Genomic DNA, 144179 nt, shown 5'->3' on the forward strand with positions numbered 1-144179 from the left:
GCAAGATGTGCCTGCAGGGAGTTGGAACTTTAAGGTCCCTTTCAACCCAAACAATTCTTTGATTCTAGGACATGATCATGAGCCACATGTGGAGCTTGACTTGATTTTATGATTAAATTGTGGTAGGTTTCAGACCTTTTTACAGTATATAATAAAATGGCATCGCATTATTTCCTCCTGATTCTCTTCAGCATCCAAAAAAAAAAAAAAAAGGCAAAAGTGCAGAGGCAGGAAAGAGTAAAGCATTTATCTTCATTAGTCTTCTATAATGAGTTGTGTGGAGAAAAGAGATTAAGGAAAATTAATGCATTCCTATGGAGCTAACACTTCAGCTTTCCCCCAAGCTTTTATAGACTTACTTGAAATATTGGAGGAGCTGTCAACAATTCTGGTCTTTCATTCAAATCAGTACTTTGTATTTATTCTACTCTACCTCTGTACTTGATGAAGATGTGTTCTTGACTGTATAATTATTATAAGCATATTTTCATGGTAGAGAATGAATTCTGAATAAACAATTACTGAAGCCCTTGCATGGATGCACTTATTTCTGCAGTGATCCTACTAAGGTCTCCAACCTATAATATTCTTGGTTCTTTAAATACATAGTTTACTATAGTGGCTACCTAGAGAGAAGATTGCAGTGCTGATGTTACATTTTTGAGTTTGACTGTGTTTTTGAGTTGTTGGCCATTTTGGATGGCAGTGCATCTTAATGCTGCACTAAAGTAAATGGAACCTGTCTAGCTACATAAATTCAATGTGCAGGGAAACATAGAATGAGAAATTGCTTCTCATGTATGCAAACCAGAGGCATAAAATATGAGAAGTATTCAATGTGAGCATATAATTCTCAGAAATATGTAATTTCTAGAATGTGTATTTTAAGTTACAGCCGAACACATGAAGTGAGTGTACTTCTCCCTAATTTGCTAAGACTATTATATGTGTAGTCTGTAGTAAAATTCTAGTGTAAAAATTGTAGTTGACATTTGTGCTTTTGCTGTTTGGAATACAAAGCAACCCAAAAATGATAGTATGGCTGTGGTTGTGGCAGCCATCGATTCTGTGATCCCCCCCACAACAACTCCTAGCAAGTTATGTAACACTGCTTTTTGTTGCTTGTTTCCTTTTCCCTTTAAGATAATCTTTGCTTTTTAAATTTGAAAATACAGAGAATTATTTGGTTTGTGTCATGTTTTATTGTTTGATTTTTAGCTATTAAAAGTACGGTCCTGTTTCTTCATAAGGTAAGGAAGAAATATCAAACATGCAATTATAAGGTGTTCAGATTGCTTTTTTTTTCTTTTAATCCAGCAAGCAACCAACTGTTTAAAGCATCAGGGAAATGGGGCATAGGGAGTTTTTTCATTTGCAGTTTCTGCAGTCTGATAGTTCTTCATTCTTTCCCAAGGCTGTGCAGAATTTGTCACAGGATAGAGAGAAACTTGATTTGTGCACATAGAACTGAAGAGGAAGTTGGGTCGTCTCACTATCCCTCCTTTGTCATCATACGTCATGGTTAATTTATCAGTAGTGATTTTTAACGTTGTGTCTGTTTATATTAAACACAGAGTAGTTTAGTATCAGATGGTAAGAGGGAACTCTCTTACTTCAGGAGGGAAAAAAACATTAAAAACAAGGTTTAGGGTGATCAAATAAACTGTATTTCTCTTACACCACTTAAAACTCAGCACAGGTTTAGTAGCTGCGCTGGTAAATCTTAGCAGTAGCATCTTAGAGCATCAACAGCTGCTCCAGCCTTAAATACAAGAACTACAACTTTTGGTTTTGTATAATATGACTCTTCTAGTGAGTGAGTGTAAAGTAGTTTTTTCTTCATGCTTCAATAATGAAATACATATTTCCCAGTGTGCAGTGACAGATAATTAAAGAGATTGAACTTTTTCTTTTTTTATTACCATGCTGAAGACATGAAATAAGAATTAGGGGAAAAGGTCAAATGTTATAAATTTATTTTGGGACATATATATTGCAACCTCTGTGGAAGCTTTTGAAAATTCTGGCAAAGATCAATACACTTCCAATAAAACCTTTAAACTTGCAATAAAACAATATTTTAAACATTATATATATATATATTTATATATATTCTTAATTAAAGGGTTAATTTTAGCAGGATTTTCTTTTTTTTTTTTTAATATACTGCATTCCTCTGACATAGCTCTTTCCATATTGAAGGGATGCAAATGAGGTAAGATTTAAGGCAAACCTAAAAGGCATGCAAATGAAGTACATTTATATCCACTGACAATACAAGCACGTGTGGACCAGACCTGGGAGCCGAGAAGCTCTTCCCTTCTGTCTGTCCAGTACTACTTTACAGCAGAATGGTGACATGATTTATAATAAACAGTTAACATTACCATGGGAATTCAGTGTCACTAACATTACTCAGTCTAGGAGACACAGAGCTAGCATCAGTAAAACAGGAACAATAAATAATATAATTCACTGCAGCACAGGCCTGCTGCACAGGATTCAGAGGAAGAGGGTTGTTATGAAATGACATTGCACACATCACGTTGTGGCAGTTTATTTTTATAATATATACTTTTAAAATTCTTTAGCAAATGACATTCTCATGCACACAAGTGTTTCAAACACAAGAAGCAAGTCCATTTATAGGTAGTCCAAGCAAAATTTTGTGTGTGTGGAAATAGCTGCAAACTGAATGGAACATTAAACTTCTGTGCAGTCTATGACGCGTCGTACACGAGCTCATTTTTGAATGTCACACTGCAGGAGTAATACAATGGACGGATCACTCTTTGCAGCTTCTTTGAACTCATCCAGTGTGATCTGATCGTCTTTGTTCTTATCCATCTTACTGAAGATCTTGTCTACCCGTTGCTCAGGCGTCAGGCCATCCTCATTCATTTTCATCATTATCACAGTGCCCACCATTTTGTAGATGGCCTTTGGAAAAAAACCAAATGGAAAATTCAACATGAAATTCAATCTAATTCTTGGATGTGATCAAATTCTGGAAATATGTTCTAACAATAAAATGATTGCAAGTTTCTCTAAAGATTGGTTTTAGGGTTTTTTTTTTTGTTTTTCTTTATAAGGATCCAAAGTCCAGATACGTAAAACAAGGAAGAATATATTTTACTTTCTTTAGATGTAGGTTTATTTTGATGGTTACATTTTGCATCCCAGAATTAATTTCTTTGGCTTCCTGTTTCACAATGTAAAACTCTTGTAACTTACTCACTGTATCAATTGTTCAGATGAAATATTGCACATAAATTCTGAATAATTTGTTTTCGAAGTCACCGCCCTTAAATAGGTTTCTGTGTACAGGTGGGCACAATCTGGTATTAACTACTGTGGCAGATGACAAAGGTGGTAAACTTTATCTTTCCTCTTAGAAGTTGTGGTCATCCTAAAGCCCACCTGTGAGAGCTCACTTAAAATAGCGTGTTGTTATCCCTGCAAATTTCTGTAATCATCTGAAGTTAATCTCCAGTAAGGCTTCAGCTACTTGGGCTGTAGTGCAATAATTTCATGGGTGTCAAGTGACTGAGATGGGCTTTGTAAATCCTGTGCTGTTCTTGTGATTAATCCATTCATCAGGGGAAAAAAATCTTTGGATATTTAAAAGCTTATATGCACATATGCACTCTCTGCAATTCTCCAAGATTGCATCTATTAACAAACATGTGAGTGTGCTTGGGCACCAGTCAGTGCAGGAATAATGTGTAATGTGCATTTAATGTACCCTACAGCCTCTGGTAAACCTAAAATCTAAAGTCTGAGTGAACAAGGAATCAAATTTTATTAACATTGTGACGTTCATGAGTGTCATATTGATCTCACCTCTATAATTTCCAGCATTTCCACTCTTGTAATTTTACCATCACCATCCAAGTCGTACATGTTGAAGGCCCAGTTCAGCTTTTGCTCAAAACTGCCTCGTGAGGTGATGGACAGGGCACAAATGAACTCTCTGAAGTCGATGGTCCCATCTCCGTTTTTATCAAAGGTTCGGAAGGCATGCTGGGCAAACTTAGAAGCATCTCCATATGGAAAGAACTGCAAAATAAAATAATATATAGACTGTGTTAATGCAAAGGAGAGAGTTGTATACGTGACTGCAAAACACCAAAGTGAGGCATTTATGAAGAGTGGCTGATGAGCTTTGTGGGAAACTGAGGATCTGCAATGTAAGGTTCCCTAACAGTAACACTGGAATGATTATTAAAAACTTATTTCTACAACCTCAGGTTTCCACAAACTATAATACAAATATATATAATGCTACTTTAAAGCTAAATTAACTAGATTAATCTTAAAATGAAGTTGAGTATGAATGGTAGAGTGTAATATTCTCTGACCATGAAATAAAGAAGCCAGGGTGCATTCTAAGAGAATTTTAACCAGCCCTTGAAATGTTGCAACCAAGTATATGTGTGGGATTGTTGTTATATAATTTCATTTATTTAAAAAAATAATCCACATGTGGCATAAAAACCCACATGAACATATGTTCCGTTCTGCAATCCAGCATTCAAGTACACAAGATGAAAACACAGATTCAGTTAAACAACACAGTGCAATGCTTTTCATGTTTAATATCCTAATATCCTTCAGTGAACTCTTCAAATGACTGTAGCTTAACAGGGTATTTTAAATGACTATAACATGTAGGTTTTCAGCTGATATAATCTTTTCCCCTCAGGAAATGTATGGTTTAAGACATTTGAGCAGGTAGTTGTTATTTCTGTGGGCCAGACTCAAGAATACACACCCCTGAAGAAAGGGAGTTTTTAAGTGATGAAGTGCTATTACAGTGCAGGGACCATACACAAACAATGTTTGTTATTATTTTCCCAGCTCAATTTCATGGAGGTTTTCCTGCTCCTAAAGTATAAACATGCATTACTCCCCATATGAGAGCCATCTTATTTTGTTCTTTTTAAAATTCCAATTAAGTACTGCATTTATAATGTAAGCTTGAAGGAAAGTCTGCAGTGACAGCTGAAGTGGAACTGCATTTTACAATTTTCCATTTCCCCATCCAGAGCTGTGTCCTGCCTTAAAAATGCAAAACTTAGAGCTCAGCCAGCTGCTTGCACTATGTGGCCATGTGGATCACATCAGGAGCCACTCCTGTGTTGCCACAGGGATCTCAACCTGAAAGTTTCCTTTCAACTTTCTGTTTTCTCTGAAAGAGCATTTGGTATTGTCTCCTCCTGAAAATAGAACTTCTGTCCCTGTACTCAACTCAAGCCCTATTTCTATTTTGATAATCATAACTGATGGAGAGATCGAGGTGCTGCTGCAGATCCTTCTGTACTTTCTGCTTTCTGGCCATTAAAAATGATCATGATTGGGCTCATCAACAGATACAAAGATCTTTGTGTTCTCTGATACAACTTAGGATTTCAGTGGCTGCAGTTACCAGACCTTACTCAATTGTTCTTCTAGTGACAGCCTCACCCTTTTGTCAAAGCAAGGAGAGCTCCCTCCGTGGGAAGGCTCCTTGGGCTCACAGCCTGGCATTCGGGGTCAGAACAAAGTTTGCAAATGTTATCCAAAACCTGAAAGTTATTTTCAGGTTCCTCATTGCTTTCTGTTGTCCATGACCCAGCTCCCCCTCCAATTCCTGTTCCAGCTCTGAATGTTAACATCGTTGATATTTAATTTTATGTGTATGTGTAGAATGTGCACTTCTTCAGTCCCCTGCTGAGAGGTTAAGAAATGGCTGTCATGGCCTGTATGCCACCATGAATTCCATGTCCCCCACCTTTTATTCTTGAGAGTTTGCTGGCTGTTCAAAGCTGAAAGGATAAATCTTTTGCTTTTTAAATCTGTGCTGATGACACTGTCGTGTGATGCATATGTAACAGAACAAAACACTTCAAAATTTTACAGTCTTTCCAAGTATTTTTGCTCAGAGCTGACTTCTGCCTGAGGTTGCTGCCTGATCTTTGCTCCTGTGACTGTCACTCTACAGTCTCTATAAAAGAAAAGTAAATACCTGGAGAGAACTGAGACTGTTCTTTTCACTGCCCAGAAAACCAAAATACAGAAATGGTGCAAACATATTGGTGAGACCAAAGAACAAAAGTACGATGGAAAAAGCACACCTACACAAAAGGGAAGAAGTGTCAGACACCCCAAAACATGTAAGAGTCCAAGAACAAAGTGGGGAATTAGGTTGGGTCAGTGGCTGGAGATCCTGAAAGCCATTTTTAAGTTGTTCTGGAACATATTTTTCAGTGTCCCACTGGAGCAGCATCAGCAAGCTGTGCCTGCCTCTTTGCTGGTCAAGCCATTAGTCTCATGTAGCAGTTAGGAAAACATCCTTCTAATTTTTTATCACATACAAGACCATGCTTTTTTTATTTTCTGAGAAGACAGTGGCACTGCTCAGCTAAGTCTTGGCCTTTATAGCATCATATGGAACTGCTATCTGGTTTTAATTTTTTTTCTATTCGTCTTCCTGTAGGGAGTAAATGCTGTAAAATGTCCTTTAGGGACTGAAGGCACTGTTCTCCAGTCTGTACCTGCTGATTTGTATTATTTTTAGCTCAGAACAACCCAAAAACATTGTCAAAACTTGTTTAAAAACGTACTTGAAGATTTCCATTGGCCTGTTTTGAAACTATTCATAAATAAGACATGAAGTAAACTAAAACAATAACAGAGCAAAAGATGCCAGCTCTGGTAAAACATTTTTTGACTATTAAAACACAGTGAGACCTTAGTAAAGTATAAAGGCACAGGCTTTAACTACTTTCAGAGCAGCCTAAGCCAAGTGACAATGGGAGACAGGGATCTCTGAAAGACAAACACTAAGTTTTTGTCAGAGGGAATATGAGGAGAGTGGTTTAGTTTGCCTCTTGCATGAGCTCAGTGAATACTTCAGAAAAAAAGTAAAGAAACACAACTGGGATTTTCAGATAGAGCTTCACCTTTCAGTGTTCCATCAAAGCCTTGACCAGGTGATCAATCCACATTTGAAAGCAAGGAGTTCCCTTCTACTGCAACATGCCACTGAAAAGGGCGCTCCATGCAGCAGCATTGTCTCCTGATTTACCCTTTTTGTCCAAAAATCAAGACAAACTATACCAGCCAGTTCCATGGGTAACCCAACACTGTACACTGCTTTGTTTCTGCTTCTCTAGCCTTATCTATCCCTGGTCTAGAGAAAGGTGTCCCTGCCTGTGCCAGGAGGTTGGAAGTAGATGATCTATAAAGGCCCCTTTCAACCCAAACCATTCTAGGATTCATCTCTTGCTTGGCCTGTGTATTTTCTAACCAGTTGGATCAACATGTTGGGGTGTGAACAGTGTTATCTCTACAGTCAAATGCCAATTAAGAAAAGAAAAAGGAAGATTTAAAAAAATTCCCTTATCTGCTTCTAAATTTTGTATGAGGATTGTCTTGCAGATTCTTAGCTCCCACTGGGTTTCTGGACACTTGTCTGGTGTTTGGGGGACATTCAATCAGTCCTGGAATCAGAATAGCTAATGAATAACACCTACAAATTGTACATAACTCTTGGGGAAACTGATGAAATACCTGGAAATATTTATCTGCTTGGCTGCAGCTGCTTTAGCCTCTTTGAAGTGATGCTGTTCACAGTGAACTCAGTGATCAATTCATTCAGATCATCTTGGGGAGGGAGTTATTGCAAAAGCATGAAGCATATGCTAAAGCATATGGCTAAAATTTTAGCATGTGGCTAAAACAAAATTTTAGTATGGCTAAAGAAAAATACCCTCAAAACAGACTTCCCCAAATTCCACAGTGATAGGGAGGGGTCAGGAAAGAAAAGGTCTCTCCATCCTTAATAGGACGGGGTAGAGTGAATCTATAGACTGGCCTGAGCAGTGCTTTGTTTTCCACCTGATGTTTTATCATGGGATATTGGGATGCATTTCTATTAAAAGGGAAATTCTGCTATAAAACAGAGAAAACTAGAATTTCACCAATGTGCAGAAAGCAGGGCATGCTGCCGACACATGCCAGGTCACTGATGTGAGGTGACAGCTTGCAGAGCTGGTGTGGGAGCTGGAGCCCAGAACAGGAGGTGGGAAAGCTGGAGATGGCACAGGGCTTTGTAGCCCAGGCTTGGAGAGGATGGAAGAGGCAGCTGCTGATTCCCCTTTCAGAGCCCCATCTGGGGCTCAGCACCACCAGCTCTGCTGAGAGCTGGAGCAGAGAAGGGGAATGAGGGGGCACAGCCTGTGCAAGGAGCAGAACAACCATTGTCAAGGGCCAGCGCATAAAAACAAGCCAAGCATTTGGCTCTCATGGGAAAAACCTGAAACATTTAATGCTGCTATGCTTTAGGAAGGAATAACCAACTCTTCTTATCTACTTTGTTAGTGTTTTATTTTGTAAGTCTGCTAGGCATCCATGTTAACTTTGTAAGTGAAGAACACGAGCACTTTGAGAATTAGAAAGTTTGGCTGCTTTTGGAAGCTCAGACAGGTATTTTTTAATAGCCAAACCTCTTAAAGTTGAACCCAGATGCAGACAGCTGTTGGTCTAGCCTGGTCTTACAGCTGCTCAGAACTGTGCTCACTGGGGACAATGCCTGTGATGATGGGGAGAATGTTTCTCCTTGCTTATTTTCCAAGAAGATGAAGTTCTGGATTCCTGCCAGCAGCACAACACGGAAGTTGATGAGATAAGAAAAAAGATTACTCTTTAGCTGTCTCCTTTAGAGAAAAACAAAATAAATTTACTACAATGCACTGTACTCTTGCACTTCTGTTAAGACACCAGAAGGGGAAGAGGAATCCAGGCTGTGACTGCCAGGACCTGCTGGGAAGGCTGTGCCACTCTGGTACCAGGGTGACCTGCAGGGCTGCAGCCTGTCCCTGCCACCACCTCTTTGTAAAAATGAAAACTGGTGTAACAAGGGCAGAACTAGGCCAGCACAAAAAAACACAGCCACACATCTGTCTTTGTTCTGGAAGAGATCTGACTGCTGCACTCTCCAGCACATCTGCAGTGTAAGGTAGAAATATCCTACCTAAGGCAGAAATATCCCAGACACCTGGCTTCAATCTGCCAGAGGGTCCCAAGGAGAAGGGACCATCCACAGCTGTGGGTCTGTATTTCTAGCAGCAGCTAAAGCACAGGGCTGAGCCTCTGGAGAGGATAACCTTGTAGACCACCAAAGAATCTAAATCTAAATCTAACTCCAACTCCAACTCCAACTCTAACTCTAACTCTAACTCTAACTCGAAATCTAAATGTCTCTTTAGACCCAGGACTCAGCTCTCCCTGTGTAAATCTGTGAGCTGTCCCCACCTCAGAGGTGCACTGAGGATAATACAAAAAAATATTTGTGATGATTTGAGATGCTGCAGCAGGGGAAGTCACAGAGCTGGCAGGAACTGGAGAGAGCAGCCAAACCTCATGGATGTTTGCTCATGTCTCTGCTCGGTAGCTTTAGTGCTGTGAACACGTGTGCATGCAGAGACATATGAGGAGGTTTATTAACAGCTGTTAGTTCTTTACATAAAGAAGAAGTATTTAGATGTACCAAGAAATGTAACTTCTTCTGCTGGTTCACCTGGAAAATTCCCAACTTGTACAGGCTGAAGTAGGATCAGCAAAGAGTTTGTGTCTCACCTAGACCTCACAGACTGTGCCTAGCCCTCAGATTATGGTTAAGGACTAAGCTGCTCTGTCTTGCAGGTCTTTTAACCACTATAGAAATGCTCATTTGAAGAATATGGAGAAGAAATATTTGAGAATTTAGGAGCTGACCATGAATTATCAATAGCAGCTCCTTTCAATTGTGTAAGGCTTGAGTTAAGAGACCAGAGAATAAGCACAAACCACAGGCTAAGAGAAGACTCTAAATAGCTGGAATACTCCAAGAGATTGGAGGAAGATGAATGGGAAAAGAAGAGCCATGCTTCTTCACAAACACTCATCTGGCAGGGTCTACCTCTAAAAAAACATTCAACATGAAAAGTTAATCTTTATATTCACATTTGTGGGGAATTAGTCATTAACTAGCAGGAAATGAATCGATTTTCAATCCCAGCTTTTCTCTGATTAGATTTGGACAATAAGAAACTTAATTGAGCTGTGGTAGTGCTATAGGTCAATACACCAGCAGCTCAGCTATTACTCAGTGCTAATAAAAAAAATCTTCAGGGAGAATTCTCATCAAAACAATTAGTATTGCTAGTGCTTAACACCACAACTACCACTGATTAAATGTTATTTCTCTTTGATCTTCCTTAACTGAGCAGCAGCACTGGAACACTTTATTTATTTTAAGTTTGGCATAGTCTTGCACTACCCCAAGGTCAGCGACAGGGCTATCAGGATCCTGCTCTATTGTGGCTCTGTCCTGGCCTAATTGCAGCTTCAGTTTTCTTGACACCATGGTATCTCTCCAGGAATCTGGGAACATACCAAATGGAGGATACACTGGGATATAGCCTTTTTTTCCCCTCCTCTTTTTTCTTCCCCCTCCAGTAAAGATCATCTGATTTCTTTTCATTTCTGAAAGAGACTTATTTTTTTCCAGTGAATTTTAGTTCCCAAGGTTCAGAGTATTGACTTGAATGCTATGCCTGCTGTGTTATGAAGTCCTTAGTGCAAATTTCCCAAAAGAACAGGGCTGTTGAAGCATCAGTCAGTGCCATTTCCAGCCAAAAAGGGATTTGAAACACGAGTCACTAAAGTCTGAGACAGCCATCTCATGAATATACAGATGGAACTACAGGAAAAAATACTTGTGCCTGAAATATCTGACTGTCTCATATACTTATGTAATGTGTCCTCCTAAAATTCCTCTACATATGGAGTTGTTATAGCCTGGTACTGCAGAAAGGAAACTGCAAAGAGAGAAGGAAAATGGCTGTAGCTGAACCTATCAGAGAACTGATACTTCCCAAAAGGGAGACAAGGTAAGAGAATGGAACGGACCCCAAAAGGGGAGAGCTGGATGGCAGCAAAAGCAGCAATAGTTGAGATAATACAGAGGAGACAGGTGAGCAACAACTTGGTGTGGGCATTTTTTCCCTGTTGTCCCTAAGCATATCCTTTTGACTTTGAGTTTCAGTATTGAGTTTGAAAGCAATCCAGCAATTCACAGAGGAACTGTGCTGAAATGAAGTCCTGAATAATTTAAAATCAGGCCTGCATTTTTAACTGCTGCAAGGTGTGTCTTAAAGCTTTTCTTCTGCAATAAGGCTGAGAGCAGATAGGTTTTCAGGTAGCCTTGCAAAAATTCTGTACAGCCTGACCTATGAGATTCATCCCTCTGTAATACTTCCAATTCTTTTCTTATGAAGAGTAATATTAATAAAAAGAGACTCTTTTACCACAGTGCAGTTTTAAGAAGACAGCTTTCCAAGATAATTTATTTTCGTCCATATCTATCCTTTGAAAAAAATAACATAAACCCTTCTAAAGGGTTTAGAAGGGGGTTTAAAGGGTCAAGTCCAAGACTTACAAGCCCAACAGGATATCAGCAAATATCAGCATTCTGGTGCAATGGATCATGCATCTATACCTATACGTACACCTAGAGAATCTGTATGTGTGTATCTATAGAGACAAACATCAAGGAGATGGACTAAATGAGTTCTTGTTTAGAAATGGGACAATACTGTTGAACTCAGTGATGTTTAAGAAAACCCACTTTTATTTACATGAAGTTCTGTGCACATCTGCAATTCCATATGGATAGCTGTTATTATTGCTGTTATTGACAGTCACTGTATATAGGAATCTTGGTGGAGCAGCATTTGGATAACACCTGAAGCTCAACATGTAAGAAAGAGGAAAATACAGTGCAAGGAGGCTGGAAGAAGTTTATTTGTGACTCGAAAAGATTTTCACAAGGCTGGGAAAGAAGACAGGAGCAGTGCAACCCTTTGTGTCACCTCCTGGTAATTAAGAAGCTGCATGGGCAGGCCTAGGATAAACCACAGGAATTCAAGCAGTGAGAGCTCTCAGGTACCCTTGGCTTTAACCTCACAGACTAGCTCCCCTAAGGGGAAGATGTCTTGAACAAAGACCTTCAAAGGATGATGTCTGGAATCATAAAAAGGAGCATCACACTCTTGTTCCTTGTGTGAAATGGTGCAAGAAGGGAAAATGCTCATAATATACAATTTGTTTCTTTCTGTAGAAAGAGATGTAGAAAACCTCCCTGTGGGCCATATGGGTAACTGCTTTCACACAGAGATGCCATCTCCCTGAACAGAACATGCTGGTGCTGTGCTGGTACTGGCTGTGCTCAGGCAATGGAGATAAAATGTGGATATTGATATTAGTGATGCTCAGTACTAGATGGCTCCCAAAGTGTCTCCTTTTGAGGGAACAGGCCAGCTGAAGAAGACAGTGTCATGCCACAGAGTAGAGTTCCTCCCAGATTTCATCCCAATCAACTCTTGGGGGATGCAGATTTTTGTGAATTCCATGAAGTGGACCTTCAGAGGGGGAAAATTACCCACAGATTCTGTTTCCTCAGTAACTTTTTATCAGGGTAACTTTGTATTATCAGCTTCCAGTGGGTTTCTATGGGCTTATCCATTCTTCCAGGTATCAAACACAATCACAAGGGCTCATTTTAGGGAAATCCATAAACCTGAACTATGAACTGGAACATGATGCTGGTTGACTCACTGCAAATGAGAGTGCCTCCTCTCCTGCATTTGCCTGCTGATGTAACCTTAAATCCTTCAGTGCATGGTAATTTTGCATTTCAGCTTCTTTTTCTCATTATTAAACTACCACTGATGCAAAAAAACCCCTATGAATAGAGTAACCCCTTCTGTTACAGAAAAGTCAACCAGCTATGGGCTTACCTGCCACTAGGTTCCTTCAAGATCTTATAGTTATTTATATACTTAGTCTATGAAAAACTTAACTCTAGAATGCAGTAAAACCATAAAAAGGGATAGTATAAGACAAATTCTAAAATCTGGAGAGAATTAAAAAAACTTTTTTTGGTAAAATGTGAGAAGGACTATACTCACAAAAAAAGCATCAATATGCATGCTTAAAAGAAAGCTACTATCCATGCCCATTCTTCCAACACCAGGATATCTCATTGCATGCACTATTTGACATCATTACAGTGCCCAAAGTTTCAATAACATAATTGGGAGTCATCTGTAAGGAAGACACAACAAAAAGTACTTAAGCAGTACACTTCTCTGGTGTTGAGTCTTTGCTGCTTTATTTATCACAGGAGTTCAGTGTAGCTACACGTTTTCCTTTGGATTAAGTTTCCCTCTGTGCACCAGACCAGCTGAAGGTCCCTGCATCAGCTGAGCACAAAATTCTAAGCCTGACAAATGTAAAACTGACATCTTCACTGCACTGGTGAATGAAATTGCTTTTCAAAATCAGATCCATAAGAATTTTTCCCATCATTTTTACTAAAAACCTGGAAGCCCAACTAAATAAAATTGCAAGTAGCAAAATACAAGATCTATTTATAGACATGGCAAAGCATAGAAGAATGTATTATAATCAATGATAGAAGGATGTATCATAATCAATGTTTCCCATTAACAAACATTACCTCAAAAACACGCTCAAAAATGTAGAATGATGCAATTTGAACTGCCCAGCACTATAATTATAGCAACTATCTCACACTGGGGAGCAACTTTTACTTTTCCACGCTGATTAATGAATATGAGTAATAGATTTGTGCTCCTCCGCCCCCTCCAAGTATTCTGGTAAACATGTTCAATAAATCAGACTTCAGGGTTTCATGAATACACAACAACAGCTACTCAGTCCTTAGCAAGCATGCAAGAACACAATAACAACAATAATGGCAAAAAAGGAGTTCAATATGGGGGTGAGAACTCAAAGGAGGGTTGATTAGTCATATGTGCCTTCAGAGAAGTTCACTCTCCTATCTTGTGAGAGCAGCACACTGTGTCATCCTTAATATTCTCCTAGCCCAGAGTCAATGAAGGTGATTAGAAAGCTGTGTAGACATTAATGGGTGAACAATAAACAGCATAATCACAGCCAACCTATTATACTACCAACTGCTTTCCTAAAGGATTCTGGTTTATGCTTGCCAAGAGGGAGCCTCCAGGAACACTGTTCTTGGGAAGCCAGTTCCCAAAGCATCCTTTTAAAGTTTACAGCTGGGACATACAGCCCATCTCCTGACATCCACGAGTTCTTTCATATCTCCTCTGTGAGCTGCCTGCATCTAATGCTCTCTAAAGACAAATTGTTTCTAGAGGCACAGTAACTACATATATTTTACACTTACTTGATGGACTCACGTTTCATACCAGATGTAATTAAGAATAAAATATAATGAGTTTATTCTAGAAGGGTGTTAAATTCTCAAACAAATGAAAAATATCAAAACCAAAGTCACAAGAAGATGAGAATTAAACACGAAAGCTTTCTCTCAATTGTTTGCTATTTCATAGAGGTGAGGGGTCTTTTCTCCAGCAGGGAGGCTTTTATGAATTTCCTCCTCTATTTCATTTTCTCAACACACTCCTATCTTAGAGTCTTCTTGATGATCAAAGGATTTTAGAGGTCAAAGACTCTAAACATTTAATAACCCATTTGTAAGAGGCATTCAATGAACAGCCACTCTCTTATGGCAGCTGTCTCTAGATTGTAATGAGTTTCAGAGACACCATGTGACATCTTATTTAAAAATATATGACAGGGCTGGCATTTCAACTGCTTTAGAGTTCATGTTCTTACAAAAACAGGGCAACCTCCTCCTTCTTATAGCATGAGATCTTTATGAAGAAGTGACAACATCTTCATAAATAAACTTATAATCAGATTTCCTTATAAAGAAATCTCAAAATTCTTTACATCTTTCCTCAGTGACATCCAAACACCTAAGGGTGAAATATCCCCAGGAAATGACCTTCTACAAAGCAGCCAGTCTCTGAGGAAGTAAGAAATACTGACTGAACAAAAAATACAAGAGAATTGTGTCTAGTCCCTGTTAAAAAATAGGAGAGAAGAAACTTGAAGTATGGACAGAATGTGTCTAAGGAAAAACAATAGCCTAGCAAGCTAATGGGTGACAATACTTTCCAGTGCAGTCAAAACACAGACAAGCCCATGTGCCAGGCTGGGGTCTAGGGTCCAACTAGAAATCACAACTCTGGCATTTCGTGCTGCAGCTGGGATGGAGCCCAGAGGATACCTGGTCCAGCTGCCAGGGCAGATTTAGCAGCATCATCTGCTGTGACCCTGGGAACAAACACTGCATGAGAAAGAAGGCAAAACCCTAAACCACAGCTCCAGAGCTCTCAAATTCAACATTTTAAGCACTCACCCAAGAAGACACCATTAGCAGGTAGGAACAGTATTTTAATTCTCTGAAATCTATGAATGTCAATCAGAGACTGCTTTCTGAGGTAGCTCTGCTCTTCCTTTCACACACAAGTGTTGGCAAGAGCCTGCACCTCCAATGGCTCAGTCTCTCCTGTTAGAATGTCAGCACACTGCCAGCTCTCGGGAAGCTCCCAGAGCTGAATGATATTTTCACAGAAGTCTGCCAGCTGGAGACTCCTTGTGTCAAGGTTTTGCCTCTCATCATTTGGGAAACAGTGAGCATATACTCAAAGCAAGCACTGAAAAAGGTAGATTTTTCACAACTGTTCAGATTATTCTTGAAGAAAATTGTCTAAATTCAATCTAAATAAAGCCCTGCTGGCAGAGAGAGAAGGTCTCAAATTTAATCACTTCTACCTGCAGTCAGCATCAATACTTTTCCCAGACCTAACCTAAAAAATGTTTATATCTAACTTCTCTCATTCAGAACATTTTGGACACCCTCTCAGCTGTGGAATAGTCCTGGTACCCAACTGGTGCCACAGGACCTACACATCTCACCTGGGAATATACCCTTTTTCCTCCAGTGGCACTGTTCACCTAAAAAAACTTTCTTGTGAGTTGATGTGTTTAAATGGTTTGGCCCATTTAGCCCAACAAACACCAATTCAATGCTCATTGCTCAATGGAGAGATGTGCTGCCTCAGTGGGGTGATGAATCCCAAGATGGGTTATAAAGCCCAACATAGGCATGACGCAAATCCCATTCCAGGTGAGAACTTAAGAGATTTCTTGGGGTTATGAAGATTTGCATGACTACAGGCTGAATATATGAACATCTCTAGTAAAGAGTAGGATTTTAATTCTCAACTGAAATATAAAGTGCTGTTTCCTCATTCTGTCCTCAACTGATGATGTACTTATAGTTCTTTCAGATTTACCAATGAACATCAGTCCTGTTGCATGTCCAGAAATGTGCATAAATATCTGCAATCTACAGCTACCTATTTCATGTGCTGATCTGAAATTACAGGGAGAGAAAGGGATGGATGAAGTGGTGCTGAAGCTTGAGCACAATATAAATATGAGGCCACAGCATCATGTGTTTGAGACCTGTCACGAGGCTGAAATACAAGTGAAGCTGTCACAGCAATACAATGACAGCACAGTTCAGCATGCTCATGAAGAGACTAAAATCCAGGATGACTGCAGAGCCAAGGGGAAAAAAAGCTGGTTTTTTCCCTACCCTGTGTACATAAATAGGAAAGATCTGGTTGTGTTGTCCTGTGTCACACTGAGATGTCAGTCTAAAGCAACAACTAACCTGAGCTATAATTATGGAGTGGCAGAATATGTTGACTTTTCAACTGAAATGTATCCTTGGCTGTTTCCCTTGCAGCAGAGCTGTGTTTTCACAAGAGGGCAATGTACATTTTCTAGTCACAGCAAACCAGTTTGTGCTTTTCCCCTGACAGATATCAACATTCCCATTGTCTCAGGAGAGACAACCATCTGTAGATGCAGCCAGCTATGCCAATTTGTAAGATGTGTACTTAATAACAGGTTTTCAATTTAAAAAAGAGATGTTTTCACACCTACAGAACTCTGAGTGATCCCAAAGTGCTTTGCTGGCATCAATCTAATCCCACAACCTACGCACATGGGTGGACACCAGAGAACCTGCAAAGCCAAGCAACAAAACAAATGAGCTCATGGGATCACACATAAATAAGCCATCTACCAGCTTTTATGCCTGACCTATCACTTTATTAATTTTTGGATCCATCTGCTTGGGACTATCAGGTGAAAACAGCATGGAATTTCAGTAGCTATTATGAAAACTCTAATTCCAGATAAAGCATCATCCTGCATTTGCAGGCTCAGTCCCCAATGAGGCACAGCCAGTATAACACGTACCAGGAGCACCAGGGTGGCTGCCCAGGCACTGCAGCCAACAGCACATGAACAATATGCCCAGGACTGAAGCCAAAAGGTGCAAAGCTGCTGGTTTCAGTGCAAATCAGTTATACAACATACAGACATCAGTTACACAACATACAGACATTGGGAGGAGGCACCTGCTATTCACACTGCGTGGTGTGGAAGCACGTAACTCTGCCCTGGAAGATTACTGAGAAGTCCAAATGCAACTACAAGAAACAGCATTTTTGGAATTTGGATATTGGAAACAATTATCACATCTGAATCATCTACAGCTCTCAAGCCATGAAAGCAAATAGCACTGTACTGAGAGGGAAGGCAAATTTCTGGCTGCTCTGAAAAGCCCAGGAATTACAGTTTCCATGTAAAGCAGGTGAGATCTTGCTTTCCAAATACTTTGGATCATGAATCTGATCTTCTTCCAAATTCTCCATGGAAAGATTGGTTTTTGGTTTTAGGCATTAGTAACAAATGCCAAAGCCAACTGATGAGCTAAGATGAGGCTTTTATGTTTCTGTTATGTTTCTGAACAAGTCCCAGCCACTTACTTAGTCATTTACATTTGAATATTGTGCCATTCATTGCTTTCCATGGCACTGTTTAATGCCAGGTTTTCAGCTTTACTTAAAGATTGTCCAAAGGTGAGGGAGAGTATGAAGTGTGAAGGACCTTCCAGGAGCTCCCACGGCAGGGGGCCAGTTTCATGCTGCCTCAGCATCTGATGCTGCTCAACACTTCTGGGCTGCTAAAAGCTAGGCAGCATCCCAAGAAGCTTCAGGGAATTGGCAGAGCTCTGGGGCCCTGCAAATAGCGACCATTTTCAGTGGAAACATTTATGACACTGGAAGGAAGGTCGCCCCATGATGTTGCTTGCATCAAAATCCTGTGGACAAAATCCTGCTCTTCCCTGCCTGGAGAGCGGATGCAAGGAGGCTACAGCAATGCTGCACCTTCAAAAGCCCCTGCCACCATCATCTCTTTTCAGTTTAACTTGAAAAGATAAAAGCAATTTAATCTTTCCTGCCTTCAACTTGAAGGTTTTATTCTAAATATATTTTGACAGCAGAAATAAAGACAAAGTTTTAATAGAACTAACTGAACCACAAACTGAATTATGTATTTCCATTTCAGGAGACAATCTTGCTGCTAATAACATCACTCTCCTTCCAAAAGCATGCATGACAAAACTCAAAGCATTTCTCTGTTCCTTCACGGCCTCTGGTGTCTGGCAGCAGCTCTGCAGCACAGAGGGCTGCCTCTCACACGTGTGTGTGTCATGTGTCACACACTCTGGCCAGGAGCTGGGGTGGAACCACCTCAACTGCTGAACCAGTCTGTCTGGAAAATTTGTAAGCTAGGGGATTGAAATGCAGGCTGAACCCTGGCAACGTCCCTGCAACACTGGATCTCTGCCTAGAACCCTTATTTCTTCAGTGTTCTCTGGAAACATGCAGCAGCTGCAGGCTTTCTGTAGGACGCCCACACCAGCAATCTTCCCCCTGAATGGAAGCACATGGCAAGGCAGGTCTAAACTGTACTGACAGCCTGGAGCATCTTCATTTTTCAGCAGTGGATTCTTCATTTGGTTCCTGTCTTACAGAAACAATAGCAGTCAAGCTGCTTACTAAACCAGGGTCAAATTCTGAATAGATGCCTTGCTCACAGATTTGTTCTTAATTAGCCAAACTCTCTCTGAAGTCAACAAAAGTGCCAATCAAACAAAGACACATTTTATTTTGTGACCACAAGGAGAGGGATTGAAGGAATTTACATCGGCTGCTAAGCATATGCTCTAATGACCACCACTAGATTATTAGAAGTGACCTAGATGTAGAAAGCTTTGATCTTCTTACTCCTGGTTTATTATCCAGTTTCTAGATCTCTTAAGGTCAATCAGAGTGAATAAAAATTAGGATGGGTAGAAATTGTGTGTGATCCAAGAAAAAAGACCATGAAATATCGATCCCAGACATTTCACTGACTAAAGCAGGCAGACACAAGTAAACGTGATTAATCAAGAGCAAGCCAGGAAATAGCATTACATTTCAAAGAAGTCTAGGGGTGAATAGCTTGAGGAAATGAGATACAAAGTCTTTCACATGTAGGTCAGCCCTTTTAATCCAGCTCTGCTCATAGCAAACCCCAGTCATTAATATCTGACAGCTGCCTGGCAGCCTAGTAGAACGAGATGGTGGTCTTTGTTTAATTGCCAGTGGTATCTGCAAAATATAACATATCAACAGAACTGCAATGCTGAAAAAAGTCTAAGCAGGAAGGTCAAGGACTGACTGGGCTTTGACAGAGGATCTCTACCCGCTTACCAAAAAGCTTCATTTCCTATTAGTGTCAACCTGATATATCTCAAGGGTAATAAATCTTTGTGGGTGAACAGAGGATAAAGAGAGCAAAAAACAGTTCAGAGAGAGCTGTGGTAATTCTGCTGCCTTGAACTCAGAGCAAGGGCCAGCTCCCCCGCTGGTGGTTCCACTCAAGTGCCAGCACAACGCCAGTCCACCCTGGCCCAGGGCTGCTCCCTGTCCTTCCAACGAGAGCAGCACAAAGCCAGGACCAGCAGATGCAAGGGCAGACACAGGGAACCAGGGAAGGAAGGCGGACAGCAGATCATGGCCTCAGATAAGAGACTGAGAAGAAAAAAGGTGCTCTGAACAAGACTAGAGGATGGCAGTGCAGAAGATGACCTTAGCATGGGCCTTTCCCCATATGGAGCTGGTTTTCACATCTTGGTGCAGAAAGAATTGAAGATGTGCACTGTTGGTCCCACTCTGTCTCACAAGGGGCTCACAGGGGGCACCAGGGCTGCAGAAAGAGCCTGACCACGTGTCACTGACCCACCCCTCGGCCCAGGGTCCCTCTCCTTGCCAATTGAGTACAGTGTGGGGAGAGGTTCAAGCTGGAATTCATGTGATTGGAATAAAGGGTCCACACATAAATGATGAGTAAACAGAATTCCTTACTGCTGCCTTTTCAAAGCCTTTTCTTTACAATAGGAGAAAGGTCTGGATTTCCAAAGCCCATGTGACACACCTGACATTCACCTCAGGTAATGACAGAAGAGATTATTTTACAGCTTGCAAGAAAAATCCTCCCAATTGCATATCAGAACAGAAAGCTCTGATTTCTATGCTTAACTAAAAAAAATATTATTTTGGTGGGGTTTTTTGGTTTGTTTTTTTCTTTATTTTTTAATAAAGGTCAGATTTAAAAATTCAGTTTTGACTCAAAAGAGCAATGGGGATTTTATCTTTTCATTTTCTCTAATAACTGTGCCTTTGTTTTTTGGACAAAATTTATCTCACTTTATCTGTTCCGAACCCAGGTATTCCATCTTGGCTACTTATCAAGCTTCCCTCAATAGTGAATGAAGAGAAGCAGTCACCTCCAACAGGAGATTGTTCTTCTTAAACTAGGAGGATGTTTGGAATAGGTAGGATGAATTCTCCTCTCAGGTGGAGGTGCCCAATGTATACTTGGTTTGGACTTCAACATGACAAAGTAAAGTAAGTTGAACACAATCTTTCGTAACCTGGAGTGACTCTTGAAGCATTTTATGGACCTTTTGCATGTGTATTTTGGGTTCTGTCTTGATCAGTGTGCACTTGATGCTGTTATATAAAGCACAGTACTTTTAAGTGTCATAGATAGATTATCTGAAGGGTATTTGTTTGTGAAAATGAAAAATCAAACGTGTCTAAAAAGGACAGCACAGAGTTAAAAATGATGGGTTTAAATACTTCTTCACAACTACCAATGTTGTTTAAACCGCTCAGAATAAGAAACACGCCAAAAAGGGAGGCATGGGTTTTGTTTGGATTTTTTAAAAGTATTTTCATTTTAAAACTCTTCCACTTGCTTTTGGAACTGTGTACATGACATTCAAGAGTCACATTTGCAAGTATTTTGCATTCAGCAGTATCTTATAAATACCAGTGATCTTTCATATTGCATTTTTCATTCTATACTGATCATTCACACGGCCTCTCCTGCTGTTATACAGGGATAGACTTCCCAACAGATTTTTTTTTCTTTGAATGTTTTCATTAAGTAAACAAAGAAATGATGCAGAAATGTATTGAGGTAGAATAGCCCCAGGTGAGAATTTTCCCAGTTTCCAGGATAATCCTGCATAGTTCTCTCCAAAGTGCTGTCCATCAGAATGGGAGGTGACCACCACTAGATGGTGGTGGTGGATGCCACACACGGGGTACCTGGCACCTCTTGTCTGGCTTTCTCACAAGAAACACTTGGGCACGCCTGGAAACTTTGGAAACTCCACTGTGCTGTAAGTCAAACATTATCCTGGATCCCACTCCAAGCAAGAACCAAGTGCTTTAACTTACTACAGGCTGTTGTATTACTGTCAAAAGCTGCATAATGGAAAGTCTTAACACTTTGGAAAAACGTCATGCCCAGTGTGAGACATCTGAGCACTGCAGGACATTGACAAAAACAAAAATCAGGAATTTGGGAGTTTCTCTAGATTTCATTTAAAATAATCACACTTTGCCCTGTCATGGTTCAGCTGCCTTTGTCGCATTTAGCTCCATAATTGGCAGTGGAAACCTCTTTGCTTCCTCTCTTATGGAATTTACATGTTCTCCTGCTCTTCCTTCAAGCAATGTAATTAAAAAGCCTGCTTAGCATAATTAATTTGCAAACAGGTTGGATGAAATGGGATTGTATCCCAAAGGCTTTTTCAGCATTAAGTAAAACTACTTCTTCAAGTATACTTTAATCTAGAGTCTCCTCTACATAAATTTCTTGCGTTTTGCATTTTAGAAGCTCTTCATTTTAAAAGGTGCTACAGTTGGCAGCCCAGCTCTGACTTGTGCTTCTGCTATGGTCCTAGATTACACAGCTCATCCTGCAAACCATGTCCCAAGAGCACCCAGTCCCCGAGCAGAGGGAGGCTGTGCAGTCAAGAGCTCCTCCATGCTGAAGAGGGGTTTTTTTCTGAAAACAACTCATGTTCCTAAAAAATCCTCTCTCCAACATCATCTGAAACAGCAACATGGCATTTTAGATGTTAATGGGAATATTAAAATCAGTCCTGCACAGCCAGCCAGAGGAATACGGAGGGAACAGGGAGGGAGGAAACCTTCCCAGAGGGAGCAGCTGGGACCTGCCCTGTGCCACCGCTCACATCAGCAGCTGTCGTTCCCCACCGAGAGCTGTTCTGCTGCCTGCACCAACACTTGGTATCATTCCTCCTTCCTCTGCAGGCTTTATTTTAAGTTAGATTTCTAGTTTTGTTTGTTTTTTGTTGTTTTTGTTTTGTTTTCTTTTTGTTTTGTTTTATTGTTTTGTTTTGGTTTTTTTAATTGAGAATTTGTCCCCTTCACTCTATGCCAGAGAGATTTCAGCACCCTCCCATGATAAACTCATTTCCAAAGAGTGATAATAAATCAATCATTTACGGCATTAACAGCTTAACTCGCTTAACTCCAGAGACTTTTAATTCCAATACAATCGCCAGTAGCTGGCAACAGAAGGCAAATGGAAAGCCCTACCCCCCAAACCTCACTTAAAGCTTATCATCCCAGATTAGAAACAAAGAAGATTATTTCAGTGATCTAACCTGAGAAAAGATCATTTGGGTAGTTTGATAAAGAGGGAAGTACACTTGTGATGTGACAGTAACGGGCAAGTGATGTAATAAACAGTCCAGTCTCCATTACAATCATTCAACCACTTGAATTTACATGGATACTAACAGAGTTGGCCTGTCAGTGCAAACAGTAAAGATTATTCTCTGCTAATAAAAACTGAGGTGCTGGAGTGAAGCACCTATTAAACTCAGCAGTCACACAACACAAGTCATTTAGCAAGCTCACAGTTTCTAGTGATTATTGATATTACCAGCCAATATTATCTCTATTCATGCCCTAATTGTTCTGCTTTTATAAGCAGTTATTTTCTAATACAAGTTATACAGTTCATCAAGTAGTGAACTGAGTGATTGTGCTCAAGACATCACCAATGGAGAATATGGGGAGAGAAGTCACTGGACTTCATCTGTTGCTTCATGACTGGAAGCAAGAACATGCATGATGCTGTCTGAGGCATGAACTGGTCATTCCTCAGAAATCAGACATGAATCCCAAATAAATGTCAATCTAACAATGCTTCTAAAACATGCAGAAATTTGAACAAAAGCATTTATAAGAGCCGCTGCCTTTATTAATGAAGACCACTTCCACACATAATCACTGTAGCACATCACTGGAGAGTTACAGGATATGTCACAACTAAAAAGCCATGAAAATAGTCTGCAGGGCATACCTGAAGCCTTGAATTACACACTTATAATAGACATGAAGGTTTATCAAGATCTGGATATAAGGCATAATCATAACCTATTATGGTTTAAGCAATGAATTTAAAATCATAATGATAAGACAAAAATAATGTAATACATTTTATCTTGTTTTAAATTATTAATAGAATGGGAGAGAAACAAGTACTTGATTGCTTCCGTAGGCTTCATAATCTTAACTGGTTAATATCAAATACTTTATTGAAATCGTTAATAATTTAGTTTCATTATTAAGTACGATATTGAACAAGTTATTAAGCTTGCTAACAGGGGAAAGATAACCTCTTGAGCATCAGGCTCAGAGAAACTCATCACTGCCTCTCACAACTGAGTGCCCATGGGAATTGCCTGACACACCAGAAGGTTGCAAGCATGCACACAGCTCAATCACATCATCTGCATTTTCCTAAGAAAGGAGACAGCAAACATTGCCCAGACTGATATGACAGACCGACTCCAGGCCCAGCCAGTGGCCTTGGCCAGCAGCTCGGGCCTAGCACAGCCCAGCACTGCTGCCTTTGCTCAGCAGCACAGAGAAGAGGCTGAGGGACACTGACAGAACCACATTAATGCCAAGTGTCAAGGAGAGCTGAATGGGAGCCCAGAAAACTACACTGAAGTAATACTTCCCAATGGTGCTAAGATTGCATCTCAACTCCCAGGATACTTCATGGCACTTCTTTGTGCGCTCTAGAGGAGACACAAACACTGCTTTTGTGGAAAGGTTTGATTTTGCTGTGGTGCCCTGCTCCAGGAAGGGTTCTCCACCCCAGGAATCAAAAACTGACAGACACAGCTGTCCTGAATCCCATAATTCCTGGGAGCACTGCTAGATCTAAACCTCCTCTCCTGCACATTTTTCATTGGAAAATCAGCTCTTCCCTGAAAAGACTGGCTCAGGTGACTGAGCTGACCCCCACATTGAGCAGGCACCTAGAAACACACCTTGTGTGAAGAAAAAAAATTAAAATATATTTCCCCTTTAATCTGCCCAGTTAGGTCAATTGTACATTTTTTTGTTTCTTTATCATCTCCATTATGCTGGTACACTCAGGATCTCCTGTGGACATGCTGTTTACACAATTTTTTCCCAAAAGTGCTCTTTATCTATACAGGCTGTTCATGCTCCTTTTCCCAAATTAGCCTACTAGAGCAATTCACAGCTCTTGCTGTGGAAGTGCTTCATTACTTTGAGACAGACTCAGCACCCAGATTTCACTTCTGAATTCTGAGTATAACAGAGGGATGCTTAACTCATAGACCTTCTTATCTTATCATCCATCCTGGGTCCCTTTATCTTGGCAAAGGCAGACAAAGAATGGTCTTCTCTCATGCTGGCACAGAGAGAAAAAGATCAAACCCAAGCACAGATGCTGTAATAAAATGGACTCTGATTTGTAAAAAATAAGGCTTACCATACAGAATAGCTACTGCTCACACAATTTATGATTACAGACAAATGTGTTGAGTCCACCACTAGCAGTGGAAGGGAAAATAACAACCACATGCTCTTGGCTGCACATGGTGGAGGGACAGCTGACATCAGTAAGCCTTCTTGCCAGAAAGATTCTCTTATATGCAAGAGGAAGATATCTTTTAAAGACTAAGCCAAAGAGAGGAGGCCATCCTTTAAGAGTTAAAAAACTGTCTCACAAGACCAGATAATCATTTATTTCTTCTTAATTTAGTGATGGTTGGTTCTCCAGAGGAGATCAAGACTGTTTTGGCAGCTGAAACCAGTTCAGCTTTTGGACTTTTTCCTCCAACCTGTTACCAGAACTGTCCATCACTGTGACTTTTCCTTGTAGCTGTAGATGGGTCCCATTTCACCAGTGGACCATTTCAGCAGGAGGTTGCTTCTGTTTCCTTTGCAGGTGAAAGAGCATTGCCAGCTTCACAGCACTGTTCCTCACTCCTTCAACACATAAGAGCAATTTGCAAAGACACTTTTGGGGGGCAGCTGGAACAGGACAGGAATAAAAGCTACCTGCTCTTTCTGGATCTGCCCTGTGGCTCAAGAGTGACATTACCCCTGTCCCCCGAGGAGTCCCAGGTGGGGGTCATGGTGAGCACAAATTCTGCCAGCACAACCATTGGCAAACACAAGTTCCCACTGTCAGAGCAGGTGCAAGGGAGGCTCTGCTCTCATCCAGAATCAGGGGATTAATGGATTCATTCTCCTGGATGCTTACCCCAAGGACACAGTTCCTCCATTCCAGCAGCACTACTGGAAAGAAGGATGAGTTGTTGCCATGATGGATGTCATCCAGATGTGTTTTTATGGAATCATAGAATCATTTAGGTTGGGAGAAACCCTTAAGATCATCAAGTACAACTATTAACTTGACTCTGCAAGACCATGACTGAATCACTTCTCTAAGCACCACATCTACATGACCTTTTTTGGCTCTTTTGGTTTGGGTTTTGTTTGTTTGTTTGGTTTTTTATTGTTTTAGTGGTTTTTGTTTTGTTTTTGTTTGTTTTTGTTTTTTGTGGTTTTTTTTTTTTTTTCTTACAAGTATTTTATTTCTGACCCATGATCCTATTTCAACTTGTATTTCAACTTCTCCCCGGGTATATTAGCTCAAATTCCTTCAGTTAAGTTAAAACATGTGGGCACAGGTGAGAACATTCATTGCAAGTGCTAGCATGAGGAATAATCAAAATATTAAGAGATTTATGTTTTCTCACGGTTTTTCTCCACTGGTGCTGATGACACAATCTCCTTTATTCCAAGCAGTTCAGGTTGGCACCTTCAGGTGCTGCCATTCAAGAAGTAATATGATCCTCCTTTATGAATTATAATGCATGAGAAAAGGTAGCCCTGCTCTATGAGATAGCAATTACTGCTCTGAGAAGAGCAGTAAGATTTTCAAATGAGATAGCCATTGCCTCTCCTTACAGCTTTAAACATATCCTTAGGGGAAAAAAAAAAGTTAAGACTAAGAATACATTGCCTTTCAAAACAGCATTAACATATTAGAGTAAAAAAAAAAAAGGATTGTGAGGCACAGAAATCCAGAAAATAAAGACCCTGTATGGATGTTAAAGTGAGCAGTTGAAAGTCTGGAGTTATCTGAGGTGGACTTGTTTCTCAAAGTTCCTCTGCACTCAGTAGAAATATTCTTGTTCTTGGTGATTCTAGGGAGAATTTTTATCTCTTTTCAATAACTTTTCTATAGGAAATCTAGGAGACACTTCGGTCTGGTGAAGGTCTTTGCTAGATTCTTTGGAAAGTCAAGGAAATGGTATTAATCAGATTATCTGAACAGAGATGTTCACCTACCCCATCAGACACCTCTAAGAGGTAAGGAAAGAATGTTGTCTTGACTCTTCCCCAACACAGTGTAAATACATAAATAGCAATAGATACATTTCAGACTTCATACTACTGATACTAGACAGGGGAAGTATGGCTAAATTGGACAGAGTTACCTGAGTGCAAAAGAAAAAAAATTGTTCAGTCAGACTGAGCCATTAATATAATCTGAATTTGTGTATGTCAATTTTCCATGGCATTTGCCATTTTTTTCCTAAAAATACAATGTGTTTTTTTTTTATAGAAAGATAAACAAATCCTAAGTTTTTTGAATTATGTTAAAAATCCAGTTCTGTTCTTATTGTGCACAGCTATAAATGTGAATGTGTATCTTTTTTATTTCTGCATAAAATTTTTTTCAATGTTTTTTCACAGTCTAAACATTTTGCCCCAAATGTCACAACATTTTTTTTGCCTCATTTCAATAGTTTTGTTAGTAAAGCAGTGTGTACCAAAATACAAGCAATACATGTGAAAATGCTTTGTCTCTTACAACAGTATTCCTAAGGGATTGCATGTATATAAGTTGGTTTCTAGACAACCAAGGGAACTAAAGAATAAGGAATTTATCTCATAAACTGCCTGGCTAAAATGACATTTTATGATGTTATATTGTCATCAAACTCTGTCTTGAAGTGCAGGAAAATGCAACCATTTTTTAGGAACACTTCCCTTAAAGGCTTTAATAAAATTTTAAAAGTTCAATGGTATATAGTGTTATTCTAGAGGAGGGAATGCCTTAAGGAATTACAAAATGCCTTCAAAACTAGGGAAACATATGAACAAATTTTAGAGGAGAATAAAGAACTCCTGCTTCTGTTGAACATAATGAAAATCTGTCACTTTTGCTGTCCAAACAGTTTGGACTTGCTGACTGAAATTTTTCTCTGTCCTACAAAATTTGTCTTCCTGCTGTTAACACCATGCCAACACTGCTGCAGAATTAATTTAGCTGTCCTGCCAGCTGAACTGCAGCCTTCATGGGACCTCTTTCTTCATTCACCCTACCAAGGCACAAATGCAGACTGGCTCTTCACTTCAAGCAGTGGCTGCAGCCTGTTGCCAATTACAGTTTTGCAGCAAGCAGCATTTCCCACTGCAGGATGGCTCCTCCTTTTCAAATGTCCCTTTGGAGTCTCTCTGCTCTTACCCAAGGCTTGACAATGAGCCAGCTGGCATTTGGGCTGTGACTTCTGGGGCTCTTGGTGTTGTTTCACTCTTCACATTTATTCTCATGGTCCATTCCTCCCTGTGCACTGCCTCCTCCTCCAGTGCAGGCTGTTTTGCAGGATACAGACCATCTTTATGCCTTGTGCCGGTACCACACCACTCATCATGCGCCCTTAGACTTAGATGCTAATGCCATTAACTGCAACAGCATTTCTAGCATCCAAACCATTTCCCAGAAACAGTCCCACCCAGCTGAGCCAAAGCTGACACCAAAAACACCAATGGAAAAGAAAGCCAATCAAGCCTTTGAAAAGCACTTGGATAAGACTCATTTCTTATCCAAACATAAATACATTTGTCTCTAAAAGAAGAAGCAAAATCACTATGCAAAATACTATGAATCAAAGTTGGTTGGAACTAGATGATCTATAAGATCCTTTCCAACCCAGGCCATTCTGTGATTCTACGATTTAGAAATACTACATGCATTAAATTAAATTAAATTTTCTTGGTGATGTTCTCCCTATTCCTTACTCCCCATTTTCCAACATTGCATATATACCTAACACTTCTTGGTAAGGTTTGGCAAAGCAAAGCTAATCTGACCACAGTGTGTTTTCAAGAACAAATCACCAAAATACAATAAATTGCTTAATTTTCTTAACTTTCTCTAACACATTATATAAGCCTTAGTCACATATTTCTAGAATGGAATTGTATTCTTCTTATACCTCCACATTTCTACATATTTCCAAAACCACATTCCTCACTTGTTATTTTAAGTATATTATACATCTGTGTTTCTATCCATCCTCTTTACAGATCTGGGATTTAACTCCAGGCTTTTGGCAGGTAACAGCCCTGTTGCTTAGCAGCAGCTGAGGCACATGTAAATGCCATAATGAAAATTCTCATGGTTTCAAAAGTGGAAAGCCTTTGCCTGCTGAAAATTGATGTTTATAAATCGTCTGGGAGTGGAGTGAGTGGCACCATTTCTTTCCAGCAAAGTACAGTTTTGAATACATATCCAACTGGCCTGACACAAGTAATAGAGACTGAGGCTAAAAAAGTAAGAGTCAATATTTAATTATGATTGCTTTTACATATTGATTATTCCAGCATTTTAACCATCATATGATTACCAGTAAAATAGGCCACTCTTAATTTCATTTCATGGGTGAAATAATAGATTCACAAAAGTCAACCACAAAACTTTCACCACCTTTATAGAACTGGGATTTCTAATTTTCTAAATCCGTTTTCATTAACTCTTATTTTGAAAAGCATTGATCCAAGTGTTAATGTGGATCCAAAGCCAACTGCTTAGCACTCCCATCTTTGCTTAAAAAAATACCTGTTTTAATCTGCATTTGACAGATCCATGTGCTCACAGAAACATGCAGATTACAACCCAAGCTTCTTAATTCTACAGTACCAGCAGCAGAAGGGAACCTAAAATGCTCTCCAAACTGAAACAAATTAACATGAGCATGATCCCTGTCAATGATGAGAATTGTCCCTTTCTACATGTACTTCAGTGTAGAAAGGAACAGTTTCTGCATTGCTGGCATGTAGCATGTTGAGGGGTGAGCCCACACTCCTCATGCCATTTATCTAATTTGCATCCAAGTTGTCTAAGTCTAAAAAACAGATATGAAACATGAAAATCCCTCTATAGTGGAAGGAGAATGCTGCTTCCATAGCATCATTAATTTATTTCACAAATAAAGGTTTATGGTCAGATTAATTCCTTTGAGAACTCTCCTTTGGTCCAGCAGCTATTAAAGAAACAAAGATGGTTCTGCATAAGGCAGACAAAATTAATAATCCCATGGAACTACCTCTGTCTTTCCATTGACTCTAGTGCAGCCTAAATAACAAACTGGCCTTCAGATGACAAAATTAATCCCAACCCTTGATTCTGTGCTGAAGCTCAATGGCAGAGGTGAAGGTGACTAAATAACCAATGATCTATTGGAGAATGCCCTGGATTTTAAATGACAGGCTCTGTATATCATCCCCAGAGGTGCAAGTAATCTCCTGAAAATTAATTTATATCTATTTCCACCTCCAACCCAGACTGATTCTTACAGTGTGTGAAACAGTTATTTTGATACACATATTTTGTTCAGGACTTCTTAGAAATAAAGACAATTTGAAACCTCGTATTTTGCTCTTCAGCGCCACATTCCCTGAGTTCTAGCTCCATTTGTTGTTTATACATTGCATATTTATATATGGCACAAGATTGTTTTTCTTCACTGAACTCTCTACAAGAAAAGGATGAAATAACAGATTTTCCTACTCTAAATATTTGACAAAAGGTTTTATTTATTTCAACAGAATGCTATTTATTCATTATTTTTCCCCCTTTCTAAGTATGATGGTTTGTCAACTTGTGACACTCATTTTCTATTTATTTTCATCAGCTGTGTCTCTGGCTCCCATGAGAACACTTTAATTTTGTTGCATGGCCCAGAAATATGATAATCAACAAATATTTCTAGGCCAAATCCATTGTCACAGTGTCAGCAGGCTCATGTGAAATACTGATGCAATTAAACACTGATTTGCCACTCCATCTCCCAGCAAGACAGATATAAAATACAGTTTGGTTTACATAGATCTTTTTAAATTATCCCCTTTAAAAACCTTATGAAAGATAATTGGTTATACTGAAGCACTGAAACAGGAAAAATGCTTAATACTTTTACGGTGTTTTGCATTTTACTGCTGTACAAACATTAACTAATTAAGCCTCACAATACCCAAGTGAGGAATGGAAGGAAGCATTATTATGGTTATGTATTATAATTATACTGTCTCATTTAGAATTTCCTGGGTTTTGACTTTTAAAGTAATTATTGTAATTATCACAAAACTAATAAAAACTCAGAAACAATATTTTTTTTCCCAGCATGAATATGCTCTAAGCTAAGCAAATAAATAGTTTACAAATACCTAAAAGCACACTTTTTTCCACGTATCTCAGCTTTTGCTTTCCCTTCGTCCATCTGAGTCTACAGAATTTGATTTTGTTTCCAACAAAGGGGAAGAAACTCTTTCCAATGACCACAGTGGATGCTTGAATTTAACAACAACAAATATATAAAGAATGTGTGAAGTGGGATTATCTCTGGGATTTTTACCATTTGCTAAGAAAGTATTATGAGATCTTGATATAAAAATGTTTATACATCCCAAACAATATTATAAAATCTATATGATAGTTTGAAATTGGGATAAAATTAATTTTAATTATTATTGTTATTATGCAAAATTGCTTTTCTCTCAAATACCTCTTACAAAGGTCTGGGTTCCTCTTCCCAGTTGTAGACATCTAAGAGCTCACTGGCACCCCTTAGATACAGGTAGATGGGTTCTTTCCAAGAATGATTTCTGCCATGTCTCTCATACATCTATCCTGTAATGAGATGATTTCCCACTGAAAATGCCTTTGCTCTCTCCACTAGTAGCCAAGTCCCATGCATTTCTCCTATAATCCTGGAATTTTCAAGGTCTATAGGGACAAAATCCACTTTATTAGCTATATAAAATTGTCATACAACATTTGAATATTCAATTGGCTCCATCACAAATAGCTAGTCACTGCAAATTCTTATAAGTCAATCACAGCTTGATTATACTCTGGGAGAATATTCCTTATAAGGCCATAATGAACCAAATGATAATTTGGAAAAGGATCTCAAGTAATTTCTGTTTAGTTGGAGAGATAGTTTCCTTCTTCTTTTTTAATTATGTGGGAGAGATGTAATATTAATAATGTTTGTAGAGTGGATTGAGTAGAAGAGAAAAAAGAGAAGTCTAATGAACCCAAAATATGCACAATACTCTTTTGTTGGCAAGTGCTGGAAAAATTAAAAAAAACCCAAACAAATAAAGATCTGATAATATATCAAGCAGGTCAGGCCAAGATTAATAAAAGACACAACAGAAGGATGGGATCTCATCCAGAGGGACCTGGACAAACTTGAGAAAGCTTGGCCCAAAAGAACCCATGAAGTCCATTAAGGTCAAGTGCAAGGTGTCACACATGGGTTGAAGCAATCGTAGATATGAACAGAGACTGGGAGCAAACTCACTGAGAGCAGCCCTGTGGAGAAGAACTCAGGAGTTCTGCTAAACTATTAAATAGTTTAGTCTTCTAAACTATTAAATAGTTCTTCTAAACTAATAAATAAAACTATTTATTGTGCCTGTGCAGAAAAAATTTCTTGTGTGTGAGAATCTGGACAAAAGCACAGCCCCAAAAGCCAAATGTGCCCTGGGCTGCATCCAGAGCCCCGTGGGCAGCAGGGCAGGGGGGGATTCTGCCCCTCTGCTGTGCAGACGCTGATGAAGGAATAGAGATAGAAGCAAGTTTTGATATAGAAGAAAAGAATTGCTGAGCTAGTCTTACTGGATAACCAAGAAGGCAAAGGGTATATTAATTAGAAGGGTTTTTTTGACTTAGAGCAAAGGATAAACCCACCTCAAACAAGAAGATGTTTTTACCAAGCAGGAAGATAGCACATGCAAACAAGCCTGCTGATGTGGCAAGAAGAAAAAAGTCTCAGAATTTTCCACTGCAAGAAAACTGAAAAATATCATCTAGCTTAAACTGTAATGTACTAACTTTTAGCGATTGGAGAATAGTAACATGAATATGGTAATTATAGTAGTTATAATAGGCTACAGATATTAGTTAAGGTATAGATTGGTTCTACTGTATTAAGATGCTAAGCAAAGTAGATAATGCACTGTAACCAAAACCAAAGGGTCTCCAGGCCTGCCTGCAGCTGGAGCCGACAGCTCTAGGCACAGCTCTGTCGCCCAGGACCCTGGATTGCTCTAACCTCTTGGATGGAATAAAATGCATTTTGGAGAGCTGTCTGGAGTCCTGCATCCCTCATTTAGGCTCTTACAGGATGAGGCTTTGAGCAAGCTGATCTGTGAATGGCATCCCTGTCCACAGCAGGCAGGTTGGAGCTGGGTGACCTTTAAGATTCCTTCCAACCCAATCAATGCTATGATTCTATTATTCTAATATATTAATAATATATTAAATAGATTAGTGTTCCCACCTTGCAATCTAGAAACCAACCATGTCTCTAACTCAGCTTCCACCTACCCAAACCATGGCTGGAGATGGTGCTCAGCTCATTTGCCTGTTGGAAAAGGAAACTGCCATCAAATACCATCAACAGGGGTTTTCTGTAATGTAACTCCTTTTCTGCATCAAGTTGTCAATACAATCCTTGATATAGACAGTATTTTGACTGCACTTTCCTCATGACACTAGAAAGACCATCTGGCTAAACAGATGTGGTAATCTGATTTGTTTGGCCAATGAACTGAAAAACCCACAATGGCTTGAATGGGAGTTCCCAGGAGTGCCCAATCCAGCATCTTCTCTTTGCTTGCAGATATTATATTTATAACTTCAAGAACAGTTTGGTAATGGCTTATTTGCTTGTGGGAGTTACCAAGAAAGCAGGATTTCCATACAAGAGACATAAAGTGACCATATTTTCATCACAAAAAAAGATTAGTCATATGGCCATCTGTTATTCTTTTGCAGTGTTTCATATATTATAGAACAAGAAACTGGAAAAATGCAAGCCAAACCTTGGTCCCTCAGAAGGTGTCAAATCTCCCATGGATTTGAACAGCACCATTGGCTATTTCATCTGTTTATTTACAACCTTATCTAAAGGCTGCAAGTGCAGGTCTTCTCACAGCTATGTGTTTTATTATAGATGTACAACCATAAATATGGAATGGCTTGTCTAGATAATGTCCCCCTGACAACATAATCTTCATCATCTGTCTTAATTTTTAAACCCATTAGGTTCATAAAAATAAATGTAAAAGTCTACAGCAAATTTACACTTACCCAAGGCCAATTTCTTCTCTTTCAAATTTACTTTCATGTCTAAAGCCTGTTCTGCTTGATACCACCTTGTATATCACTTGCATTACTGCCAAATTAGTTAAAAAAATTAAAAAATTACAACAAATGACCCCCACCCAATCTTTGGCTTTATAAATTAGAAATGTATATATGTTTAAAGATCAAAAGGAAGGCATTTCAAAAATCTTTCTGGACACATTTCATTTTAGTTCAGGTAGTAGAGTCTGGATAGTTTCTTTCCTCAAGTGTTTCTCAGCAGCATTACAATGAATAACAAACATTTATTATGCCCATTCATTTTGCTTTGCTATGCAGCATCTTGCCAGAGCTTTTAGACATATTTATTTTAGAGAAGTTTCCAGATATAAGGTTCTTCTTTGATAAAGGATTGGGCTGGCTTTCTGATATTGGACTGCCCTTGTCTTGAAGTAAGGAGAGAGACAAATGAAAATGAAATGGCCAAGCCCCAGTCACAGGCTGAATGAGCACAACTAACAGCAAGCTTCTCATTATGCTGCAGTCACAAAGCCCAGCTTGCAGAAATTCAGAAGCTGGAGAAGAAAAGGACAGAGGTACAGACATCCCATCAGGCTTCACCACTCACCTAGCTAGTGCTCTAGGGAAGAAAGATATGAGCTGGCTGGGAAAAAAAAAAAAGCACATTACAGTAAAGAAGAAGGTGGGGATGCATCTAAAGATTCCACATGCCTGACAGCCACAATTGTACAGGAATTTGGAGATGCCAAGGCTGCACCTTCTGGTGCACTACAGGAAGAAGGGGGGTACTTGGTTCCTTTAGAAGGAAAACATTTATTTTTTCATTATATTGCATTTTGTCAATTTAGGATAGCAAGATAGCAAGAATTGAGGCTTTCATGTAATAAATGAGTTCTGGCAATTTAAGAAAGCACATTTTAAATCCATCATGGATTATATCAATGGAACTATCCTCACTTTGGGCAAACTCTTACCCTGCACCATAATGCTCCCACTCCACTGCAGAGGTGACATGTCCTGTTACCATTCCTTTGGTTATGCAGGAAGTGATCCACGCGGTAACTAGGGACTGCATTTCTTGTAAAGAGTTTTCCCTTTGTTTTTCTTTTGGCTCCAAGAGATCCTGTCTGCACAGCAAAACGACTTCAGCTGTCCCCTGACCCAGCCATTGCACCAATGTGCCGGCAGTAAAAGCTGTGAGGCTTCTTCAGCCAGGGAGCCAAGTGAGCTCACTCACAGCACCCACCCATAACAACGCCACGGGGTTGGTTTGTATAGCGTGTCTACACAAAAGGCAAGGAGAAAAGGTACAAGGTATCCTGGCCCACTGATGTGCTCTGCAGTGACATGGGCCACTCCACAGAAATCAGTGGCCCCTTTAGGACTACGTGCTGCCTTTCACAGCATTATATATGTAGAACAATATTTCTATGAAGCTGGAAATGCAAATATAGCCCAAAGTACTCTGGCAACACGCAAGATGCACACGCACGAACCCAGAATAGATGGGAGCAAAGAAAATGATTGAGATGAACAGTCACGTGGAAATAAAAACACTGGCTACATGTATAGAAAATGGAAACAACTGAAAACTGCCTGAAGGCAAGTACTACTGGTGATAATCCAGGGATAATGTTTTTGTAGGGATTAACTGTTCTGGAGCACTTTTCCCATGTGTAAAGCACAACATACTTTTTATTCAGATAGGTTGATTTGGCAGTCTCTTTATTTCTAGCAAAAACTATTTATTTATTGTGCCTGTGCAGAAAAAAATTTCCAGCCTTGGACAGCCAGAATAAAGGGGTTTTTTTCTCTCCCACTGGCAATTGCCTTCTGGATAGAGCTCAAGAGCTAATTTCCCACAGATAGTCCACTTCTATAGAGTTATTAGAAGCTTGTGTGCCAAACTAATAATTTTGAATCTTGTATTTTTAATAAATTTGGCTACAAGTTAATGTAATTTTTATACTGAATGTGTTCAATTCATTCTTTGGAAACAGATTTCATTTCTTTGGCAAAATGTCATTATTCTTACAGAGAAATAACAAAGAGGTACATCACTTTACAAGAAACTGCTGTGCACAAAGACCAGCATTTACCTTTTGTTAGCAGTATTTTTTTATTCAGTTTTATTGCTGTGGACCTGCTGGTGATTTTCTGTATGAGAAACTAAATTTCCTGAGAATGAAAATATGTTTTCATTTTAGGTTGTTTCAGAGCATGTGCTCTTTCTCATGATTTTTCATGTTTCAAAGATACCCCAGGGTAGTAGATACAGGAAGTAGAAATATCCTTATTCCTACAATTCTTGGCTGTACATTAGAATAACCCCAGAATTTATGTCTCTGTGAAAATAACCTCAGGCCCATTAAACACCATTTTTGTGCTATACAGAAAAGCTCCTGGGGAAAAGAATCTTAAAAATAAATGAGTGGATAGACTAACACACCATAGGGGCTAATTTGTGGCACTGAGCAAGCAATTCTAACACAAGGTCACTAATTTTTTGGGTTTCCCTTGTCACATACTTGCCACAATTGTGGCAAGAACTAATCAACAGATAAATAATTGCTTCTTCAAGCCAGGACTCATATAGCACCTTTACAATTAAATATGATTATTATTATTATAAACCACAATTTTCAGCATCATGTTCTAGACTTTAACCACAGGTTTCTTGCTGAGCTTTTAAGAACCACTATATAGAACTCAGAAAGTGTACCCTTCTCAGTCCAGGTGTTATTGAAGTATTACTTTGTTAAAAAAAAAATCAAACAAACAAACGTAATGCATGAAAATTATATTTCAAAATAAATAAATATATAAAATATTTAAATATGAAATATTGGGAATTTTGACTTCTAAGAGTAACAAATATAGTGTTAAGACATCCCTTGTTCTGTACAAATGTGCAACAGAAGAGATGAGATGAAAAACAATTATGCATGAGTTCAAAACTAATGAAGTTCAACTGTTTGCTTCTGTGGCTCTAGATTTACTACAACTGAATTCCTCCAAGAAAACTGTGGGATTTGGTCTTCACTAAGCAACTGTGAGCTCAGAAGTGATTGCCACCTAAATCACTTGTCCTAATCAAGAAGTTTAATGTGTGTATAATGTTTGTACTGAGTATACCAATGCACATGTGATAAATGGCTCATTGTGCTGAAGGTGCTTTGTACAGAAATGTAGAAATTGATCCCTGAGGAAAGGAGATGTGTTTTCCTCCTGAATGAAATTAACATTGTTAATTGAGCACAAGGGACAGGACCTGACCTGCCAAGGTGTTGGGGAGGAGGGTAAATGGGAAGCAGAAGGTAGATGGGCAGCAGTGATTTCACAACTCCATCCTTTCCTGCCAAAGCTAAGGGGTGTGTGTGTGTGGATAGAAAGGCCCAGAAGGAAGCTAAGGACATCTGCATTTCAGCAGGACCACATCCAAAGAGCATCACCTCCCAGCATTCAGCAGCTGGATGAACGGCAGCTGCATGGAGTTTATTCTGGTGAAAACAGATCCATGCTAGGAGGAACTCTAAATTCATCTGCATGCCTCTGATGTCCTGGGAGGCTTTCACAACACAATTTCTTGTTTTAGCTGATCCATTCTTAAACACCCCCATCATTTAAATGTTTTTAGCTATAATTATCTCACCAACACATATAATTAGGGCACAATAATTGCTACATTAATAAACACCAACACAAAGTTTTTAAGAACCAAAAAGGTATTTAGAAGAGGGACATAGGTACAGCCAACATGGACATTAGCAGTACAAGCTGGAGCCTGTGAACACAAAAGCAAATTCAAGGACTCTTTCCTTTGATCAGTCCCTGTGTATCTAGTGTTGGCACCAGGGACAGGAACCACATTGCCAAAATTCATATATCTTGGATTAGGGCTTCATCATCTCCTATCCTGATGGTTTGACAGGGAGGAGCAAACTCGAGGATATCTGTCAAAGAAAGCTCTAGAGTCATAAGTATCCATACAGGTGTGTAATATCCTAATAAGGGATAACAGCAACCCTAGGGCATGTCCTAGGGTATAATGAAAGGGGAACTCTAGAGAGATCTAGAAATAACTTCATAATTTAAATAACTTCATGTATTTCTTGTGAAAGCTGCTGACAAGGTCCACATAAAATTTTATTTCAATTAACAGGAATTTTTAATTCCTTTTTTTGTTAACATGGAAATAATCCCCAGTTGATATTCACTTTGAGGTGAACTGCAGTATTTATTTAGACTTTTGTTTATACTGCTCTTTCTCTGGACTACTGGGGATTTTATTTAAAGCTGCATGTTCAGTTTTGGGCTATTCATGTAATCAGGAAGCCAACCTTCGCATCTCCTTCACCTGGTGGATTTCACACCACATTTTTCTGAGAAAGTTTCATATGTATTTTAGTAAAATGGCAAAATCTCCTTCTGTCTAATTTTCCTTCTGTTGATTACTTTATCTTCCAAACCATATGTTTTTCTCATTTTGTTTTGTTTGTGATTGAATATAAAATTAAGATAGTTACCTAATTCTCATGCCAGGTAGCAGTAAGTCAACTCAATTTGGAAATCATAAGGTTTGTCAGTACAAATAGTCTATTCCTATGAGCTGTAATTAAACATGAAAAGATGGAAATTTACTCTCATTGAAGAAAAAGGAAGTTGATATCCCAAGATACTAGAAGCGTTCAGACTACGAGTAGTAGAAATCTGACTGGAATGGCAACTAATGTCTACATGATAATAGAAACTGTGTTTGACTTGATAACTAGCCAAGCTCCCAGATGCTTTCCCATTCCACAGTACCCTGGAAAAGCACTTGTTTCATGAGCTGCATGGCTGTAGCTTCCCAGAGCAGCACGTGCTGCAGTGCTAACAGTGATTTATTTGCCACCTCAGCACGCCACAACAGGAGGAGCAGGCTGACACAGGCTGTGCCTGCCGGTGAGCACCACAGTTCACTCCAACGAGTCCCCTTTCATTTTTGAGATTTTCACACTCAGCTGCAGTGACTCACTCCATCAAGTACATATTAGCATGGTAAATTAACTTTCTGCAGGACTTATGAGTTTCCTGGGAGGAGAAGGTGAGGCAGGGAGTCAGAGACAGCACAGCAAGGTGCAGGACTGTGGTTCAGAGCACCAAGTTCTTGTCCATACCTTTTGAAATAAGAATGTTGTTTTCAGCTCCAGGCCTGTGTGCAAGTGAGATACTGAATGCATACTTTGATACTAGAGGAAAGCACTTTAATGTTTAAAAGTAAAAAAAAAAAAAATTAAATCAGTAATTTACTCCAGTGCTGAAATGAAGTGCCCTGCTTTAATACTTCCTTCAGGAACCCTGTAAAACTAAACAGGTTTTTATATATATCTTAAGCAAACAGCAATGTTTATAGTTCAAGAAATGTGACAAGAAGAGGTCCCTGGAAGACTCTAGTTCACTTGGTCTCAAGTAACAAAAACACATGATTTCTAGCCTGCAGAATAAGGCTGGTATCATCCAAAAAGGAAGATCTGCATTTCAAAGTCCAGGTCACTGAAGACCTAAAATACAGGTTTCCACTAAGACACGGTCAGACTTTAGCTACAAGGCCCAGAAACCAGTGTAGATCTCAACTAGATATTTGATTAACGTCTGGCTAGAAATGCCATACTGTTATGTGCATGTATAACTCCAGGAAGGCATTGCTAATCCATCCTATAGGAAAAAAAAACAAACCCTCACTCCAAAGAAATGAAGTACAGGACACTTATATTTTGACCATGAAGTAATTGCAACCCTGACTTTGCTGAAGACATCAACCAAATGGTTTAAACTTTCAGTATTTCAACTGTTCATACATTATATAGAGACTTTGTGTGCTTTGTTCATGACAATTTTATTTGATTGAAGAGAAGATCTCTGAAAGAAGTACAGTCAATATTACCCCTCTCTCTCTCACCTGTGCATCTCCAAGGATCTTCACTAGTTTTGTGAATACTCTTCCTTGGGATGACAAGGAAACACTGAGGTGGGATGAAGGGAGGGAGGAAGCAGAAGTTTCAGGATGACAAAATTCTGAAACACTTGACTTTTGCAACAGATTGTGTAGAGGTTGTGAACCACTGATCAGTCTTGATAGCTGCTGTGAGGACCATGTAACAATGGCAAAATAAGCATTGCTACACAGCTAGTAGATGTGAACATGATAACAGCTATGGGATGTGATACTGACTTTTTCACTGTTTTTTTTATCTTGAGCTCTTTCATTCTCAGCGTTAGCAATGGCTCTCTCCATCCAAGCTGCAACACTTCTTTATTACCCTCCAGATAACCTTATTAATGAATTCAGCATTTCGCTTCAGAAATAATCACAGCATCCCAAATTCATTGTTTTGATTTCTCAGAGGAATAAAACATAGATCAAAGGTGAACTGCAAAGGAAGAAGGTCCCTTATAAAAATGCATGACAATTTTGGGAACTGGTGAACTTCCTTCAAAATAAAAGATGAAGTGAAAGTAATTTGCATGTTATTGTTGGGAAATTTACCCAGCCTACATTCTTTTATCAGGCTATGCTGGAAACTGGGGCATGCATGTAAATGGTGATATTTTTAAGCATTCCAGGCTGGATCATCTTGTCCTGTCTGGATGTACTCTCTTCAGTGCAATGGAAGTCAGTTTCAAATGCCTCCAAGAACCACATATAGCCACAGAACTACAGATATATTCAATGCTTGGTAATAATCAGAATTTTGGACTAAATATTTGCATTCCCACACATCTGCTAACTCTGTAAGCCCTGAAGATGCCTTTGGACAATTGGACTGTGACCATGATTCCTGCCTCTTCCAGACAGAGTGTAAGTATATCTTACTGATTTGTTCAAGCATTAGGAAGATTCATTCCACTAGCCTGGATACTCCACAAGCTACTGTTCAGAGAAATTAAGATCTAGGTGTTTAGATTTCATCTCTTAAAATTGTCTGACTTCCTCATTTCCCAGATTTAGAGTCTCCAGAGGAGACCGTCTAGAGGACATGAGCCATTATATGCTCTGCAACAGAAGCAGGAAAAAAAAAAAAGTATTTTAGCCTTTAAAACTAGCCACTAGCACTAATACTGCAAAGAGAAAAGGACTTGTCTTTCTTTACCTGTGAAACTTTTTTACCAGCTTTAGGACCCTTAATTTCACCCTTTTCGTCCCAGATTTAGGTTTTAAACCATTGCTGCCTTTAAATGACAGCTCCCAGCGTGCACATCTTCACATGTGGTGAGAGAAGTTCTCCAGACTCTAGATCCAGCTTGTAGGACTGGACACTAATGGTTAATGGAGCTTGCAGCAGACTTCACAGCACTCGGGTCTCACAAAGATAAACAATTTCGGGAGCTCAGTACAGTCCTAAGCGCTTAAGTAAGGATCAGGAATGAAAATTCCCATTAGCTTCACTGAGATTAGTGTTTCAATCTAAACTGACTCCATTCCACATTGTTAAAGGCTCTTAGTATCCAGTGTTGTGATTTACAGCCATATTTTCAGAACTGCTTGCTACCCAGCATGCTGGTCCTCTTCTGGAAATTACTGTTTTCAATTTGCTTTGCAGCTTAAATGAGAATCTGTGGTTTTTTACTCTGGGTTTTTTTTTTTTTTTTTTTTTTTTTTTTTTTTTTTTTTTTTTTTTTTTTTCCTTTATGGTTGCTGATCTTTAAAGCCCTGTTTACTAAAGACAGACTTTAAAATCTGTTCCACAAGATGATATGAAGCCCAGACATTATTTTTCCTGGGATAAGCAGAGAGACAGAAATGCTGCAGAAAGGCACATTACCAATATCCTCCCCTTCCCTGAATTGCCCAAAGTCAGCTTCAAAGTTAATGCTGCCTTCAGGGTTTGTTTGATTTTGGTTTTATAAGTAAGGAGCATTCTGGCCCTTTGTTTTAAAATTCATGGAGCACAATGTCAGCTTTTCTTTGAAATATATAATAAGCCTTTTATGTGGTTTAGAAGTAGACCTGCATTTTGGCACAGAACCTGCCTATTCATGTCTATAAGGAGAAGAAAAATTATAATGGCAAAAGCAGTTTTGTATGGAAAACATCCAGGCAACAAGACCATGCCTTTTTTTTTTAGCCAAGTCCTCTTTGAAAAGCAGTTGCAATCACTTTTGGTTTTAAAGTTACCAGAACCCAGTTTTAATACAGCTTTGGAGCTCACCCTGAAAAGCACTCCCCAGTGATAGTGCTGGGCCACAAGCCCAGTTGCTTTTCAGCACACTGCCATTTACATTCTCCTATATTTATTTCTTTTCATAGCAACTTCACTGGACCTCTGGTGAAAAAGTGATTTTTTTTCCTAACAATTTATAGTCTCAGATGTGCAGATCTGTATTAAGTGCTTCAGGAATGCATTAAGAATCTCTACCTCATCAACTGTTTTACTACTCCACACAAGCAAAGCTTCTACTGAGGCAAATAATGTTACTGTCATTCCTTCCCAGACTTACCTGCCCATCTAGATATGCACTGCTCCTTATACAGCCATATTGTGAAGCTCCCAAACCAGTGCTATTTGTTGCTCTATTGGTTTGCATCAAATTCCTCAAATAACAGCATTAGTTTTATTATTCCATATCAGTTTGAACAATTCAAAAAAAACCAGCAGTAATATTCATAATTTTAAAGAGTTTCTTTAAGTAATCTTTATAAATAAATACATATGATGTTTTCTGTGTTGCAGTTAAGTTTAGGTGATTCATGCAAGCAAATATCCTGTCATACTGTCCAGGAATACTGCTGGCACAGCAGATGTAATCTTCTGGAAGGTAGCAACTAGGCTAAAAGTATTGTGTGGGTAGATAAATCAATATTTTTTATAATCTACATTATTTCAAGACATGCTGAAGTTCTATAGCAACACAGGATTGGTATAATATGCTAAATATATAAATTATATTTGGTGTAATACACTTAACATTGGTATAATATACCTTAAAAGTATTCTTGTTATAGGGAGAGCTCAAGTGGCCAAGGCACACTCATAAAACCAGCACAGCTCTACCAGTTAAGAGATGATCCCAGGAAACATCAATTTTTGCCAGTACAATTCCATCTATGTTTGGGACATCTGTAAACACAGCTGTGCCATTCTGGAATCCTACTTTTTTACAGCCACTGAAAGCCTGAAATCCAGCTCTAACCTGATATTTTGAGGAGCTCTGTGTCATCTTTAGAAGGCTGCTAGTCTGTCTTGAAAGAGGCTGCAAATACACCAACTATAATTGCAATAGATTTTTGAGATTCTTTTGTTCTACACATATTAAAATGAAGGACTAAAAATCAATTCCCTTCAAGGTCAGAAATGTGAGATAGAATCCAAAAACATGACAAACCATTGGATTCCAATTAATGAAATAACTTTTAAATGAAGGGTGTAAAAATAAAAAAAAAAGAAGAATGCAATCTATAAAACTCCAAAACATATCTAAACAATATAGGGGCAATAAATTTACAAAGTAAGTTTCTTTATCAATGTTAGCGTTATATTATGATCATTCCTATCTCTACTCTTCCAGCTAAAGGACCATTGGTTCTTGTTTCTATTAGAGCAGAGATATGCCTCTCATGTTCAGTGACCCAGTTCCAAGAAGTATCACAATATAGAAGCCTATTTTCCACTTAATAAACATGCATAATTCCTGTGAATATTAGCAGCAATTATGCACAGTTACACACTCTAGGGCATATTCATCTAAACCCAGTGAATTCAAAAGATCTGAAGGAAAATGTATTTGGCCCTTCAGAGTGCAAGAAACCCTAAAGAATGATAGGAACACGCAAGAGGTTTTTATTAGTATCTTTTATTTTAATGACAGGTTTGTATATTAAATTCTTAGCTCTCTGCCTGCAATGATAATTAAGTTTTATGCAAGATAAAAGAACTAAGGACTTTTTAGGAGAGAAAAAGGAAAATTAAGACAGCTAGTAGGGATTAAGCTTAACAGTTAGGATATTCTCTTTGAAGAAGGAAATTTTAGGTTTCAGCTTGTCTGACGCGATTTCCTACAGAAGAATAGGTTAATTGGGATATTGCCAGCAGCCCAGAAGGTCACATCTCATCACAGGTACATAAATGAGAGGGCAATCAGCACAGATTCAAACAGAGACATGATAATTCACAGAACAGGTAAAGTTGGAAGACACCACAGCAGATCATCTGCTCAAGCAGGGTTATCCCAGAGCACATGGCACAGAACTGCATCCAGAGGGGGTTCTGGAATATCTCTAGTGAGGGAGACTCCCCAGCCCCTCTGGGCACCCCGTTCCAGTGTGTGGTCACTGCACTGTAAGGAATTTCTTCCTCATATTTGGGAGAAACTTCCTGTGCATCACTTTCTGCCTCTTGTCCTATTGCTGGCTGCCATGGAGCAGAGCTTGGTGCTTCCCCTTGACACCTTCCCCTCAGATACTGATAAACATTGATGAGATCCCCTCTCAATTAGTTCTTCTTGAACAGCCCCATCTCCCTCAGCTTTTTTTCATAGCAGAGATGCTCCAGTCCCTTCATTATCTTTGTCCCCTTCTGCTGGACCTGCTTCAGGAGCTCCATCTCTCTCTTGCCCTGAGAAGCTCAGAAATGGACACAACTCTCCAGATACATCTCACCAGGGTTGAGTAGAGGGGCAGGATGACCTCCCTTGACCTGCTGGCAATGCTCTTCCTCTAATTGATTCAGTTTTATACAGCTTAAGGAGTATATAAACCACTGTGATGATGGTAAGGCAATTACATTATTTTTGTCACCTAAGAGAGAAAGCAAAAGGCCTCCAGCCAGGTGATTTTGCTTTTTCTACTGTTCTAGATAGTTCTCTGCAGTAGGAAGATGTAACTCCCATACCCTGGAGAAACTTAGAATTTAGCACCAGCTCCTGTCCTGAGCAATACCTTGTGGTTTTGCATGTTACTTTACAAAATGTTGGCTTTAGTTTTCTCAGAATGCTATCTACAGATTTCTCCTCCTCCCATGCTCTCTGCAGACTTTGAGGACAGCTATCTCAGTGTTTCAGTATTGAGGACTCTTTGTGGCTCTGGGCTTGCAGTACATAACCAACACTTCAATAACTATTTAAAAAATTGCAGAACATTCACTTCATTCAGCAACATGGAAGGAAACATGAGCCCTAACAATTTGCCATGGATTTTGTATCCCAAGAAGAATCTATCTACCCAAAGATGGATTATTTTCAATGAACCTACTATATTGCAGAAAATGTTAAATATGCAACAATATGAAGTATATTTCTGCTTATTAGCTGCTTATTTAAAATAAGTACTTTTGGCTGAAAATTTTTATAGACACTTGCATTAAAAGTCCATTGGTGAAACTATTTATTTTAAGCACTAGATGATTTTTATTCATAATGGAAATTTCAATAGCAAACGTTCCCAAGCCAAACTAGAGTAATTTCCCCTTTAGTCAATACAGTATTTATCTACATCAATAAACAGCACAGTACAATTGATGCAAATATGTAGAGCTGGAAGGGTTCGTGTGGAGGACCTGACATCCACATCAGACATGTTCTGGAGGTTCCCTTTCAGACTAACTCAAGCTTATTAGCAGCCATTAGATACAGCAACACAAGGTGTGATCCCAGGACACATCTAGTTATGTTTCACAAAAAAACTCCAAAACGGTTTCTATGCCCTAAGATTGTGCACCTCACTCCATAAATCTGATGGAAGAGAAGTGCAGATAACCAGGAAATTCCCTTCAAAGTATTGATAATATAAAATGTTTTGTCTATTTAAGTTGATAATATTTTCTATTCTGCATTAGCAAAAATAAAAAAAGTTTCCTTTGCACTTAAGTTAGATGACCAACACCTTTCTATCAACACACATGAAAGTGCTCCCCACAGGTCTCACAAACAAAGAAACAATGTCACCTTAAGTCAACCTGAATTGGAAATGGAAGAAAGTCTTTTATTTATTTTCAAAATATATTGATCTATGGAAATCTTCCTCAATAAAATCCAGTTCAGACAAACAGATGAACGTCATCCCTCCCAACTAGAAGTTTATGCAGAGGAATCACAAATCAATACATGTTTCGTGCATTTTCACCCTGAATATATTTTAATTGAAGTGAGAAGCCATAAATGTAACCACAAAGATTTGAGTCTCCTTCTGGTGGCTCATCCTGGAGAGATGAATTTCACATCTGGGGGTTTATCTGCAGCCAGAAGCTGGGGTAGACGGAATGTCCAACACAAGAAGTTGCCACCATGGCCAACACTCAGACTATGAGCTACTCAGAGACATTATTTTACAAGCATTTCTGTGACATACACAGAAGTACAGCTCTGGATTTACTACAGATAATCATATTTCTCCTCACAAAATTAGTATTTTGCCCCATATGGACATTAAATATAGGATGACAATAAACTAGACTAAATATATGGCAGTGCCATTACATAGCAAAATCAAATCCCACAACTACCAAAGCAAGGCAGAGAATGACATTTCATGTCCATGTGTAAAGATACATGAGGCCATAAAACTAAAAGCTGGATATTGCAGCTTAGTAAGATTACAAAGCTGTCTTCAAATTTCAGGAGCAAAATACTGCTTGTGCTCTTGATGTTATTTTTTGCACTACCATCTCTGAAAACATGATATTGAATTTACTCTCTGATATGTCTTCATGAGTAAGGTATCTTGTGAACTATCTATGAATGCTTCAAACACCTGTTTGAAGGAAGGAAGTCCTGGAAGTTCTGAGTTATTTCCTGATGTTTTTCCTCACAGCATACAAAATCATAAAAAAATCCAAACCAAATCACCACCCCACCAAAAAATCAACCAAAAAACCCCCCAAAAAGCCCCAAACAAACAAACAAACAAAATAAAACCAAACAAACAAAAACACAAAACAAAGCAAATCACCAAAAACCACCTTTACTGTGATTTTCCAAAAAGAAAAAATTATTTCTGAAGAGTTGACATACTTTATTAAGAATTTTTTAAAGAAGGTTTACTTTTTCCAGAAACATGTATGAGCAACGACTGAATGTCTGCTCTTGTTGGATGTGCAGTGAGTACTGTTTAAAATGGAACTTATAAATGATCAGTCAATAACAAGTAAAACACCTGAGGCTGTACAGATTCTTTCACCTAAAAATATAATTCATTACAAACTCATTTGTTACTTAAGAATAGGATTGTGAGGCAACACCTTTAGCCATGAATAATAAAATATGAAGACAGAAGCTTATTTTGTAAGCTGAGTTGGAAGTTTATGCTAGAGCCATTCATTAGAAAGAAAAATTGTCTAGGTAATACTTTGCAGAGTGATCTGGTTCAATTTTGAAGAAATTTAGGGAAGAACTGCAGAGTGCATCTGAGGAAAACAACAGTCCCACTTGTCTGCAAAAATTGCCCGTGTGCTCAACAGTAACTACTTACAATGTGAGGCTGAAGAAAAATAAAACAGCCTTTCAAATGTATTTATGATCCTACAGTTCATCATTGCCATTCAATATTTGTCCTAATTAACAGTACTTTGAAGTGTCTGACCTTTAGGTCAACACTCAATTCTGAATTAAAATATAATTATCTTTTTAACATGAATACATTTTTTATGCTTCCCCCATGTTCTTCTTGTTACAGAATAAATACATAATAAATGTAAGGGAAAGACTGCATTGAACATGACAAAGTAATGAAAAACAAGAAGAAAATAAAGAGATCAGCTTGCTTTCCCTTCCCAATAAAGTGAGAAAAAAGTGACAGCAGAGAAAAAATAAAGGCAATATCTAAAATTTATGGAAGAAATTCTTTGTGCACAGTGCATAATTTATTTGCAAGTCATACTGCCATAAAAGTTCACCACTTTTATATAAATATGTCCAGCAATCACATTGTTTATATTGAACAGGACCATGGCCATCCTTTAAAGGTGAACAACATCACCTTTAAAATCTGAAATTCACATCATGAATTTCAGAGCACAGAAAATGTATTATATTTCTTGTGAATAAATCACAGCTTTTTTCCTAAACTTTTGGTTCCTGTCACTATAGTTACACAAATCACTGGTGTGATGAGGGTAACACTTCCCACTCATTGTCTCATCTTCACCATTGCTTCTCCAAGCAAAGTTATTCCTCAGTCCAAATGACCAGCAGCTCTGGACCATATGTTTGCTTTACATTACTTCATAACTCTTTCCACAGTCAAACAACTCACTTTTAAGTTAACAAATAACTTAGTAAATAACTTACTTTTACGTAGAGCTGCTGAAACTCCTCAAGGTTCAGTCTGCCACTTGGACAGTCCTTTAGAAATCCTTTGTACCACTGTTTTAGCTCATGTTCATTGAACTCCGTGCTCTTCACCAGATCCTCCATCACCTCAGGGGCCAGCTTACTATTTTGTTTCCCCATTTTTTGCCTTAGGAAGAAATAAATGAATACAATTAGCCAAATGTGAACATTTTAAACTGGAAATAGCCACATAACTTGAACAATTGTTTTATATTCACTGCTGCCTTCAGGCAAAGGTAACTTCACAGATTTGCTAGTGAACATGAACCTAAGTTATGCTTGATTATTGGAGGCTGAAAATAGTGAAAAAGGCAACGTTCTTCTTTCATTCAGGAATCTTAAGGCCTGGAGACAGAGTACTCTCATTTGCCTTAAAATTAGGCAATTTACAGCTTTTCTTTACAGTAAGACTGAAAATGATTACTTTTTTTTCTTTGACCGTAACTAGAAAAAGAATCACAGATTCAAGGATGTCCACAGAATTCCTCTTTATCTTGAAAATATCTTCTGATATGACAGCTACATTAGCAGCTACTCCTCACATGTCCAAGGCTGTGGACAGACAGGCTTGTAACATACAGCATTAGGTATTCCACCGGGAGGAAACAATGCAAGAGTCCACAAACTTGGTCTCAAACAATGACAAAAGCAAACTGTAAAAATAAATTTAATTCATATGCATTTGTACATATACATGCATACATACACATATGTATAAATAGATGTGTATTTATATATTTAATGCATAATCGATAAACAGACTGCTTACATTTCATCACTGTTTACATTTCATGATCATTAACTCCAAAGATATTCACTGCATTTGTTATATACATTTTGTATATATTTCAAATATTAAACAGAAATACAAACTTTGCGTGTCTGTATAGATAAATACCGCAATTTCACTACTACTCATGTTGGCCCTTCGAGATACTTTCAGGTTCTTTGACATTTGACCAAAGAGGTCCTTTGAGAGAACTTTAGAGAAAACCTCATCTTTAACATTTTCCAATTTCACCTAAGTTTTTTCATTATAGATCTTTTAGTTTCTTTTTAGTCAGATGATAGACAACACTTCACTTGTCCTGTAGAGAACTGCAAAGCAACAAATAATTTCTTTCCAGAGCCGAGCTTTACATTTCCATTTTTATCTCCAGTTTAGCATCTGTGTCTAATGACTGCATCACACCATGCATTGATTTCTAGTCCATATTACCACCCACTCCCAATTTTAATCTATTGCTTTTGGCATCTTCCCCTATTTCAAAGCAGAAGTTTTTTTCTCCTCAAAAGGACAAACATTGTTCTGCTCCAACAAATCAATATATTTATATAATTAACTTTATGGGAATATTCCTTGAGCAGGTGCAAAGTTAATAATTCCTCCTGGTCTCTGTGTGTGGTGAACATGTCCCCTGGTGCCACAGTACCAGCAGCACCAGGTCTGCTCCTAAAAGATCTCATGGCACCTCTCCCTTCTGGCCATGGTCCTCCCTGGTCTAAACTTACTCCATGCTCTAAACTCACTTTGAGGCTCTTCTAAGCTCCTGTTCACAGATTTCAGTAAACTTAGCACAAATATGTGAGAGTTCAATCTTCCAGTTAAGTGTCACAGCTAAAACTGCAGATGTCCAGAAATCAGCTATTTTGACTAAATGATGGGTTTGCACTTTATGGTATTTAGAACAACTGCCCCAGCCTTATCTCTGAAGTCCCCATTTTCTCATGTATGACAATGACCCAATTTGGCACATTCTGAATTTAAATCCCATGGAGATTAAAGTACACTAATGCAGTTATTTCTCTAGCTCCCACTCAGATAGGTTTTACAAGAAACAGTGACTTCTTAAAATTTGTTTTATTCTTTATGGGCTGTGTTTTCTTCCTCTTTTATTTACACACTGTTATGTTATCATACAGATTGCAAGAGTTCCATTGTCATTACATTGCAAGGGTTCCATATTGCTAGAGTTTCACACCTCCTTGATGTTTCTTGCAGGCAGCTCCTCCAGGCACTGACTCATCCTTGCTCTCACAGCAGCCACTGACTCCAATTCCCCTCAGCCACCCAACCCACTCTTTTATAACACTCTGCTGACTGGCTGCAGCTGTGGCCTGTTAACATCAGGCCTGCTCCTAATCCTTAGTAATTGGCTCAGCTGCAACTCTTTAGGGGGTAAGAATACATTCTATAGCACCTTCATTTACCCATACTGTATCCCCCTACACTGTTACCTTTTGAAGTCATAAGGTGCTTTGCTTAGGATCCAGAAAATCCCTAAAGACACTCAGCAGTTATAGTAACTATCCTAGGTAGATTCAAAAAACCATTCTTCACCAGGATTCATATCCCCATAAGTATTTAACTCAATATTTATGGATGAAAAAAAGCATCCTCAATGGGCAACAATCAGGTGGTTTTGACTGACCATTTTTTTGTTATAGCAGCTTTTTGATCTTTTTGATCCATGTTAGCTTTACAGCCCTTGGGCCTGGCACTACAGAGAGCTGGAACAGAACAGATGTGGTGAATTGGTGAATCTCAGCCACATCTGCAAGAGTTACCTTTGCTGTTTTCAGTGATGGGAACATAATCCACTGTACAACACTTACAGAGCATGGAGTGGGCCTGCATGTGTGTAAGAATACATGAATAAAGACACACATATCCACACATAACCTATCATCAGAGTCAGAGAAACAAGTCATCAGCCTTTGCCTCAGTGATCCTGGTCCCTAATTTTGGGCAGCTGCCTGTCACAGGTTGTCCAGCAAGTGCCAAACATCTTTCAGCCATTTCTGATGTACCTCACCACAGAACATTTCCTAGTAAAGGAAACCACAGTTGGCATTTTGATAAACACACAGAAACTACTTTTTCCACAAAACCAAACCAGCATTTGAGAAAGGTACAATTTGTGATTTCTGCGTTCTGCATTATTTGCTGCTCCAGCATTATTATGGTGAATAATCTGCTGGGCTCTGTTTGGGACAGAGTCAGCAAACTGACCAAGCCTGTCACAATGCTTTCCTGGAATTAGAAGCACTCATTCTTTCTTCATGTCTTAAAGCTCTTTTCTCAGAGAAATTGAATTACAATCTGCAAGAAAGCTCAAGAGTCTCATATAATTATCAAATATAAACTCAGACTTCTGGCTCTGGGAGATCCATCTTATTTGGGAATAAAATTCAAATATGTAGATTATCTAGTTAATAATATCCTAACATCTTCTAAAGCTTCATTGAATCTCTTATTGTTACTGAAAAAGTACAATCATCCATTAGCAATGAGTATGCTACTACCGACACATTTAGTTTTCTAAAATGAAAACTATTATTAATTAACTTACAATCACAGTTTCCCAAACAAGCTTTGTCCTTGTGAAAATCTACAAATATGCCTTAGGAAAAGACAGGAGAGAGCAGCTGCACAGTGTTGTCATTACATTGCAAGAGTTCTATTATCATTACATTGTAAGGGTTCCATATTGCCAGAGTTTTGTGCCTCCTTGATGTTTCTTGTAGGCAGCTCCTCCAGGCACTGACTCTTCCTTGTCCTCACAGCAGCAACTGACTCCAGTTCCCACCAATCCATTATTTAATAACACTCTTATGACTGGCTACGGCTGTGGGCTGTTAACATCAGGACTGCTCCTAATCCTTAGTAATTGGTTCAGCTGCAACTCTTTAGGGGGTAAGATTACATTCTATAGCACCTTCATTTACCCATACTGTATCCCCCTACAGTACAGTCACTAAGATTTCAAGAATAGGAAAGATCACTCTGCAAGCATTTTTTTGTTTAGTAAATTTTATAATTTTCAACTATAAATTTGTTTCTAAGTGCCATATTTCCAACCAAGCGTTGCTATTCATAATCGGTTGTGTTTTCTGGCAAAAAATCACAAAATAAAAAAATAAGGTCTTCATGTGGGGGAGAGATTCCCAATAACCAAGGAACCAGGTATGTGGGTGCCACATAGCATGGACACAATGTCAGGTCTATTCCCAGTGAGATTACTCTGGCAGGAGAATGCTTATTAACACTAGCAAGGACAACACAATCCAAATTAGAGATCAAGAAAAACACTAAAACTCTACTGTTGTGATACAAGTAGCAAGAGCAATGAAGGATGAGTTTTAAAACATATCACTTTTCTGAAACACTTGAAAAGGCAGTCATCCATCCAGAGAAAATTGCTTTTCAGAAATACTTGGTAGGCTACTCCAGTATTTCATTAAGTAACACCTTAATTGCTGCTTGTACAGGCCTACAGAAAAGTCAGATTTTAAAGATGGAATTTTGTTAAACAGCCAATCCCCAACCTAAGGCAGTCCAGCAGCAGGTGGGGCAGTATGAGGATGCATCTGCCTGTGTTTTGCCTTGCTGGACCTCAGGAGGCTCACACCAGACAGCTCCTCCAGCTTTGAGGCCTGATATTGTTTGTGTGATGTATTCCCTGCAATGCTATCATGTCCCACACATGCTTGTGTTGTTTCAAAAGCTCTCCACTCCATCATCATCCAGACCTCCTGGACAATGGCAAGGCTTTTTCCCTAAAATATTTCACAGCAGGTCCTGCACAGGTTTATCAGGTCTGCCTCTCCCATTTGGCTTGCCAGCAGTAAACTGTCAGTGTGAGCACAGTTTCGCAAAAAAAATTTTAAACTGCACACCTAAGAAATAAAAAATTTAATTTGAATAACAAAACATGACTTATAGAATATTGTTTGCTTTTTAATGATCTCAAAAGACCTCCCAGCTGTTGCTTACACAGCTCCATTCCCAGTCTTCTTTCCCCTCCTCTCATTCCCCTTCGGCCTCCTTGGCATCTGCTCACTGTTCAAAGGGACCAAGAGCAAACAAATTAAATTTGTCTGTTCCTAAGGAAGAGTGAACTGTGTGCTGCCTGAGATCTCCTATTTGTGCTGAAAAAGAACCCAAATTCCACTGAGAAGACAGCACCAACAATGTCCAACAATATCCCTATAACCCAGCTCTGTGTTGTTTTGCTTGCTATCCTTAGACATAGTTACATAACCCATTCTCTTTCCAAGCTGCTTTAGGAAAAGTGTTGCCAGCAGTTTGAGGGAGGTGATTCTTCCCCTCTGCCCAGCACTGGTGAGACAGCTCTCACCATTCCTCAGGTTGCTGTGTCCAGTGCTGGGTTCCCTACACTGGACAGACATGGACTTACTGGAGTGCAGCAAAGGGCCACAAAGGTGATGAGCACTGGTTATAGGAAGGAAACCTGAGAGGGCTGGGGCTGTTCAGCCTGCAGGAGAGAAGGCTCAGGGGGTCTTGTCAGTGTGGGTCTAAATACCCAATGAGGGGAACAAAGACAGCAGAGCCAGCCTCCTCTCAGTGGTGCCCAGTGAGACAAGGGGCAATGGGCACAAATTCAAATTCAGGAAATCCTCTCTTGATGTAAGAGAACATTTCTTCACAGAGCAGGTGATTCAACACTGAAACAGATTACCCAGAAAGGTTGTGGAGTTTCCATCCTTGAAGATATTTAAAACCCATCTGGAGCAATCATCTATAGTGGACCATGCTTCAGCAGGGGCTTGGACTTGAGCATCTTTGGAAGCCCCCTCCAATCCTGGTGATTCTGTCATTCTGTGAAACACAGGGACTGTGTTTCACACATACATGGGCCAGTCACACCACCTATTTTTGATATCCACAGTAGCTGCTTAATTTCACTCAATTCCTACACGGATAGCTGAGAAAAAAAGTGCTCTTTCAAGGCAACCTTTGGAGAAGAGGTACTGGTGACTCAAGCCACCTTCCTCCTGGTTCCAGGAGTGCAGAAAGATTCACCTCATAACCCTGGGCAAAAGCACCAAAGTGATTTAGGCTACCCAACTTATTCCCATGTACTCTGGCTGCTTTGAAACGTGCCCATTGTTCCCATGCTCACTTTCCCAGTAATTCTGCAGGAGTTAGGTAGCTGCTAGTCAACCAATACCTCTGCAGCCTCGTGAGGTCTGTGCATTAAATGAATTCCCTTGTATGGTGCATGTTTTTCTTGCTCTTCCCTGGCTTTGAGAAGTGGGAATGAGTCGTGTGGACTATGCCAGAGGCAAATGACAACACTCACTTTGCCAGCTCAGCTGTGCTGGCAGGCACTCATTAGTCTGGAAGGAAAACTGTGGTTCATCCCCACCCCTGTGCCCACTCCCAGCCCACGGGCTCCCACAGGAACGTGCTGACTCCTGGGCATGACATGTGAAACCCAGGCACTGAGCAAGCAGGAGTGCTGGGTGCCTTTGCAGTCTTTCACCCAGTGCAAATCTATAAACAGCACACCTGTGTATAGACTCCAAGACACACACATATACACAGGCAACAAAACCCCGAACAATTAATGCTGGGGAAAGCAAAGACATATGTCTATAATCTACAGTAGCAGAATTTCCCCAAGATTTTTAAGCAGACTGTTTATCAAATTTCCAGCCTTGTGCTGATAACTCCTAACAGCTCCCAGCATTGTTCCTTTCTCTTCCGGCTGTGTCAGATACTGCCTTTTCTCTCCTAATGCCAGCATGAGGGATAGATAGAAAGGCTATCAAGCCACACAGATGCCTCATTCCTTCAAATACATTTATTATTTAACAGAAGAAGAAATTTGGAGCTAAAGTCTGCCTTTCGCACACAAAATAAACAACAGCCTCACACCCAAAGTCCCATGGAAATAAGTATCCAAGGACTGATATGTTTGGAAAATATGAGGAATTTTGCTATCCCCGTGGAGAGAAACTCTTTGCTGGGAGCTGCAATGACATGACAAGGGACATTGGTTTTCAGCTGAAAGAAGGCAGATTTACCCTGGATATAAGGAAGACATATTTTACAGTAAAGGTGGTGAGGCACTGGAACAAGTTGTTCAGAGAAATTGTAGATGTTCCATCCCTGTAAGTGTTCAAAGCCATGTTGGATGGGGCTATAGGCAACCTGTTCCCTGTTCTAGGGAAGGTTCCTTGCCCGTGGCAGAGGGGCAGGAACTAGATGATTTTTAAGTTCCCTTCTGTCCCAGGTTGTCATACAGTGATATTTTCCCTAAGCAGATAGTGAAGCACCTCTTCACATCAGTTGTTGATACAGTTTCTAAGTCAGCTTGCATGTAACAGGGATGATGCTGAGCCCTCTCCTAACCACTCAGTAAAACCCTTTTTTCTCCCAACACATGCAAAAGATGAAGGAGGTTCTGGCACGGTGGCATGATATCAGCTCTTAAGATTCTGACAAAATATAAGTCCCTACACTATGATTAAGCCTTCTGAAAAAGGGATCAGCCAGCCTAGAAGGGACTTTCTCCTTTCACTGTCTCTCCTTTGAGTGGCCTTTACTTCATGATGTCATGGCATCTGCAGCTCTCCAGATTCCCACAGGACAAGAACTGCCTCACTCAGCTCAGTCTCATCTTCCTACTCTTTTCTCAGAACCCCTGGATCCAAACCCAGAGCAGCTCCACACCTGCACTTTGCCCACGAGAAAGAACCACTGCTACAACCTGTAGGAGTGGAAGATGAAAGCAATCCAGCTGCAGGTGTTTGCTGTCAGGACAGAAAAGGCAGGCAAGGAGCAGCATAGCAGACACTGGCAGAGGTACCGGGGCAGAAGGTGCCCAGCACAGTGACAGCCAAATGGGGCAATGCCAAGCAATGGCCCTGCTCTAGCTGACCCTGCTAAGTGGGCCTAAGCACCACACAGTCTTCAGAAGTCCCTCCCAACCTTCACAGTTCTAAGATTCAAGAACTGCAGATATCCTTTCAGTAGCTGTTGGGGGAGAAAATTGATTATCAGGTATAGGTAGATTTATAATTTATAGACTTTCATGTTGTTATATAGGCTGTAGTGATATCAGGACCATGGTTTTCCTTTTACCCAGACACAAAACTGACCCTGAAGCTCCCTGCTTCATACAAAACTTAGGGCTCTATTTTAAGTTTTTAACCTGCCATGATCAAAAAATAAGAATTGACATGTATGTGTGTATGAGGAATAACCTCTTTGTCATGTAGGTGACCAAGCCCTGGAACAGATTGCCCAGAGGCTGTGGAGTCTCCCCCACTGGAGATATTCAAGAACCATCTGGACACAACCCTGGGCCATGAGCTCTGGGATGACCCTGCTTGAGCAGGACCAGATGATCTACTGCAGTCCCTTCCAACCTGACCCATTCTGTGATTCTGTGTTTGTGTAACACCATACTGAAATTAGAAGCAGCCATGATTTACTGATAACATAAACCTCAAACTACAGATGAAAAAATAGGCTAGGTTCCAATTTATGTGACACTACAGCAAAAACTGGAATAAATCCAGTGATTTCAGATTACTTTACTAGCTTTACCAAATATCAGATTCAGGCCTGTAAGCTCTCTCTGTAAAATAAATGGGGGAAAATAGAGAGTAATGGCATTAAGGAATGCAATTATCCAACCAAATTGAATAATGAATGCAGAAAAGAGACCTAAGCAAAAGAAGAAAGATATATTTTTAAATTTTATTTGAAATGAGATGGATATTCAATTAGATTCAAGCAATAAAGAAAGCATTTGAAAGGGTAAAACCTGTACAGGGGGATGCTCTAACTTAACAATGACTGATATGTAGGGTTTTTCTCTCTAGGTGACTAGAAAGCTAATATTGAACTTATTTCATTAAAAGCATGTATTTGTTTTCTGTTAATTGTGGAATAAAGCAAAAGAGTGTTCTCTACATTTTCAACATGAGAATCAAGGGCCATTCCAGACCCTCAAGTAGCTCCACTGTTGATGCAGCCCTGTGAATCACAGCAGGGATCTATCCACAGCCCGAGGCTGAAGCCAGCAGCTTGGGTAGAAACAAACCTGCAGACAATGGTCTGAACGACATGGCAGGGTCGCATTTCTGCTCCCTTTTCTCATTTGGATTGGGAAATTACAAAAAGCCATAGCTGGCTTTCCTCCTTTACAAGTGGACAGAGATGACAGGACAAAGTGTAACTTACTTGCATTGTCTAGTGAGAAACAAGTGCTTAGAAGAGTTTCCAGGCTCTACCAGTGAGTTTCAAACTTGGAAAGACAGGGGTTTGTTCTTTGGTTTGTTCTTTCTTTCAGGCTCTTTTAGATAACACGGAGGAGTGTCCACGTTTCTGGAGAAAGCTTAGACTCTGAATGCTCAGTCCTCTTTAAGAAAATTTTTGCTTCCCCCTAACCTCCGTTATTTGGCTTTGATACATCGTAGCTCAAACTTGTTTGTTTCTGGTTTATTTTCTTCCAAGTCCCCTTTTGCCCAATATTTCAATAAAATTTAGTAATTTATATATTCTATATAGTGAATTTAGTGATTAATTTCTGACAAGAACAATCAGCTTGTTAATGTTGAGTGTCAGACGCATACGTGAGTAAATCTGTTGCCATAGTTTCATTTTGCTATTGGTCCAGTGTCTGTAGACAGTGGTGATAGTAATTAACAAAGAGGTATGATTTGAAGAGGAAGACTGATTTTTCAGCAATGGAATGAGTATTTTCTTCACTGAACCATTGTCCAGTAAATTCTGTCCTTGTAAATAATAATCTTAAAATGCCTGCAGAACATTTACCTTTCTCTAATAATTCATATGATGAATAGCATTGCAATCACCTAATTATCCACAATGCTCCAACATCAGAGCTTTGCTATGACAGATTTGTTTTGTACCTTATATGAAATATAAGAGTTTTTGACTGCTTTCTCTGAGTTTTTATTCTAGAATATGGTTTCCAATAGTCTTTCCCTCATGAGATGAGAAGTCTGTAACCTCCTGGACATTACAACTTCAAAGTGGCCACAGGAGAAAATTGCACAGCAGCATTACATAAAGGTCACTTGCTGAGCCTTGCATTTCAAAGAGTGTTTTATACAATTTTAGATATGTCAGAGATCTGTGCAATATTCAGTACTGAACCTTTTCTGGGATAGTTGCTGTAAACATCTCTTTTTTGAGGGAAGATTGACAAGGCATGCCTGAACATTATAGCTTCCCTGAGCACGTTCCAGTGTTCTGGATCCATTCTACACTTTTGTAGACTATAAACAATTATTTTCTTTTGCTATGCCAAAGTGTATCAACATTTCCTCTGCCTGAGACACAGATTTTTTTGTCAATTTGTACAGACTAGTGTCAATTCTAGCATCAATTAAAATGCTGCTTTCTTTGAGATAAAGAGTATTGAAGGTTCACGCTTGGGATACAGTTTTTTAGACTTTAGCCACTGCCTTGACTTCATTTACATGTATGCACAATTTTTTTTCTTAGTTTTCATTTGTCTGTAAATAAATATTCATCTGTAACAATGCTATTAAAAAAATAAAATAATGTTATCTAAAAAGTTAACATGTGCTTTCTCTCTTAAATTACAGGATGTTTTATTTGCTATCAGTTTGTTTTATTGTTAGTTTGAAATGTCATTTTACTCTTCTGTCTGATACATGCAAAACCAAATTCCCTAAGGTGATATGCTTACCAAGAAGTACTTTTACTGTTCACCTTCCAGCCTCATTTCAATTTGAGTTTGACTCCATCAGGTGCCTTTTTAGAACTCTGACTCATAAGTCATTGTCTTGATAGTACACGCTTCAGTCTTCTCTTATACACATTTTCCTCATCACAATAACTGCCCTGACTCCTGCAAAGGTGGATTAATCAAATCTTTGCTGTTTAAAAAGTCAGTTGTCTTTGGTCCCTCTGCAGTCAATGGAGAGGGCCAGAAATTTCAGTGATTCACCCCGTGCAGAAGAGACATCTGAAAGAGGCAGGATGAATACATGTGTGTGTATTTTAAGACAGAATGAATCAGCAAGCATCTCTTTCCTTCTGCCACTTGTAGAGGCAGCCCTCTAACCCTTCTTGGATCTGAAACTGGATTTCTAAATGCTTAAAGTGACGCAAGAAAAGTCCCACCTTGCTCATTGGCAGTGGATAACCTAATGCTGTTCCTGATCTCGCTAGGAAAAACATACATTTGCCAAAGTCCATTGCTATTCCTATGCATCACAACACTTATTCAGGTGTGATTAATGCCATTACAAATACAATATGCTGGTGTACCAAATGCAATCCTTCCCACAATGCTATTTATGTCCCTCAGAGCAGTGGAAAAACTCTCTGCCGCTCTTTTCCAGGCCCCCACAAAACAAAATAGTTTTAAATAGCTGAACTGCAGAGATCAAATTGTTCAGGATTGTTTCATTATGCCCTTGTCATTTCCTGCTTTTTCCTCAATATAGTTCTTAACCAAGTAATGTACTGATCTTTAAGAAAAATCTTTTTTATTATTATTAAATACAATATTCTTTTGCAACAAATTTCACTCTGACCATCTAAATGCTATATTAACTTCTCCCTCCAACTCATCTCTAATATCCACCTCCCTCTTTACCCAACAGAGTCCCTTTAGCAGCCATGTCCAGTGGTGCAAAGCCGTGTCTTACTGCACTGGATTCTCAGGGAGAAGCAGGTATGGTGAGAACTGTATGGCCCTCCTCCAGTCTGCTGGGAATAACAGCAGCCAAGACCACTGCTCAGACTGGTTTCTCTCTGTTCCCAACTCACACAGTAGTGACAGGATCTCTTTTTCATCTAGCTCATGCTCCTGTGTCCTGTGATGACAACTGTGATTCGCAAAGGGTGGAGTAAAACTGAGCAGTGATATCAGCACACGGTCTATAAATAGTGTTGTGATAACTGAAATAAATATAAGCTAACACATACAGACACACTTCAAACCTTCATTTCCATTCCATTTCTGCATGAAAAGGAGCACCCCAGACCCTGGTGTTAGCTGGCTTTTGCACACCCATGACTGCTGTACATGAGCTGATTTCAACAGATCATTTTGACCTATGGGCTAAACTCTACATTACGAAAAACCACGTGGCTGTGTTACAGCTGATGTTAACAGGAGTGGTTAGCAGAAAAGCAGATTAAAGCTTTTTATTTTTCTAAAAACCTTTCAAATTCAAAATAAAGTGTTTGTATCATTGTGGCTAGCGACTGACGCAACGTTCCCCCCAAACTCGTTACAAATGAATCTCCAGAACTGTCCCTTGTGACTGCTTCAGATGGAGCCTGATTAAATGCAGAGGAAATATATTACTGAGAAGATGAATCATAATTCTGCAGAATGAAATCAATGGCTTTACACCTTTGAGTTGTACACAGGGTTGATCAAAAATGTTATTCATATAAATGAGTGAACAGATGAATCGTGTACACAGCTTGGACAGGAAAAAGGTTGCTAAAACTCAATCAGAAGTAGCCTTGACTATGACAGAAAGCCAGAAGAAAAATTGAAAATGCTTTCCCTAACGTAGAACTTTCAAATAAAAATTCTTTCTTTGCCCTGCTATGAAATGCAGGTTTTTTTTCATCACTTTTGATACTATGGTTTGGAATAAATGCACAAATTTTACTTAGAGTGGTGGGATGGCTCATTTGAAATAACATTTTAGTTTCTCCAATCTAGCTCTAGGCTGACAGGTTGTTAACAAGGATGAGATGCCCTAAGAAGCACCCACCGGTATGACTTCAGCCACTCCAGTGAACTCAGCTGCTGAGACACAGGGTGGATGTCTCAGACACCTTAGGTCCTTTCAGGTGGCACTAGACACCTCCACTTAAGCAGATGGACCAGCCAAATGAGATCTTTCCCTCCAGACTTAGACACTTAACTTTGAATCATAGAATCTTTAGCTTGGAAGAAACGTCTAAGATCAATTCCAACCTTTACCCCAGCACCACTGTGTTCACCACTAAACCATATCCCTAGGTGGCACAACCGTGTGCCTTTATGACACTTACAGGAATGGTGATACCATTACTTCCCTGGGCAGACTATTCCTATGTCTGACCACCCTTTGAGTGAAGAAATTTTTCTTCATATACAATCTAAACTTCTCCTAATGCAACTTGAAGCTATTTCCTCTCACCCTGTCATTTTTACCTGAGCAGAAACCAACCCCCAACACCAGCTTGAACCTAACAGTTAAATGCTGCAGTGCCTTGTTTCCATAGCAGAGAAAAGTCATTGCAGAGAAACCTTGCTCAGTGAAATTGATTCATCAAGATTGCATCTAAAGGCTCTCCCTCTGGAGTTTATGAAAAATGTTTGCCTTCCCTTAATCCTCATTTATGCCATGCAGGCAGCATCTGAGAGCTGGGAGGGAAATAAGGTGTTTCTGATGCCACTTAACACACTGACACTGCTGTGCAATGCTGTGCTAGACATCAAGCTGTGAGCCCTCCTGCCCCCTCCAGCAGGCACACACCCAAGCAGCAAAGAGGGCATGTGCAGCCAGATGCTCTGCCAGCAGTGCCCAACGCAGGGCTGCCAACTCACCTGCTCCCTGTGCCTGCATGGATCCAACCACAGAACCATGGAATTGTTCAGGTTGGAGAAGATCTTTAAGAACATCGAGTCCAACCAGCACCACCAGGTCCCCTCTGCTGTTTCACAGAATAATGCACAAGAGGTCCAAATCACAGCTGACCTCATTTTTCAATGTTGACTACGATCCTTAATGGATATTGGAGCAAAAAGGTCAAAGCTGGGAATGTGTGAAACTGAACTAGTCCCACCAGATCTGAATTTAGAAGTATTTACTGACAACTGTGCTTCCTCCTCTAGGACATTCCCTTTCCAGAGCAGCCAATCCCATTTCTGTCATACAGCACAAAATTGATTCAAATTTTAATATGGCTTTAATGCAGACTGAATCTATTGGAAAACCCAGCATCAAAAAGCAATTATGCATATGGCTATTAGTTTGACGTTTCCTCATTGTTAATTAACAATTAATATGTGTTAATTAACACCTATTAGTAACACTTTGAAATCACTCATAGGTAATATAGATGAGCCTCATAAACCCTTCTTCCTGGAAAAATATAAGTATTTTTACAGGTGATAGAACTACTAGCAAGGTTATATATTGAGAGGAAAAAAGGTTGTATATTGAGAGGAAAAAAGAATGCACTCTGACATTAATATTGATAGAAACTGCAAAATGAGCAAAAAGGACAAAGCAAAAGGAATGCTGGCTGTCTCAGAGGAGACTCTATGTCCCCAGTACAGGAACCTCATTATTATTTAATGACCTTAATGGCAAGCCTCTGAGCCTTGTGTATGTCCTTCATAACTAAAGACTAACTACAAATACAACCCAGTAAATCTCAGCCATGAAGCATTTGAAAGCTGTTAGCTATTTCTTCGGGTTTTGACTTCATTTATACAGTACAATAGTTCTGCAAGACAGCATGGTAAAACATGCAACATTCCATGGGTCCCAAATACGAATCACAGCATATGGTCTTTCTGCTAAATGATGCCAGAGGGAGACAGGGAGGGAGAGAGAGAAAGCCTCTCGTGCTAAAGGACAGCCCAATTTCATCATTTCATACATTAAAAGTAATTGAAACAATTTCTTCCAACTGTTTTTCAATGAGAGCTCTACTGGAATAAATTTGTATAAAAACTGGCTACCATTGCTGTGCTAATAAAACTGATAAATTGCTCAGCTGAATCCATGTGTGTGCAAACATGTTTTTTTTTTTTTTTTTTTTTTTTTGGTGGGGTTTTTTTTTTTTTTGGTGAAATAAGAAAAGGTATACAAAATGAAAAAACAGAGAGAGATACAGTCTAAATTCCAGCAGCATTTACCATGGCTAAGAATAATAAAATCTATACCAAAGAAAGAAGAGAAAACAAATGAGACTACACAACACAACACACCACACATTTGTAGTACCACATCATCCATTTTCATCCAGCTTCTGTGCCTCATCCTGTAAAGGACAACAGGTTTGTTGTGTTTTGGGCTTTTTTAGTTTAAAAAGATGCCTATTTTTCAGACCACTTTGTAAAATGCTTGTTTTTCTAGGACACAGAGTTCAGGAGTTATATTTTTGGAGATGACATAAAAAGGTAAGCAACATTTTAATCCGGGTTGATATCAGTGTGTGCAGAACTCCTTCAGCAAAGCACATGGAAAACTGCTACAAAGGAACAGCTCTGGGACAGGCCATAGAAATACATTCAACAAAACAGAAAAAAAGCAATGGTGAAGCAGATAAAAATATGGAGGGAAACAAATAAAGTTACATAAACTATGAAATTCACATAAACTGTTGTCTGAATTCCTTCAGTTTAACAACCATGAGGATAAAGCAATTGATGGAGGTTGCTAAGCACAGACAAGCTGACTCAGAAATCTTTCCAAAGGTCTCAAAATTGCAAATCTAAAATAGCCTACAGTTCCATTAAACTGTCTAGGAAAATATAATTTTGTTCTGATTCACTGTCCACCTTTGGTAGATAAGGACCCACTGAGGAAACTATTTTAGAAAAACAAGCAAGAAAAAGACATTATTATAGGCTATGAATCCTGGAAAGCATGACATATAACTCTAATTCTTAAGGGACAGGATGTTTTTTCCCTAATTTAGGGCTGTCTGTCACTGAATTGTCCATGGGAATAGTTGAGGTCTGTGGAACTGAAATACAAAGGTGCTGGACAAAAAAAGGAAAAGTAACCATAAAAAGGCAGTTTTATTTTCTAGCAGACCTGCATTTGCAGAGACAACATCAAGGCTTTTGCCAAAGCTGATCAAGGAGGATCTCTCCAAACTGAGGGGGAATTGTTGGAGGTAACAGGCAAGGACAAAGAGCCTGGACATGGCTGAGCCTTCCACAGCAACTGCTGCTCCCAGGTGACAGGAGACAGCAGTGGGTGCAATATTTTTATTCCCAACCATGATACTAAGCAGGAACTGCACTGGCAGCTACCATGGACTATTTCAGTCTGTTGAATCTGGAAAGCTACAAATATCAAACACTGCCTTCCTTGGCATTACCTCATGATTACTTCACTCATCACTGGAGAATGTGGAGGTAAAAAGGTTTAATATAAAAATGGTTGTTGCTCTCTCTAATGATTCCAGAGGCTAGGAATGATATAATCTCTTTGGAGATGATATAATCTCTTTCATATTTATTATACTTCTGCTATAAAGCATACAAATGAAACTGATTGCAGGAAAGAAAAAGAAATCTTGAGTGACAAATAGGAAAATATCCTTTCTTTATAATCAAACACCCTCTTCACCACTGGGTTGTACCCACATCTTTTTTAATTGCAAAAATGCCCCACATCTTTAGTGCAGGAAAATAACATCTATCGTGGGATTTAAATCAGCTTGCTTTAATGCTCTCAAAATTTTGGTGTCTGTACTAAGTTAGTAATTGTGACCAATAAAGACACAGTCATCTCCAGGTAGAGACTCAGCAAGTTCATCTAAGACATTTCTCCTGGGTTGGGATGAGTCATAGGTTGGAGGCGCTGTCCTCTCTCCATAGATTCTCCAGACTATCATGGCTAATAATCACTGATTAAATTAGCTCTCCTGAATTCGTCTGATCCCTTTTTGGCCACATTTATATCTTGGTCTCCACAGCATCCTGTGGAAATCAGTTTTGTAATTTAATTAAATGTTATACAATAATTTCATTGGTGACCCTCTTTCTGGCACTGTGAGAGTGACTATTTCTTATTCACTTGCTCCTCATCAGACATGAAACAGCCAGACTCTGTCCAGCCTATGTGCCACATTTCTAAACCACTTTACTCCCTTTTTCTAGGCTTTTTACAAACTTACTAATTCTTTACCATACAAGTGACTATAATTACAGATGGAATGCTCCACATGCTTATAAAACAGAATACATTTCTACATTTTCATACTAGTTCCTAGATATTTTAGCTGCTATTTGATAGGAATTGATAATTTCAGAGATCTGTCCTCATTGATTTCCATTTCCTCTCCCAATTTCTACTTGTTATAGTCATCAATGTATTTTGTCCCACAGGCATTCCCTTCCTCTTATTACCAATAAATCCACTTGACATTTTATACTTCCAGTATTCAGTATTTTATAATCATGTTGTAGCAATTTATAGTCAGATTTAAATCCAATTGTTATGAGTAATCTCAAATCATACACAAACCTCACTTCACTAGACAATTCCACAAGTAATTTATGAATACTTTTCCTTTTTTTATCCCATTCTTCATAAATTGCAACAATGTGTGATAACTGTTTTTATATCTACTACATTTTATCATATTATATGTATATAAGCACTACCCATAACTTGGAAAATTTAAAACTAGAAAGAAAATGCCTTAAACATATTGTTATCATTAAAGGCTAAAAACTTGATAAAATATTTCCTACAGTCCTATATTTTAACAACCTAGGAAGAAGTGTTGCAATCATTAAGGGTAGAAAAAGTATGATTTCACACCAAAATTCCTCGCTCATCTCTAATATTTGTCATTGAACAAGAATGCAGTTTTTGGCTAGGCACCTGGTCTTGATTCAAAGTCTTGATTGAAAGCAACAGATAATCCACAGGTTAAATGCTGTGCTGGTAGAGCTGTTCATTCTCTCTGGTGTGACAACACAGAATAAAAGTTAAAATAAATTAAGGCTGCAGTTTAGGAACAAGACAAACAATGGAATAGAATATGATAATAACAAAAAAAAAAATCCTCAAATCCCCAGAATCCAACATCACAAAGCACAGCAATGTTAAAAACTGTAGTGGCACTTTGCAGGAGTTTGGAACACGTACTAAATCAAATCAGAGGACATAATATAAGAAGAGTTCCCTGCCAGAAGGCAAAACTGTTTGAGGTAGTTATACTTGTAGCAGGGTTTGGGGTTTTTTCCCTTTTCTTCTTTTTTATTTTTTAATTTTTTTATTTCCCTCAGCTACTCCCAAAAGATTCAGTATAAAAAGAACCTGTTACATACAGAATGGCCTCTGGAAGTGAACAAGGCTCCAAATGATGGGCTTCTGATAGTGGTATTTTTCAATCTCCAAGACAAAAGGGAGTACAGAACAAATGATAATCAGGAAACCTGCTGTTCCACAGTGAAAAACAATCCCTTTATCTTTCCTGATCAGAGTAGCCCTGTTACTGTGACCAAGCAAGAAGGGAGGGGAGCAAGTGTGTGTCAAGAAATAGATTCTAGAAAAGGGATCAAAAATCTCTTTTTTTGCTTATAAAAATCTGTATTATTATTTTTTGTGGGAAATGTGTATATCTTGGAAAGGAAAAATGTAGACTTCAGAACAAGTGATATAAGGCCAGGTTTACAAAAACATGTAAGTGCTTCTGTGGGTCTGGACTACTGGCTAATGTAAGTACAGTTGCCTAATTGCACTGGCTCATTTCTATTCAAGTAAATCAAGGTGATGCTCAGTACAAATGTATCAAGCATCCCTCTGGCAGCTTGAGTGCTCTTCAGAAATCTCACCAGGTACCTAAATAGCTATGCAAATCTCATCTCAAGTATTTAGTTGCTGCATTCCCTGCTCAAAATGCAACTTAAACTCTGTCACCTTTACTTTCTAAGAATACAACACCAGCATACAAAGCAGGCCAGACACTGAACTTTATAAGGCTGTGAATCTGTGCCTTGGTACCTCACGTGGTACCACTTCTGAACATTCTGAAGGTCCCAGTTTCTCACACACTGCCACTGCAAACCTGTGAAAATTCAGGTTGGCATTTTATTCTCCATGAAAATAGCCAGGCCTGTGAATAATCCTGTATTCTATCAGTGTTATTCCTGGATAACTGTGAGTGCTGAGCTGTGAGTGCACATTGACAGAGTGTGGCACAGCACGTGCCTGAGCAGCCTGGTGAAAGGATGGGCTATAAGCGCTGCTGAGAAACAAATATCACATATAGAGATGTACACACACAATAAATATAGGCTAAGCTGGTTTTATTATAGAGATGTGCTTAGCATTAAGGGTGCCTGCACAGCATTACCATGGCTCTGCTCTGAGACAGACAAGTAGGTAACAGCAAATTGATTGTAAATCCCAGGCCCAGGTTGTCCCTCTTCTTCTTCCTTGTCTAATCCTTATCCTGCACTCCGGCTCCCTAGATTGCCAAGACAGTCCCACTGCATCTGTACCAACCAGCTCATCCTGACTCTTTCTCCCACTTTCCTTCCCTGCATCCTTCCTATCTGGTTCTTACTCCCTACCCAAGGCCAATTCTCATCACCCTTAGTGTTTTATTTGTACTTTGTCTTTTCCTTCTCTGACTTTCCATCAGCAAAAGCACTGAGAGCAGTGATGTTCACAGCAGGCAAGATGGATGCAGAAGGGCAAAAACCCAGGTATGCTTGTTTAAGCTACAGTGGAAATCACCTGGGCAACATCTTGTTGACATTTAAAGTCTTGGCATCTTCAGGCACAAAGATAACACAACCACTCCCAGAGAGCAGAGAGGGATGCGTGCCCAGGCTGCCAGCAGGGCTGTCAGCATCACTCCGAGAGGCAGAGGCTGAATGGGAGGCATGACAGCAGGATGCAGCATGTTTAAATGATGCTGAAAACTCTAAAATACTGGAGAGAATTTTATGTCAAAAAATAGATTGTGAAGCTTAGTGAGTTATGTTGTGTAAAGCCTAAGAAACCCAAGCCAGCCAGAAAGAGAAAACACCATGGTTTACAGGATAGGGTAGGGGTGCAGATGAAGCTGGGAGGTTGAGACTGATAGGAAATGTTTCCCTCACACATGGGCAAACAATCTCCAAGTACCCTAAAGCACCACAGGCTGGTCAGAGGAGAAAACACTGAAGAAGAGAGCTGACATTTCCCAGTAGAGGCTTAAATTGGTTGTGTTTGTTTTCCCCAGAACAAATACAGAAATGAACCTGACTTGCAGGTGCTGATGCCAGTCTGCCCTGATCAAAGGACATAATGAAAATGGAAAAGGCAATGAGGCCACAGATGTCACATCACTAGCATTTGTACTTTCTCTTTTAAAAACTAACTATACTTCTAAAAAAACAAAAAAAAAAACCAAAAAAAACCAAACCCCAAACTTTTCAGAGCATCTAGGAAAAACCTTTTTTAGGTTAAGAGCAGCATTCAATTTACTCCTTTGGTCTGTTTGCCATATAGGTCTGTTTCCAAAAAAAAAAAAAAAAGGAAAAAAAATCTTAGATCTGACATGCATGGAAAAGCCCTGAGGAGCTACAATCTCCAGAATACCCAAATAATTACCATATTGAAGTTTCCATGAAATTAATGCCTGCCTCCAAATAAAGCCATTTGACGGTTGGCTTATTCTTCACTAATGTCATGGTCCCACCCTATTTCACTATCTGTGCTCCAAACTTTATTAAAAACATTTTTTTCTTTAACTTGAAAAGAGTTACATTGATTTATGACTCCAAGAAGCTGGCCAGAATCCAGAAAACCATCCAACAACCAGTCTTTAACTTAATCTGTTCCATCATGAAAATGAGTTAGTGCTTTTTACAATATTATTAATGATTACAGTCAATAAGAGAAATGCCACAATTTAAAAAACTTTTATATGATCAGGAACAACAGAAAACTGAGCAACTGTACTATTAATGACAAACCATTTAAAATTACTGCAAAGAAAAACAAGAGAAGACTCTACTCCTCTAACACAGTATCTATAAATCATACAGAGAATAATAACAGGGAAGTCATTATAGTCAGTAGCAGGGAACTTGATTAATCCAAGTTATTCCTACCTGGGTGGTAGCCATTAGAAGTTGGATATCTAATCTAAACTAGTCATCAAGGCTCCAATGTGCAATGGAGAGAAACAAGCACCCATTTCAGCAAGAAGCACTTCATTCCATGCTAAACTATATATAAAAGGTGACTGGCATTAATTGCTCTCTGGAAATACTTACTCTTGTTTGACTAACAAAAAAAAAAAAAAATCTACACAATTAGTTTAAACATTTAACTCCTAGACAGCTAGGAAGGCATGAAAAAAACATTCTACCCCCTGAGCTCAGACTGGTATGACTCTCCCAGTTTGGGAACAACTGCAGAGCCTTCAGCCAAACTGTGCTTCACACCTTGTGAGCCAAACCTTGGCACTGCCTGGCTGGTGGAGCCCAGTGAGGGCAGTGGAGCTCTGCTGAGCCTGTGGGACAAAACACCAGCTCAGCATTACAGCAGCCCCTGGGAAGAGTTTCTTCCCAATAAACTCTTTCTACCAATACAGCCAATGACCAACCAGCTTCAAACAGCAGACATACTAAAAAAAAAAATCACACAGATTTCTCTGATTTCTCTGAACCAGGTCACATATTCATGCAGATAATAAGCTTCTCTTAGATGACAGGGGACTACGTTAACTTAATGATCTTTAAAGGTGTTTTTGGCAGGTTAATACCATCGCTGGAACTTCCATGGGGAATAACTTAATATCAAGGACTGGTTCCAGTCCTTGGCAATTAATCTACAAAAAATACAAAAGAAAGAAAACAACCATTTCTACAGTATTCCATTTCTGTAATTCTATAAAATATTTTTTTATTAATGCCTCAGTAAAAGTTAACTTTAGAAAACAGCATCTATCTGGTGTTACATAAAGAATTAGTTGTGACATCCTCACTGCATCTACAATGCTTAGTTTGGAGCACCAAGAGATAGGGAAGTATCCTGAAAATCCTATTTCTCCAAACAGCACAGGTCATTTTGACATTTTTAAAGAGGACTAACTTACTAGGCATCTGAGCACAGTGTAAATTAACTAAATGTGTTGAAGCACATCCAGTCACAGCCAAGGGTTCCAGTCAGACACCATGTAACTCCACTTCCAATTCTTGTGACATGTTTCTCAAGATTCTTGTTTTTCTTCAAGAATTGTACTCTGAATACAGAGGCATGCAACCATCCCTAACTTCAGCCTTACTTAAGCTTCTCTGACTTGCTTTCAACCATGACATATACTCACTTTGTCCTTGCTTTTGTTCTCTAAAGCAGTTTATGAAACTTGAAAAGAAAAGGAGTGCTTTGTATCATATGGAAAATAACTGTGCTGTAAGGAACAATACCAAGGCTGAAAAGCCTAAAATTAGACCTGCAAGCTTTGCTTTCATTGGCAGCGATGTGTGAACATTCATATTGTCCCAATCCCACATTCTGCCTCTTTATTCTTGCTAAACACACTACTTTCTGTAAAACACTGAAGTTTAAAATTAGCAAACCTGTCTGATTCAAGGGTATACTGACCTTGGTGATGGGCTATTTTGATCACCTTTAGGCCTTAATAGTGAATTACAAGATCAGCTATTTTCAAACGAAGCAAAGAAAAAGCACTTGCAGAACAAAAAGCTGAACATCTCTGAAATGGTGCCTGGAATAATACTGCAATTTCTAGCTCGCTTTTTTTTTTTCCTCCTAAGAAAAGTCAAAAGCAAATCTAATAGCTGTATTTTTGCTGAAAGCAAGCTAGTGAGGAGATATGCACTGTATAAAGTTCCTGGGGCTGGGCAATGTGGGACTAACAGGGATAATTTAGTCATAACAGCTTAGCATCTATGATGTACCCATTCCCTTCTCAGCTATGCTCCTTCAACTCCTACTGCAGTCAACAGGGGAGATAAATAAGAGCAAAATGTATTCAGAAGGTCAGACTTCATGGATTTTCAAGAAAGCCACAGAGAGGCTAAAGTGCAACCAATGTTTGCTACTGCCTTAAGTATAATTCAAGCAATTGCTAGTGCAGTGTTTATTTTGAGTGTCTCCTTGTGGAATTTCAGGATAAAATATGAGATTGGCAGTGAGCCTGAAGGGGGTATAGTCAGAGCAGTCCAATTTCAACAGACTATCAAGATGAACTGTGGGGAGCTGTTTTACAGGTTTATGGCTATAGCTCACTTTGAAGCAGAGTGTTATTAATATTTGTAGAGCACTATGATATAAATAGCAACACTACATCCACCACCTAGATACCTGTGGTATGCTCTGACAGAGCACTTTTTAGATTACTAAATACCATTAAATGTGCCCCAAATGCAATACTTGAGATAGGATCTTAGATAGAGATGTAATGCAACAGTTATTTATGCATCAAAAATGCTTATGCAAAAATGCAGCACTAACATTAGCAGCCTTAGGCACTAACTCCAGGATGATTTTCTGTCAGAAACCAGAATTAATTCTAACACTGTTACAGCACAAGGAGCCAAATAGTTTCTTGGAGTTAGGACCAGTGGAAGCCTAGATAATGCTGGTCCTGAACTGTATTCAGTGTTTCCCATTGGAAAATCTGTGGCCATAAAAAGTAATGTTTTCAAAGTAAGACAAAGAGCAGCTGGAGAATTCTATTTATTTCATCACACTGATCTTGTCAGTATTTCCTAATGTTTCCTACACCCTGGAAACAGCATAGGCTGTCCATCAAGCTTTGCTTACCAGCAGCAAGCTCCACGGGTCACATGGTGGCATTTCAGACAAAGCTGAGCTTTTGGAAAAAGAACGGAGGCTGATTGTGCCACCGAGACAAAATGGAGATGTTAACTACCAATTAACCACCAATTGCCTCAGGAGCAGCAAGGAAACCCTGAGAAAGGTAAATACACCTTTCTCATGATCAGAGAGTTTTGTCCTAGTTCCAACCTCAAGATGAGGTAATTTCTTCCTGGGACAGCCCTTCTTTTGTGCCTAATAAAGCCAGGTAATTGCATCCTGGATTTTGTGGGTAAGAACATGATGTGCAGCAAGACCATTTATGGTGCTGTGGCTTCAGTCTCAGGCTTAGCTTTCTATTCTTACATATAGAGGAGTAATTTTACTCCCTTGGTAACTGGCATTTTTCAAGTTTCTGTAATTCCTTTAAACACTTCTAATGATTTAATCGTTATGAACATGCCTATACTTGAGCAATAGTTCAAATTAAAATCAGTAGTGGATATAAAATACACAGGGCATTTCTGAGAAATTCAACATGACAATATTCTCACTCCTTCCTTATTCTTCAGAAAGCATCTTGTTAATACAGTTATGTTTCCAACGAATAATAATTCCCTAGAATAAGAGTATTTATACATGGAAATATCTTCGAATAGCATTTCCCAAAGAATATCTGGAACAGGAGAACTTCTCTTTGCAATTCACTTTACTTCCAAAAGCGTGGGCTCTCATTTTTCATAGAATCATATAATTTGGCTTGGAAAAGACCTTAAAGATCATCCAGTTGCAAGACCCCTGCAATGGCCAGGGACACCCTTTACTAGATCAGGTTGCTCAAAGCCCCATCCAGTCTCCTTGAACATTTCCTGGGCTCTGGACAACTTCTCTGGGCAACTTATTACATTGTCTCACCATGCTCATTATGAAAAATCTGGTGTTGGCACAGCCAGCCAGCATGAGATGTGAAAAATTAGTGAAAAACTTCTTGCTAACATCTAATCTAAACCTGTCCTCTTTCAGTTTAAAGCCATTACCCCTTGTCCTATCACCCCATGCCCTTGTAAAAACTTCTGCAGCTTTACCTCTTTTGGTGCTGGAAGGCTGCTATAAAGCCTCCTTTATAGAAGGTATAAGATACACAGACCTAGATTCTAACAGTAATAAATTTCATATTATTTACTAATTGTTGTAAGGGATTGTCAGTAGTAGGATTCTTTACTGTGAGGGTGGTACAGCACTGAAACAGATTGCTCAGAGAAGTTGTGGATGCCCAATCCCGAGAAGAGTTCAAAACCAGGCTGCATGGTGCTTTGAGCAACCTGGTCTAATGGAAAGGTCTGTTCCACTCCAAACCATTCCACACTGGAAGGAGAATTACCACATAGAAATAATCAAAAGAGTTAAAGATTCTGCAGTGAGCTATAGAATCCTTTTGTAAATATTTAAATTAAATTAAATTAAACCTACTTTAAAAGAATCCCCACAGATCCCTAAATCCCCACACAAGCTATGCACACTGGTGCTGAATACTTTATAAATTTATATACTCCATACCATACCATATGGAGGTTCTGCACAAATGTTGGAGGTAGATCTGCAAATTCCTTCATGAATAGTGTAGGTAAACGTAATTTAGGCTCTCCCAGAGCCAACTTACAGAGCAGAGGTAATGGCACAATATTCTGTGTGTGACCCAGACATGCATGGAAATTTTTCTCCAAGGTTCACCCAGACCTCAGGAAAATGCAAGGTTAAACTTGTGACCTGGGCATAACTGATATGGGATGTTTATATCTTAGGGAAAAATGAGTCATTATTCAAGGTGTCTGTGCAGTCTTCAGGTCTGCAATCTCTTGGAGGACCTTCATGGCAGGCGCCAGTTGTCACCAAGTGGTGGGTGCTGAGGTGAGTGGCACTGGATTTCAGAACTGCACTGCATTTCAGAACTGCACTGCATTTCAGAACTGCCCTGAATTTCAGAACTGCCCTGGATTTCAGAACTGCCCCAGCTCCTGGGCTTGTCCCCAGCCCAGCTCTCCCAGCCTGCCCAAGGCACACACCTGATGCTGGCTGTACCCACAGCAGATGCAGAAAGAGGACCTCAGCAGATCCTCTGTGCTTCACTGCACACCACCTACTTCCCAGCCAAGAAAATATGTATTCCAGTCAAAAGCAGTCCAGACATAAGGTAATATATGCAATGCAGATGCACAGGAGATTATACCTGACACAAAACTCAAAGAAATCATCTGATAAATTTAGGAGAAAAAACTGAGATAGGTTGAGTAAGCTAGTGACTATATTCCTATCATAATCTTTTTTAAAGCTACTTCATCTGCTCACCACAGGAAGAGTGCTTGCCACTTCCCACCAGCCATATTCTGCTTTTCCACTACTTGCAGCTTGTTTTGATTTTGGCTGAGTGGAAGATAGATATGGAAAATCCTTGCAGGAATGCCAGAGTGCAGGGAGCAACCTTGCCTACTAATCGATGCAAGCTGCCCAGGAAGAGAGGCAGACTGATCATTTCCTCCCTGCTTGTTCATCCATTCCCCTGGGAACAACTTATACTGCAGTGACACATTAGGGCATGTGCTGTCAAAGTACTTCTGGCAGAAAAAGTCAGTGAAGTATCAAGTGACTGAGCCCTTTCAGCTAGCCATGGGATGCAGGGCTGTTCCAGCCAAAGCAAAGTCTCACTACAGCTGAAGCATACATTTAAATTTTTCATTTTTAGTGATAAAAAAATCCCATTGAATAGGCTGCTACAGGAGCAGAGTAAAACTGGCAAGTTTGTTTGTTAAAAAACAACCAAACTTTGCAGATCTACTTTTAGAATACACACCTAAGCTGAAAAGTTTTCTGTATGAGCTCCTGAGTCCTAATGTGCTGAAAAAACTGTATAACCAACTCTTAAACATGGCAAATCTTCTTTTGTCTTCCATAATGTGGACTTGGACAGCACTTAATAACAACTTGATGGAGCCTGATGGAGTTGAATTGGCTTATATCCAGCATGACTGGTGCTCAAATGACTCCATTTTTTAAAATTATTTGCCATAATAATAAATGGAAAGTTATGATCACCCACAGCTGGCCAAAGAATAAGAGATTTTTCAAAGGAAAAACAGGAAGTACACAATTTAAAAACCATTCCATATAAAATACATACCTTTCATTTTCTTCTCCTCTAGTACTTTTAAAAACACTATTTTTACCAGGTATTAGGCTTTACATTGTCACACCCATGCCCCTCTGAAACAAGGAAGACTGGATAATAGCCACTCCTGCCAAGGCTTACTGCAGACACAAATCTCAGGCAGAACCCTTGGATTAGCGGAACCCAACTGGTTATGCCTGTTCTCTGCATTGTACTGAGAAATCCTCACATTTCTCTTCATTCACAGTCAAACTGAGTTCCAGGTAATGCCAATGTCCAAGGGGAAAAGCTACAAAGCCTGTCTAAAATGGATTTTTTCTGTACATTATAGAGCTTTACCATTTAGCTGTATGGTGCAAAGCACAGGGATCAGTCTCATTCTTCTTTCTAAAGGATAACTTCAAATGCAAATGAGAAACTGGTCTGACCTTATTTTTTCATAGTACTTTTGACAACATTGCATACATGTGCAATGAGCATGTTGACACCTGTATTTTTTTATGCAAAAGCCTAAAGAGGAAAAATATGTCAAGGATTATGGCTTAACTAATAATTGAAACTGACATAAGAATTGTATGTAAATGCAATACAATGACGTAATTAATCCAATGCAATTAAACCCCAAAGATAACAGAGAGGTGCACCTCCTCACTACCTACCTGAAGAGCCCAGTCCATGCTCTGCAGTTCACCCCTCATCAGATTTAGTCATTATCACAACACCACCCAACAGATCTCACCAGCAAAAGCACAGGAAACTGGGAGACAGGTAAATACCTGCTTGTTTCCATCTCATAAACATTCCAAAATTAGACTGCTGCTGCTACTAATGATTTAAATGTAAGCTATACAATATTTATTATTTTTATTACTTGTTACTTACTATTGCTATTCAATAATTTTGTTAAATCTTTAGTTCATCAACTACACACAAGCACGTGCTCCCATAACAATTTATAAGGTTTGCCAATATAACTAAACTGCAATGTTTAGCTTCCTACCAAATACCTCAGAGAGCCAAGAGGAAAGCCAAGCCTCAGGAATGGGTCACAGGCTGATCACAGCTCTCTATTGCTCCCATTGCACCATGGAATGATTACATACTGATTTTAATCTGACACAATCCAGCTCTCCTGCCAAAAAGGGTTATACTCTCCAAAGAACCATATTCACTTTTGAAAAGAACGCCTTACCTAATGTCTTGTGTATATCCCAGGATTTGTGTGGCCATGGTTCAGCTTAAGCTGGTGCCATGTTCCCCCTTCCTGCTTCCAGGAGCAGAGATCACCTGGTGCTGGGGCAATCAGGCATAGCCCAGACAGAATGGGGCACACCAGTGTCACATCAGAAATCCAATGGGACACTGCTTTCATCCAAATTTCTAGTCCTGTATCTTTTTTCTTTTAAAACCCCAGATGTGGTCACACCCCCAGCAAATCTTGTGCTACTTGTCTCTGGCAGAAGATAGTCATAGATATGGGAATGATACCAGAACTGTGTGAACAACTCTTTTGAGACAAAGATTGACCTTTACTTATGTATGGCACTGAAATAGTTAGAACTGAAAAATTTACACAAGTTGCCAAATGCTTTTCCACCTTGACTTGTAACAACTAGAAAATGTTTGAGGTTTTGTACAGCCTCTTTAAATTTATCAGTGCTAACTGAACTCATCCCATGACAGGAACATCAGTTTTAGCACTGTGGTCAAGCACATGCATAAAACAGGATCTACAGTTCTCTGAGAATAAGGGTTTGGGATTCCATCCCTGCTTTGCCATCAATTCTCTAAAAGCTCTTGGACAAGGTACGTTTCTGCCTTCTGCATCATCATCACGTAATACTAAGTTAATGAAATCATGTTAAATTCTATAAATTCACCAATATTGTAGTTGCCATATCCCATTCAAAACTACCATCAGCAGTGAAAAAATACATGGCACATAAATACAAATGCAAAACAATGAGCAACTTGTCACATAAATTCTTCAAAATCAGCTCTCCAAACAGAAAAGAAGAATTTTTAAGAACAGCTGTTCAGTCATAAGATCAATGAATCATATGATGAGAGAACATATAAAGTCTTATGCAAATACTTCACATTTTATTTTCCAATCCTTCTCCCCACTTAGTTTCACATCCCAAATGCCTTTGGATGAACAAATTCCCCTGCACCCACACAGAGCTCACTGTCAGAGAGAGCCTGCACTGGGGGTGTTTCTGTGGTCATTTTTAGGACTTGTATGCGACTTAAAACCATCTCAATTCTCCTTCCTTTTCTCCAACAGCTACATCTATAACCCATCTGACACACAGTTATCACAGAGAAGTTATCACAGCTCAGGTAGGCATTGGCAGGTCAGTAGGAGCTTCCTCTGAGCACCTAACTCAGATGCTTCTGCCCTGGGACAGCTCTCATTTGGCTTTGTTACTACATCAGAAGGAGCAGTTCAAAGAAAAGTGGCAAGAATCAGATAGATTTATCATTAAATTCAATGTTTCCTGCAAATTCAAATTTTCCCTATGGAGTTTTCTCACAACACCTAAAAAAAAATCACAAAAAGTAGTGCATCTGTTAGTACTTTTCATATTAATCACCCTTTTGGTGAGAGACTCCACTCAGTGTTTCCTAGATGTTGACACCTTTGCCTTCTGCTATCTTCAAATGTTATGCTACTCCTTTTCCTTGCTCCCTCCTTCCTTTTTGATTCATTTAAAATGAATCTCCCTAGCACTGAAATCCTCACAGATCTGATCCTACCTACATCTCTGACATGATTCATGATCACACCTTCTCCTTTCCCCGAGTCTCATCTCCTTTAGGCTAAGAGCTTGCTGAACACTTACACCTACATTTCCAGTCAACTCTGTGTGTTCAAAGCAACAGATTTCCCCATGTATTTAAATCCGCTTACTCACGGACATGTTTTGGTGGTTTAGCATGTACTCTGCAGTATTCAAATCCATTCCTTGATCCAAATTTTTTCTAGTAGGGATCAGACAGATCAGCTCAGAGAAGAGTCCTTACATTTGTCCAGAGGCCTTGGACTTTGGTCCAGTTACTTCAGGAAGGGATTAACCCAGAAGTCTCCATTTCACATTTAACTCTATGGTAATTTTTTATAATGACCACCAAGCCATCTTTTCATGTGCTCCTAAAGACTTCCTGATGTCAGTATTTGTCAATAATGCTGCTAATGTGTCTGCCCACTGATGGCACAGATTTCTTTTCACTGTACAACCACATGTAACTTACTTTCACTGTAATCTGAATTTTTAAAGCATGGCAAAGTAGCATAGCATAGTTGTCAGAGGGTGACTTTGCTTTTATAACTTGTATGAATTTGCTACCTTTTTAGTTTGTTTCTTTCTTTGACCCAGACTCAATGTTTATGGCAGAGTACCTCATTAGTCAAGTGCCCACAGCGATGCCACTGACTTTGCCCGTTCAGAACAAACCAAAAAAGCCAATTTCTGCAAATGTCTTGAAGGTATTTTCAAAGAAAACAGAAGTACAAGACTGAAATGGCTGCAAGTTGCCGTGTACTCTTCATAGACTTGAGAATCTCGTAAGTTAAGAGTGACAAAATGCAGAGTTGGAAAAATAAGGGAATGTCTTAGTTGTCTCACACAGCTTCAGATGTTGAAGACCTTCTGAATACATCAGTACTGTCAACAGTAAATGGATGGGTTTACTGGGCAATACAAGAACTACAATCTCCAGCTATCTCTGCTACATACAACAACAGAACAACCTTGAACATTTCATGAACTTTCTTTTATCTGGAGATGAGCTGACATTGATATATTGTTATTGGTCTTCACTAATATACTCCTGTTGGCAACAGGGAGAAGCTAGCAGCTGAAATGAGTCATATACTGCAAGACCTTGCAATTTATATGGAAAGAAAGTGCAATTTAAAAAATATCTGTCTCCTCCTCAGCTGACTGTGCAATGCAAGACACCCACTAAAACTCAAGTCAGACAGTTATTTTTCATGTATTTGAAGCACAAGAAGTTGCAGTGTTTTATTTTAAATTGACTAGCTTTAATTCACCAACATTAAAAAAGCAATACAAAGTAATGCTAGGAGCATTTGATACTGAAATAAAAATTGGTCTTGTATTTTATATATACCATGGATTTTTTAAGCAACAATTCAGATCTTTGTTACACTGTTTTCATTTATTTATAGTTGAACATTATGAAAAAATCTCCAGTTGGTTACACATATTTGAAGAACATAATAATTTAAAATATATCTCACAAACAACAGAAGAAACTAGCCAACTGTTCTTTAGCGCATTCTCATCTAAAGAAAGCAAACTGCTTTGTAACTGAAGGACTTGCAGTGATAGGTTTTGTTAAGCAAATTGACAACAATGGCGTTAGATGGTAGGTACATACAACAGAACTATTTATAGCACTGTGCAGGAATAAAAACCACAGAGAATGTTATCATAAATTACTGTAACATTTTCAGTCTCTATTGAATATTTTTACCCCAACATTCCCCATCCCAGGAGAAAAAAATAAAAAAGAAAAAGGTATATAGGCTGTGTTTCTACTCTGCAGATTTACAAGAACATCTTGGGTCTTGCACTGTGATAAAGAGTTAAGGCGCTGGAGAGAGTGATTCAACAGAAAAAGCAGATAGACTGACACACAGACAGAACACAGCTGTACTCAACATCTGTTTACATTGTACTGTGACTTCTTACAGACTTCTCTTTGAAAGTACCAGATACCTTGTACATATCTAGAGCTATCTATATACAAACCCAGCTGTTCAGGACATATTCTAGGGTATATCTACACCACAGCCCAAGAGCTGTAGAACAGTGTGTGCCTCAGCCAGCTCTCCGCTCTGGCTTTGCCACTGTGAACAGCCCCATGGGGGGAAGCAGAACATGTATGAATGTATCCTAATTAGCTCTGCAGGAGGCAAAACCAGTCCCTGCTAGCAGGCATGGATTGGCTGAAAGTCACTCCATTCCACCCCTGTATTGCACCCTATCTTTCTGCACAGGCTGTAGGCAGAGTACATGTCTTGTATGTTGTTAGAATTTTAATAAATTTACTCTTATAGCACTGTACATACAGCTGCACTTTCTACAACATATGCAAAGGCCAGACCCTTGTTTTATAAAGCTCACAGTTTAAATACAAACACAAAACCACAGCTAAAATGCAAGATGAAGGAGGCATCCAACACAGTTAAACACGCACAGCCAGTATTGCCAGGGAGAGGGAGGCTCTTAGGCAACAGGAGACTTTGGAGCAGAGTCAAAGACAGGAAGCAGAGCCAGAGAGGGAGGAAAAGAGGGATCAGCAAAAGCTAAGGATGAGATAAGACATGAGGCAGTTAGTACCTGTTGACACTTCAGCATTATATTCTCATATAACAGAGTAGGAAGCCTGACTGAGTAATGTCCACCTCTTAAACAATGTAGAAACAAATGTTACTTACTGATCCGTGTTCCAGTAGCACCTCTTTGTGGCAGACACATGAGAAAAATGTAAAAACATCACAGCCCCTTCCAACTGTGCGACCTTCCCAAACAGGAATTTAAATGATTAAACAATAGCCACTGAACTAAGTAGCCAAGAACTCACCCAGTGTGGGGACAATTCTTGCAAACAAAACCTATTTATGAAGAATGATCAAGGCTACTTTGTGGTCTTCTTACCATACCTGAGGAGGAAAAGGAGCCTTAGAAGCTACTTCTGTTAAGCACTCTGACATTTCAGTAATAGTGGTGTGTTGTTAGGATTTCACTGACAGACAGCAAGAATATTTATGCACATGGAAAAAACAGTTTGTGATTATCTGGCTCTCTTTATTTAAGAATGCATGATATAGTTTTAACATGTAACATACTGATTTCATACTATTCTTCTAAATGTTCTCATTCTGTATGGATGGCAAGGACCAGTTCCAAATCACCTGGAGCTCAATGTCGAGCATTGTTCAACCTTACAATGTGGTTGATGTGACATATCTAAGATTAAAAAAAAAAAAGACCCAATGATCCCCCAACAACAACAAAATCCTCCCCCCCCAACCCCCCCTTCCCAAAAACAACAGATCAAACTTTTTTAGACATTTGAAGATGCAGTCCTTTTGTACAAGCCAGTCAGGTTAGCAAAAATCATCAGTATCATCAGATGTTTCATGCAGCAAACTAAAACCACTTTTCAGGCTATCAGTCTTCCAAACTGAAAGCCTTTTACGCCATTCAAAACATGAATTTTAAGAACATTCACAAATACTCATTTGTATGGTTTAAAAAATGTATATTTAAAAAGAAAAATGACTGTTTAAAGAATAGCATATATGCTGGTGTAATGAAAGAACATTGGCTGTAATGAAATTGACTGGATATGCACTGGATGTTAACAATAGCTGCACAAATAATTTTTTGCAGCTTTATCCATTATGTAAGCTGATTTTATTTTCAATGCTAAAAACTTTCTTAAATGTTCACTTTCACTAACTTTAGAAAATCGTAACTTTTTCCTCTACATATACCAGCTTCTACTAAAAAACAAAAGCATTTTAATTCTAACTACTAACTGATATCTCATATTTCATTCTCTAAGAGTCTTCAGTTACTTTGTATTTCTAAATATAGCAGATAAGAGTACAGAGAAATATGCTGTATTGTGAGAGCTTTTATAAACAACAGTTTCTAATTTTAGACTACTCCATTCTGAATAAAGTCTAATTAAACCACATATATTCTCAAATGCAGTTCACAAAAAGGATAATATTCATGTCTCCTCACTGCATTTGATTCCATCTTACAGTGAATGACTTAATATCTACTTTTGAGTAAAAATGTTTTCTATAAAGTGGAACACTAATCTTTCATTTAAAAAATAAAATTTCGGTAACATATTACCTTTGTGAAATTATTTTCAGATATTAAAACCAAGTCATAGGTACTCTACACACACCAGGCTCAACAGCTGATCTATTTTAAGATTTTTTTTTAACTGCTTTGGGGATTGATTGTTCAAGAACTCGTAATTAAGTCCAGAACCATCACATTCTAACACTAAGGATAATTAATTACTAAAAAAGCTTAGTGAGAACAGAGATACATTTTCCATTCTCCATGGTCTTTAAATCAAGACTGAATTTTTTTTCCCTTCCTCCAAATTTGTATGTAAAAGGAGAGCAAAGGCATGACTGAGTCAAATGCTATGGCCTCTGCTAGACATGCTTAAAATGGTCATTAATCTTCCTTGTAGATTTAAACATTTATGAACCTAAGAGCTTTCTGGTCTAACATACAACTTTCTATTTAGCTAGAAGTTAAAACTAATAAGAGTAATTTTCATCAAAAGTTTTAGAGCCTTATATTTATTAGTCTAAAAACTCTGTAAATTTCTATCACAATCTGTTTTCTTTTTGAGTATATAGTTTGACTTGTACAAAGTTTGAGTAATCAAATTAATCCCACTGGTTGATATTATATTGGTTGATTCAACTCATTAGAAGTTAAAACAAAATATACTATTTTTTATGCCTAACAGCTGTATGAAAATACCTTGAGAGGACCAAAACCAAGTTTTTCAACACCACTTGTAAGTTTTATTATTATGGATCTCCATTTTTAGATCTTTTCATAAATGAACTTTGAGAAAGTCTAAGTTAGTGAACAAGACATTAAGTAAAATGTTTTTTTTTCTGTTATTTAACAGTGCTGCATGATGCTTCTCTGAAATCATCAATTATTCAAGATTAAATCTGCTTTAAGCCAAAAGTGATAAAAGGTCATTTAAACCAAGAAGTTTAGTATCTTATATTTATACTGGTGTAAAAGCAATAGGAATCAGCATTACATCTTATTTCCTGCACATCAACTCAGACTTTTTAAATACAGATTATGTAGATAATCTTCCTCAAAAGGCTTTGTGATGGTAAAGTGATGTTAAAATTTTTTATCTTCCTATTAAGAAATTCTGTTATGATAATTATCTTAAAAGACTCACTTGGTAATCTTAAATTATCACTTCTCATTATTTCAAAGCTTGTAGGTTCTTGACAAACTCAAGAATGTAGCAAAGTCTTGATTTTTCAAAACAGTGAAACGGAGAAAGTTATTATACATTCCACTAATTTTTACAGTCTGGGATTATATATATGACTTTATTAAAAAAAAACTTCAGAAATATCTGTAATGTGTATTCCTTTGTCCTTGATATCATAATTTCAGAACACATAATGCTTAGTTCAAAAAAAGATGCAGTTGTCCTTTCACTCCCAAGGAGCACAAATTATTTCAATTAGCTGTGGTTCTACAAGTTATTTTACTAAACATATTCTGTTCCTTACTTTCCTCAGGGGAATAATCACAAAGAAAAACAGCTTGATATTTTATAAACAGTGAATTTTTCTATCAAGTGGCTTTTATCTTTTTCTCCTTCCACTGTCACCTTGAAACTACTTGCTTTTTTCAACTTTCATCTATGAGACCATCTCTAATGATCTGCCTTCATTTCTTACAAGTGTACTATTGTCCTTTCAGTCACATTCACATCCCAATGTGGAAAAGCTCTTGAAAGCAGAGACCCTGTGAGTAACATCGACATAGTTAAAAAAATAAAAAATACATACATATTTTAGCTTAAACTTAAAAAGCAATAAAAATTTGTAGCACTACTCTGAAATTTTGCATTACATGAACAAATATCCTTTTTATCATCTGTTTCATTTTCTTTGAAAAGTTTTATAGCTATTACTCTCAGACCAAGAGCATAAAAATAAAAATATAAGATTCTCTCTCTATGAATAAAGACAAGTAGCTGGAGCTGAGGTAAGAAAGCGCCGCCCTGTGATGGGAGCCCATCTAGACCCTGACATCTTCAGCACAGCAAATGCTCACAGCCTTCCTGTATTCCTGTACCACACAGAGCTTTCAGCAATGCCATGGAGAGAAGCTATGGGGTAAACCACGGTCTTTCCCAAGAAAGAAATATACAGCAAAGAAAATAACTGGTCAGGTGGAAAGCGATCAAAAAAAAGCAATGAACATGCACAGAAAGAAGGAACAAAATTACACTCTGAAGGAAGAAAAAGCCCAAGCATGTAGAGAATGGCAAAAGGTGTGCAAATGCAGGTAATAGTAACCCAAAAGAAAATGGGGACAGATTAAATAGTCTAGGCTCATTATAGAGTAGTCTGAATCAAAATTAGGCATGAGAAATAATGCAGGAAGATCACACAGTGCTTTTCTCTGTTAATGTAAGACAAAATTAAAGAAAGCAAAGTATCCATGGGCAATCAAACCCACCTGGAAACAAGCTTCTTTACAGACCATTCAAAATCAAAGGGTATTTAGCCCCAATGCATACTGCTAAAACAATACCTATTAAAAACAAAAGGATGAAGACCGGTGCTGACAATGTTTAACATCACAGTCAAGGAACACAGCTGCTCAGGGTAAGTGCTGCGTGTTTCAATTCCTAAGACTTTAAAACCAGATCTGTCTACCATACTTTATATTTTCTAACTCTATCTTTAATTAGTGTACATTGCTGTTTGATTCACAATTAGAGGATGAGCCAGCACTTTTTGGCCAAGTGACATAAAATTCTGGAAACCTATGGGAATCTGCAAACTGAATACCTAAAATGGGAGCGTGAGGCACAGATACAATACAAAAAAAGCTTAGGAATCCATTGCGCAGACAGACATAACATTACAATTCCAAAACTGAAAAACAGAACCAGGACAACAGCTTGAAATGTAAACAATTACAGAATCACCCACAACAAAGTTCACCACGTTCATGTGTTTGTTACGGGAACCTGTATCCTTACATTTAGATCCTGCAGCCATACTGAGTGTATAGACAGAAAGAAAAGTCAAGAGGCCTGTAGCAGCACAATGGTGCTGCAGCTCTCTAGGAGGACCCTGCTGGAAGGAACATTGGGATCCCCCCAGACCCCAGACACGCTGCAGTCAGCAGGATGTCGCAGCCTGGGACACGTGGCGCCTTTTCCAAACAGCACCAGAGCCAGCGGCATTGCACCGCTTCCATCCTGCACAGCCACCTCATTCCCCGGCTCTGCTCTGTCCTAGCCTGCCCTCCCCACCACATCCCAGTCAGACTTGGCCTCAGCATTCCGGCCAGAGCACAGTTTCCCTTGGGCTGGTGCTGTGGGGTGGCATCAGCTCTGAGTGTTCTGGTACACTACAGCAGGGGAAGGCACACAGGGAACCGCACAACGGAGCGGCAGAGACATCTCTGGCATTTGCTCTGTGTTGTGAGTTACATAACGCTGTGATACTCCGGAGTAGATGCCGCTTGATGACACAACTGATCTGCGGGCAATACTGCATGTTCCAGAACAGGGAGCACGTTGAAAAATCAGTGTTATGCAGGTATACCTTTGTATCAATCAAGAAGACAGGGCAGCCTAGAAAACTGGTTAAATATTGCAGCCCTATGTCATAAAAGTTGTGGATAAATAACAAGATTAAGGCTTCAGTCCTTAATTAAAAGGCAGGGATAACACATAACCAAGATGAAGAACATGTTTCCTTACTTTTCCTTGACAGCAACATCAGCCAGACTACTTCATGCTTTGTTGGAATGGAGAAAAACATAATTAAAGTTTTAATTAGAATTGATCGCAGTCCACAAACCAGAAACGGATTGTGCTGTATGAACACTGTACTAGGAGATCTTTCAAGCAAACTGATGTTCTTAAATGAACTATGGTCTTTAAAAAGGAAAGGCATTCTGTCAAGTAATAGGGTAGTAGTGAAAACTAATGACTCTGAAAATGTGTGACAGAAACAACTACAAGGAAGTACGCATTCTGAAAGGGACAGTAATTGTGTATTCTACAGAGACTGAGCTTCCACATACACTTATTTCTCTGTGTGACTAATCTGTTGCATATAATATTCTGGTTATAAAATATGTCCATCTTTTTATTCTTCATAAAGAGATAGTGATACCTCTGAGATGTGAACTTTCCAATATGTGAAGGAAGAGAATGTCTATCCAAAGCCACACTAATAACAAAACCTTGCTAAAAATATATTGCCAGCAGAATTGTTGAGAGAAGTATCTGTATTGCTTAAACCCATCTGTTACAATAACATCTTCTGTACAAGAACACGGAATTTACTCATGTATTTGGCCTTTTGATAATTGACTATGGGTTTAATGCCTCAGCAATCACGCTTCAATTTCAATGTAAAGGGCAGGTGTTTTCATCACGCTGTTATCTGCACGTTTGCTTGTCAGCCGAAAAGCCTGGCGGTGCAGGTAAGCCCCCCTCCCCGCCTTGCTGCACCGCTCCGGGTCGTGCGGGATTCGGGAGCGCGGTACCTGCGCGGCAGCGGAGCTCCGCCCGCTCCGCCTCCAGCCGCCCTTCGCCCGAGGAAGCCGCAGAGCCCCGTCCCACCTCCGAAAAGCCCCTGGACAGGCTCCTCCAGGGCCGGGAAGCGGAGGGTCTGCAGTTGCGTAACACCAACCCCCCCCTCCCCTTCGCCTGTCCCTCCCAATCCCCGACGGTTCCTCCGCAGCCGGAGGCCGGAGCAGGCAGCCCGGGATGGGGCAAGCCGGGGAGGTGCCGGGGGAACCCCCAGCAGAGGAGAGGGGAAAGGTCTTGGCTTTGGGGACGGGATGCGAAGTTGGGGCGAGGGGAACCTTGCAAGTGGCTCCATGCGGGAAGGGGCCCGCCTGGCTGGGGCGGGAGGAGGGAGGCGTTCCCTTGTGGGGACAGTGGGGAGAGCGGGGGACTCCGGGGGGTGGGGACACCTCCGGGCGGGCGGGAAAAGCCTCGCACCGGGGGAGCCGGCGGCACGGGCAGCGCTGCAGCGGGCAGCGAGCGGCGGGACCGAGCCGTGCGGGAGGGCGGCAGTGCTGGGGTCCCCTCTGGCAGCGCCCCGCACGGCGCTGAGCCCCTGTCCCGGCGCAGCACCACGGGCGCCGGGGAAGCGTCCCCGCCGCAGCGCTGAGCACCGCGCTCCCCCCGCACCCCGCGGCCAGGACCCGCTCCTTCCCGCCGGGGGATGGAGGAGGAGGGCGAAGAAGCCCTCGGGGTACCGGCAGGCGTTCCTCCCCTCGCCCCACACAAGCAGCGCGTCTCTCCGGGTGCGAGCAGCTTATTTCCAAGCGATGCTGGCGCGCAAAGTTGCGCCGGTCGGGCAGCCCCCGCCCACGCTCCCTCCCTCCGTCCCTCCGCAGCCGCGCACATCCCGGCTCCCGCAGAGCCCCCGCGCTCCGCTCCGCTCGGGTCAGCGCGAAAATCTCTTCCCTCGCTTTCCGCCCCGGCTGCTCACGATCTGCCTCAACCTGCTCCACCTTTTGTTTTGATCTTTGGAAATGCAATTCTCTCTCCTGCCGTCTCCTTTCCCTCCTCCTTCTCACGCCTTCGTGTGGGAGATGCCCAGGATCGCACACCAGCTTTTGTTATCTCCTCCCACCTCCATCTTCACTCCGATTGATGCCCTAGTAAATAGCAGGAGCGCGGCACCTCCGCCCCGCACCTACCCCGCTACCACCTGCAAACACCTCGCCTGTTAAATAAATTAAACGATAAAATAAAAACATCCCTTACAGGCACTATGAAAAGCGATACAGCGATCGCATGGATCGGGAGCACTTTTGCCTCCCTCGTGGTGTGATGACCTTGCGAGGGCTGCTCTGGCGCTTGGTTTCGCACGGTCTTTTTTTCCCTTTTATTTTTTTTTTTCCTTTCCCTACTGGAAAAAAATCACGCCCTTTTCGCTATCCCTTTTCAAACGAACACGAGCGCCAGACTCCCTCTTCCACCAAAGCGTTTCCAAGCGCAAATTGTTACGCGACAGCTCAGCTGTTCCTTTGGATGCTGTCGGTGCTCATATCCGGATCGGTGGGGGATTCGGTCCCATCTCTCCACAGTTAACCGCAAATCGCCGCGGAACAACTCCCGCACATCGACCGCACACACCAACTTTCCCGGTGAGGATGGTCTCCGACCGCCGAGCAGCGCCGAGGCCGCGCAGCCCCCGCCTCAGCCCCGCCGCGCCTCCATCCCGCCGCCTGCCCGGGAGGAAAAGCCCCGCGCGCGGCAGCCCGGCAGCCGGTTCTCGCCCGCACCTCGCGGCTGCGGAGCCCGGATCCCCCCCCTTTCCCCCTGCGGGCCCTCCCCGCACTTACTGCGGGCGGGGGTCTGTCCGCGGTGCGGAGGAGGGCGCAGGGCCCGGGGTCCCGCGCGCTGCTGGGGCCGGAGGGACACGCGGCGCCGCCTCGGTGCGCGCCCGCCGCCGCTCGCGCCGCAGCTCCTGTGCGCGCCCCCGCTCCGCCCCGCGCGCCGCCCGCCGCCGCCCCGCACTGCAGGACCGCCGCCCCGCGCGCCGCCCCGCGCTCCGAGCATGCGCGGCGCGGGCGGGAGCGGGGGAAGCCCCGGGGCGGGCGGGAGCGGGGCCGGAGCCGCGGGGGGCGCGGGCTGATGGGCACGGCCCGGCGGGGTCGGCGCCGGCACCGCGGCCCGCTCGGCCCCGTGGCCTCGGAGTCACTCACGGCCGAGCGCGGGCTGCCTGTGCCCGGTGTCGTCCGTGCCTTGCCCGGCGGGCTGCGCCTCGCTCGGCGGCTCCTTCGCTCCACGCGTGGAACCGCGCTGCGCCCGGCGTGCGGGGACAGCGCGGGCGGCGCGGCGTGGTGGCAGAATCACAGAACCAGTTAGGTCAGGAAGGACCTCTGAGATCATCTAGTCCAGCTTGTGACCAAACATCACCTTGTCAAGCAGACCGTGGCACCGAGTAGCACGTCCAGTCTTTTAGCACCTCCAGGGATGGTGACTCCGCCGCCTCCCTCGGCAGTCCATTCTGTTATCTAATCACCCTTTCTGTGAAGATTTTGTTCCTAATGTCCAACCTAAACATCCCCTAGCACAGCCCAACGCTATGTCCTCATACCCGCAGTTGCCTGGGAGAAGAGGCCGATCCCCATCTGGCTCCCATCGTGTGCAAGGCGAGGGCAGCGCTGTGCCGCGCCCCGAGCCGCCTGTCGCTGTCACACGAGTGCGTGTAGGCGTCACCTTCCATGGCAAGGCACGCTCACACCTCTTGTCCACAAGCTTCTTATACTATCGTGGAAGTTGATGTTATATAGCTTAGCTTTAAAACATCATTCAGCCCCTAAAATGTGAAATTTAGGTGGTTTTGCCCTTCAATATAAAGCCCAACTGAGGCTGCCCTGCCCTCGCTTTTGTCGCTGTCACTGCAGCAGTTGCTTTGGTGGTAGGAGTAAACCATGAGGGCTCCTTCACAAGACGCTGCACAGTGTAGCTAACCGTAGGTCCTTTCTAAGGCAGAGACATACATCAGTGTTTACTTTCATGCATGACAAGCTCTGTCACTGACTGTTTACATAAATTAAGCATATTTAGCATGTCCTAAGCACAACACTGCAGAAAGCAGATGGATACAGCAAGGAGGTGAAAGGGAGGCAAAATAATGACATATATAAAAAAGAGTGAATTACACCTTGCCTGTTTTTAACTATCTACTCATTATTTCAGAAAGACAAAAGCATGAAGATTGTGTAGTAAGTGATAGATGGAAATAATGTTTCATTTACTGTTGAAATGCATGAACAATTAAATTATAACACAAGCTGATGTGTACAAATGTACAGGAAATGACAGTATTTTCAGTATGCTGATGTAGACAATTGAATTCATGGGTTATCTTTTTGTAATTGGTGAAAGTCACCAATTTTGCTCCCAGAATTAATTTTTTTTGTGTAAGTCAGCAATTTTATGATTTTGTGCCATTTTTTTTTTAATTTCCCAGTGCACCCCTCTCTTCAGTTCATGTTTTGATTTTCTAGATGTGTAAAAACCACCTGAAAATGCTAAAAATTTACTTCTATCCCAGGCTTAGCAGAAAGAAACAGGATTTGATACGCTTCACTGGGTGTCTCTGAAATTCATGTTTTATTTGTTCAGATTAATTCAAATTATTTTCTGTCATCTTCATATTGTGCTGCCTCGTTGCTTCCTTGGCCTGGCAGATCATTAATAATCATCTCTAGCATAATGAAAGTTAGAATGCCATAGCATCTGCTTCTAAGTTTTAACCGCATTGCTCCCTCATATTTTCTGTCTCTTGCTCCGTTCTTTATAAGTTTGTCTTTTACCACCACAGTGCAACACTCACTCTGTGTGACCTGTTTTGATTTTGTCCATATTGCAGTTATTGCATGACTTCATCTCATCTTTGTAACTTTTCTAGTGGCAGCAGCTTAGCTATGGAAGTGCAGAGCTCTGGGGTGACTCTAGACTCAGGGATGTACTTGGTGTCTCAGCTGAGTTTTGTGCCTTCCTCCACAACTGCCAAGGTAGCAATATTTCAGGCAGCTGGCAAGAAAGCTGCCTTAGACTTGATTGTCTACTGTGTGACTGGGACATAGAGAAGATGCCCATTTCCTCATCATTCCAGGTCATCCTTTGCAAAAACTTGAACATTTGCTTACCCTCAAAAAGCAGAAATAATAGGTTGAATTAAAAAAAAAGTGGATAAAAGACATTTAAATTGGACTTTTAAAACATCATAGTATTTTTTAAAATCTAATTCAATGGCAGAATTCCCATCAGCTACAAAAAAGGTGTAGATTAAGCAACATAAACTATGTAGTGTGTTTTCATTTATGACTTTTCCTGTCTACATTTATGTAATTCCATATAAAATCAGGTTACTTAGACTGCATTTTCAAATGCATTTGAAAACTAGATCATCCTAAAAAAGAGGCACTCTACAGTATTACTCTAGAAAAATGGCTTATTTTTACATGTACTACATCACAGAAACAATGCAATTCAAAGACCCATTTGAAAAGTGTATATACTTAGAAAACCTCTCCATTTGCATTACTAGTGCTTAGTCCAAAACTCCCATAAAAAAGCTTCATTTTGGTGTGGATCAACAATTTAATAAGTTGCCTCTATTCTATTCATGGTGTTATCACTAGAAGGTAATAAGGACATTACCAGTGTGTGCTGTTATGACACGTCTTACGTGGTGCTGTCCTACACTGCTGCATGCAATTCCTGAAGGCTTTTGTAAGTTGGTTGTAAAAGTTTACCAGTTCAGATTGTTGGCATTTTCAGCCACTTAGCATTCATTTTTTTATCTGTGCAAATACTGTTGTATTTTAGACTGTGGAGAATTACATTTGCTACACTTGTTTCTCAAGATAGATAATGGTAGAATTTTCCATTTTCTTGCTATACAGTTCTTTGGATGTTGCAAATGCAACTTATTGTTGCCAACTAATTGTTGCAACTTCAGATGATTCTTTAACCTAAATAACACGATGCTCATAATGGGGCTACAGCAATTTAAAAGAAGTCAGGGTCTGACCCAAAGTTTTCTATTTAAAGTGTATATTTTTTATTTTACCCTCATTATGTACAGTGTAAATATAAGAATTCTCAATTTATGAATGAATAGCATAACAATGTGGGTACCTGCTCTGTTACAGTCTTCCATGCTTTACATGGGTCTTTTGGCTTTCAATCTCCTGAACGTGCTGCTTGTACCTTTGAAAGGAGCCAAGTGAGGCCCTAAGACTCTGATCTTGTCAAGGGAGATAGATAGGCACCTCCAGAAGGAAATTCAAAATCTAATGAAATCGAGGATCCTCCTCCCCTTTTTCCTCTCCCTCCTCTGCACTCCAGAGTAGACAATTCAATATTAAAAGACACAGTAGTCTCTGAGAGGACTCACTATCTCAGCAGGTGGCTTACTGGTAATGAGATTTTTTTTTTTTTAATTTAGCATGATCTCCTGTTTTGCAGACATCAGTTTAATTGCAGAATACCATTTTGGGGTTTGTATTTTGCCCTCTCTCTCTAATGCTAAATACTTGCTAAGAATATATTTGCATATATATTTTACGAGAATCAACAGCAGAAAAAAATATTATTAGAAGGAGTTTGAATCTCTATCTACATCTCTAGCTGTATGCTTTATGTTCTGCCAGGCCTTTTGAAGGAATTATTTTCTTTCTTCCTTCTGTGTTCCCTTGGTGCAGTTTTTGCACACTGAGATGTACTTGTCTGTTAGATGGGGAGCTGAAAGCAGCAATGCGGCTGCAAGGATTGGCAGAAGGGAGCTGCTTCAAGGCTCTGTGATTAAAGGAAGCTGCTGCAACACACTGCAGTTGGAAAGGGGTGAGATTCTTGATGCTCAACAGCAAACAATGAGCATGGCTGATTTTATCACTTTCAAAGTGACTATAGATTGTCTTGCTTCTTAATGTGCTATATAAAATTACATGAAAATGACATTTATATATATTTTTATATATATATATATATATAAAATCTTTCATTTTCATCTCTCATTTTAAAATATCTTTTTCAAAATAATGCCCCTAAGAAAACAGATAAAACAAAATGAACTTGTTTTACTAATAAATGCACTTTTTCTTTGTGAAATGTAGTCATTTGTACAGATCATCTTTGTTTGTGTCAAACAAAATAAATTATAATTCAGCCTTTTTATTAATAAGACCATTTCATAGTCTTCAATTTCTTAGGCTCATGAAATGAAATGCAAAGAAAATACCATTTATGTAACATCATCTCTGATGTTGTATAACACAGCCACAACTGGGGAGTGTGTGCAATGCCTGACTTTAGAGCCTACATTTGATAGCTAAATACTTGTCTATTTGCTTGAATTTTCTTTCATGTCAGTGAAAATAAAAAGAAACTGTAATAGAGTGATTCAGGCTGGGAACCTGGCTAGCAAGAGTCAAAAAAAGAAATATTTAAGTTCTGGCACCTAAATGAAATGTCTGAAGCTAAATGGCATGAGCCCAGGTTTCACTCCAGTGGGCTGCTTCCCACAGAAGCTCTTCCAGTTGTTCTTCTTAAGTGAGGCATTTGTTCAAGCAGAAATAAAAGGCTGACATTCTGGACCTGAGAAATATAAGCTTCAAATAAATAATGGGTGTTTAGAAGGATAGGAATGACAAAACTTAGAAGCATTTCATTTCTACAAATGTCCTAAACATAGCTTTCCTCTGCCATTTAGCTCAAGGCAGAACTTTTACATACACAGAATAATTCCTGTGAAGTCACGCTGGTCATGTGGCCTTGAGATGTTCCAAATTTGTTTGGACTTTGTTTGCTTATTTGATCTGCGAGTGATTGTTCTTAGCTAAAATATTATAATGATGACATGGAAAAATTGGAACACAGCCGTAGAAGTAATAGCAAATCATTAAATTAAAAATAGAGGAAAAGGCCACAAATTGCAGCTAGGTTAGCAGATTTATTACTTATGGAATTCTTACTTTAACCAGCACACATCAAAGCAAACAAGAGTCTACCTAACCTTTTCTGACACCAGATTATCTTCTTACTCAGTTTTTTCATTTGTGTCATTATTTTTATTATTAAAGTTTTTCATAGATCTGTATAAATCATAATACACTTCAATGCTGTGATATGAGTGTATTTTCTACTAAAAATGGTGGGAAGGGTAAATGGAGTATAAGCAGACTGTTTATTATAGACAAAATGAACTCACAACTTGGTGGATACATAGGTAGTTACCTTTGTGTAATTAAACTGCCCTGTGAGACATGATGACTTCATATAATAGTCTTTATTTCAGAGGTAATACTTTTTAATATGATTTGGTTTGAGAGAGCAGCAATGAATCAGCACTCTTGGACCATAATCACAAGAGCAGGATGTACTGCTAAGAGCAGAGATGCATCTCAGAAAATGGGCTACTGGACATAAAATCAGTTCAGAACCAATAGACAGAAAAGAACCATCAGAAAAAAAGAGATGTAAAAAAATGTTGAAAACTTATTTCATAATTCTATTTGCAATGAAATCTCTCAATTTCTAATGCTAGGTCATCTTTTCCTTCATCTGTTAACGCCTAACATAAGTGCAGTCCTCTGCCCACACCTTTCTAATTGCCAACATCTCTATTTGTCAAAATCCTGCTACTGCTTCTCTCCCCAGAGAACATCACACAGTATCTGGTCTTGCACCTGGTATCAGAGCTTAAGAAAAGTCTTAGCTTAAGAAAATCTTACCAAAAGCAAAACAGTTACACAATGTTTCTATTACAAGAACTCCTCTCTTTTTAGTAGTTTCAAATTTAGGAGCATGCAGAGCTGGAGTACACTTTTGGATCAGGAACCTTAACAGGTAACTATAAACTACTTAGTAATGAGACAGACTCATTACTAAGTAGTTTATAGTTACCTTTCTCATTACTAAGAAATTTATGTCTGTGATTTCTCTAACTTCCTGTTGCAATGAGTTTTACATTTAACTAAGTTTTAGATATGTGAAAAAGATGTTTACCCATACCATTAATCTAGAACCCATTTTTCATATTCAGTGATGAAAAATGTACTGTCACACTGAAAACCTGCTGAGCAATAACAACATATTAATTTGAAGTAATGTTGAAAACGCTAATTTATAAGTATTTATTAAAATGCATAATATAAAAAGATAATATATTAATACTGAACTAACTGTGCTGATTCTGATTTTAAAAAAAAGCTTCAAAACAAGTGTTCTGTAGTTTATCCTGTCACCATCTATATTTGCTACAGAATTCATGGGCCTTAGCCCAGTCAGGCCTCAAGTGGCTCCTGGGGATTGATTTATTTGTTTGATGTAGGAAGATGAAGAGGGGAAGATGAGGAGGGTTTGTGTTCTCAGAACCCACCTCCTAAAACACTGTACTTGAAAATCATTTCTCTGTGACAACCATCCTAGGTAGTTTAGCCAAACATCAGACTCTGTTTTGAAGTGTTTTCTCTTCCCTGGGCCTCCCTGAATACATTCCACTCCCTTTTGAAGCCCTGTGGGTAGCTCTTGTTAAATTTCCATTCATTGTGACTTTTGTCTCAAGTTCCTGTCTGACCATCCTACATCACTGTTTGCTCCTTCATCCCTGGCATGTCCTGTGCTCTCTGCTGCACTGAGCAATCCCTTTCCATTCCCTCTTCCAGAACAGCTGCTTCCTCCCAGAGGAGACAAAGTGAGAAAGGATGACTATGTACATATTCTATTTTAAATTTAAGATATAGCTTATTATCTTATGTATGTATCTTGTTATGCAAGAGAAGGAGAATTTTAATATTTTTACTTGCTCTTGTGACTTTTTCAACATTGTTGGAAAAGTAAACAAAGCTGAAGGGAGAACAGTCAGGTGTGGCTGTCATAAACAAATAAATATGTAGCAAGCCAGAACACTTAAAACAAATGCAGCAGATACTTTGCAAAACCGTTGTCTCAAATATGCATTCTAAACTTCTCTAGTTATATTTATTGGTCTGAGATATCTCAAATGTCTCTGGAGACTACTGAAAAATATTCACATACTTGCTAGCTTATCCAATTTAGGAATAATATAGCAATAATAAATATTTCCTGTGTGCATTTTTTTAAATTTCAACCTGGATACTTAGTTATATTTTTAAATTTGGTATTTAATATTTGGTAGGTTTTGGTATTTTATATTTTATTTGGTATTTTATTTTTCATTTAGTTTATTTCTTGTTTTACAGCACTGTACACTGCATTAACAATTTTCCTCCAATTTTCAGGCCATTTTCATATGATCATTATTTTTGTCCCCATAATTATTTTTTATGTGATGTGTAATGTTCTGGTCAGCATATTTCAAGTCATTCTCAGGTGCTGTTTAGTTCAATAATGAAGCCATCAGTGTCTGTAATTTGGGAGGTGAACCAAAAAATCATGGAGTTAGCTGCATTAGTTTAAAATCAACTCACTGTGAAAATAAGGTTGCCCCTAGTTCTCTATTATATCACAGCAGGCTGCTACTAACTGGGCAGTACATTGTAGCACAACACTGTATCACAGCAGGAACAGCAAAGAATTGAAAGCAATGTTGACTTGGATGAATTTTAATTTTAATCTAGATCATTCTTACCAGAATCATCCCTTTCAGAAGCAACATTATAAGAAAGCAGAGGTTAGGTTTTAATATGGTGTATGGTCATATGGTGTTCTAGATTATTTGTCTTTACAAAACAGATGCATTCATGATCCTTAACTGTGATGCCATGTCTAACTGTGATGCCATGTCAAACTACTGAAAGTCCTAATAAGCGTTTTGTCCCATTAAATTTAACATGAGCAGTAGTGTAACTGAGATTCTGTTGCTTCTCTCGAGAAATTTATCTCATGGTCTACACGAGTTGAGAGAATCACCAAATGTGCCAGGCTGTTTAAATGTGGGTTAGCGTATATACATAATTTGTGTGTGTATATGCACATAAACACAAACACACACATACTGTTAAAGCTGTATTATTTACTGCCAAATTTCATGTGTTAAATGATTTATTGTCTTCTTTACAAAATTTGTTTAGAATTTTTTAATTGACTACTTTACAAAATTTGTTTAGAATTTTTTAATTGACTACTTACCCCCCTCTTAGTTGCTCTTTAGGCAGATGAGTAATTTAAAATAGGCCTTCCTATATGAATTATCTTTCCTATGGATTGATCTCTTTTACCAATTTGTTGATGTTTAACAAAATATCTGAGATATTTCATATATGTTTTACAGGACATCTGAGCTGTTTCATAGATATTTAATCAGCTTTCCTCATGTTGAATCTATTAATTTCTATCCACAGGTGAATTGGGGGTTGAATGTAGGAATTTTGCAAAGACTTACTGGAGAGTAATTTTTAATTTATACATGTGTTTACACATAAGAATGTCTCATATAAAATTGTATAACTGTATATAACTGTGATATACAAAAATATCTATGATAATTTCATACAGGTATAAAGCCAGCATATATGTCAATCTTCTATGTGAGACTAGATGATCATTTTACAAGATATTTTAGAATAAACACCTGTAGACTTTCTCATGTTGGTAGTTGACCATGCTTAAGACTGGGCCAAGCAGGAGCCAGAAACTCTCTTATTTTGCAGTTGTTCAGCATGAACCCCCAGAAAAAATTTCACACTTTTAAGGAATTTTACCCCCTAAGGCTTTAATTCAACACATAGTTCTGATTCATATTCTTGAAAAAAGGACATTAAATTCTTCCTGTATTTCCCCCACTAATATTTTTTTCCTAAGACCTAAACGTGAAAAACATTTAAAACGGAGATTCTGTTTTAAATAATTAACTGATCCCTATTCATACCATGAGTATTAATGAAAATCCATGTCTCTTTCAAACTAGCAGCACCTGAATAGATTAAAATAGATTAGGAAGAATGATTGCTGAATTTAAAAGCGAACTGCTTATTAAATCAAAGTAGTCTACGAGTTGTTTTAGCAGGCAGTCAGTGTGGAAACCATTTACCAGTTGCTAGGATGTCTCATTTCTAGTGTCGACCTTCAGCTGTATCGAATCACTGCCCGCTGTGAAAGAGAGGAGAGGAGCAGCCAGCCTACCTGTGCTCTCTGCCTGATTCCTGGGGCTTGCTGAGCACAGGCACAACGCTCTGGCACTTTACAGCAGTGCCAGGCATGCCTGGGATCGCAGGAAAATGTATTCCCATTGGAAACTGCACTCCCATCCAGCCCACTCAATAGATGAGTGGAACTGAGTGGACATTTTACCTTTGTGTTTGTCTACTTCAGCAACTTTTCCTGTCTTTCAGTGTTTTTCTGTGTCTGTGGAGAAGACTTTTGTAAATAAATAGATGTGTGTAAATCAACACTACACTGTGATTTCATGGTATATATCAGAGAGCATCTTCTACATGAAAACACATGAACAAAGGGCTGCTATTTTTTCAAGGTAATGAGACAAAGTCAGTAATTTTTTTTTAATATACTAACCTATTATCTGAATACAGAAATAATGAAATAAAACCACAGAATCATGTATCATCTTGTTTTTAATGTTGTATAACTGGTATTTTACACTGTTTACATCCTAAAAATGAATATAGATTTTATTTCTTTTTATTTCTTTTGTATGTGTTTTTAACCCATGAAGTATGACTCATATGAATGGGCACATTTTTATCATCATTCCTATTCCTTAATGTATCATGTTAGTAATTTATTTAGACTTTTCAATCTTGCACACTAACAAGTTGAAACAAGCACTTTTATCTAAAGTTTTATATGTGTTATTAAAATTAGACTATCTTATTAATATCAAATAGCTTTAAAAGATGCTTAGAGACATCCACTATGTTTAAAATTGATCTGGAGAAAAAAATTTAAACTCATTTGGTTTCACCTTACTAATACTGCACTAGAGGTCAAAATCTTATCATTGACAGATCATTTTGAATTGTGCTTTCACAGGGAAAAAATATTTGGATTTTAATTATAAGACATTTAGAGTATTTCATCGTTATAACCTACAGTTTCCTCAAATACTATCAACAGTGTTCCTGCTTAGGAAGTTAGGGGAATTTCAGCTTTGCCAATCTCATTTGCATAATTCATCTTTTAGTCAAGATTTTAAATATAGAAGAAAATTTATTCACAGTAAGCCACAATATCCTTCCAGTGGTTTCATATTATATTAATAAAAAGGTGTATGTTACTGAATGTGTTTTATGCTCACATTTTATGCCCACAATTAATATTTTGTGTTAGATCAGGGAGGTGAGGGAGAATAAAAAAAGAAAAATAATGCATCTATTGGTTAAAATGTGCCTGTTCCCTGACAGTATAAACATTTAATTAAAGAATTCAGAAAATATTTATCATTGCTACTATATAGGGACAGAGGAACATTTATTTGGAGGAGAGCTTTAGCCATGGATTGCATATGTAAATAATTGGGAGTAGAGATTTTGGTAAGAAATGCGATTTATTAAATTGTAATCCCATTACAGGAAACAGTTTCTGAAGTCCAAATAAGAGATTTTAATTTTGAAAAACCTATGGGATGTTAATATGTAATGAAAGCTCCCTCTGAAATATTTGCCATGGAGTAGTGTGCTCTTCAAATTCCAGTCAATTGTTCTCAAAGTCAAAACTGTCTGTCATGTCTATCATGAGAACAAAATGTACCAGTACGCTGTTCTGTCTGCTGAACGATCAACATATCTTCTTTTTGTCACTAAAGAGGTACATTTTTCAGGAAATTTCAAACAGGAATGATCAAAAAAGCAAGGAAGAACTCATTCAAAAATATTTAACAGATTTAAAGAGGGATAGATATTCAACCTGTATAATGGACATTGGGTTTTTAAGGCCAATGATTTATTATTTCATAAATATTTAGGCTTGATTACTTTTCATTAGTAGCACATTTCATCATACAGTGTCTTCTGAAAATGAAAAAATACAATTTCAGAAGATACAAAAGCACAATTTTGAAACATAGAAAAAAATCTGAAATATGTATCTAATTTAAAAAAATAAATGTCCATAGTGGATCAGTTGTTTGTATTTGCCTTGGACACTGATGGCACAGTACATTGTCTCCAACACTGACCAGAAGCTGATGTTTAGAGGAAATGTGTGAGAAATGATCCAAATATAAAGTAATCCTTCACTTGGCACCTTGTAGCTTCTGATGATCAACATTTTGCAATTTTTTAAATCTCAGTTTGCAATCAAATCATTGTGTTTAATATATTATGGAGGTCTCTTTCCTGAATTTAATTGCTTTTTAAACCTTTCATATCTTTGATCCTCATAACTACATGCAACCATGAGTTCCACAATTTAATTATATATGAAAAGTATTATATTTTGTTTGCACTAAGCTTCTGAAGCAGTAGTTTTTTTATGTCCCAGCTCTTGCCCTGCAAGGAATATGGAATGCCTTATTTGATTCATCCAGAATTTATCTGAAAAGAGGAATGCATAGAAAGGTGATTAGCTTTGCTGATGATATTTACCAATTTAGAGTAGCAAAAAAGACAACCACAAGTGAAGGACTGAAGAAAAACCTTGTGAGGTGGGGCAATAAACTGGGAATTGAAATTTTGTTTGAAGTAATGAAAAATGCAGCAGAGAGGAAAAAATAGTCTTAGCTTCACATTTAAAATGATGGGCTCTGAAATGACCCTTACTGCAGAGGAGCCAGCTCTTCAAGTTATGATGGATGGTTCAGCTAAAATGTCAGTGATCATCAGCAGTCAAAAAAATCAAGATAAAAGTTAAAAATTATTGGGAAGAGAATAAACCTTAAAATGAAATAATATTAAAATGCAGATGCTTAAATATGTGAAAGACCTGCAATTTTACTATTATATATACTTCTGATCCCTCATCTTACAAACAGAATGGTAGAATTTAAAAGGGCTCCAAGAAGGGCACCAAGGATTATCAAAAGTGTGGACTTTTTCTTGTAGTTGCCTCAACCAAATAAGGCTCTACTTCAATCTGTAAATAGATTCCTCATCATGACATGATAGAGGTCCAGGAAACATGAATAGCCTGTCAGGGTTCTGTAGGGATTGAGTGTTCGCTGTGTATTTCTAATGCAAGACAGCAGGGTGGTAAAGCACAGCACTGGTTTCACATGCATAGAAAAGGAACTTTTCATAAAATTGTTGAGGTGAAGCTAGTACTGCAGTTCTTTGATCTTAAATCTTGTAGGTGCTAAAAGTTTATGTGGAATTAAAGGGAGATTGGAAAGAAATCATAGAATCATAGAATGATTTGGATTGGAAGGGACTAAAGGTCATTTAGATCCACCCAACCTGCCATAGACAAGGACACCTTCCACTAGACCAGGTTGCCCAAAGCCCCATCCAACCTGGACCTTCAACACTCTCAGGAATGGGGCATCCACAATTTGTGTGGACAACCTACTCCTGTGCATCACCATCCTCACAGTAAAAATTTTCTTCCTGATATCGAACTTAAAGCTACCCTCTTCCAGCTTAAGGCCATTGCTCCTTCCCCTGTCACTACACGCCCTTGTGAACAGTCCCTCTCCAGCTCTCCTCTAGGCTCCCTTCAGGTACAGAAATGCCACAATATGGTCAGCCCAGGGCCTTCTTTCCCCCAGGCTGAATAATCACAACTCTCTATCTCTATATCTTTCTACTGAATATAGAAAAGAAATCCATGGAAATCCTGATTATGTAGACAGTAACTGAACTAGAAATGATTGCATCCTCGGAGATGTACATGCTGACCCCAGGCTTACCCTCTTTACATGGGCCTGAGTTTTTTGTAGCTGTCAGGATTCTGGGCTGGACTGACCTTACTATTTCCCAATATGGCCTCTCTTCATCTCTATGAATACTCCTTTTCTTGTTCTCTATTTTATACTATCAAAGATTTTATGGACCCATATCTTCTTCACTACTGATGATCTCTCTTCTTCAGTTAAAACATATACATTCAGTTAAAATATATATTCTTTTTTCCATAGGAAACTTCTTTTACACTGATCATCACTGTTGCTTTTTCTACATTTTCCAATTCTATTCATTTGGGGTTTTTTTAAAGGTGGGATGACTGGAATAACTGACTCATTGATAAAGATTTGAACATACTGTGGATTTTAGAAATATAATTTTCCTGATAATTTCTTATTTTTTCTCCTTTTTTTGACTACTTGTGAGTGTTGACTTGCTGTTTTCAGAAATTTTCTGTAGAATGCCCTATATATTTTTTTCAGACTAATAAATAGCTAATAAATATATATTAAATGTACCTGTAAAGAGAGGGTTATATTTCTTTTATATATTAACTCCCATTTTTCAATGATGAAATTGATCAATTTTGTTATTTTGCTGTTGTTTAATATTGGAGGATGATTCTGGGATTCTTTCCAACCAGAGATATCTTTGAGTACCTCCAATACCTGTGATCTTTCTTACATAGTAAGTAATTTATGAGTATGTCAAACAGCATAGTTCTCAGCACAGGTTTTTCGGAAATAAAAAAAGAACTAATAAAGGGTTTGTCAGGCACATCAGTTTGTTTTCATATGAAGTTTGATGCTCAAAGGTAAACTAAATACACAATCCTCAAAAGTGCACTTCAGTTTTTTAGATTCTCCTTCAAAAGGCACTTTCATCTTGCACACTTAATTTTCATCTGTTCTTGCCAACAAAGCAGGTATTATAATCCGGATAATTTTAAGAAGCTAGATGGCAAGTGGCAGAACAAGACTTCAGAATTCCCCTGATAAGTGAACTAGAAGAGTTGATTATTTTCCTGTTTCTGATACAGCCCCAAACTATCATGAAATGATGCATAACACACTTTTGCCAAATACCTTTGTGTGAGAGTTCAGGGACCCAAGTAATTAACCTGCAGTGTTTTTGTAAGGCAGTAGAGTATCTATATTAGTTGTCAATTTTTTTTATATAGGAGCTGAGGTGCAATGGATGTAGGGAAAGTACCTTGTGAAACTCCTCTGCTGCCCCATGGATACTTTGCACTGTGATTATGTGCCTTGGAGGAGCATTTTGTGGGTGCAGATCAAACTTTTATACTGCAGACCCCCCAACATAAACTGTACTTCCCAAGAGTTTCTGCATTACTTTATTACCTCTTGTCTGAGAAGCTGCTTGAGCAGCTAAGCCCTGCAACTTCTACAATATACCTGGCTAGTAATGGCAGAAGTGGCACCAGGTTTGTTGGCAACCAGGCTTATTTCCAGGGGGATAAAGATCTACTGATAAGCAGATATGGCTAATACTAAGCTTTACTATTTGATTCTGAAACATCACTCATTAGCTGTAAAGAGTATTCAAGAGCAAAATAAGAAGTCCAGATGTTTTATATCTTCATGATGTGCTTAAAGAAAAAGAGATGATTTTTAAAGGTAATCTGTTATTATTAAAAAACTTGTGATCAGAAATATTTAATTCTGTAATGTGGGATCTCAGCACCTCAGGACGGAGGTGCAGAGAGGCCGAGACCACCCTTGGGGGGCTCGGGAATCCTGGAATGTTGCCAGAAGTGTCTGGTGGCAGGATTTTGATCCTACACAGGAGATGAGACCTGTATGAGGATAGGAGGAATTCACTGGGTGAATGGTGAAGGGATAAGTTAGTTAGAGTGTAAAACACAGGGTTTAGGATTTTGGTACAGGGGGGTCTAAAGAAGTAAGATGGAGGAATTGGGGCGTGTCCTGTCCTTCTTCTTCTTCTTCTTGGCCTCCATCTTCTGTGGTGGTGGTGGCACTTTGGGATTGGTCATTACTAAAAGTGCACCGGTTAATAAGAGTAGAAGGTATTGGAGTAAAATGATAAATATTGTACACGTAACTTAGGGTATAAAGATAAGTGACCGCCCGGGGGCTTCGGGAGTGTGCCCATGGCTGACTTGCTGTGCAGACCTCTGTCGGGCTGAAAGAAAATCTTTTAGATAAACAATTAATAAACACCGAGACCGAGACAAGATCAGAAGTCTCTCCTCGTCCTTTGAAGCGTCGGCTCTCCAAGGCCATCCCTGGGCCTTTCCAGGCCACCTAAACAGCAACAGCCTGAAAACCCGACAAGTGGCGTTCGCTGCGTGGGCACCCCCCACCAACCCTTTCGGGGGGGGATCAGCCCTGAAGAGCTGAAGAGCTGAAGAGCCGAGAGAGCAGTTCCTGACGAGAGAAGCTTGAGAAAAAAAAAAAAAAAAAAAAAAAAAAAGGAAAAGAAGAAAGAAGAAAAGAAAAGAAAAAAAAAAAAAAAAAAAAAAAACAGCCAGAAGAGTCTGCAAAAAAAACAGCAGTCACTGAGAATTCCATCTCTCAGCTTCTGCCGAAGACAAGTTCGTAGCAGAGCAGCCCGGATCGGAACCAGAAGGCGCCTCTGGATCCTTCTCCTGTGACCTGCTGGACAGAGACAGGAGCCTCCGGACAGCTCTGACGACAGAGTCGGTGAGAAGGCCAAAAAATAAGAATATGGGGGGTACACTGTCCCAGGAGCAAAAACAAATTTTGTCCGCCTTACAAGGCGTGGCTCAAGCATATACAGAAGGGATCCCAAGAAAAGAATTAAAACAGCTGTTGTTGTGGGCAAGGCTTAATTACCCACTGGCCGAAACATGCCTGCTATTCGAAGTGGGGTTTTGGCAGGAAATTAATAGGCATTTATATTTTCTAGCAACAAAGAAGGACGAGACAGCGTTAAAGCTGCTCTCGCCGGCAAGAAAAATGCTAGAATCTCTATCTGAACAGTCGAAAAGACTGGGAGAGCAACGAAAAGTTGCTGCACCCTCGGAAGGAGGGTGGGGAGCAAAGCTCCAGGAAAGAATTACCTCTGACCTCAAGAAGGCAGGGGAAAGGGCTCTCGAGAAAAGAGAGCAGGAAATAATATTAAAGCCCCCGGTCCCAAAACCCAGAAACCCCAAGAAGCTCCTAAAGCGTCCTAAAACTCCGGAGAATATAAGGGAGTCAGGATCGGAGGAGGGGGTGCAGGGGGAAGAGAAGGGATCGGGGGGGGAGGCGCTTCCTCGCGGGGGGCACGGCGCGGCAGCGACGGAGCTGGCGGGGAGCGCGGGTGAAGAGATAAAGGGAGACATGAGTGCAGACGCGGCTTTTATCAGCGCGGCGCCGGGGGGTGGCGGCCGGCCCGGCCGGCAGAGTAACCCGGGAGCAAAGTCGGCTCGAATTGCGGGGCGGGCCCGGGTGCCGGCGGGGGGCGGGCTGTACACACCGGCGGGAGGAGCCAGGGACACAACGTCAGAGGGAGAGGAGACAGAGTCGGGACAGACCGAGGGGAGGAGATTCGGAGGTGGAACGAGGGGGAGAGAGTGACGCCTCGGGCGAGGAGGGGCCGTGCTCGGGATCCTATGTCCCAGCGGCTCCACACCCTCCTCAGACTTGATGCCTCTGGTATAACCCTCGGAGTCCCAGTCCCTTCCCTTCAAGGGAGACGTTCTGGTGTTCAAGCTCCATTTCCAGCTGAATTAAAAGCCAAGCAGACACGGTCTCAAATGAGATCACGAACACGGCAATCGACAGGACAGGGGCGGTAGAGCTCATGCTGTCATCCGAGCTGGGGAGGCCGGTGACAGCGCCACCTAGTGGGGGGCAAGGCTTTCGCTTGTATCTCCACAGATCGAGACGTGGGTGTCGGCACGACACGTGAAACCATTTCGAGTGCGAGAACATGAAAATGCGGATCCCAGAAACAAAGATCCAAAAAACAAAGAGACGAGTACTCAGACAGGGGTCGAGACTCAGATTGCCAAGACGACTCGGAAGACAAATAAGAAGAAACTAAGGACTTTGGGGGGATTCTCTGTTAAGGTCCTGAATGAAAAGCAAAACAATGATGTCACACAGAAGTGAAGCCATGAGTTTCATGATGCTTATGTGCATCATTCTTTCATTCATTGCAATAAGCAATGGGGGTAATTTACCTATTAATCAGCCAAAGCAAAATGTATGGTAGAATTCTTTGACATCTCTCCCATTTGGAGAGGAATTTTAAGAGTAGGATTTTATGTTTTAATAATTCTCCTATTCCTCATACTTGTCATCCCATGCATATTTGCATGTTTAAAACACGCTATGAATCGGATAGTAAAAGAGATCTTCCTGGTGCAAACAGAAGGGGGAGATGTGGGATCTCAGCACCTCAGGACGGAGGTGCAGAGAGGCCGAGACCACCCTTGGGGGGCTCGGGAATCCTGGAATGTTGCCAGAAGTGTCTGGTGGCAGGATTTTGATCCTACACAGGAGATGAGACCTGTATGAGGATAGGAGGAATTCACTGGGTGAATGGTGAAGGGATAAGTTAGTTAGAGTGTAAAACACAGGGTTTAGGATTTTGGTACAGGGGGGTCTAAAGAAGTAAGATGGAGGAATTGGGGCGTGTCCTGTCCTTCTTCTTCTTCTTCTTGGCCTCCATCTTCTGTGGTGGTGGTGGCACTTTGGGATTGGTCATTACTAAAAGTGCACCGGTTAATAAGAGTAGAAGGTATTGGAGTAAAATGATAAATATTGTACACGTAACTTAGGGTATAAAGATAAGTGACCGCCCGGGGGCTTCGGGAGTGTGCCCATGGCTGACTTGCTGTGCAGACCTCTGTCGGGCTGAAAGAAAATCTTTTAGATAAACAATTAATAAACACCGAGACCGAGACAAGATCAGAAGTCTCTCCTCGTCCTTTGAAGCGTCGGCTCTCCAAGGCCATCCCTGGGCCTTTCCAGGCCACCAGAACAGCAACACAGAAAACTTTACACTGTAAGACTAAGAGCAGAGCTGTGTGTATTTCTCGTGTATTACACATGGTTTAGTTAAGCCATATGTGATCAGCACAGACTAAAAGAATTGAACAACAGTAGAAAAGAGAATATGGATTACTTAAAATTTAGCACTATAACCAGCTTTAATAGCAAACACTTCAGAGGCACTGGGGAATGTCTAACCCTAGAGATACTCAGATCTAGACTAGAAAGGCCCTAAGCAGCTTGATGATGAAGGACTCAAGTTATATGCAACTTGAAAGCTGGCTATGCTCTAAGCAGAGTGGTCCAGATGATCTCCAGAGATCCCTTCCAAATGAAATTTTCTGTGGCTCTATGAACAAGCCTTACATTCTATGCATCTAGAGAAAAAGTAAAATAGGATTAGGGATCATATAGACTGAGTTAATTGTCCTGCTAGTATGAAAGAAAGAATGCTGCATCTCAATGCCTCTAGATGTGTGTGACCTGAATTCAGCAGCACTGCAGACTTTCAACAAACAGGTTTTGAGCCGTCTGATAGGCAGAACTATTTTCACTGCCCTTTAAGAAGAGGATGGATAGTAACAAATAAAATTTGATGCAGAACATTTGTATCTCTATGTTTAGTGCTCTGTATACAAAGGGCCGTTTTTGCTGCTTTTGTTTTGAAATTAAACTGCAAACAAGGTGTTTTAGCTGGAAAATGAAAACATCTTTGAGATGTACAGGGGCTCATATAACAGAGAATGATATGGTGACAGCAACGGAGCAGTATGATCAAGCAGTGTATCAGGTGAAAGATAATGTGTCCAAAATATCAAGTCCAATAACCAGCAGTTTTTATTCAACTTGACAGCTGTCAAATGAATAGGACAATGCAGTCATGCAGCAACTTCATTGCAGTGGACAAAATAAAGGGGTCATGGAGGGATATGAGTCACCCTCCAGTTCAATAGAACTGGTTCAAGTTCCTAAACACCTTTTAAGTGTGTTCATTTCATAGCCCTCAAGATGAAAAAGAACTCCCTTTGAAAGCAATGCTGGAGCCTGTTCCCATTGGAAATCTGTGGGAGTGGTAGTCACGCAACAGTGAAGACCAGTGCAGGGAGAGGGTGCTGTGGGCCCTTTTCCCAAAAGTTAAAGAGGGAACTTTGTCTTGTACTTCCCTGTTACTCTTGGCTTTAGACACAGTACCTTCTGAATCTCCTCACACGCTTTGTTCCTTAATCCAATTATATATAGCAAAAGTGCTTTACTTGGGTTGTGCCAAGCTTCTGGAACAGTGCTTTTTCTTATATGTCCCAGTTCCAGTCCAGAAAGGAATTCAACACAGCCACAAATTATTTGGAAAGGGTTATGCATAGCAAGGTAACAAAGTTTCCTGATGATATGGACTTAGAGGAGTAAAAATGAGAACTACATGTGAAGAATTGTAGAAAGACTTCGTGAGATGGGGCAGTAAACTGGGAGTTGAAAATCAATTGGAATAATGTAAAATGCTGCATAGGGGAAAATCTAGTCCTACCTTCACATTTAAGCTCATATTTTACATAATTCTAAAATTCCTTTGCTTGACAGAGTATTTTTCTTTCATTTTAACTTTATATGGAGCTACAAAAAAAAAAAAAAAAGATTTATGGAACAGCTTCCTTCTTTTATGAAAGCTACTTTTGTGTTGGTCATAAAAGGGTTTATAAAGACAGAAAAAATGAAAATGGGAGGAAATAATAAAATAATAGCATCTCAAGAAATGTTACTGAGCTGTTAGTAAACTTGTACTAAATAACTTTTCAGAGAGTCTGTGATTTTCAGGGCAGTTTTATTCCAGACCCAGCTTGGAAGGACTAACATACCACTGAATCATTGCAGGACTGTTTCTTGCATATACATGGAAGCTGATCATATCACAAAGTGTCTTCCATATGATGTTTTTTCTTTCTTAATCAATATGGATACTCTGTTGAGAATATGGAATTAATACCTGCAGTGCAAACAGAAAAAAATTAGCTTCCTTACGATTTAAAGTACATTGGATAAAGATGAGATTATTCCTCTGTTATAGCAAATAAAAGGTTTATTACCAATAAACAAGTGTGTCAGTATTAGTTATTGGGGACAATATGAAATGTTCTTGAGCAAAAGTAAGGACTAAAGTTTTTATTTAAGCTATTTCAAAATTACATGGATACATAAGAAGCATGTGCATTAAAGCTGCAGAAAAGGTTGAAAGTATTTTCACATCCCATTTTTTAATAACTATTTTAAATAATTGCTTAATAAGAATGGTGGTTGTGTGAAGTGTCAGTAAGATGACTTAAAAAGGTAATTTATAAAATGCAACTTCATACAGTTGATGACCAATATCCTGTTCATAAAACTAGTATCAAATGGAACTTTTTCCTAGTAAAACAGGAAATTCCCAATGGAATATTAATAATGACCTTTGATGAATCAATGTTACAAGGTGAACTACTTTCAGAGTGGAAATATTAGCATTACAGTGCATGATACAAACATGATGGATTACAACAGTCCTTCAGCCTTGAAATTTCAGGTTCTGAAAAGGCAGTTTACTCACTATGAATTCTAAGCACAAGGCTGCAGTCATTAAGCCAGCACAGCTAAATTGAGACAAAGGGCTTGAGCCAAATTGCACTGTATCACTTGACAAATCAAGATTGTCAGAATTTAGTGTCTTACAGATCACATTGAAGAGCATAATTGGTTTTGGTGCTGTCTTTGTGAATAGTTAACTTAATTTAAAAAAAGTTATTCCTGACCTTTCTTTTAATATTTTGCAATGCTTTCCTTTGCTAGTTTCCAATAAAAAGAAAAAAAATATACAAAACCTTTTGTAAGTTTTAAGTAATGGTTTGAAGGGAAGGAATTGGCTGCTGCATCAGTACCCAGAACTTCTTGGATGTCTTTGTCAAGAGACTGCTCTACAACCCACTTCATCAACTTGCAAGCACAGTGTAAGGGTTGAAAGAAAGCAAAAGCTGGAAAATAGCAAAATTCTACAATGAAAGCATGGTGTTTGCATCCTATTAAAATACTATTGAACCAAGTAGTGGGGAAAGCAATTATGTCTTTTTTTCTACTCCATTACAAAAAATATGCTATACCCAATTTGTACTAGAAGTAAACAAGTGTTACAAATAAATCTTCTTCATGAGTTGCAAATTGGAAATTGCAGAGCATGCAAGATATGCTCTACTGTAAGTCTGTCAGATGCAGCAAAGTGAGCCATGGATGTGGAATAGCTGGATGGACTTTCATAAACAATTTTAATTTATAGCTGTGTAGATGCAAGAAAAAGCTGGTTTCTTTATTGTTCACATAATTCTGGTTGGTTTAACTGGCCAAACACCAGAATAATTTTCAACTGGTTCCTATTTACTTGCAATTCACCAAACACAGTAAGGGACTATAGGCAGGTGGGAGAGGAGGGCAATATTCTGTTCAGAATATGTTAGAAAGAGTGGTGAAACCTCCAGCATTTCTGTTCAGAGAAATGCAATACTTTGCTTCAGGAAAGTAGATGCTATTCCAACACACAGGAGTAGAAAACATAAGCAGCATAGTAAATCTCTCTTATACACCTTAAAATCCTGTTTCTGGTTTGTATGATGACCTTCATTCCATATGGTATTTTAAATATTTTAAGATTTGTATGTAATCTTGATTTAATAGGATCTATATTTTGTTAAGCAAAGATTGATTAATTAATTATATTTTTAACTACAAGAAGTAGATATTTGACTGGCTTTGCTAATAAAAGCAGAACTGTTAAAGGAAAAGCTATTTTAAGGCTCAGTTCTATACAATTCCTGTGTGTAACATTCAATACCAGGGACAATGGATCTGTTGGGCTTCAGTGAATTTGTTTACTGTAGTTTGGATGACAAACCTTAAAAAACCATATATTTGCAGCAACAGGCCCCCAGGATGTTTCTATTTTTACTGCCCATCTGTAATGGTATTACAGTGACCTGCTAGTTTAGCGCCAACTTTGAAAAATAACCCTTTGGACATTCCAGTGTTTGGAGAGGAAATGTCTGTTTCAGAAGCCCGGAGCTATATGGATACTGCTTATTTTGGGAATAAACTCCTTGGTGGATCAGTGCTTGATACGGTGAAGATCAGGGATGCAATATCTGCTCTGGAAAGGAACGTGGACATAACCTTTCGCTCATGCAGGACCTCATATTTTTGGAATCAGGGCAAAATACATCCCGCTTGCGGAAATAATCAGCGATGCTCCGCTCTGCTCCGGGGCACGCCGTGCTTAGGCAACAAATGAAGGATTTTCCATCCCAGCCGCAGCCTCTCGGCCGCCGGGCGCCTCGACCCGCAGTCTTTGGCGCATGAATCCCGACCGGCCCTCGGTGCCCGGGCCGAGGAGAAGCCGCCGGCCTCGTCCCCGGGGCAGGGACTCCGGGACAGGGCCTCGTCCCCGGGGCAGGGACTCCGGGACAGGGCCTCGTCCCCGGGGCAGGGACTCCGGGACAGGGCCTCGTCCCCGGGGCAGGGACTCCGGGACAGGGCCTCGTCCCCGGGGCAGGGACTCCGGGACAGGGCCTCGTCCCCGGGGCAGGGACTCCGGGACAGGGCCGCCCCTCACGGCGGGCGGCCGGGCGCGGTTTTCCCGCCTCGGAGGCTGTTCCCGCCGCGGGGCGCTGGCGGCGGCGGGAGCCCCCTGAGGGTGGCGGCAGGACCCTGGCCCGCGGCTTCGGCTTCCAGCTGGGCAGTCCCACGCCCCGAGCCTGAGGGCAGGGGAACGCTGGGCACCCCGAGCCCCGGGAGGAGAGAACGCCCGGGGGAGGCGGGGGAGGCGGCTGGGCAGCGGGGGAGCCCCTCGTCTCTGAGGGATGCTCCGCCGGCGAGTGCCACAGGGCGGGACTGGGGCTCTCGGATAAACACTGCGGAAGGCTTAAAAGGGAAAGCTTATCAGAGGTTATACAAACCGAGAGGGAGAGACGGCTGCCTTCACACGTAATTCTCAGAGAGGGAAGAGGGTGGGTGGCTGCCAAGAGGGAAATCACCTCGGCGACAGGACAGGGGAGCCCTGTCCCCTGCAGCGAGGGGAACCCCTCAGGGAGGGACAGAGCAGCCTCAGGAGAGGCGGAAAAGCCCCGAACGTGAGGATTCATTTTACAGGTATATCCCTCAGTCACTGTGCTTCTTGCCAAAGTAATTTTCCTGGGCCATTAAAAAAGTAAATCTGTCAATTTAGGAACAGTACGTGATTACTGAATCCCGTAGTCCTGGTTAAGAAAATTATTTGTCTTAATTATGAAGTTAATGAAAGGTTTTGAACATGTTCCTGTCGTCTCTCAGGTGTCAGCCCTGCGCTGTGACTGGGTTGTTCAGAGGCATTGACGAGGCAGGCTGATACAAGTGTGATAAATCCTCTCAATCGCTATACAGAATTTAATTCAAATTATGTTCTTCACAAGAGGCAGATCACTTTTTAAATTAAGCTGATGAGTACATTTACATTGAAGAAACATGCACTATACATCACCAGCACCAGGACATTTAACAACCCAGATTTTTGCCTGCAACAGCACTGCCTCTTTGCATATGAGGATAAAACCTGATACAGTGTTTTGGCATACCTGAGAGCTTTTGATCAACTTTCCTACAGTTGCACTTTACAACTTGGCACACAGTGAAGACAAGAGTGGAAATTTCTTTTAACAATCGAAATTTTAAGAGCTTGAAAGAATCTAGTCTCAGATTTAGAGGAGTTCATCAGTGGTTATTACTTTCTTGATATTTGTTCTTAGTATTCAGGGTTTTTTTGGCAAAAATACTATGTAACAAATGCATTAGAAAATGGAATTAATCTCTCTAACTTGTCAACATATCAAAATATCAATTTTATTTTTGCAAAAATCTGCAATTTTAGTAAACCTTTTTTTTCTTAAGTTCTACATCTTGGCTTTTAATGTTCAGTGATTCTGCCTTTATCTCAGGTCTGTAATATATATATACATATATATACATACATATATATATATATATATGTATGTATATATATATATATATACAGCCACATATAAATGTGGTAATAGATTCTATAGATGATAGAATTACTGATCTTTTTTTTTCTTACAGAGTTAGGAAACCATTAAGATACAATTTATGCCTAAAACTTTAATATTTTTAGCTTTCAGGATTGTCTCTGCAAATATAGTACTGATTTTTGTGAGCATGAAAAGTGCATATTCCAAAAGATTTTTATCTGCATCGCCAGATGAAACTGAATGTTACCTTTATGCAAAGAGAAATAAAGCAGAAAGTGGTCAAAAAATCAGAGAGGAAGAGGAGCAGCAAAAGCTAGAACAAAGCATACAGTATGGGAGCAAACACCAAACATCATCACATGAACTCCTCTATTCGTCAGAAAGACAAAGCAACTGGGCATTAGAAAAACAGAGTTGTGATACAGCCACAAAAACTTGTATGAAGGAGTTTTTCAGTTCTAAAACTTGTAGTGATGAAGGATTAGCATGTAGAGTATCAGAAAATGAAGCATTCACCAAAAAACAGAGTCCTGAAAATGAAGACCAAAGTCCTATAGAAGATGACATGTCCCTGAATGTAGGTGGACAGCCCCTTGAAACAGAGCTGCTCAATGTGTCAAGCACTGCTGACACATGTCAAAATCCACCGGCACTAAACCCACCCCAAGTGCAGCAGAACAACAGTGCAGAACAAAGTAATAAAAGAAACGAGGATAATGAGCTCAAACAAAATTCTTCAGTTACATCATTGAACACACACATGTTTCAGACCGAACTGTTCAGTCAAAAGTCTGTCTCCAATAAAAAGTGGCAGCGATACCAGTTTTTTCAAATTCCATTTTTGAGTGGAACAAATTCTATGTTTTCATGCGTAGAAAATAAAAAAAGTAAATTTCTGAAAAATGTATGTTTTGCAGACTATAAAAATTATTCCAGTTGCAATAAGGAAACTACTGCAGAAAAAGATAATAAAGAGAAAAATAATTCAATGTATATAATGCAAATATTGAAACCTCTTAAGAGTATACAACCACTGGAAATCCCTAATTTTCAATTTCCTAGGATTTCAAATAAAATAAAAAGTAAACAATCATCAACTAACTTCAGGGAAACAGACTGGAAGAATTTTGAAGGCGAACCAACTTTAATGCAATCTAAACAGATACATGGTGTGCAAAACATGTCTGAGATAGGGAAACAAAAAATGCAAAATTATAAAAGCAGTATAAGTGCTTCAACTGTTGGTTCTGAATTAAAAGAAATAAATTGCCCCCCCGTTAACAAAGAGGCGCACAGCACTTTGGCAGAAGGAGAAGTATCTGGAACTTATGTCAGATGCAACAGCACTGACACTGAATGTAATAAAATATTTGCTGAAAATGACTTCAAAGATAAAATAGTGGAGAATTCAGAGAGTGGTGATGACCAGAAGTCAAAGATTCACATTTACATTAGTGCTAAAAATGTTCAGAATGAGAAATGTGTCAGCTCTAATGATCTTTTGCAGAGAAGGGGGAGGAAGAGCACTAATGAGAGTGTGGGAATGTTTCATATGCAGATGAGTATTCCAGTAACAACAGAAGCATTAGAGAAAAATAAGGTAAATGTACACTGTGGTGTGCATGATTCCAACAGGGATATTTGTTTGTATGAAGCAGAATCAAAACTCTCCACAAAAAAACCACTTGATTTCCAAAGTTATGTAACAAAAATAATTATAGTTAAAAGTAATTATTCTTGCATTAATGTGCAGGATTTACCATATAAGAGAGCAAGCTGCAATGTATTTATGGGGAAGGAAATGCTCAAATTAAAGTTTTCATTTCAAAACATGTTGTTTGGGTGGGTCAGAGTGTGGACTGAGTCTTTCCATGAAGATATGCCCACGTGTCAGGATGACAGTGTTACACCTTGGTCTCACTGCCGTGCCACATTAAAAGAGCAGTGTGTTGCTCAAGAATTAGTAAGGAGCACTATAAATAGGAGCCACAATGATAAAATATTCATGTGTTTGCTGGCTGTTGTTTCAAAGCATCTGAAGGTGGAGGTACTAAAGAAAATGCTTGCTTCCTTTTTCAGTAGCACAAATACTATATTGACAACTGAGGGGAAGTCTGTGCGAGGAGAGAAACAGTCCTTATGTGGCAGAAAGCAAAATCAGTTAAACTCATGCACAGATGATTATTTGAGGCAAACCACAGGATTTCTTAAAGAAAATGAAACTTATCCAGGATTTGTAAGTTCTAAATTTGTGGAAAGCATTGAGTTGCATAATGGATACCAGAGAAGATGCTTTTATAGAACTTTAGGTGAAGAAGAGTACCCTTTCCTTCAAAGAGGAGCTCTCTTTCGTAACCAAAAAAGCAGATTATGTAAGGGAAGACATGTCAGGAAACACCACCTCTTATCCAGAGTGACTGAAGGGTTTAGCACTGATTTGAGGTCAGTCAGTCACAAAAACAGTATGAAAAGGCAAATTTTACCTGCTAAATACATTATCTTGCTGCAGGGCTCTTCTGATGGTTCTTCACTACACAAAACCTATTGCTGCAATATCATAAAAGTACAGTTTCTGATAAGAGCCAGTCTTGGATACCAGAGTTACTTTCCTGCTGATTCACAACCAAAATTTGAAAAGATACATAAGAAAAGTACAAATCAGGAAATATCAGTAAATACTCTAAAGCAGGAGAAGAACAAACCAAGCATAAGGCTTAATAGCTCTTTTCATGTACAATTATTTAAAACAATCCCTTTCATTTTATATGAAAATAAGAAACACAAAACAACTGGATACAGAAATGGTATAACTTCTACAAATGAAGTTACTAATGAAATAACATATACAATGAAAAAATGTTTGAGTTACTCTAGTTATAGAAATACTGATGAAAAAGAATGTATTAATCAAAAAGAGTTGCAAATGAATTGTCATGATTTTCTTTATAAAAAATATTTTTCTATTTTTGACACATATGAAAAAATTCCCCTAGCCACTGATTCTGAAGATTTTGACCAAATCCCACTTGTAAAACAAGACAGTTCTATCCAAAAAAAGTTGTGTGAAGAAAGTGCAGTCACTTGTTCAAAAGAAATTCAGTGTTTGCCTGTTAAATCAAACGATGTCTTAATTCCAGTTGAGCAGCCAAAAGCAACCACAGAAGAATATAATTCTCTCCTCTTGCTAGATGGACAAATAAACAAACAGGAGAATTGCAAAGACTTAGATACTTGTAGCCCACATCTAGCAAATGAAAAAGTAGACAACCAAAATACTTATTTATTCTCTGAAAATTTATTTCCTAGCTCCTCAAATATTTATCAGTCTGTCACTTTGCCACTGGATAGCAGCTCTTTTGTCAACAGAGACATAAGTGAAGATGAGCACGGCAGGAATTCCTCAAGTGCAGGCAAACGAAAGGCAAGTGAAACAATTCCTGCCGAGGTACAGTATCTATCCGGAGACAGTCCTGCCATGACAGATACAAACTTGCAATTACAGGGGAAAGAAACTGTGCCGCTTTCTGTACAAGGCCACAAAGAGACAAATGAGACAGGCATTTCAGAGCCACCAACTTTGAAACATCTTGAATATGTAAAAGAACCGGAAGAGAGAAATGATGAACAAATGCATGTAACTAATGAAAGTCAATGTGAGACTGTAATGAATAACTTGATTATGTCATATTCAGAAGATAAATCTGAAACATTCATTGCTCCAGATGAGGAATTAAAAATGCCTTTATCCATAATGAACAATGGATGTCTTGAAGATGCAAAAAATAAGTATTTACCCTTAGAAAATAAAATCCCCCACGAATTTGAACTGAAGAGAAAATTTGATTTAGTGCTAGAAGAGCTACGTATGTTTCATGAAATTAGCAAAGAAAATGTAAACAATTTATCTAGTTTGGAAACAAACTTGCCCAACACTTACTGCAAATTAAAAAAGGCTGAGGGAATGGATGAGAACATGGCAAGGGATTCTCAAAGGAAAATAGGTATTTCTTCTCCAATCTGTGGTACCACAAAAGAAAAAAACATAACTGACATTAATGAAAGTTCACTACATGAAAAGATTTTAATTGAAAATGAAGACCAGAAAGTATCTAAGGAATGTTCTATTTCAAGAATGTCAAGCAAAGAATTGCTGCACTCTCCTGCAGAAGGTAAGCACATGGAATTACAGTCTTATGTAATTCAGAAAATTTAAATGTTAGGCAATACTTAATTTGCTTTAAAGGTATATTTCTCAACTCAAATAATTTTATGTTTTCATGGAATTCAGAGTTTGGTGGAGAAATGTACTTGCATATGAATAGCCAAAACAAAAAAAATCCCACACTACTGCAGCTACCTGCACACTGTGCTGTAGCAGGTCTAGCTCAGAATTCAGCTGGTCAGCTCCAGGCTTGCTCCAACCTGTATTAATACACATTCTGCTTTCTATTATTTATTTTGTCTGATTTCACATTCTGCTTTCTATTATTTATTTTGTCTAATTTCATCACAATGAGCCTAAATTCCCTAGAAGAGTCAGAACCACATCGAAATGCACATTCAAAGAGAGAAAAAGTCTCGAATAAACCAGGATACAATGTTTACAAAGGAGACAATTGTTTCATTTCACTGAAATGAATCAGTCATGGAATAGTTTGGGTTGGAATAGATATTTATAGGTCACCAAGTTCGACCTCCTGCAATGAACGGGATCATCTGCAAATAGATTAGATAGCTCAGAGCCCTGTCCAACCTGATCTTGAATATAACTACATAATTCATACAACTTATATAAATATATTATGTTTGTTCAAAATTTAGATGCTGCTGGTTTTAACACTTTAAATTTTTTTTCCCCTAGAGAAGCTCAATCCCCATTACAAACAGGATGTGGGGAAATATGATTCGTAAGATTTCTTAGAGCCATAGGACTCTAAGACTCCTACCCCTTTTGCTAGATAATCAAGAAGTATTTAATGAGTAGAGGAAGGACACTGGGAAGAAAACCCGGTGAATGCTTTACCTTCTTGTATAAATAACTCAAAAGTGATAAGTAAATTATTCAAAAAACCCTCTTCAAACAGTGTATTTATCAGATTTCGGACCATTCAGTTTGCAGAATTGATGAGTTCTTACAATTGCAAACAAAATTGGTGAGGTTCATGCTTTGGTCACATTTGGTAAATTACCTGATGAAAATGCAGCTATCTCAAAATTGTTATCAGAACTAAATTTCTCAGAGATTTGGCTCTAAATTTATAAAGTGAACATTTCAGAGGGGTTATGAAAGTAAGTAGTGTCTGGGAAAAAATTGTTAAAGTGTCACAGAAAAACCCCAGAAGGAATTCTCTTCAGTAGAGCTTTAACAGTATAATGTGCTGCAAGTTACACCTGAATGCCTTGCAGAGCATGAAAACCTGACAGATACTGGGAAAATGGCTCAGCAAGTGATCACTTTTCTGCCTAAGCCTGGAATAAGAAGATCCAAGTAGAGAATTGATATGTCAACAGAGGATTAAAAACTGCATTATTGCATTTATGCAAAGAGAACTTCATGAGGTGTAGAAGCAACTTTTTGCAAGCCTCTGAGAATGAGACTTAGTAGTTTTGTTAACATTACCTATAGTGTGCACATACATGTTTTAATCACATCAACAAGAACCACAAATTAATTACTAGATTATTTGTTTCTAGTGATCAAATATAAAACTTAAATGTATTTATTTTTTTGTTTTAACACTATTTAGGTGCAGCCTATAGAAATTCATATGTATGGGATCCAGCATTTTTACCCGGCGCATTGTTTAAGGAACAAAGCTATAATTTACAGAAAGAAGGAGGTAATTGTTATATTATTCTGCAATTTATACCACAAATCTCAGTGCTAATAGACTTACTTCTCAAACATTTGTATTTGTTTTCTTCCTTTTTTATTTCTATCTCTATAGAAATCACATTTGGTTTAATTGTAGGTTACTAGAAAAGTGTCCTGTCTTCAGCTTGGTTCACAGAACAAGCCATGCTGATGAGTATTTCTGTTCTTTGGAGAGAAGAAAAGAACTTTAACAACATGAGGTTTCCTTTGTTGCTTATTTTGGAGCCATTTGGAACAAACATCTTTGGGCCTTCAATCATTGAGATAATAGCCAAGATATAATACAGGGAGAACATGATTCCTTATACATTTTTTGAAGATCCACAGTTTTGTACTGATTGTGGAAGGAAAGTCAGAAGGATATTGTGAAGTGATCTTTTAGCATTTCAAAAAGCATGTTTTGGCAGTTAGTCCAACATATGGAAACAGTAAAATAAGGCATTTGGTTTATTCTGAAATGAAATTCTAAAATTTTGTCAAGGAAAGGCTATATATAAACTTCTGTTTTATTTAATGAAATCATCTACTGTTATTTTCACTGTTATTTCCCATTGCATCTCTTAAAACTGTTGCACAACTTACTGGTTTGAGAATTCAGAAACTGTTTCCTTCACTCAGGCCATTCTGGGAAAAACAGAGACTGAAAAACAGTTAAAGATTACCTCTGGTGTTCTTTTCACCTATATTTTATTGAAGTTATGTCATGTTGTGAAAATATTTCATGTCCCAAATGCAAAATGTTACAGAACGTTCTACTTTACTTCTTTGCTCTTTGTCACTACTCTCTAAGATTTTATATTTTTTGTGATGTGGATTCTAGTCTCTGACTTCCATAGTAGGTATTGTTATTGCTTAGGGAAATTCAGATTCCAGAATGCTGTATTGTGCTTAACACACCAAGGGAATTGATATTAACATCTTCTTGGAAGTCTTGTTCAGATGAGATTGAAGCTTGCTAAGTGAAACATTGTTCCTCCCATGACTGAACCTGGATGCTTTTCCTCTTCTTTCCGTGCTGTTTTGGGCTGCAGGGACAAGGGCAAAGGAAATTATATGTTTTCTCCTTTGCTGTTATGTCTATTTCCTTTCCTCTGCTTCATGGTGTTCTCTAAATTCCCATCTGAGCTTCTCCAGAAATGTTTGGGAAGAGACCTTAGCGATGAGTGTCTCCTTTTTTCCACCGTGATTGCTGAGGAATTGTGCAGGTTGTTAGGGCAGTGGCATATTTCTAGGGCATTTTATTCCTTTTTTCCAGTGTTTTGTCAGAATCAACAGGAACCTAGTATTCTTCCAGTAGAAGAACCTGAAAAAATGGAACGTTCCCCACATCATCCTTCTCAGTTGATGGCAAATAGGAAACTGTTGAGTATCATCTTTCCTTGAGGAGGTACATTGGCAGAGACAGTTCTCTTCCATTTACACTGAAAGTTGCCTTGGAGGTTATTCTGAAACCAGGTTTTGTCAGGGGAAATACTACTACACTTACTGTACTGATAGGAGTTAATGTCAGCAGCTATGCTGACTGTCTCCCTCCATTTTTCAGTGGGATTCTGAGCCATCACATCTTGTCACAGAACCTGTGGCTGCTTTGGAAACGAGATACCTAGGTGGGACAAGAAGATTTATACTCCAGCATCTTTACAGTTTACTGTGAATAACAGCTATGTTTTCCTGGCTACCTATAAACCCACAACACTTGACTGACTTTCAGTGCATGCCTTTCCTCTTCTAGCTGGCTCTTACAAGTCCTAGAAAAGACATAGCAGCACTGCTGTCTCATCATTTAATTTGGAATGGAACTCTGGGATTTTTTCTCATCCCACCATTCCAAATTCCTGTAAAAGGCTTAGAGAAATTGTTCTCTCCTGTTACTGGGATACCAGGTGAATACCCAAGGCTCTTATACACACACGATTTTATGTGCTGGCTAACTGCTCAGTGCTTCATCATTTTATAGACTAATGCAAAATAGAACTGGAAAAGATCTTGCGAAATGTGACCCTTTCTTCTTCCAGAAGAATCATTGTCCTCATCTCCAGTTAACAAGGTCACGGTCTTCTATTTTGCCCCAGTGACTAATATTTTATGCAAAACAAAACAACTTCTAAAGGATGACTCTTGCTACACTGATCAGTGCTACAGATCACTACTTGGTGCACACCTTACCTCATAGAATGTGGAACAGAAAACAGACATCCTCCTACCCTGCTTTATATAAAATGAGTGGCACAGAGCAAGACATCAGACTAATTGTGAGTAATAAAGTACATCCACCTCAGCACGTCCACTCTGTCCTGAAATGTTAACCTGTATCAAATTGTGTGCCTTTGCAGTCTGTTAGGAATGTTATGTAATGTGGGTTGAGGATTATTCTAATCAGAAGGAGTCTGCACATGACCCAGCTGCCAGCATTTCCTTCTCAGCCCAAGAGAATCTGTTAGATGCTCTGCAGCAGAGTGTAGGTGGGATAGGATGTAGTAAAGGATTGCTTAATTAATATTGGTCTAATTAATCTATCTGGTCAGGATGTAATTCTTATCTATATCATACAGAATTATGAGTCTTCTTTCATTTTTTATTCTTTCTTTTAAATATAGGATACTTTTTGTCTCGTGACATCATAAGAGTACAGCCTCTTAAAACATGCAAGGGCCCCATCAGGATTGGGCTGTCAAGAAAGGCTCGGCCAAAGAAGCTTCATCCTTATCTGAAATGACTTCCTGGATTCTTTTACCAGCCTTCACATCTGGGATCACTCTGCTTGAGAACTGTTGAAATGTTTTAACGTTAATTTTTTGGTACTTTGATCTTTGTGGTTTAAGGGGGTTTTAGATATTAATATTTCAGTATTTGCTAGTGATTTATTTAGGAATACTCCTGTGAATACTTGATAGCAAAGGGATTTATAATGAATGTTTACTAGTAGAAGTTTTAATGGAAGGGTGAATTCCTTTTAAAGTTTATGTAAAATTAATAAAATCTGTCATGTATTTTTCATCTATTAAAATATACAGTTGAAATTTTCTGTCACATCCACACATCCTTAGAATCCTCTCTGTGTTTATGTAGTTTTAAAAACTCCGTATTTTTAAACAGATTTGTTACAAATGTTTAGAGTGATGTAGAAGAGAATTTAAGGAGGTTAAGTTTAGATTGCTAAAAGGAAGATTATGTTTTAGGCTTCAGTGGCAGTTTCCTTTGAGGTACTTCCAGTTCCATGTACTTGTCCCATTAGACAAAGAGTTGAAAGGAATAAAGCTATAAATGCTACAGACAGATTGTCTCATTCTGAGGGTACTGAATACATTGCATACATCATGGAGGCAAAGTAACAGTGCATAAATTCTGGAAATTATGTATCTTGAGAAATAGGACACTTGGAATGCTCTGAAGCATGCAGATCTTGGTTAGGGACATCTTCTAATTCTTTTTATACTGATATTTTTGTTATAAAGAATAGAGGCAGTTTCAACTGAATAATAGCACAGCAAGAAACAAACCCGAGTGAAGTCTGAAAAAATTCCTGAAGTGTCAGAACAAGAGTAATCTAATAACAGGTATTCAGAAGAAAGCTTTAAGCCCTCTGTGATTGCACAGAGTGTTTTAGATGGAGAATATTTCTCCCTGCAGCAGATAAGGGTATTCCAGTGTAAAAAGTGTTACGGAACAGTGATGGAATGATGATCATAAACTCCTATAAAAATAATAATAATATGTGGTTGCAGCTGACAAGGAAACTGAGCAAGCTGAATTAATAGGGAATTTATCTGCAGATACAATATTTCATATAATATCTAGCACCAGTGCAAAGACTAAGTAACTTCAAAGTTATTTTCAAAGTTAATTTCTTTAGCAGTGATATTCAGAATATATGATATGTAATAGTAAGCATATCAGTATATTTACGTTGTCAGGATCTCAAGAAAAAAATTCAGTTCATAATATTGTGAGAAATCAGTGAAACAATGAAATCTAGAAAAATAGTTATAATTTGGTTCATAGTTCCTTTTCTATGAAATAGAAAGAATCTCAGATGAAAATTTGTTTCTAGGAACAGCTGGTTCTAAAATAAGAGTTTCTAAACTGATCTATTGACCACAGATTGTCTAAAAGGTACAGTAAATGGTGTGCACCTGGTTTAAATTTTAATATAAATTTTAATGTAATTTTTAACAACAAAAGTTGCTAACTTTACCACTAAAATTTGGTGATGCAAATGTAAAACTGTACTTGCTAACTGAAAGCATAATTTTGGACAAGACATTATCCTTCAGCAGTATAACTAATTTATGAAAAAGTTTAAAAGGGCTAAACAAATGGATGACTGAGACACATGTTCAGAAGCAGCTCCATTAGACAACTCCCTTGGGAGTATGCAAATGAGGCAGCAGCTGGACAGGAATGGATGGATGGATGGATGGATGGATGGATGGATGGACGGATGGATGGATGGATGGATGGATGGGTGGATGGAGGATGGATGGGTGGATGGATGACTTTTGAACCTTCACCATCAGCAGCAGACATCTGTGTCTCAGAGAGGGTACCTTGGCATTACAGGGTGACACTGTGGAGCAGCTTGAGGGCCTATGGATGGTAGCAACCTCTAAATGTCAGCTGAGGGTCAGTAGAGGAATTCTGGTTTCTCAGAGCTTTGCAAGAAGTATCAACTTAAGTTTCTCTGCATCTCAGAAAGAAGAAGCTGATCACAAACCTTTAGCTGAGTGCTGTTAATTGTGTGCTGGCACAGAGCAAGGGAAGCTGGTCTATAGGCATTGGAATGTTCCCCTGGAGTTTTGTCCTCACAGCTGGGCAAACAGTTTTCAAGTGCTGCCAGGTATGAACTGGCTTTAAGGCATTATGTCTTATCAATAGCTTTTTTAGGTCATATTTCTAAAGGTTGTTGTTTAAAATAGGAGGATTTCTTTAGATTTGGGAGAGATACTTCTGTATTTAAAACCCATTCTAGGAATTCTTTGGGAAAGCTTTTCTCTGTGTCATCTCCCACAGAGATATATCTTTACCCCATAGAGTCATTTTCCTATATCCTCTTGTTCCATTGGCCTGTGATCATTAATGATACAGGGAATACAATTAAAACACTGCATTTTTAATAATTGCAGGGAAGCTCTGATGGCCATGGCTTGGAAATAGGTATATAATTTCTGTCCTAGTACATCTGTGCTGTCACTGTTCAGAGCATGGCAATACCAGGTTTCAACTGCCTTGAAAAGCCATTAAGCACAGAACTTCACAGATCAGGGCAAGGATGGCAACCCGACCATGTGTGTCTACCGGCAGCTTCCACACCACAGAGTGGTCCAAATTTGGAATGTCCGGGGTTCAAGACCTTAAATACCTATATGGAAGCTTCATAACTTTGATTCCTAGTTAATAGTGTCCAACAGACCCAAGAAAATGGCCTTTGTCATTCTGAAATCAGTTACTTCAGTACAAAGTCATGTATGGAGATGATGTGACCCCCATCAAAGTATACTTGCAATGAACATTCACATAGGTAACTCTGAAACTGAAAGCTAACTGTTCCTTGAAATACTTGGGCAATTTTATTCTGCCTTATAGTAAAATTTGGGATGCCTGGAAACTCAGATTAATCTAAAAACTTCAGAAATTAATATCATGGAATGATTACGTGAAATGACCTCAGAATTATTTATACAGCTAATCATCCTTCCACTGAAGAACACCTTTGCCTATTTTTAAATCAACGAACTCACCTGTTTTTAAAATATGTCAGTTTATCTGATGCTTCTATAAGAAAATACTACATTGCTCTTGTCTGCAGAAGACAGAGGTACACGGGTGACTTTTTCAGGACAAAAGATAAAGTCTTAATTCCCAGAATTTATAGTCAGTAGCAAACTCCCTTGTGTTTAAGGATGCAGCTTGTGCAAGAATGTCCCCAGATATCCCGGAAAAGTCTGGAAAATATCCAAACACAAAAACCCAGACAATAATAATAAAATGAAACAACAAAAATTGGACCATGCAGAGAAGCAGAATAGTCCAGCTGAGATATTATGTAAACTTTATGTCTGACTGCTCATTCAGCTGCAGAGAGCTACTAACAACATGCCCTCATCTTAAATAACAGAGGAAGGGTTGGCACTGGGAATGCTGCCTGGCCTTCTGCCAGCTTCAGCTTCCCCAGCCACCATCAGTTCAGGTACCTCGTTCTGCTGGGGAGCAGCACAAGAGCACTCAGCTGTGCAGAGCAGCAATGGAAGCTGGCACCATTCCAGGCACTTTGGGAATTGCATGGGAAAATGCCAAACCAAGATCCTGCCATATGTCTTTGAATATGATTGAAGCAGTATGTATAGATTTTGAATTTTTCCATCACAGACACCATATCTGGTGGTGTTTTTGAATTCTCTAAGCTTGCTAATGCTGACTGTAACAGAAATGCAGTTGTTAAGTGTCATTATACTTTAATAATTATGCAGGAAAGCTTAAATATAATTTCTGAATAATTTTGTATCAGCTGCTAGAACAATAGATATATCTTGGGCTTGTTTAACACAAAAGGATTCAATTATAGCCTACTGAAAACCTTGAATTCCATTATATCTACCAACACATGTGATTTTTTAATAAATAGTAATTGAATGTATTTTTTTCGTCTGCCTTTTGAATGAGTGGATGCAAAGATAAAACTGCTCTTCTCAGTGTATTTTGAAAAAATGTGGGCAATTAATGAGTGAATATAAGCAAGACTATTAAAATCCTGTTAAAATCCATTAAAATCCAGTTTAATAACAACAGCTGTATATAGAAGTATGGCTGTTGTCTCTATCAGGGAATTGAATGAAGTAATGAAGGTAATGAAGTAACAGGTAATGAAGTCCTGTTACTCCTTTTACTGTTGGAAGGCAGTTGCCAAACTAAAACAGATGGCAAATTTCAGGGAAGTCCATTTGGAGGAATGGTTCAAATGACTGTATCTATCAAAAGGTTGTGCATTAAGGAAGATGGTGCCAAGGCACTTTGTGAATACACTTTACCAAGTTTCATGTGATTAGGGAGGACTTCCACTTTTGGTCTTACAATTCATATTCAGGTTGGATTTAAATGGAAAATCCAGCATGGCAATCCCATAATGGGAATCCCATCATGTTATTCCCACACACCACTGGAGAAAACCTGATGTTTTCCCCTAGCTAAGACACAGAGGTCACTTCTCCTCCTGCTGAACCAGAGGTAGAGCATTTCTAAGCAGAGTGACAGGTAAACTAAAAGTACATTTAAAAAATATCAGGGAAAGCGAAAAGTTAATTTTGTTCAAAATTATTACTGTCAATAATGGTTCAGGTAAAAATGTAAATAAGGGCATTCATTTCAACATTTGTCCATTGATAGTCTGTGTGGTAGATGAACAGTTGATAAATGTCTTTATGAACTGCAGCAATTTAACAATTTATGTTTAATTTCATGAGAAAAATTAATTAACCACAATCTGATAAAATAATAAAAGTAAAGAGATAATTATTTTATAAAATATATCCTACCATTTGGTATTTGGTCTGAGTCAATGCTACCACAGAAGTGTGTCCTCCATTATTTGAAATTTTCCTAGTACGAGGCCCCTTCAATGATGAAAATATTTTTAGCCAGGAGCAGTAGTGAAAATTCAATATAAATTATATTCACTGTATGCACTAAGATGCATAGAATAATCTGCTGTTAAAGCACTTTCTGTCAAAGCTTAAATATGCAGAAATATGCAAAATTTTCCAAACAAATGTAAAAAATAAGTGCATCAGCATGTATATATAAATATATAGATATATGTATATATATGCACATGTATAACCTACCATGTGTAAAGTATTATCAAAATATATATTCCTATTACCAATGACATTTTGAAGCCTGTAACTCAACACACTGGCAATGATAGATTCAGAAATTGTAACAGATGCTATGGCTGTGTGGAGAGATGAGAAGCAGATTGCATTGACTTGGGAAACCCCAGCTAATGGAGTAAGGTAGGCCCTAAGGCGACCTGAATTGCCTCTGGGACAGAACTGTCTTCCTCCATTGATCAGTGCGGGGACTTAGGGGAAGCTTTGCCACAGTCAGTGTTCTCAACAGACTGAAAGAGTTGAAAAAAATTTTTTATCTGTCACTTGGACCTAAGGGTGGAAGAATTAGCTGTTTAAAGTGCTCTCTAGATTGAAATTCTGTTATTCTTCGGTCTATATTCAAGCAGCATCCAGGACCTCTGCTCACAACTCACTGTTTATTGTTCAATCTTGCAACAAAGACTTGGTTTATGTCCCAGAGATTTTGCAAGTAATTTTTTAGTCTGTAAATTTACTTTTAGTTAGTTCTCATTACTATGATATTTAAAGCCGGCAAAATGAAAAAAAAAGTTTTTAAAGAAACCAATCTTTGGTTTATTTCTACATGGTAGGTAAAGAAATCTTTCAATTTTAAAATATCTCTACTTCTTTGGAGAAGGATGCTGATGGAGTCATGAGTGAAGGAATGGATTACATGTATGCAACAGGCAGGGAACTGTCCCTGGCAAAGGCTGTGTCCTATAGATAGTCTGGAGATGGATTCTGAGTTTAATTCTTCTCATCTGTTTCAAATATTCTCACACTTTTTGGAGAAAACATTTCCTTGAGAAAATGAATAGTGTTTTATGTGCCATTTTGACAGTTTCTGTGGGCCTTATCCTACATATCAACTTGTTCTTCTTTCATGCCTCACTTTCTTCCCTCTCCTTAACTTCTTTTATGCTGGAATTTTCTGAAGTTCTGCCATTATGGTAGAAAGCAAATAGTCAGACTTTCCCACACTCAGCCTAGTTCCAGCACAACTTACCTGCCTGTGCTTGCCAAAGTTGTGAACTCACCTTGCTTGTGCCACAGACGTGCACTAGAACTGAGCAGCTGTCATGAACTACTGGTTTTGTCCAATATTTTCACTGTGACAGTGAAAATAAAGTGTTTGTGAATATTTCTGTGCTTATTTCCTTTTGTGCATATATATTTCTGTTTTATATGTACATTCTATTATTTGATTTTAAAAATCCCTGTTATTATCAATATATATGTAAAAAAACTTAAGTGAAAAGGGAAAGTTGTAGAAAAATATATTTTGACATATTTTCAGAAGAGGATCTCTGTTGATATTTTTCAGAAGAGGAGTTTTTAAAACGATGATGAAAGCTTGAATTATGCTTGCATGCCACACTACACTGCTCTTCTTTTATCCCATAGATTTAGAATGCTATTGCTTGAAAATAATTATAGGGTACAAAGATTGGAGCCATGAGAAATGAACATTTGAAAAAAAATTCAAGACTGTTCACAAAACTGAAGACACAACGCACAACATGTTCATCCTTGTGAAAATTCTTCCTTTGTAAATGCTGCCAAGGTCAATGTCAGCTTGAATTCTTTAATGCATACTGTAAGTGCAAGCCATGCAGATTAGATCTGCCCAGAGCTATTCCTATTTGTTCATCCAGCTTTTAAAAATACATGTTTGTGCTCTTCTATTAAAAAAATTTCCATTAAAGAAATCAGTAGTCCAAACTTGTATCAGGTCTTTCATTATATTCATTCTCCACCTACCTTTCATTTTGCCCCAGAAATACATACCAAAAAATTTCCATCTGCACATTGCTGAATGTATTTTCACATTCAATAACAACAGCATAATGTATTTCCTGCATTTTCCAGATAAGTTAATGAAATTAGATTATGTAGGGAATAAAAATAGTTCCATGTTAGGACTCATTATGGGAATCTTAGTATTTACTAAAATGCTGAACTAATAATATTGAACATGAAATTGTATTTTAATTGCTTTTAGCTCTAGGATGAATCTTTACCTGCATGAACTATGTTATTAGGGACACAAAGTAATCCCAAGTGCAGCAATATTTCGTGCAGTCCAACTTATTATATTAAAGCTCCTATTTTTCTGAAGCTTCCAAGGAAAGAAGAGGAGGAAAACAGTGAGAAGGAGAGAGAAAATAGTCCCTCTTTGGGACTATTTGATATGATTTCTTAAATTGTGAAGTCAAATGGGAGGTTGTTTGGGTATTGAGAGATTTTAGGGCCAAATCTTATACAATTTTTTTGTATCAAGCTGCTTTTCTCTAGCAAAGAAAATATTGGGAGAAAATCTAAATCAGCCTGATTCCTAGAGATCCCTAGAAGACTCCTTAGAGATTCCTAGGTCCTTACGGATTCCCGGAGATACCTGTCAATATGACAGGGAGGTATGAGATGCTTCTGGGGCAATCACATACAGGAGGAGTCTGTCAGTGTTTGCACTAGAATTTGAACAGAGTCAGTTGTGGCTTTGCCCTTGGCAGTCTCTTCCAAAGAGCTCAGGAATGTCTCTGTAACACAGATGGACACTTTTGGACAATACGGGTGTAAAAATCTGCCATAAATTTCAAAAACTTCTTCGGGAAAATTGTTGTGTCAGAGGTTTTCTATCATCAATTATTCTGGACTACCAAAGAAGGTGATATTGGGCTTCCCAAATTGAAAACAATTGATATTGTTTCACTGGCACTAAGACATCTGAATTTCAGGGAGATGATTCCCTTTGATTGCCATGTTAGTAAGTAACTCACTGTCTTCTGACTTTACTTTGGAAAAAAACAGTGGGTTTTAAAAAGTTTAAACTACTATTTCTTCTTTTTCCTGCTCACTCATCTCTCCTTGCTGTGCTCCTTGCTGCTGCTGGTCAAGCTGAGCCTGCATTGCCTGTGTCCACTGCCAGGCTATCTGTTGTGGTGCTGACTTTGACCCATGGCAGGATGCTGGATTTGTTGCTCCCACAATTTTCCCCCTCTGTACTGTTGTAGTTCTCACAGTGCCTCTGTGAGTTACTGACAGTTTATGTCATACTTTTCTCTTAGGAAAAATGATCTCTCTTAAGACTGTGCAAAAGGCTGTTTTTTGATTGGTGGTTGAGCCAAACTGGAGAAGTATTGCCTGAATTGGAGGGGGTTTTGTGGTTGGCTTTTTGGTTTCTTTTTGGTTTTTTTTTTTTTTTTTTTTTAAGATTTTCTTTTTGTAGTAGATTTATTTCTTTTTATAGTTTTTCTCATTGCAATGGAAGACTGAAAAACAGTCATTGTGGATCAAGTAATTTGACATCAAACATGACATTTTGTTTCCAGTGGAGGTTGTACTAACAAAAGTAAACAATATAATTACGACACTGAAAGTTAAGCATCAGTTGCAAAACTGGCCAGGAGTATTGCCTTCAGTAAGTAGTCAGGACATTTGTACAAAATGTAGGGGCCTTGCATTTAAATCCTCCCTCAAAAAACATCACTTCTTCACTTTCTGCCTGTCTGATGCATGCTCTAGATGTCACATTGTGTGGGTGTAACTTTACTCAGTCCTTCCACTGCAGACATTCTACTTTGTGTAATTATTTTAATAGGAACTGACGGCTGCTTGTTCTACCTTCTCAAGAAGTGTGTGTGTAACCTGTTACATCATTCTCAACTTATGAATTTTCCTCCCTCGTGAATATTTGCAAGATGAAAGAGCTTCAGAAGAAGAAACTGGAACCACTTATTTGAGAAAGCATTACCGCCACTGCAGTGGTCCCATACCGTGTTCTGAGATTCTGTTTCTGAGATCCCTATTCTGAAATGCACACTGTGAAACTGCTGTTATCTCCTTGTGACTTTGTTGAACATAATTCTAAATGGCTTTGTTTGTAATAAAGAAGTTTTTATATTCCTGTGTCACTGAGTTCTAAACTGAGCAGACCACAGTGACCCCTGGAGCAGGAGCTGTGCATGTACCAAGAGAATTTGTTTTCCATCTTGATCTCTGTAGTTAGCATCAGCTCTTGAAGGAGGATTGATTTCTGATACAATGATATTAGTAATGAGCTGTGACTCCTGAATAAAAAATTGACTCCTTACTGATTGTTTGATCACTTTCAGTTTTTAGACAACTGTAGGTTGAAGAGAAAACTAAGCACTCAGTCTCAGTTTCATTGGAATCCACTCTGCAGAGAAGTCAAATCCAAGTATATCTGCTTAGAAAAGTTATGATTTTGGTGTCATTATGGTACATAACCTTTTGAAAAGCTTGCAATATATTCTTAACTAATGTGAGTCTCCAAAACTTTCTCCTTGTTTCAGTCTGATACTTCAAAAAATGAATAAAAACTCTTATGCTTACCTATAACTAAACTGGGGATATTATTCCAAGCCATGCTATTTCTGTTCACTGTCATGATACCCTGATATTTGCTGCTTAAGGTTATTTTCCCAAACTAGTTCTTTTGAAAACCCAAGCCGTGGGATAAATCTAGGTCTGACCCATTTTCACAGCCTACAGTTCTTCTCTGCTCAAACCACAGCTTTCTTCTACCTCTCTCATTCAAATGGTGAGACTAAGGTGATGAAGTTGAACAAATCCCATTATGAAACATTATTTTTCCTTTCAGTGACAGGAAAAAAATTTAATGTTGAAAGTTAAGTCCTCTAGTCATGGGTATTTTAAAGCAGAACTGCAACTCTCTTTTAACTTGCCCCTCTCATGAGCTGAGCTGTCTAAAGGAGCAAAGCTCCTCTTTTTTATATTTAGTTCAGCAATACCAGGTGATAAACCACAGCATTTGAGATTATATCCCTCTATGAAATCCTAATAACTGAGTCTATTAGAAGCTTTCTCCTTCACACTGCTTTCCTATTTAATTAATTTTAAAAAATGGTTTCAATTTCTCTTCTTTCCTTCTATGTCTTACTTCACATTATAATTTTTGTCCAGAAATATGTTATCTTTTCATGTCACTTTTATGGAAACATTTTAAAACTATTTTTTATTCTTTTGCCTGTATCAAATGCTTTTCTATCCACAGTTAAAAGCTGTGCTGAATTTAAACTAGTCTTTTGGAAACTGCTGAAATTATAATTTGTTTATTATCTGAATGTCATTCCTCAGACCATTCTTTTTGTTATGAAGACTGGGATTAAAGTGATCTGATTGTCAAGATCACTACTGTCATTATAAACTTCTCTGTCATTTTCTCAGTTTAGTAAACCAGTTTCAAGAGAGCTGCCAGGCTATGGCTCAGGTAAAAGGGGCAGCAATTGAAGCTCCTGCAGCACCTCCTAGATATGCTGGAACATCTTGATAAGCACTTTCGTAGTCTGGAACCTTTCTTGGAAACTGAGAGAGATGGAGTGGTTTATTCATCCTGTCATTTATTTGTGATGTGGAGCCCATGTTTGTCCTAATTTCCTGAACCTAAGGATCTAAGACACTCTGGTAGAAAGTATTCTTTTCTATAAAGGCAAGGAATTAATGATGTCCATTTAACCATCTCCCAGTCATAGACAGAGGTTATGTGTACTCAGTCTCTCGTTAAAGCAGGCTGTGGTGGATAATTCTGGACTTTGCCCTGGCATTATTGGCACCCTCCAAGGCCCTGTTCTGAATAAAAACCATCCTTCTTTGGGGATAAACACAACACAGTATGATAGTGATAACATTTACATAACATTATCTTGGGAACCCAAACCAAGGCAAACTTTCAGAATATGCACACTTGTATATCTTAGGGTGCTGTATTATTCGTTATTGGTTCCCTCATATCAGTTAGGGGATTGCTTCCATCAATAATGACATTGTATGAAAATTATGAATAACAAGATGATAGAATTATTCAATATAGATTTGGGAATCATACAAGCAGTCTGAAAAAAGAAGGGCAGCAAAATAAATATCAGGCAAACATGATTTCAAAATACAGGCTCTTATTAATCTTTCCTGAAGAATAAGACTGAATATCTTTGCACAAAGGTCCAAAAACTATGTGTTTTCTGTGAGAGCACTGTTTGGCCAGAGAGAGCAGCGTGCTGTGCTGCCTGAGCATCAGGCTGTGCTTCCCGACTGAGAGCAGATGTGGAGCTGCTTACACTGCTTGGAATATTTTTTGCATAACACTGAAACCCAGCAAAACAGAGGAATATTCTGCAATTATTCACCTGTTCATCTCTTCGCAGATCTGCACTCTGCAGATGTCAGCCACATGAAACCACATGTTTAAAGTAAGAAAATAATAGTATGGAGGGGATGAAGGTAGCTGGTATGACCCAGCAGGTAATTTTATCAAAATTTTCACCTGACATGTCATAAAGTATTCTTGAATTTAAGATGAAAATATCTTTTTTTTTCAAATTTCATATAGATTCATGAGTGGCTTACATGTTATTTTACAGTAGATTAAAAAGGCTGTTTTTGTTTTCAGCTATAATACTCTAATGCAATCTATTTGATAAGACTAAATTTGGTTTTGATCCTGCAAAGTAATATGGAGGTTGAGAACCTGAAATTGTTCTGAGAGGATATGAGGATACACAAGCAAATGCCATGAAAAAGGATGTTATCAGTGTAGTCAGTATAAATCATAATTTTGTCTGCAGTGCTATAATGTATCCACTGTTTTTAAACCCACAGCAGCTACTACATATTTCTTGTAAAATGTTTTTTTAGCCCAACATTCTTCATGCAAATTTATTCCAATTTAAAAGGGTTTTTTTCCAAAATCAGCAAAATAAAACAAGCAGAAAGGTCTTTTGCTAGTACAGGAACACGACGCATCAAAATATTAATCTACCAAATTCTTTGGCATTTTTTGACTTTTCCGTAACCATTCAAGCATGTTTAAAATGCTATTTCTTGATTCAGCAACTGATTTGGCTATTCCTTCCCAATTCTGATTGATGTTATTGATTGGCTTCTCAAGACCTCTTGAAGTCAGTAGGACACCACTAATTTAATCTGTGTGCTTTGGATCAGTCCTGACATTTAATCAGAATAATTGATGCCTCTTTCTAGACATCTTGCTCTTCACTGTCACTGATTTAGTAACAAAGTGAAATCAGCTTTAGCTGCAATTAAACTATAAATTCTTAGTCCTTCTTGTAATTAAAACATAAAAAATATAAAATGAAAACATGATATAAATTATGAATAATAATTCCTACTTTAAAAAAATCACCTAATTATACCTTGAGAGGAAAATCATTTGGGCATACTATGATTTTGGTTTTTTGAGTGAGAAAATGAAACTAATATTAGAAAGTATAAAGATCATAGGGTACAATATTTGTAAATAAACAATGCAAATCTATATTGGGGTTTGAATGAAATATTTTTAATCTATCTTAAGTCTATTTCAGTTTGAAGGTCCCAATTTATCATGCTCTGAAACAAAGACCCCACTATAATGTTAACATCAAATATACATTTGTGGTCTTACTCTAAAATGTAGGAAATAGATTTATTAGGTAACAAGGAAGTAACTTTCCAGCTGCTAAAATAATGAGCTAAGTAAGTTCTTCTCATTAAATTAATTTTGGGCTGGAGATTCATTAATATTCATTCTCCAAAATCTAGCAAAGGTCAGCCAAAAGGTAATTGTGTCAGCACTGAATACCTTTCCTTGGAACTTTCTGTACATATTAAAGCCAATTTTTTTCTTTTACTTCTGCAAAACTAATTTGCAGTAGGATTTACTGTCTCTGTCAGATCCCTCTTACTCCAAGACAACCTTTTAGAAGCTGTATATTCTGCAGACACACACATTCCCACCAGAGTGTTGTGAATTTGCATGGCTGTGAGGGATTGCCAGCAGCCCTGGGGAGCAGCCTGCTGTGAGCTGCAGGGGAGAGCACCAGCAGCAGCTGGAGGCAGCAAGGAATCCCACTGTGTCACCCAGAGACTCCAGTGGAGCTGGGCACAATTTTCCAAGCACCAAATTGGTGCTTGGCCAGGAGACTGCAGCAAAGCCCTGATTTTCAAAGGAGTAGCACTTGAGCATTAAGGAATGGAAGAATGAACCAAGGAATTGAAGAGCATTAGGGAAGAAATTTGTGCAGATTTCATATTTCAGCCAAAAAGTGAAACCTCTGCACATAAAGGGTACATCAGCATTTATATAATGAGGAATGGCTTCAACCTAGGCTCAAAATGAGAGTAAATTGTTATTTATTGTAAACAACTAGCTACTTTTAAGCTTATCTTAAAAGTTCAAGTTGAACCCTAGGGGACAATTAAGGATTGCTAACCCAAGCTTGTGTATCATCACTATTTCAACCCAAGAGCAATGGATAGTATTTAAACTTTTTGTTGGAGTTTTGTCCTAGGCATAATTTATAATCTGCTCTGGTATCATGGCAATGTCTGGTCAGCAAAGGGAGACCCCAGCTCACCTTTGTGTGGCCTTCACCCTCAAGAGGAGCTCTGTAGACAGGTGAGATTGCTCTTTCCTGGGGAGATAGTGAGGGCTCATGGATGGGAAAAACTCCTGGAGGTGAGGGAGGAAGGAGCAGAGACCACCTGGGAGCAATTCAGCCACAGGAGCAAAAGATGGGAGGTTCCTTAGCAGAGCAGGCACATGATCAGGCTTCAAGGTGCTGGCAGAGAGACTTTCCTAAGACTGCACAGGGCTTTTTCTTGCCAAATACACTGAAAAAAAAGGATAGGAAAGACAGGAGAAAAATTTGCTAATCAATCTCACTGAGCAGATTTGTTTCCTGCATATAAAAAATGAATTTTTGTTAATTTTCATTCGACTCAAACAGTGTCTGAGATTCAGAGCTTCTTGGTGGCTGACTGGAAGCTGACAAATCAGCTTATTCAGACTTACCCTTTTTCTGTAACTGCTGTGGAATTTCTAACCAAGCTAGTCAAATGCCAGCAGCTTCCAGCTGAACTGGCAATGATTCCTGAAAGGTCACTGTGCCACAAGGACACTGGGTGCCACTGAACCAGTTCTCTCTCATAATGAAAGAAATTTTAGATGGGTAGATAAAAGATTTTGCAACTTAGCAGTTACACAGAATCATTGCATTCTTTTGTCAAAACTATTTTATCTGGGCTTGCAAACATCCTGGTCAAATGTTAAAACTCCTTGCAAAAGAGAACTAGCTAGTCTTTTTTTCAGAGAAAATACAGTTTCCTGTCAAATGCTACATGAGAACAAACCCAAAACTGATGCCAACCAAAACCACCTAGAGCTGGAGAAAAAAAGCTGACAAGAAGGGCACCTCTTAGGTCTTGGTTCTCTTTTTTGGTTTCAGATGTCTCACATGGGTTTACAGACCACCCTTGTCATTCTGTTCCATGCCTGGGAAGAAGTGTTCACAATTTGTTTTTGGATTCAACCATGCAGCAAATATTTTATCTACACAAGTAGGCAGCAGGGCTGAAGGAGGAAAGGTGCAGCTCATGACCACTGTCATGGTACATTGACAGGATTTCAGAGACCAACTCTTACCTTCCTCCCAGCTCAAAAAATGCAGGTTAGAACATGGTGCCACATAATTTTGGCACATATGCACGTCCATAAATACAGAACTGAGATAATGGGAACATTCCCATTTGGTTTTTTGCCTCAGATTTAAACCAGCTTTTCTCATCTCACTTGAAAATACTGTTACAGTGAGGGTTTTCCAGCCTTGAGGAGCTCCTTTTTATGTGTAGGAAGACAACTTCCTACACATAAAGGAGAGGCATCACCTCTTAGAGCTCACTCGTCCAGAAAGAAAATGTTTATAATGGCTTTTCTTATTTTTAAAATAATTTGACTAGTAGGCGCTCAACTCAAAGGGACCCATTGATGGTTTTGGGTGCAGTTTTTTTTCCTAAAAATTATTATATTTAATTAATAAATACACAAGTAGTTTCCAGGTAGTAAACCAAGACAAAAGTATCTTCTTTCAACTGGATCCCTTAAACATAAATTTACTTTTTGTTATTAACAATGTGGCCTAGAGTAATGTGAGTGGGTTTCTCACAGAGAGATTCTTTCAGGGGGGAAGACTAGGATATCATCCTCCATCCTTATTCTACCTTCAGGAATAGCTACCTGTTGTGGTTGGGAGATGGAAATTTTACCTCTTATGTCTGAAAAGAGAATTCATCCCACTTCAAACAGAAATGGCATAGTGAAAGGTAAATAGTACTGCAACGAATGTGTCCTGCAGGGTGTTTGCTTCTGTCAGCATCTGATACAGTCTGAGAATCCCAGAGACCCCTCAGAGAGGTGTGCTGATACTTAATCACAGTAGGGTGACTTGGCATGCACAGAGGTACTTTTTTTAGCTCTTGGAGAGAAATGAAAAAGAAAAAAAAGGCAGAAAAAAAGAAGAAAAAGAAAAGAAAAGAGATTAGATGATTAGATTTAGCCAGCTGGTTAAAGTGGATTTTGAAAAGTGCATTCTGCCCCATATATCTGACATGAGTCAGGTAATAGTTACATTGACTGTGGCAGAGATTTTTGTGGTCAGATGTATCTGGAAAAAAAAAAGCATTTTGCATGGTCTGCTAGGAAAGAAAATTAAAATGTATGTGTCTGTTCTTATGGAATTAAATAGGCTGATCAGTCTGATTCGGTCTCACATGCTGAGAGATATACTTCTCACATTGCTCATTCTTTCAAGGATAAACAGCATCTAAAATGAAGACTGTGAATAAATGAAACTGTTCTTTTGAGTATAATTCAAGGTAAGGCAGATGTCCAGTACAAGTATATATAGTACCTCTACCTTGAGAATAATTTGGCTGAGTTTTAAAAGATACTTTGTTATAGGTTTTATCAGTAGTTTTCCTAATTGAAGATATGAGCTGTTGCAGCAGACCCACAAGAAAATTGCTAAAGCTGATCTGATCAAAAGACTGAAAGCATTAACATTTTAAACAGCAGACTAATTGAAATGCAGACTTCTTCAATGCTAGGCATGGCTTATCATATTAAGAAACTGTTTCTTGTGAAACTGGCTAAGAAGGATAACAAAACCTGATGCAACAACAAAAATACAAAAAAAAAAAAGATGAATAATGTGTTTTCTGGTATTACTGCTGATATAAAAGTTCTTGTATTTATATGTGTAGAGATGTCATGAAAACTATTTTGAAGGGCGTGGGTGACATTTTTCTAATTTTTACTGGAAACTAAGGAAAACCAATCCAGCAGCATCAGCTGAAATCAATAAGATCTACAGCAATTATCTGCAATGCAGAGGATACAGGGGATGTGCATTTAAAAGCAGCCGGGGTAAAGAAAATTATACACTCATGCCTGGATACAGATTTCAAAAGGGAAAAAAACCCCCAAACATAAACCCCACATAGGCCAAAGCTGTCCTCAGAGCCTCTTTCAGCATGCAGCAGACAGCAGTTCCAAGTGTCAGGAATGGTGACATAAGAATTAGCAGCTATTAGACAAGCTTTGGATAGCAACAAGTACTTCTAAAGTAAGTCATCATATTATCTTGTTTTTCCTCCAGTTAATGTGTAAAGGGTAATTTAAAAGGAAGATCCCACTCTGCCAGTTATAATTGAGTTTTATTTTATCTGTTTCACATTCTTATTAGGGAGAATTAAAAATGAAATACGTACTGAACTCCTGTTTGTCTTAGGGCCCATCATGGCAGTGAGGAATACCTTCTGTGAACTGAAATCCAATAATTTAGCATCATACATCATGCTGATTTAAGGCAGACTCTTTTGCCTAAAGGACACTCTAATGATACACTCAAATGATACACTCACTCTCTGCATTTAAAGTTGCAAATGATTTCTCTTTGTGCCTGGGTTTTAATCTTGCCATTTAAAATGACCAAAACAAAATTAATTATTCAATTGATATATTTGTTTGTTCTAGAAAATTAAAACTGTGGTGAGAAGCTGATAAGCGAATTGCGTTAGTAAGATATGGCATTTTAATAAACTTTCTTCAGTAAACTTCTGACTTTTTAATGATCATTATGTCTGATTGTGGCACCAAGCATCATTAATTTTATTGATCTCAGAATTCAAAGTGAAACCTCTGAGTATTTTAAGATTGAGAAGTAGTTACTACTTAAATCATCCTAAACATATTTGGAGAACATAAATGAGTTTTATGACGTATGGAATTTAAGTTACGCTTTCTTTATGGAATCTGCAGATTTACTATAACATTTTATTCCTGACATGAAAGAAGACGGGGATGAACTAAGGTGCTTTTCATATAGCACTTATTAATCTTATTATTAAGAGTCCAATTCATGTCTAGGAATCCACAAATTTTATATTCCCAGGAACTCTGCCACAGAACTGGAGCCATGGTCCAAGGTATGCTCCACTTAACACCATGGTAAGAAAATCAGATGTAATTTGCACTGGAGTGGCTGGGTTGCCCACAGGTGATAGAACTCAGATAAAACAATCTTGTTCATCATCATTCAGCTGATGTCACTACTGACAAGTTTTAAGAAAAATTAATAAAAATCAAATGTCTTGGTCAGACTTTTTGGCCCACACCACTGCCCATTCAGTCGTGAGCTGTGAGTGATCACTCCTACCTCTTCAGAGCAAAGTTTTTATGTTCTTATTTTTGGGATTTCTGTTGAGCACTTACGAGCTGGAGAACTGCAGTTTAAGCTAGAAGCTACTTAGATTCAGAACAATTCTTCAGAAATCTAACCTTATTTCTGGTATGATTGAAGTGTATAATTTTTTTTCATTGCCTCAAATCTAGTCATAAACCTCACTCTTCAGTGCAGGCAAACACCCAGGCAAAAGACTTAAGCCACAGATTCCTGGTCGCTGTATGTTTTTGCTGCACATTTGCTGGAATGTCTCATATTTATTTAGATTACAGGATTGCACATGAATTATTTTGACTTTGTTCCCTTAAATTATTGCCATTCTTACAGATTGTGATCAGCTCCAAATATAATAAGAAAAAAAGACCGATGTGCAGCAGCAAAAACTGTTAGTGCAAAAAGTTTAACTGAATATTTCTAAACTTTCCAGTAGTTAGGATATTTATGTGGAGCTTGATTCTGACTTCAAGTCAAGAACAAATGCAAATGTCTTTATGAAATACAGGACAATTCAGACCTATCTATTTAATGAGCATCAACAATTATACAGAAGTCCCTCTGCCCATGTGTTAATTGAATGTTGAAATCCAAAAAGGAAACTATTCCTATTTTACTAAGGAATTTTTCCACAAATTCAGAGATTCAGGAAGTCTGCCCAGCAACACTTGAGATTGATTTTTCATTTTTTATTCTTATTGAGCTAAATATGTTGGAGAGTTGGCTTTCAGCTACATTTATGGAAAGTACAGCCATGCACCAAAGCAACAGTAGTGCAGTAACTACTACTGCAGTAATGTGGCAATGCTTAAGATCACAAATTATTTGGCACCCTGTAAAGTTCAGTGACATACTTCAGGCATATATTATGTTATTTAACTGTTAGACTTGAAATGCCTGGCACTAGACTTCAAGACTGCTGCAAGTAATAGCAGAGGCAGGCCTCTCCAATTTGGCTCTGCTTAGTAAACAATCCAGAAGGCCTTTTTAAAAAGATATTTTAAGCCATTTAAAATCAATAGACCAAATGGCTTCTAGGATCACCACTGACTTCATTGGGCTCAGGCATTGTATCACTGCTCTTCTGGTGCCAAAAAGATAAGTGAAATTACATTACTCCCTGTTTTTTTTACTGGTCTGAAAAGTGAATCAGAGCAGGAGTGCCTCACTTTCCTCAGCTGACTGCTGGAAAACTTTTTAAGGTTGTTAGTGTTACCAAAAAACCTTTGTAAATGCAAAAAATAATATGTATAGATAGTGACTTCTGCTCCTGTACTTTTTGAGTATTTATCCAGATAAATCCAGAGAAATGTGAAAGAGGCTCTCTGAAGGAGACAGGTTGTCCTCCTCACTTGCTCTCACTTTTTTCACTTCTCAGTGGCAGGATGGGAGGGCTCATTGCACCCCTATTAAGGGTGTGCGTGCAGGGTTCTCTAGTCAGTTGCTGAAAGAGTTTCACATTTCACTGGCTGTTTCAAAAAGAAGCTGTCATCACAGGCCAAATTCCAACCAGGTGTAAGTCATCAGAGAAAGGTTTGAGCAGCTACCGGTGGGAATTCATTAAAGAAATAAATTGAACAGGACAAGGAAAACACTCATAGCAAAAGGACCCAAAACCACTGTCTTGTCTGGCACTTACTTAAAAGTGGCTTTGTCCCTTTGCAAACATCAAAAATATTTCAATGGATGCTGCTCATAGCCTTAGAAGAAGTTTCTCCAGGATAGAAGAGGAGCAGCAAGTCCATGGATCTGATGGAAGTGTTCTCCTTCTTCAGTATCTTTCCTCTCCAAGGTGTGGTTGCATCATGAGGAGCAGAGAACAAACTCCATCCATCTGTGCACAGATTTTCTAAGCTTGTAAAATAGTGTCCCTTTATAAGTGGGGCATTGAAACCATGACAGGGTAGAGATGAAGTTTAACTCGTGTTTCATTGTTGTGTTTTGTCATTATGGGTTGTATAGCTGGTTTAGATTAATCTATTTAACTTGAAATACAGCCAAGGAAGAAAAGTGTTCCTGCTGCCACACACCACTTTTGGCTTGGCAATGGCAGCAGAGATGAGTCCTCCTGACTCTCAGGAGAGACCTGCTAGCTGAGTTTCTCCTTTTTCACTTTTCTATAGCTGAAATATATTTGACTTCCACTATGAGAACTAACACATATTTTCAGAATAAGCTCTGTTGGGAATGACAGGTACTGGTGTTGCTTGTCTGCTGAAACCACTGTGATTTTAAATTAAGCTAGCTGCACTTTAACAAGAGTAGGAATAAAACCAAAGAAAAAGTTCTGCCAGCTGTGAAATTGGGAGCTCACTTGAGAAATGTATCCTGATTTGGTCTCAGAGCCAAATCACACTCTGTGTTGAGTGTTGGGATATTGCTACTTACAAGCATTTTTTTTGATCCAGGGTCTTCTTCGTAGTATCACATGCTTGATTCCTGAGAAATGAGTAGAGCCTGAATTGTGTGAAAGGTTCAGATTTCTAGGATAAGGTGGAAACTGAGCTTATCTTACATGAGTGCTCCAAATACAATGAAATACTTACAAAAAAAGTCAGACTCCAGCCTTTTCTTTGGATTTTGCTTGCTAAGTGGCCATACATTCATTTTTGAGACCCTAAATATTGAGCAGATGCGTTAAATGTGCTCTAAAGAAGACATAGTCATGTCTGCTGCACTACAGCAGAGCAGAACCAAATCTAATTCTGAATCAACCCTGGGTGGGAAACAGGAGTTGCTTAGAGTCCTGTGGTTCTGGTTATGTGCAAAAGTGTGAATAACTCTAACAAAATGAGGATGTCTAGTTTGGGATAAGCTGTAGCTGACAAAGTCAGGTGAAATATTTCAATTAGATACAATTTATTTTGAATGCAAAATATGTTCATTATATTATTCCCCCAATGCATTTTCTAGGCATAAAAATGATTTCTATATTTGAAATCATCAATCCGGTAGTGAAATCATGTATTTCTATTATTCATATAAATAGTTCAGTGATTTTCATGTCCTTGCAGGTTGTCACAAGAATTAGCAGCTAACTAGCCTTTGTTTCTTTTTTTTTTAATTGCTTCTCTTAGTTAGTTAGAAGGTTTCTATTGAGTCCCAAGGGCTGACATGGAGGGTTTGCTCACCCAGTTCAGAAAAAGCTACTTGATTCAAGAACTGAGATAGAGGGACTCTAGTCTTTAATTTAGTCATTTTCCCAATAAACTTGCCAATTAAGATACCAAACATTCTCACAAACCCAGATTCACCCTACCTTATTTAGACATTGAACCAGAAATGCGTTTCCAGAGGACAGTTCAGCCTGGAGTTGAGTTGATTTGCTTTCAGTGATGTCTGTATTTCCTGGCTGGCTTCAGGAGATATGTAAGGCACCCAAACTCCTGACTAAACCCTGCAAGTGCCTACAGCTAGCTGAGATGGATATAATGTCTAACTCATCCATGCTATCAATTACTTGGATTTCTTAGGCAGTGGCAGTGAGCTGTATAACACCATGAGCACACATGTAGATTCATTGCCTATATCAAGAAGTAGAAAGCATCTCTGAGAAAAGTTATAGGGCTTAGTTGAAAACTTTGTAATTGATGATGTGGTATTTAAATGAATTAGGGTTTGGCAAGCTTTGCTATAAACTAAACCTTATTGCCAGGGTTTGAATGGAGAGCTTGTGTCACTACCATTGATAATTATTCCCAGGAACAGAGCACAGCATTGAAGTAATGGGCAAAAGAGGGAACAAGAAAATAAAACCTACCATTTTTATTTGCTATTTATTTATCTTCTTATTAGATAGAGAGCAAAGTGGGTCCAAGAGAAAAGAGCCATAGAGGTTCTCTGGAGAAAGGCAATGGATACAACTGGATGCTAAATGTAGTTGTTAGAGATGAGCATTACAGCAAATAGGTCAAAGGATTATTTTTAGGGATGGGAAATGTCTGAGATAGAAAGTGATTCAGTCTTTAATCATGAAATTTGTGTTTTCACATTATGCACTTTCACTAAGCTGCAACAATTAAGCCCTCACATTTTGCATGGTGCCCTTGATATCTAAACATCCACTTCTATCGTGAATTTGGTACCAAAAAATACCATAGGTATTAAAAGAATTACTTCAAAACCAGAATCTTGACTAGATAATTTTTAAATAATAATATTTCCTTCTGAGAAATTAGTAAGTTCTAAGTTCTGCTTGCCCTTGTTTCAGGCACACAAACTTGCTTTTTTAAAAAAATTAATTTTCTGGAAAGGTAAGTTAAAATTGAGAAGAAAAAGCATCCAACTGATCACAAAATAAATGGTAATGTGGCAACTCACTCTTCCTAGAAAAGCTCTGATACCTCCAGTGCAAAAAAGAAGTAGAAAGTCCACGTAGTGAATGTACAGCACAGCAGTTCCCAGGTGGGCAGGATTAAAAATTAAATTTCCTGAAAAGGTCACCAGAAGTAGGTGGGGGTATCACTTCAAACACCTTTCTAAAGGCAGAAGCCCTTACGTTTGCCTTTGTCCTTGGAAAAGACCTTGAAAGTTAGCAGCAAGTCCATCACCTTGTGCTTTGGAGAAATGAAGTTCAAATGCTTGAAACAAAAGGAAGATTCCTAAGCACACTGTGCTGTGTTTTTCGTATTACATTCACTGTGATTCATGCTGCTATCCTTCATTTTCTAGTACTTTACTCTTGGGACTGCTAGAAGATTTTGAAGGGATGAATGAATATTACTTTGACGAAAAGGTGAAAGGCATGTCTATCATACCCTGGTTTTGATCAGGTAATTTCTAAAGAGGCTGCAAAGTAGTAGTAAATACCGTAGGTAGATAGAGGATTTTCTTTTCCTTTTGCAATTAAGCACAACTTGGTTTTATGCAATTATTTGTAAACAGCAAAAATCCCAATTCACCTGAGAGTACCTGCCATGCTAATGTGCTGTGTAATGTAATCAGGTGGGCACTGAGTGAGGTCCTAGAGGGACAGACACGTAAAAGCAGCACTTCTGCTGAACCTCTGCTTCCAAGGACTTCCCTGACATGCATTTCCATGTAATAGAGGAATCCTAGAGTATAAGATGAGACGTCAATTATCAGTGAGTCAGGAGAGAGTTGTAGCAAGGTTAATGTGTGTGTGGGTGGCAGAAGTCTGTTCCCTCTCCTGGCTTCTGCTCAAAATGGTTTCTCTCCTGTTTCCCTACAGAGGTTTGGAGTAGAATCTTTCTAAACAAAAGCAGTGCTGATTGTTAAAGGCAGAACCACTCATTGGCATGGAACTGTCATCCACTGCGGCTTTAATTTCACCACTAACAGAGATCCTGAGAATGACTGGGACACAGAAGTTACATCTGTGCAAACAAATCAAACAGTGACCTGGGTCTGGTGTTGGGAGGGTGGGTAGGGGTCTGTGTTTATGGGCCCAGCAACCATTACATGGCAATTCTTTGCCCAGTTCAGTAAATAAAATGCACAGAACAGATATATACTGATTTTGTTACGGTGAAAACAGCCTAAACTGAGCTCACACTTTCCCATTTGATTTAGCTATACATTTAATTGCCATAGTGAAGCAGCACAGGTGCACAAAAAGCTGATCAAATAATTATTCAGTTTTCTGTACTATGATCACTTGAATTTTAGGAACTTGAAAGTGGAAAATAAAAAATTTTGATTGAACTTCTGCGAACATTTATACCAGTGTCATGGCTACTGAAATTCTGAAGTTACATTCCTAGTGCAAGCAGTTTCCGTGCTTTACAGGTGGACATGTTTTCTGATTCGAAGATACAAGAAAAACATGATCTGTATTTGCCTGTCTCAACTGAAAAAATGCAGTGCTCTCCATTTTACTGTGAATATATGTAGTTTATACTGTGAGTATATGTATTCATATACTGTGAATATATGTACTATAAAATGTAGTGATATGTGTAAATTTTTAATTATATGCAAAATGTCCCAATTTTAAGGCTTTTGTTCCCATGCTACATTTTAAACTTTCACTAAAAGGGAAAAATCTCTAGTCAGTAAAAGGG

General features: G+C 39.0%; 1 protein-coding gene across 3 annotated transcripts; it reads right to left on the bottom strand.

Annotated features, from left to right (window-relative positions):
• Positions 1–1954: 1954 nt before the first annotated feature.
• On the bottom strand, positions 1955–88687 carry VSNL1 (visinin like 1). Of its 3 annotated transcripts, none has more exons than XM_058801154.1 (4): positions 88493–88687; positions 48238–48406; positions 3844–4059; positions 1955–2940 (listed from the first exon to the last, which is right to left on the bottom strand). In XM_058801154.1, the coding sequence occupies exons 2-4, from the start codon at positions 48397–48399 to the stop codon at positions 2743–2745; spliced, it is 576 nt and encodes a 191-aa protein (XP_058657137.1). In that variant the 5' UTR covers positions 48400–48406; positions 88493–88687; the 3' UTR covers positions 1955–2742. The 3 variants fall into 3 exon arrangements, with proteins under 3 accessions (XP_058657137.1, XP_058657134.1, XP_058657136.1); XM_058801151.1 differs by lacking the exon at positions 88493–88687 and adding an exon at positions 87916–88073; XM_058801153.1 differs by lacking the exon at positions 88493–88687 and adding an exon at positions 87079–87152.
• Positions 88688–144179: the final 55492 nt, after the last annotated feature.

The sequence above is a fragment of the Ammospiza caudacuta genome, chromosome 3 (assembly GCF_027887145.1).
Source record: "Ammospiza caudacuta isolate bAmmCau1 chromosome 3, bAmmCau1.pri, whole genome shotgun sequence".
NCBI lineage: Eukaryota > Metazoa > Chordata > Aves > Passeriformes > Passerellidae > Ammospiza > Ammospiza caudacuta.

What these genes read in the sequence shown, in the direction of transcription:
- VSNL1 (XM_058801154.1), bottom strand. Translation starts at nt 48,399, where the DNA reads ATGGGGAAACAAAATAGTAAGCTGGCCCCTGAGGTGATGGAGGATCTG. An exon ending in TTCAGCAGCTCTACGTAAAA is followed by an intron (nt 4,060 to 48,237) that starts GTAAGTTATTTA and finishes TTTATTTTGCAG; the next exon opens with TTCTTTCCATATGGAGATGC. An exon ending in AAATGCTGGAAATTATAGAG is followed by an intron (nt 2,941 to 3,843) that starts GTGAGATCAATA and finishes TTTTTTCCAAAG; the next exon opens with GCCATCTACAAAATGGTGGG.